General features: G+C 45.1%; 1 protein-coding gene across 1 annotated transcript; it reads left to right on the top strand.

Moving 5' to 3' along the window:
- Positions 1-10716: 10716 nt before the first annotated feature.
- LOC309547914 (uncharacterized protein) lies at positions 10717-110245 on the top strand (the record flags this gene model as incomplete). The annotated part of the gene is made up of 7 exons (XM_082247914.1): positions 10717-10828; positions 39829-40161; positions 58043-58336; positions 62645-62878; positions 82625-82789; positions 92649-92841; positions 110227-110245. Exons 1-7 carry the CDS (start codon positions 10750-10752, stop codon positions 110243-110245), a joined length of 1317 nt encoding a protein of 438 aa, XP_082104040.1. The 5' UTR covers positions 10717-10749.
- Positions 110246-144179: the final 33934 nt, after the last annotated feature.

Genomic DNA, 144179 nt, shown 5'->3' on the forward strand with positions numbered 1-144179 from the left:
TCGGTTCTCCAGAGACCTACCTTTAAGAATATTTGGGAGGTCCCCCTGCTTACCTTGTCTCAGAAGGTGGCCTTCTTGGTGGCTATCACTTCTGCGCACAGGGTGTCGGAACTGGCGGCGCTGTCCTGTCGTTCTCCCTATCTGGTGGTTCACAAGGACAAGATGGTACTTCGGCCGGATCCATCTTTCCTGCCGAAGATGGTTTCCAGTTTTCACCTGAATGAGGACATCGTGTTACCTTCCTTGTGCTCTAAGCCTAAACATCCTAAGCAATTTGCTCTGCATACCCTGGATGTTGTTCGGGCGATCAGGGTGTATTTGGCGTCTACCGAGTCTTTTCGCAAGTCTGACTCACTCTTCATGCTCACGGATGGCGCAAAGAAGAGGCTACCTGCATCTGCTGCGACTATTTCCAGATGGATCAGACAGACAGTGGTGTAGGCTTATTCCATTAAGGGTCAGGTTCCACCTTTCCCTGTCAAGGCGCACTCTACTGGGGCGCTTAGTGCTTCCTGGGCCTTTCACCGTCAGGCGTCTGTGCTTCAGGTGTGCAAGGCGGCGACTTGGTCATCTGTTCACACCTTTACCAAATTTTATAAGGTGGATGTGATGGCATCTGCGAATGCCTCCCTTGGCCGCAAGGGGGATTTCCTTGCCTCTATCAACATCAAGGATGCCTACCTTCACAATCCAATATGTGCCAGTCACCAGCGCTTTCTCCGCTTTGCCATGGGCGAGGAGCATTATCAGTTTGTGGCGTTACCCTTTGGTCTCGCCTCCTCTCTCCGGGTCTTCACAAAACTGTCAGCCCCGGTGCTAGTTTTGTTACATCAACGGGGGATCGTGGTGCTGGGCTATTTGGACGATCTCCTTCTGCAAGCGGAGTATCCTACTGCTCTGGTGGAAAACCTGGAGATTACAATATGAACTCTGCGGGAGTTCGGCTGGATTCTGAATTTTCAGAAGTCTGCTCCGGTTCTGTCCACAAAGCTGGACTATCTGGGCCTAACTCTGGATTCGGTCTTAGCACGAGTGCTCCTTCCTTTGGACAAACTCCAGAAATTGCAGGCTGCAATTCGTTTCCTGCTGTCCAGTAGATGGTCATCCCTCTGGACTTGCATGCGGGTGCTGGGCTTGATGGTGTCTACCTTCGAGGCGGTTCCGTTTGCTCAGTTCCATACGAGGTCCTTGCAAAGAAAGATTCTGGCCAATTGGGACAAGATTCCACAGTCTCTGGAAAATCAGATCCAGCTGAGTCGGTAAACGAAGGAGTCCCTGATAATGGTGGCTTTGTTCTCCGGCACTTCGGCTGGGCAAATGCTTCCTCCCCTTGTATTGGACAGTGGTCACCACGGATGCCAGCCTGTCTAGCTGAGGAGGCGTCCTCGAAAAGCATTCTGCTCATGGGATCTGGACACTGGAAGAGTCCAGACTACCGATCAATGTCTTGGAACTCTGAGCGATCAGACTGTGTCTGGACCATTGGACAGATCGTCTTCAGGATTGTCCAGTCGCATTCAATCGGACAATGCCACGGCCTGGCTTATGTCAATCACCAATGGGGCACAAGAAGTGTCCTGGCGGCTCTGGAGGTAGCGGCATTCTAAGGTGGGCAGAACGGTTCGTTCCACCCCTCTCCGCCGTACACATTGGAAAACTGGCAGGCAGATTATCTCAGTTAGCAGGCGTTAGACCAAGGGGATTGGTTCCTCCATCCGGAGGTGTTTCATCAGTTGTGTTTCTGATTAGGCATCCCTTAGGTGGATCTGTTGGCATCCCGGGTCAACAGAAAGGTGCAGAGGTTTGTGGCTCGGTCAAAGGTGTCGGCTTTATTGGTCTTCTTCCAATGACTTTTGGCCACACACCTCCTAGTGCGTATCTTTCTTAAGGGTGTCCGTCATTTGGTTCCTTCAGTGCAGACTCCGTTGCTGCCTTGGGACTTCAATTTGCTGCTTTCAGCCCTCCAGAAGCCTCCCTTTGAGAATCTTTGGGAGATTCCCCTGCTTACGCTGTCCCAGAAGGTGGCCTTTTTGGTGGCTATCACCTCTATGTACAGGGTGTTAGAACTGGCAGCGTTATCCTGTCGTTCACTTTACTTGGTGATTTACAGAGATAAGGTGGTTCTTTGCCCCTGTCCGTCGTTCCTTCCAAAGGTTGTCTCTGATTTTATCTTGAATGAAGACATTGTGTTGCCTTCCCTGTGTCCCAGGCCTAAACAGACAAAGGAAATTGCCTCGCATGCCTTGGATGTTGGCCGGGCAATTAGGGTGTACCTGGCAGCTAAGGAGTCTTTCAGAAAGTCAGACTCCCTATTTGTGCTCAAGGATGGGTCTCGGAAAGGGTCCATTTCCAGATGGATCAGACAGACAGGGATTCAGGCCTATTCCATCAGGGGTCAGGTTCCTCCTTTCCCGGTCAAGGCCCACTCTACTAGGGCACTTAGTGCCTCCTGGACCTTCCATCAGCAGGCCACGCAGGTTTGCAAGGCGGCCAGCTTTCACAAAATTTTATAAAGTGGATGTGTTGGCATCTGCAGATGCTTCCTTTGGCGATTCGCAGGAACCTGCCAACCCACCGCCGAATAATTGCAGTGGCTGGTCGGCAAGTGTTTAAAGGAGTTGTAAAGTAAGAAGGTTTTTTTTTTTTTTTATCTTAATGCATGCTATGTCTGTGTGTAGCAGCCCCCCCAGCATCCCCTAATACTTATCTAAGCCTCATCTCTATCCAGCGATGTCCATGATTTCCTTGGCCTTCCGGGACTCTCTCTACTGATTGGCTGAGACAAAGTCGCTGCGCCATTGGCTCCTGCAGCTGTCAATCAAATAGAGCTTTCTTTTGGTGGTATTTAACCACATCCTGCCCGCCCTATAGCAGATTGACGGCGGGAATGTGGTTGTATTAACCTGACCGGACGTCATATGACGGCGGCAGGATAATACGCTCTGCGCGCCCCACGCCTCTCCGATCTCGGTAAAGAGCCTACTGACGTAGGCTCTTTACCATGTGACCAGCCGTGTCCAATCACGGCTGGTCACATAGTAAACAGGAAGAGCCGTTGATCGACTTTCCTCAGTACGTGCCTGACAGGCACGAGTAAAGGAGCGCCGATCGGCGGCTCCCCTGACAGGGGGGGGGGTCGGCACTGGTAATCAGATCATTGATTACCAGTGCAGACCCTCGGGGGGGGGGGGGTGCCACTAGAACCACCAGGGATGCCCACCCATGACCCCAGGGATGCCCACTATGGCCACCAGGGATGGCAATCAAGGCTTAGGGAGCGCCCCATTGCCCTCCCCATCAGTGCTGCCCACCAGTGCCCTCCCTATCAGTGCTGCCCACCAGTGCCCATCATTGCCATCTATTAGTGTCTCCCACCAGTGCCCATTATTGCCCACCAGTGCCGCCCATCAGTGCCCTTTAGTGCCCATCAGTGCCGCCTATCAGTGCCCACCAGTGCCACCTATCAGTGCCCATTAGTGCCACCTATCAGTGCCCATCAATGCCGCCTATCAGTGCCCAGCAGTGCCGCCTATCAGTGCCCACCAATGCTGCGTATCTGTGCTACCTATCAGTGCCACCCCATCAGTGCCTCCTCATCAGTGCCTCTCAGTGCAGTCTCATCAGTGCTCATCAGTGCAGGAAAAAACGTATTTATTTACAAAATTGTATAACATAAACAAAAAAACGTTTTTTTTTTTCAAACTTTTCGGTCTTTTTTTATTTGTTTAGCAAAAAGTAAAAAACCCAGAGGTGATCAAATACCACCAAAAGAAAGCTCTGTTTGTGGGGGGAAAAGGACATAAATTTGGTTTAGGGTACAGTGTTGCATGACCGCGCAATTGTCATTCAAAATGCAACAGCACTAAAAGGGGAAAATTGGCCTGGGCAGGAAGGGGGTGAAAGTGCCCGGTATTGAAGTGGTTAATCACTACTGGGGTTTTTATTTTTTGCTGAACAAACAGAAAAAGACAGAAAATTAAAAAAAAAAAATGTTTTTATAGTTTGTTTTTAAAATTTTGAAAACAGGTAATTTTTCTCCTTCATTGATGTACGTTGATGAGGCGGCACTTATGGGCCCTGACAGGCACTGGCCCTGGTAGGCTGCACTGATGGGCACTGATAGGTTGCACTGTTGGGCATGATAGGCTGCACTGTTGGGCACTGATAAGGCAGCACTGATGGGTGGCACAGATGGGCGGCACTGAAGGGCAGTGGTAGGTGGCGCTGAAGGGCACTAATAGGCGGCACTCATGGGCACTAATAGGTGGCACTGATGGGCAATGATAGGCACTTATAGGTGACACTTATGACGGGGCACTGATAGGTGGCACTTATGACGGGGCACTGATAGGTGGCACTGGTGAGCACTGATAGGTGGCACTGGTAGGTGGCACTAGTGGGCACTGGCAGATGGCACTGGTGGGCACTAATAGGTGGCGCTGGTGGGCACTGGTAGGTGGCACTTGTGAGCACTGGTAGGTGGCGCTGGGGGAACAAATAATCTGTCTCCTCTTCGGGACCGATGTCCCTCTGACAGCAGCCGGCGATCGTTTTTTTTTTTTTTCCCCCTCACACTGACAGTGTGAGAAAAAAAACAGCTGATCGCCGGCTGCGGTTTACTTTACATGATCAGCTGTCATTGGCTGACAGGTGATCACGTGGTAAGGGGCAGGATCGCCCCCTTACTCTGATCTGTTATCAGGTGAGTCTCATGGACTCGCCGATCACAGAACGACCCAGCAATTTAGGTCCGGGCTGTAGCCGTCATTCGGCTATAGCGCGGGGGTCAACTAGTTAAATTAAACAGTAAAGAAACCCTCATGGGACACTTTGTAATAGTTATAACACAGAACCCCATCAGCTGATTGATTACAACTCTAATCATACTGATCAAAAAAGGAAAGAGTTAAATACTCCATAAGCAGAGTTGTATAAAGTACTAAAAACCCATACTTGAGTAAAAGTACAAGTGCTCGATCAAAAAGTGACTTGAGTAGAAGTGGAAATGCTCAATCAAAAAGTGACTTGAGTAGAAGTACTAAAGTATTCAACATTTTTTGTACTTAAGTATTGCAAGTAGTTTTTTTAAAAATGTTGCTACTCAAGTACTGAAAGTAAAAGTACAAGTACTGTGTTATGTAGTTATTAAAGAAAGAAGTCAAAAGTTTGAACATCATATTGTTTTTTATTATTTCAAATGCAGCTTTTATTTATACATACAGTAGCTTTTATTTTCGTATGCGCTGATAATACACATGTTTTGAGCTTCATGAAACTTCCATCTACTGTTCTGGCAGTGGTCATTTTTATAATTGTAACGAGTAACTATGCAGCACAAAAAAAAAAATATCGGAGTAGAAGTATTGAAATCATTGAAAAAATGTAGTGAAGTAAAAGTGGAAGTAGGAGAAAAAAAGTCTACTCTAGGAAAGTACAGATACCGCCTTTCCGTACTAAGTACAGTAGTGAAGTAGTTCTACTTAGTTACTATACATCTCCGTCCATAAGTGACAATATAAAATCCTGTACAGGACATTTAGAATAAACCATAAATTATATTTCTAGAATTGTCGCTCTCACTCTGAAGTTCGTGGAGACACCTAACGTGTGAAGCAATCATCGTTTATATACACGTGCACGCCCTACGCACGTTTATTCACATGCAGATATCGGGGTCCATGAGGATGGTTTTAGTTTTTATTTTATAGTTTTTTTTTTTTTTTTATCCCTTTTTTATTTAATTTTTTTTACTAAACAAGGATCTGCCAACCTTCTATGAATCACAGTCTTCTGATTCACATCATATAACAAGGTGGTGTCAGATGACTCAGGAAGTGAACCCGAAGAATCGATTTATGAATCGGCTCATTTCAGTGAGTAGTTCCAAATGAACCGATTCACATAAAAGTTCCGAATTTCCCATCACTACGCCGCAGCGCCGGGGTACCACGCAGGTTAATAGGAGAGCTCTCCCAGATCCTCCCCTTGCCTCCTCCTCTCCAATGAATTTAGTATGTGAGGCGGTCAGGAGGTGTTTGCCTCTCTCTGATTGAGCGGGTGTCGGAGAGGGGGGCGTGGGCAGCATCGTAGAGGGGAAGATGAGTATGGAAGGCCGTGTTGAACTGAACTGCGCAGCTCACGGCTGTAGTGCATGGAAGCAGAGGTACAATTCTACTCTGCAATGTGGGCTCTCTGCAGCTCCATCTCTGGGGAAATGATAGCTGGGCTCTGTTGTTGGGAGGGAGGGGGCGAGCGGCAGCCATTCTCAGGGACACATACACCCCCCTCATCTCTGTGCGTGTACACTGACAAATCACACATACCTCCCTCCCCTCCCCCATACATAGAACATTGTACACATTCATTGCTATGTGAGAAGCCTCTGCTGTCAGCTGTGTCCTTAGCCTTTGACCATCTCTGAACCCATCTCTTGTATCATGTCCTCAGTCTCTGATCATCTCCTGTATCGTGTCCTCCGTCTCTGACCATCTCCTGTATCATGCCCTCAGTCTCTGACCATCTCCTGTATCGTGTTCTCAGTCTCTGACCATCTCCTGTATCATGTCCTCAGTCTCTGATCATCTCCCGTATCGTGTCCTCAGTCTCTGACCATCTCCCGTATCATGTCCTCAGTCTCTGACCATCTCCTGTATCATGTCCTCAATCTGTGTCCTTCTCCTTATCATGTCCTCAGTCTCTGATCATCTCCCGTATCATGTCCTCAGTCTCTGACCATCTCCTGTATCATGTCCTCAGTCTCTGACCATCTCCTGTATCATGTCCTCAATCTGTGTCCTTCTCCTTATCATGTCCTCAGTCTCTGACCATCTCCTGTATCATGTCCTCAATCTCTGACAGTCTCCTGTATCGTGTCCTCAGTCTCTGACCTTCTCCTGTATCGTGTCCTCAGTCTCTGACCATCTCCTGTATCGTGTCCTCAATCTCTGACCGTCTCCTGTATCGTGTCCTCAGTCTCTGACTATCTCCTGTATCTTGTCCTCAGTCTCTGACCATCTCCTGTATCTTGTCCTCAGTCTCTGACCATCTCCTGTATCTTGTCCTCTGTCTCTGACCATCTCCTGTATCATGTCCTCAATCTCTGACAGTCTCCTGTATCGTGTCCTCAGTCTCTGACTGTATCGTGTCCTCAGTCTCTGACCTTCTCCTGTATCGTGTCTCCAGTCTCTGACCATCTCCTGTATTGTGTTCTCAGTCTCTGACCATCTCCTGTATTGTGTTCTCAGTCTCTGACCATCTCCTCTATCGTGTCCTCAATCTCTGACCATCTCCTCTATCGTGTCCTCAATCTCTGACCGTCTCCTGTACCGTGTCCTCAGTCTCTGACCTTCTCCTGTATCGTGTCCTCAGTCTCTGACTGTCTCCTGTCCTCAGTCTCTGACTGTCTCCTGTACCATGTCCTCAGTCTCTGACCTTCTCCTGTATCGTGTCCTCAGTCTCTGACCATCTCCTGTATCGTGTCCTCAGTCTCTGACCGTCTCCTGTATCGTGTTCTCAGTCTCTGACCATCTCCTGTATCGAGTCCTCAGTCTCTGACCATCTCCTGTATCGAGTCCTCAGTCTCTGACTATCTCCTGTATCTTGTCCTCGGTCTCTGACCATCTCCTGTATCGTGTCCTCAGTCTCTGACCATCTCCTGTATCTTGTCCTCAGTCTCTGACCATCTCCTGTATCTTGTCCTCTGTCTCTGACCATCTCCTGTATCATGTCCTCAATCTGTGTCCTTCTCCTTATCATGTCCTCAGTCTCTGACCATCTCCTGTATCATGTCCTCAATCTCTGACAGTCTCCTGCATCGTGTCCTCAGTCTCTGACCTTCTCCTGTATCGTGTTCTCAGTCTCTGACCATCTCCTTTATCGTGTCCTCAATCTCTGACCGTCTCCTGTATCGTGTTCTCAGTCTCTGACCATCTCCTGTATCGTGTCCTCAATCTCTGACCGTCTCCTGTATCGTGTCCTCAGTCTCTGACCATCTCCTGTATCTTGTCCTCAGTCTCTGACCATCTCCTGTATCGTGTCCTCAATCTCTGACCGTCTCCTGTATCGTGTCCTCAGTCTCTGACCGTCTCCTGTACCGTGTCCTCAGTCTCTGACCATCTCCTGTATTGTGTCCTCAGTCTCTGACCATCTCCTGTATCATGTCATCAGTCTCTGACCATCCCCTTCATCAAGTCCTTATGGCCCAAACACATGATCCGAAAAATACCGCTTTCGAAACAATCGTACGATAATCGGATCATTAGTACAGAGCTTTCGAGAACCGATCAAGACAGTTCATCCGATATTATCCGATCGGACAAGTACAAAAATGTTTCTCGTACAAATACAATACAAATACACTACAATACATGACATCACTTCCAAATTTTTATCCTGGCGTACGAGAATTTTCGTAACTTTAATAACTTTTCCATTGTCGATATACGACTAGCATGCAAAAAAAAAAAAAAAGCATACAATCTGTCATCTGATTTTTGGATCCTGTGTACGGGCCATTACACTCTCTGACCATCTCCTATAATATCTGTTAGATGGGATCTGTCTGGGGGGGTGGTGTTTGGAGTATCCTTAGCTGCTGAGTGTTAAACTTTCTGGCACACACATATTGCTATTGTGGTGTAGGATCTGGGCCTCCTGTCCCTCCATCGCTTTTTCTCCCTTCTTCCCCTCCCCCCTCTCTCTCTCTTCTCCCTTCTCTCCTCATCCCCCTCTCCTTGGCACTGATGGGCAATGATAGGTGGCACTTATGGGTGGCACTGATGGGCACTAATTGGCAGCACTGATGGACACTGATAGGTGGCATTAACAGGCACTTATAGGCAGCACTGATGGGCGGCACTTATTGGGTAGCACGGATGGGCACTAATAGGCAGCATTGATGGGCACTAATAGGCAGCATTGATGGGCACTAATAGGTGGCACTAATGGGCACTTATATGTGGCACTGATAGGTGGCACTAATTGGGCAGCATGGATGGGCACTGATAGGTGGCACTAATGGGCACTTATAGGTGGCACTGATGGGCAATAATGGGCGGCACTGATAGGTGCCACTAATAGGGCAGCACAGATGGGCGGCACTGATAGACACTAATAGGCAATGATGGGCAGCACTGATGGGCACTAATTGGCAGCACTGATGGATACTGATAGGTGGCATTAATAGGCACTTATAGGCAGCACTGGTGGGCGGCGCTGATAGGTGGCACTAATTGGGCAGCATGGATGGGCACTAATAGGCAGCATTGATGGGCACTGATAGGTGGCACTAATGGGCACTTATAGGTGGTACTGATGGGCGGCACTGATATGTGCCACTAATAGGGCAGCACAGATGGGCGGCACTGATAGGCACTAATAGGCAATGATGAGCACTAATTGGCAGCACTGATGGACACTGATAGGTGGCATTAGTAGGCACTTATAGGCAGCACTGGTGGGCGGCACTGATAGGTGGCACTAATTGGGCAGCACGGATGGGCACTAATAGGCAGAATTGTTGGGCACTGATAGGTGGCACTAATGGGCACTTATAGGTGACACTGATGGGCAATGATCGGCGGCACTGATAGGTGGCACTAATAGGCAGCATTGATGGGCACTGATAGGTGTCACTAATGGGCACTTATAGGTGACACTGATGGGCAATGATCGGCGGCACTGATAGGTGGCACTAATAGGCAGCATTGATGGGCACTGATAGGTGGCACTAATGGGCACTTATAGGCGGCACTAATAGGGCAGCACAGATGGGCACTAATAGACAACATTGATGGGCAATGATAGGCGGCACTGAAAGATGGCACTGATGGGCACTAATTGGCGACACTGATGGGCAATGATAGGGAGGCACTGACAGGCATTCCTAATGGGCACTGATTGGCATCCTTGATGGGTATGAACTGATAATCAATGCGCTGATTAATCAGCACAGACCCCCCCACCCCACACACACACCCCCCCGTCAGGAGAGCCGCAGATCGTCTCTCTTCTACTCACGCCTATAGTTCTACTTCAATGCTGATAGGACTTCTGTGAGTAAAGTCACAATGAAGTCGCATCAAAGTCGCAACTAAATAGTTGCTCTAGAAATTGCATAAAAAAAAAAAAAAAAAAAAAATCGCATTCCCATGAGTGATATGGGGAAAACGCAACGCTAAGGTGGCCAAAAAAATAAATAAATAAAAAGCTTAAAAAAAAAATGCATCTGCGTTAAATTTAACGCACTGCAGCAAAAACGTGTGTCTGTTTTTGATGTTTTTCCAGGGAAAGTGAAAGACAATCACAAATATTGGGTTGTAACCACACCCCCTACTACTACACGCCCATCACTGAGTATAATCCAATCACTGTAACGTACACGCCCTTGTAACTGGGTAAAATCCAATACTAACTCGCCTCCCATAACATTATACACGCCCTTCACTGAGTAATGGCAACGCCCCCATCACTGGATATGTCCAATCACTGAGTGATGGAACCGCCCCCATCCCTGGTATGTCCAATCACTGAGTGATGGAACCGCCCCCTTCACTGGGTTATCTAACCACTGAGTAATGTACACGCCCTCATCTTTGTATGTAAACAAGAATAGGCCGTTTTGATTGGCTGTGATGGGTAGAGGATGTGAACTCTGTGTCGAGATCGGCCAGCTGTCACCCCCGGAACCAATCAGAGCAGAAAGTTGTTTACGGAATGTTCCGTACGGGGCTGCGCTGGTACCGATCTTCGATGTTTTGGTGGAAAAAGATCCCGATGTATCCGGCCGGAGCGCTCCTCACCCCTCTCCTGCTGGGCTCCGTGTGCTGGGGTGAGTGGAGAGCCCGCCCCCTACACTGCATAGAATAATATACGTAAGCTGTGACCCCGCCTCCGTATACGGCGCTCCGCCCTCTATTATCCTCCCTGCCCCGATCTCTGGGGGGGAACAGCGCCTGAATCCTATCGAATAAAACTCTTCGGACAATCGAACCGCGCATGCGCACTGTAAGGTCATACCAGCTGGTTGAGAGTGACGTCACGTACTGCGCGTACGCAGCTCGTCGGATGCATTGTTCAATAGAACACCGAGCTGCGGGAGAGGAGAGCCTGAACTATTTATAATAATAGACCCCCATCCGCCTTTTATAATACTATGAATGGGCGGAGCCGGACAGGAGGCTGATGTATGATTGGCGTAACCATAGGTAGGGGCTGGAGAGGAGGTGGATGTGTGATTGGCAGAACCGTAGACGGGAGGGCGGGGCAGCAGAGGAGGCGGATGTTTAACCACTTATGGACCGGAAAGGATTTTCCCCCTTTATTTTTTTTTTTCGATTCGGCACTGCGTTACTTTAACGGACAATTGCGCGGTTGTGTGACGCTGTACCCAAATAAAATTGATGTCCTTTTTTTTCCCACAAATAGAGATTTCTTTTGATGGTATTTGATCACCTGTGCGATTTTTATTTTACAAACAAAAAAAGAGCGACAATTCTAAAAAAAAAAAAAAGCGATATTTTTCACATTCTGCTATATAACATTTCCCCCCCCCCCCCCCCCAAAAAAAAAAAAGTAAAAATCTAAATTTTTTAACATTTTCGGCCAATTTGTTTTCTGCTATATATTTTTGGGATAAAAAAAAAAATCGCATAAGCGTATTTTATTGGTTTGCACAAAAGTTATCGCGTCTAGATAGATTTATGTCATTTTTATTTTTATTTTATTTTATTTTTTTACTAGTAATGGCGGTGATCTGCTATTTTTAGCAGGTACTGCGACATTGCGGCGGACAGATCGGACCCCTAACTGACATTTTTGACACTTTCGGGGTTACCAGTGACATTACTGCAGTAATCAGTGCTATACATATGCACTGTCACTGTACTAATGACACTGGCAGGGAGGGGGTTAACCTAGGGGTGATGAAGGGGTTAAATGTGAGCCTAGGGGAGTGATTCTAACTGTATGGGGGCGTGGCTTGTGAAATGACCATAGAGACCTGTGATCCCATATAGAAGGATCACAGGCGCTCTGTGATTATTGCAGGCAGAAGAACGATCGGCTGTGTTTACAACATCCGACCGTCCTTCTCTCTCAGCGGGGAACGATCGCGGGTGTCAGGCAGCAATCGGAGCCCCCTGATACACGCGCTAGCTGCCCCGCTGACGAGCGGGGGCGGGAGCGCGCCGACGGCGGCGCGCGCTCGCCCCCTTCACTCTCCAGAGCGAGCGCCATACATGTACGGGGTTCCGCCCAGGAGCAGCTGCCTGCCGCAGTACAGCTGTTGTCTAGTGGTTAAACAATAGAGCGGAGGGCGGGGCTGCAATAGGAGATAGATGTGTGATTGGTAAAACGAGAGAGGAGGGCGGGGCTGGGGAGGAGACGGGGTACAACCTTAGATGGGAGGGGAGGAGACTGGTATGTGATGGGCAGAGCATATAACGCTGGCTCAGTGTACGGGAGGTTCGAATCCCGACTTCACCTACACTGGTCACATGTTATTTTTATCCTGATCTATTTTTATCCTGATCTATTTTTATCCTGATGATTATCCTGATGTAATAAAACCTATTTATATGAGAACTGACCGGAAATCCGTTATCAGATTATTCTATGGATTGCATCCTCTCTGATGCTGACTGCACTACCTACTCCTCCATCTGAACTGCAGACCTCCACCAAAGGGGAACTGCAGACCTCCACCAAAGGGGGTACTTTTTGTTTACAAGTTTAAATCCGTATTTTTTATTTATTTTATTCATATAAATTATTTATAACCCCCCCCAAAATAAATAAATAATTTTAATAATTAATATATATATATATATATATATATATATATATATATATATATATATATATATATATATATATATATATATTATAAATAAAAAATACGGATTTAAACTTGTAAACAAAAAGTGCCCCCTTTGGTGGAGGTCTGCAGTTCAGATATATATATATATATATACATTTTGATTTTTTGCAGAGACTCTAGAAAAATAAAATGGCGATCATTGCAATATTTTTTTGTCACACGGTATTTGCGCAGCAGTTTTTTCAAACAATTTGGGAAAAAATATTTAAAAAAAGTTTTTTTTTTTTTGCTTAAAAAAAAAAAAAATAATAATAATAATGTACTTCCAGCCAGGACTGGAAGCAATGTCATGACATTTTTTTTTTCTAGCAGAGAGCCTAGAGAATAAAATGGCAATCAATGCAATATTTTATATCACGCAGCGGTTTTTCAAACACAATTTGTTTGGGAAAAAATAGATTTCTCTATCGCCCATTGACAGACGCAGCTCTTATGCTTCTTATACCATTGGGTTATGCTGCCCCCTGCAGGAGTAGTACTAGGCAGGAAAAAAATTCACTGACACGCCTACAGGGGCTGTCCTTCATGGCATAACCCAACCCACACTCTGCCACAAGCCAGTTTCTTAAAGCGGAGTTACACCCAAAAGTGGAACTTCCGCTCAGTTGTTTCCACCCCCTCCAGTGCCACATTTGGCACCTTTCAGCGGGGAGGGGGGAACGGGTACCTGTTTTGTGACAGGTACCTTTCCCCACTTCCAGGATACGGCGAAGCGGCGCCGTCCCTCGCACGTTTCGTCCCCTCCTCCATCCCCCGCCGCTGAGCCAATAAAAATGCGCAGCGCGCTTCGCGCATGCGCAGTAGGCACCCAACTGTGACGCCGCAAGGTTTTACTGCCGGGTTCCCTTATCAACAATGGCGGCGGCAGCACCCAACAGACGATGGAAACATTGGCTGCGGTGCCGACATCGCTGGACTCCAGGGCAGGTAAGGGTCCTGATATTAAAACTTTAATTTTGACTTTGACTTTTAACTTTTAATTTTTGGAGGGTGGGGGGTGGAACTCCGCTTTAAGGATATTTCTCTTTATTTCTCTTTACTCACTAATGCTAGCTAGGGTTCAGGGGGATCCTCCTGGTGAACTACAAGCGACAGACGGCTGAGGTTTCGCACTGGATAATTAAGATCCTTATGGTCTCCCAGCCTGACCAATGAGCGTGAGCAGGTTATAGTCCCGCACTAGGCCTCGCCACAACAGAGCCCCTGTGGACGGGGACGAGCCTACGAGTGGACGTCTCGCCGGGACGCATTGACCTGGAAGGCCCTGAATCGCAGCGTACCCCTCGGCTGGCAGCACCCCCATTCCGGGTGGGAGGTGGTCTGTCCGGAGCGAAGCCCATCCGGTCTATGGTATAGTGAGTAAACTGAGCCCCCCCATGTCCCTAGTGGCCTCTGGGGGGGATGTGGGCCCACTCCTGGGGATAATAGGACCCCATTTTCCTAAAAGATCCCCCTGGCCTATCAGGATCCCGGCCCTGCCCTCCCTGCTCCCGCATGGGGGTGCTATTTTCAACGTCTGGCGCCAGAGGGGGGTATACAGCAGTACCTTATCCTGTGGGGTCTTTTTAGGTAGATCCCTTGTATCTGGGTCCTGACCGCATGGCAGAGTTGGGCCGCCATCTTAGGTGTGGGCATCGGCTCCCTGTGTGTGAGGTGATGTTGCCATTTTCCCTGGGCTTCCTATGCAGTTGTATTGGCGCCATTTTGTTGTAGCCTGGAGCTACACAGGCAGTTCAGCCTCTTGTGGTTTGATGTCACTTCCTGTGACATCGCTGCCTGTGCTCAGTTCTCCATGCTGCAGACCTTGCTGGTCCCTCTGTGAGGTGATACAGTATGGGGGGTCGTTTTCTGGGCATTCCCTGCACACTCTGCTACCTGCCGCTGTTTAAAGGGTAACTCAGAGTACAGCGCGATTGGGCGGTGTGAGCCGCGATCGTGAATTTAAAGGGGCAGTGCACGTTTTTTTGTCATTGCAAAATGGAGTCCCAGGAGGTAAATTCTCCATCAGACCCCCTCAGTGCGACTGCCGGTACGTCCGGCTCGCAGTCCATAGTGTTTTTTTCTGCAGCATTGGAAAGTCTGGCATTAAAGGTTGGTCTTGTCATGAAACATGTTGCTAACCAAAAACGGCCACTGCCTTCTCTGTCTTCTGACTCAGAGACTGATATGGTCGCCATGGACAACCCCCTCCCTGAGGGATCCCTGTCCTTGCATTCGGATGGTGAAGAGGACCTTTCCTCAGCCGCAGTCAGGAACGCGGGTAGTTTTGGCTCCCGCATAGCCCACAAATCGGGTCAGGTGTTTCCTTGTCCCGAGGAATTTCACGATATTGTGAATGGACAGTGGCAGGGTGCCTCAGCGCTTTAAACGCGGTTATCCCTTTGCTGACTCGGCCTCGAACCTCTGGACGGTGCCACCTAGGGTGGACCACCCTGTTTCCAGGTTTAATAAATCTACTGTGGTACCCATGGAAGATTACCCGGCCTTCAAGGACCCGGTGGACAGAGGGGTGGAATCCCTTTCCAGCCACCTCCATGTTTTGGCGGGTTTGGTACAAAAAACGATCTTGGTGTCCGTTCTGGTTTCACAGACAGTAACAGTATGTGTTAAAGTGCTTAGGGGTAACTTGAACGCTGAGATAGTTCCCCCGATTGGACTCACGGACCAGATGCCCTAGCCCTGGTATTTCTGTGTGATGCATCTTTGGACGTGGCCCTCTGGTTGCCAGAGGATCAGCGGTAGGGATTGCCATACGCCACATGGTGGGATTTAAGAGCTAGTCGGCTGACCAGGCTTCCAGAAGGCCTTAAAGCGGAGTTCCGGGCACAAAATCGACCTAATCGATTTTGTGCCCATCCGCTGGATCTTCTTCACCTAAAAAGGAATTGGATAGTTAGGTATATTTTTTTTTTTTACTCACCTTGTAATTGTAGATAGAAAATACTCACCTATTCTCCACTTCCTCCCTCTGTGCCGCGGCTCCGCCGTCAGTTCCTGTCTTGCGATGATTCCTGGGAGCTGAACGTCATCGGTCCCAGGAATCAATGCGACGGCACCGGCCCCGCTCGTCACTTCCGGGGCGACGCCGCATTCCCTGCTAAACAGCTTCTGGGCATGACCAGAAGCTGTGGAGGAATGCGGCGCCGCACCGGAAGTGACGAGAGGGGCCGGTGCAGGCGCATTCTGGGAGAAGAAGACACGGAAGAGGATGCAGAAGAGGATCGCGCCGGCTTCAGCTGCCCACAACAGAGATGGCAACGCTGGAGAAGAAATTTTATAAGTGAGTATTTCTTCTTGCAGGTAAGTGCGAACCGGGACAGATCAGAGGCTAGCCATTGTGGAATGTGCTAGCCCTGACTGTCCCGGGGGTATGTTTATTGAAAAAACGTTTTTGTGCCCGGAACTCCGCTTTAATAGATCTTCCCTTTCTGGGTAAGCAATTGTTTGGAGACTCCTTGGATGAGTTAATAAAAGGCTTCACGGGGGGGGGGGGGGTGGGGGTAAGAGTACTCTTTTTCCCCAATCCTCCAAAGCCTTTTTTTTTCCTGTCTCAGAGACACAAGAGGAAGCTAAACCGTTCAGGGCCTCTGGAGGGAGCAAAAAGGCTTGGTCGGGTAATCCCAAGACCAGTCAGTCCGGTTTGGCTGACAAAATCCTCTTCTGCATGAAGGGGCACCCTCACCCGTTTTCTGGGGTGGGGGGACGTCTGCGTTTCAAGAACCCTGGATGTCCTTGATCCGGGACAAATGGGTTCACAAACCGATTCGTTCCGGGTACAAGTTCGAATTTCGGTCTCAGCTGGCAGACGCTTGAAGGATCTCAGGGAGGCAGTGCAGGACCTCATGGCACAAGAGTGATTGTGTTGGGTCCCTCGCAGGACCAATTTCGAGGTTTTTATTCAAACCTGTTCTTGGTGCCCAGGAAAGAGGGCAAGGTGCATCCTAATTTGGACCTCAAGTCTCTGAATCGCTTTGTGCGGGTTCAGTAGTTTCCAATGGAATCCATTCGTCGGTATTAGCCTCTTTAGATCAGGGGGATTTTTTAGCCTCCATTGACATCAAAGATGCGTATCTGCACATCCCTATCTACGAGGGACACCAGAGGTATCTCCGTTTTGCGGTGGCGGAGGAGCACTTTCAGTTTGCGGCATTACCCTTTTGGTCTCGCCTCCACTCCCAGAGTCTTCATCAAGGTTTTGGCCCCTGCATTGGCGTTGCTGCGCAAAAGAGGGATTGCGATCCTAGGATATCTGGACGATCTCCTGTTGGGAGCAAACTCTCACCCAGCCTTGTTGTGCGATCTGTCAGTCACGGTTAAGACCCTTCAAGAGTTCGGGTGGATCATCAACTTCAAATAATCTGCACTAATCCCGTCGGTGCGACTGGATTACCTGGGACTAACTTTGGACTCCTCCGTGGTGAGGGTCTTTCTTCCCAGTGACAAAGTTCAGAAGTTGCAGGGAGAGATCCGATTGCTGCTGGAAAGCGATCTCTCTTCTCTACGGACATGCATGAGAGCCCTGTGTCTGATGGTGTTGACCTTCGAGGCGGTCTCATTCGCTCCGTTTCATTCCAGGCCTCTGCAAAAGGAAATCATTGTCAAGTGGAACAAGGATCTACAGTCCATAGACAGATTGATAAGTTTGAGCCGCCTCATGAGGTCAACGCTTTGTTGGTGGCTTCAGTCACCTGCCCTGAGTCAGGGCAAGTCCTTTCTACCGCTGCTGTGGACGGTGGTCACTACAGATGCCAGCCTGTCGGGCTGGGGCAGGGTGCTGGACGACCCCTGTGCCCAGGGAGTCTGGTCGACAGAAGAGTCTTCTTTAACGATCGATGTTCTGGTACTCAGAGTAATCAAGATTTGTCTGATCTATGGACAAATCGACTGCTCGGTCTCCCGGGTTCGGATCCAATCAGACATTGCCAAGGCTGTGGCCTACATCGATCATCAAAGGGACACAAAGAGTTCCCGGGCAGCCCAGGAGGTGGCCGAGACTCTGATGTGGGCGGAAGAATAGGTTTCGGCTCTCTCTGCAGTTAACATTCCGGGAGTGGAGAATTGGCAAGCGGATTACCTGACTCGTCAGGTTCTGGATCACGGTGCATGGTCCCTTCATTCAGAGGTATTTAGTCTCCTGTGTGTCTGTTGGGGGACTCCTGAGGTCGACCTGTTTGCGTCTTGGCTAAACAAAGAGGTGTAAAGGTTCGTGGCCAGAGCTCGAGATCCTCTGGTCGATGCCACAGGCGCATTGGTAGCTCCTTGGAGCCAGTATCGGCTGATTTATGCCTTTCCTCTGATACAGCTGTTGTCGAGGTTTCTCCGTAGGATGGCGGTGGAGAATGTTCCAGTGATTCTGGTGGCTCCAGACTGGCCTCGTTGGGCTTGGTACGCAGACCTGGTAAAGATGGTCATTGTGCCTCCCTGGCAGTTGCCTTTGAGGGAGGACCTGCTGTCTCAGGTGCCGATCCTCCATCCTGCTTTACGGTCGCAGGTTTAACGGCACGGCTGTTGAAGGCCAGGTGCTGGGAGATAGCAGTCTTTCTGAGTCTGTGCTTCCTACCCACCTGAGGACTAGAACAGCGACTTCCAGAAAGCTTTATCATCGAATGTGGAAAATGTATATTTCATGGTGGGAATCGCAAAATTGCACCCTTGCCTTTTTTTCAGTGGCTAGGGTCTTGGCTTTCTTGCAGAAAGGAGTTGAGCAATGGTTGGCCTTGGGCATAATCAAGGGCCAAGTGTCAGCTTTGGCGATGTACTTCCAATGCCCGTTGGCTGCTAATATCTTGATTCGCACTTTTCTTCAAGGGGTGTGTCATATGGCTCCTCCGGGACGATCCCCCTTGCTTCCGTTGGATTTGACTTTGGTTTTGTCTATTCCTCAAAATACTTTTTTTTTGTGAATATAGGGACATATCTCTGCCTTTGTTATATCAGAAGGTTGCCTTTTGGTGGCTATTACTTCTGCTCGCAGAGAATCTGAGTTAGCGGCGCTTTCCTGTCTTTTGCCTTGTTTGGTCGTTCACAGAGATAAAGTGGTTCTCCGACCTAATCGTTTTTTTCTTCCTGTGGTGGTGTCTGATTTAAATTTCAATGCAGACATTGTTTTGCCTTCACTCTGTCCTAAGCCTAAGCATCCCAAGGAAATTGCCTTGCACTCTCTGGATGTGGTTTGGGCGAACAGGGTTTACCAGTTGGCCACGGAGTCCTTTAGGAAATCAGACTCTTTTTTTTTTTTGTCCTTACTGAGGGATCTCGTAAGGGTTTGGCTGCGTCTGCTGCGACTATATCCAGATGGATTAGGCAGACGGTTGTACAGGCTTATTCACTGAAGGGTCAGGTTCCTCCTTTCCCTGTGACAGCGCATCCTACCAGAGCGCTGAGTGCCTTTTGGGCATTCCTATTCCTAAACTTGAGCAACTTGTCTCCTCAGTCCCCAGAGGTTTGCAGTTATAAAAAGAAGAGGGGAGGCCACACAGTGGTAAACATGGCCTTGTCCCAACTTTTTGGAGATGTGTTGATGCCATGAAATTTAAAATCAACAAATTTTTCCCTTAAAATGATACATTTTGTCAGTTTAAACATTTGATATGTCATCTATGTTGTATCTATGTAATAAAATATTGAAATGTGAAACTTCCACATCATTGCATTCTGTTTTTATTCACAATTTGTACAGTGTCCCAACTTTTTTGGAATCGGGTTTGTAGACCAAAGAGCTGTCCAAGGATGTCAGGGACAAGATTGTAGACCTACACAAGGCTGGAATGGGCTACAAGACCATCGCCAATCAGCTTGGCGAGAGGTTGACAACAGTTGGTGCGATTATTCGCAAATGGAAGAAACACAAAATAACTGTCAGTCTCCCTCGGTCTGGGGCTCCATGCAAGATCTCACCTCATGGAGTTTCAATGATGATAACGGTGAGGAATCAGCCCAGAACTACACGGGAGAATCTTGTCAATGATCTCAAGGCAGCCATAGTCACCAAGAAAACAATTGGTAACACTCTACGCTGTGAAGGACTGAAATCCTGCAGAGCCTGCAAGGTTCCCGTGCTCAAGAAAGCACATGTACAGCCCGTCTGAAGTTTGCTAATGAACATCTGAATGATTCAGAGGAGAACTGGGTGAAAGTGTTGTGGTCAGATGAGACCAAAATCAAGCTCTTTGACATCAACTCAACTCTTGTTTGGAGGAGGAGGAATGCTGCCTATGACTCCAAGATCACCATCCCCACCGTCAAACATGGAGGTGGAAACATTATGCTTTGGGGTTTTTCTCTGCTAAGGGGACTGGAGAACTTCACTGCATCAAAGGGAGGATGGACGGGGCCATGTACTGTCAAATATTGGGTGAGAACCTCCTTCCCTCAGCCAGAACACTGAAAATGGGTAATGGATGGGTATTCCAGCATGACAATGACCCAAAACACACGGCCAAGGCAACAAAGGAGTGGCTCAAGAAGAAGCACATTAAGGTCCTGAAGTGGCCTACCCAGTCTCCAGACCTTAATCCCATAGAAAATATGTGGAGGGAGCTGAAGTTTCGAGTTACCAAACGTCAGCCTCAAAACCTTAATGACTTGGAGAGGATCTGCAAAGAGGAGTGGGACAAAATCCCTCCTGAGATGTGTGCAAACCTGGTGGCCAACTACAAGAAACATCTGACCTCTGTGATTGCCAACAAGGGTTTCTCCACCAACTACTAAGTCATGTTTTGGGAAGGGGTCAAATACTTATTTCACTCATTAAAATGCAAATCAATTTATAACTTTTTTGAAATGCGTTTTTCTGGATATTTTTGTTGTTATTCTGTCTCTCCCCGTTAAAATAAACCGACCAATAAAATTATAGACTGATCATTTCTTTGTCAGTTGGCAAACGTACAAAATCAGCAGGGGGGTCAAATACTTTTTCCGATCACTGTGTGGGTTTTCTGCAGCACCGTTATAAATAGCGTCCACCTCTCCGCCATTTTTCTTTTCTGTATTGAGGTGGTCCACTGGGGAGCACTGATGGATTTCTCAAAGCAACATCAGGGAAAAACCACGGTACATTTTATTAGTTATTTGTACAATGATAGCAATATAAAGAGAGAACTTCCCCATAATAAAAAAATACACGGCTTGCAGCTGCGGGGGTAGTGACCCAAATCTACCCAAAATGTGCTCACTTGGCAACTCTTCCATTCATAAAAAGCCTTGTATTTTCTTCAGTGAATGCAACACCCTCTGTGATTGGTGGAGGTGGGGATGAACATCATAATCCCCCTCTAATCACAGAGTTCCTTGCATTCATTGAAGAGACTGTACAGATATTTTAATGAATGGAAGAGGTACCAAGCAAGCACCATGCAGTGATCAGTGTACTGTATCAGGAACTACAAGTCTCAGCGCTGCAGCAGCCAGAGTCGCGGGAACACTTCATTAGCGCTAATTTATTTTTACAGTGCAATCGGCCAGATATCATGTTTGGCCATACGTCAAGTTTAAATAACCTTTCTGTTTTTGTTTTGATGCGTGGTCACGTGAGCGCTAATTTTTGGTTCTTTTCCTCGGTCAGGGATGGGCTGCGCTTTCATCATAGCTGGACATCGGTGAAGGAAGTGACATCATCGGACTGAGTGTTGTCAGAGCTCAATAGAAAAAGAGCTCCAACCTGGAGATACTAAGAATTCGACGGCGCAACTTTTGGGTACCGACAACGTAAGGGGGATCAGCCAATCCCCGTTGTTGGCCCGAGACAGTAAGTGAAAGTTACTATAAAGCAAATGGCAGGTCAGTCAACAATAAAGTACACTGAGGTGAGCTGTAGCCTATGAAGCATTTTTGCTTGGAAAGACACTTTAATGTTTTTATCCACTGAATTCATGGGGTGTATTTATAAAAAATTTTATTTTATATTTATATTGTTTTATTATTTTTGTATGTATATTATTATTTTTTGCATTTACTTTGTATATTATTATTATTTGTATGTATATTATTTTTGTGTTTTATATTATATTTGTTCTCTTATATTTTATATATATATATATATATATATATATATATATATATATATATAAAAAATAAATATATATATGTATGTATGTATATATGTATGTATATATATATATATATATATATATGTGTGTATGCATGTGTGTATATATATATATGTCCTATCACTGACTGTGGAAACTTCACACTGAACCTCATGCAACTTGGATTCTGTGCCTCTCCACTCCTCCTCCAGACTTTGGGACCTTCATTTCTAAATGAAATGCAAAATTTTCTACAGTCAGTGATGATTTGGGGAGCCATGGCATCTGCTGGTGTTGGTCCATCAAGTCCAAAGTCAGTGCAGCCCTCTAGCAGGAAATTCTAGAGCACTTCATGCTTCCCTCTGCTGACCAGCTTTATGGAGATGATGATTTCATTTTCCAGCAGAACTTGGCACCGCCCACACTACCAACACTACCAATACCTGGTCACATGATCATGGTATCACTGTGCTTGATTAGCCAGTAAACTCGCCTGACCTAAACCCCATAGAGAATCTGTGGGGTGATGTCAAGAGGAAGATGAGAGACACCAGACCCAACAATGCAGACGATCTGAAAGCCGCTATCAAAGCAACCTGGGCTTCCATAACACCTCAGCAGTGCCACAGGCTGATCGCCTCCATGCCACGCCGCATTGATGCAGTATTTTATGCAAAAGGAGCCCCGACCAAGTATTGAGTGCATCCTATACTGTACATGGACAGACTTTTCACTAATACAACATTTCTGTAGTTAAAATCCTTTTTTTTATTGGTCGTAAGCCATAATCATCAAAATTAAAAGAAAGAAATGCTGGAAATATATCACTCTGTGTGTAACATCTATATATAATATAGGAGTTTCACTTTTTGAATTTAATTAATGAAATCAATTAACTTTTTGATGATATTCTAATTTTATGAGATGCACCTGTACAGTTGCCTGAGAACATTCAACGTTGCCCCATTTGTACAAAATGCACCTACATGCAGTCCTGATGGACAGACAGCTATGGGTTTTTGTTTTATTAATACAGCATTATATGTTTACCAGAAACTTGTATTTCAGATGTTTTTCTCTTGACTCGGGTATCATCCACATGCCTGAACCAGTGGCTTGGTGGTGTTCTCCTGAATCATCACATGGGCATTTTCTGGTGATTTTAAGCTCTGGCATTTTTTTTTTTTTAGGCGAATAAAAAGCAGCGTAATTGTGACATCATAAAGAATAAATACATACATCATGCTGGGTCATTACACTAGGTAAGACATAAAGAGGCTTGCCGTGACTGTCTATCTGTGTGGCAGTACACCTGCTTTCCAATGTGTTTCCAGGACCTCTGCCTGGGAGTCCTGGGTGGGAAGAGAGGAGAAGGAGAGCAGGTGCATGTACATATTATCTACAATGGTAGACAATGGTGATCCCATAGTGGAGCCATGTTTCGGTCTATAGAAGTTATCCTTGTCCATGAGGTAGGTGGTGTTGAGGAAAAGGTCCAACAATGAACATGGCTCATCTTGAGCTCTGTCTGGCTATCAAAGGGTCGTATCTAGTTTCAGGTATTTCCTTACATCTGAATAGCCTGTGCAGTATGTATACTGGTGAAAAGAGCTGTGACATCATAGGACATCATTGTCTCTTCTGCCAGTAAGGCCTTCCTCTCCACTCCCTCCATGTACAGGCTAGCTACGGTGTAACATAATGGTGATCCCTCAGAACTGCCATGTACCTGTTTGTAGACCTTATCTTTGTAGATAAAATACTGTATTTTCTGGCGTATAAGACTACTTTTGAACCTCAAAAAAATCTCCCAAAAATGAGGGGTCATCTTATACGCCGAGTATAATATCTCCAAGGTAACCTAAGTATAAGTATTACCGGTAGATGTAATCTCTCAAGACGCTGGCTGTGTGGGAATCCTGTACCGGTTTATCGTATGTACCGTAGCTTCGGCTACATACAGTGTACCACGCTGAGCCAATCAGGGAGAGCGATGTATTCTATTATTGAATGCAAAGTCTGCTCGGATTGGCGGAGTAACATCAGCATTCAATAATAGAATACATTGCTCACTGTGATTGGCTCAGCGTGGTATACTGTATGTAGCCGAAGCTATGGTACATACGGTATACCGGTACAGGATTCCCGCACAGCCAGAGTCTTGAGAGATTACATCTACTGGTAATACTTATACTTAGGGTACCTTGGAGATATTGTGAGAGATTACATGTATTACAGTACTTGGGGTACCTTAGAGATCTATGAGAAATCTGATGTTTTTCAATGGTGTTGCCTTGCTTTGGAAGGGGGGTAGTCTTATACGGCAAGTGTAGCCCAAAACCTATATTTTAACTTGAAAATTAGGGGGGTCGTCTTATACGCCCAGTCGTCTTATACCCTGGAAAATACAGTAGGTGGTTTCAAGGCAAAGGTCCAACAAGGAACATACTTGGTCTGGCTTGAGTTCAATTCCGCTGTCAAGGGTCATATCTAGTTAAGACATTTTCTTCCACCCTCAATAGTGATGAAGTCATAGGACACTATTGTCTCTTCTGCCTGTAAGGCTTTCCTCTCCACTTCCTCATTGAACAGGTTACCTACAGTGGGAGACAATGGTGATCCCTTAACCCAGCCATGTTCCTCTCTGTAGAAGTTATCCTTGTACATGAAGTAGGTGGTGTTGAGGAAAAGGTCCAACAAGGAACATACTTGCTTTAATTTTGTCCAGCTGTCATGGGTCTTCTCTGGTTTTGGATGTTTCCTTAAATCCTTTATAGCCCCTGCAGTTGGTATACCGGTGGGAAGTGATGTGACATCCTAGGACACCATTGTCTCTTCTTGCTGTAAGGTTTTCCCCCACTTCCCCCATGTACATTTTAGCTGCAGTAGGAGACAATGATGATTCCATAGTGCAGCCATTTTCCTGGTGTGTGTCTGTAGAAGTTATCCTTGTACATGAAGTAGCTGTTGTTGAGGTATAGGTCCAACAGGGAACATACTTGGCCTGTCTTGAGCTCTGTTCAGCTATCTAGGGTCATATCTAGTTTCAGATATTTCCTTACATCTGAATAACCTCGGCAGTATGTACAATATACTGGTGAAGAGAGCTGTGATATCATAGAACACCATTGCCTGTAAGGTCTTCCTTTCCACTTTCCCCATGTACAAGCTAGCTACAGTGAGAGACGATGACGATCCCATAGCACAGCCATGTACCTGTTTTGTAGACCTTATCTTTGTACATAAAATAGGTGGTTTCAAGTTAGAAGTCCAACAAGGAACATACTTGGTCTGGCTTGAGTTCTATTAGCTGTCAGGGGTCATATCTAGTTAAGATATTTCCTTACATGCTCAGTAGCCTCCACAGTTGGTATGCAGGTGTAATGTGACATCTTAGGACCCCATTGTCTCTTCTGCCTGTAAGGCTTCCAAGGGTCTTACCTAGGTTCAGATGTTTCTTTACACCATCAATAGCCTCTCCAGTTGGTGTACAAGTGTACATTAATTTGGCATCATAGGACACCATTGGATCTTCTGGCTGTTGGCCTTCTTCTTCACTTCCTCCATGTACAGGTTAGCTACAGGGGGTGGCAATGAGTGATCCATTAACACAGCCATGTTCCTGTCTGTAGAAGATATCCTTGCACATGAAGTAGGTGGTGTTGAGGCAAAGGTCCAACAAAGAACCTTCTTGGCCTGGGTTGAATTATGTTTATCTGTCATAGGTCTTCTCAGTTTTCTTACATTCTCAATAGCCTGTGCAGTTGGTATACAGGTGAAAAGTGATGTGACATCAAAGGACACCATTGTGTCTGCTGTGTAGGCTGCCTTCTTCACTTCTTCTATGTACTGGTTAGCTACGGGTAGGTAGGTCAATGGCTGATCCCTTATCACAGCCATGTTCCTGTCTGTAGATATTATCCTTATTAGGTTAGCTACAGTAGTAGACAATGGTGATCCCATAGCTCCCACATTTCTCTTTGTATCTAAGTTATCCATGTACATGTCCAGGGAGGAACATACTAGGTCTGGCTTGAGTTCTATTCATCTGTCATGAGTCTCCTCTGGTTTCAGATGGTTTACGTCCTCAATAGCCTCTGCAGTCCATATACAGGTGAAAAGTGACGTGATATCATAAAACACCATGGTCTCTTCTGCCTGTAAGGCTTTCCTCTCCATTTTCTCCTTGTACAGATTAGCTACAGTGGGAGACAATGATGATCCCATAGCATAGCCATGTACTTGTTTGTAGATGTAATTTTTATGCATGAAGTAGGTGGTTTCAAGGCAGATGTCCAACAAGGATCATACCTGGTCTGGCTTGAGTTTTGTTCATCTGTCAGAGGGTCATCTCTGGTTTCAGATGTTTTCTTACATCCTAAATAACCTCCACAGTGCTATACAGGTGAAAAGTAATGATATCATAGAACACCATTTTCTTTTCTGCCTGTAAGGCTTTTAATGGTCTACTCTATTTTGAGATGCTTTCTTGCATCCCTAATAGCCTCTGAACTTGATATACAAGTGTAAATTGATTTGACATCATAGAACGCCATTGTCTCTTCTGGCTGTAGACCTTCTTCGCCACTTCCTCCATGTACAGGTTAGCTATGGGGGGTGGCAATTGGTGATCCCTTAACACAGCCATGTTCCCCTTTATAGAAGATATCCTTATACATGAAATAGTTGGTGTTGAGTGAAAGGTCCAACAAGGAACATACTAGGTCTGGCTTGAGTTCTGTTCATCTGTCAGAGGGTCGTCTCTCGTTTCAGATGTTTTCTTACATCCTAAATATCCTCTGCAGTTGGTATGCAGATGAAAAGTGATGTGACATAATAGAGCACCATTGTCTTTTCTGGCTGCAAGGCTTTTATAGTCTTCTTTAGTTTCAAATGCTTTCTTGCACCTTTATTAGCCTTGGCAATTGGCATACAAGTGTAAAATGATGTGGCATCATAGGACAGCATTGTTTCTTCTGCCTGCAAGGCTTTCCTTCATTTTCCTCCATGAACAGCTTGGCTACAGCACGAGACAATGGTCATCCCATAGCACAGCTATGTTGTTGTCCGTGGAAGATATCCTTGTACACAAAGTAGGTGGTGTTAAAGCAAAGGTCCAACAAAGAATATACTTGGTCTGGCTTGAGTTCTGCTCATCTGTCAATCTGGTTGAAGATGTTTCCTTAAATCCTTAATTGCCTCTGTGGTTGGAATACAGATGAGCCTATAAGGGTTTCCTCTCATTTTCCTCCATGTACAGGTTAGCTACTGTGGAAGACAATGGTAATCTGTTTGTAGACGTTCTCCTTGTACATAAAGTAGATGGCCTCGAAGTAGAGGTCTAACAAGGAACATACTTGGTCTGGCTTAAGTTCTGTTCAGCTGTCAAGGCTGTCAATCTGATTTCATATATTTCCTTAAGTTCTCAATAGCTGGAGCGAGTGCGGACCTGTGGCACTGGAGCTCTGATCCTGACATACCTCGGGACCCTACAGCTCTCTCCAGGTCCGGGTGCACCGCTGGCATTTTCCTGCATACCTTGGCATGGCTTTGATGGCCCAGAATAAGCTGCGCAACACCGGTCTAAACCGAGTACTCCCCGCCCTTCCTCTACAGGCGCCATCTTGCCCACGAGGTCTCCACACTTCATGTTGGTCGGCACACAGACCTCCTCAGGAGCCAAGGCGGCGTAGATGATTTCACTCCTTTCGGGACCAGCTCTGGCTTGGGCCTCTCCACTGTGGGAGTGTCAAGATCCTACTGTTTTCAGTATCCCTGCCTTCCTACAAGCTCTCCGCAACACTTTGATGTGCCTGGCAGGGCCTCATCTGCTTCTGGAGGTCTTCTTCGACTTTGTCAAGGAAACATGACTATATTATAAAAGTGGTTGCCAATTGGTAAACAAGCAAACACTTGCCCAGCGCTCAATTAAATTTCAAATACAACAATAAGCGCCGGTTCACACTACCGCGACGCTACTTCCCGGGGCGACCTCCAAGATCGCGGTGCGAGCAGCGTGCCGCGACCTCGGAGCGGCCGCCACGGACTTCATAACATTGAAGTCTATGGCGGTCGCCTCCTGGTCGCCCCAAAGAAGCTCCGGACCCTTTTTCTAGGTCGGAGCGACTTGTGTCGCTCCTATTAGAACGGGTCCGCAGCTTCCCTATGACCAGGTCACCTCACAGGTCGCCCTAGTGTGAACCGAGGCTTAAAGATTTTAAAATGATACCAAAACAGCTCCTGTAACCACACAGAAATATTCACAAAGTGTAATTAGCCTCCAGTGGCCAAAGGGCAAACAGGTCAATCACACTCAGCCGCGTTATCGCGTTTCTAGATGCATATAAATAACCTCCCTGGTGGGGTCTGTGAAAAAAAGCGGGGTGCAAAATATGTACAAAATAGCATACAAAAATTATGTTATTACCATAACTTATTGCACAATAAATATAGTCTCTCAATTTATCTTATTGGTATAAGTGTCCTCATTGAAGGCGGTTTTTAAAAGTTCATAATTTCCCAGTGCTTGAAATGATGTTCAATAAATCAAAACTTCCACCACCACACCGCTTGTGCACCCCCCACAGGTAGTGGGCACTTACCAGATATTAATGGGAAACAGCACCTTATATGTACATCAAAACTTCTCTCCTCTCCACTGCCACTTCTTTACACCAATCGACGTCTGCATCTTAAGAGCCAAATAGCTTTCACATGGGCTTGTCAATAACCTCCTTACTCTCTCAAGGATTTCCAATGGGTGTATGCAGAGCATCAGTAGGGAGAAAGAAAAAACGGGGGGGGGCCAATAGCGTGATATTGTTTTGACACTTTTATTTAAAACACTCCACACAAATGTCCCGCACCCCCTTCAATAAGCTACTTACATTCCAAATAAAAATAGCAGGCACTACTGTAAAGCAATAGGTACAGATCACTGAAGCCACTCTCACCGTGTCCGCTCCGCTCCACGCGGCTGCTAGCGGTGAGTTCCGGAAGTTGCAGCTAAGCGTCCAGGTAACCCAGGAGACCACATGCTCACGCCATGACGCATTTCGTCACCACGACTTCCCTGATGTGAGCATGCGGTCTTCTTGGTTACCTGGACGCTTAGCCGCAAAAAGGGTATGCTTCCAAGGGTATGCTCCCCCAAAAAAAAAAGAATTTTTGGATTGTTTATTATGTATTCGGTCTGACCAGACTATCGAGGTTGAGCAACCCTCCCCACCCCCCACACACACCTGTACTCTATCAGTGTCCACTGTCAAGTGGATATAGGAGGAGTCCCCTGTAGTGCATTTGCACATCTTTCCCAGCAAGGAGTATTATCTCCAAGGGTTAGAAAGGCTGGATTCATCTCTTTTTCATGGATAGTGTAGGACCCACTGATAATGGGGTACTTTGACGCAGTGGTGGGCTTGAGCACGATATGGCCATATGGTGGGACCAAATCCCCATTTTTATTTATGGACTGTCTTCAGATTTGGTAGTAATTTCTTTTGCATGTGCGCGCTATTCTTTTTTAATATACCTGTTGTCGGTTTGCTTGCAATCCATTCATTAGAGCATGTACGGGCGAATCGAAATCGAGGAAAGACTACTGGCAGTGTAGGCTCCACCTAGACATCTCCGCCAGCGAACACTCCATTCGCTATGCGCGGGTCTGTAGCCGGTAGAGATCTATATGTATTGCGGTGCGGAGTTCAAGGATCAAGCAGCAAGGATTTAACCGCCAGCGGGGGCCCCTGTATAATGTGCAGATTTGTTCACTCTGTGAGGATATGTTTGCTCTGTGAACTCAATATCGTTTTGATATCTATCTGCCTTTATAAAGGGATACACACTCATGTCTTTCTACTTTGCCTGATCACCATAGTGGAAACAGCATGGCCCTTTCCCTGCAGATAGCCTTACGTCTATTGGAACAGTAGTATAATCCTTTTAGGCAATGTTCTCTGAGCCTTGCTGAGTAAGATTTACACCAGTAGTTGTGGTGGGAAATCAATGCACAAGTTTGATCAGAGCAGCGTTCATGGTTCTACTCTCTGGTTTCATTGTGTAGTGTTAGGTGCGAATTCCACTACACGTGAGTTTCATTGTTAACTACGGTGTGGGGATTTTCACACACCAACAGCGGGAAGCCACGCAAGCTGTTCTGCTCGTTCACGATCGTGTACTCCCTCTTTCTATTGTATATTTGAATGTATACAGGTGTGTCATTGGCTGATTCTATGTGAGTAACTTATGTCATGTGACTGTACATTTGGAACTGATTGGCTGATGTTGTATAGCCATCACTTCCTGCTGTAATCACTGTGTTGTCTCATAAATAAATGGAGGTAAATGCTTTTTGGCAGCACAATCTATCGAGCATCCAATGTGATAACAGCCTGTGTATCTGTATTACTGGGTACTGCTGAGTGCGCTCAATTACCTTATACACAGAGCTGAGAACTGTGCTTTTTAGCACAACAGGATTAATTGCGCTTGGCGTATATTAATATCCAAAAGTGCACTTATTAGCACAACGGAGTTACTTGCGCATCAAGCGTACATTAAGATCCAAGACAGTTGGCAAGCCAGGTAATTTACGGAGCCAACTGAGTTTCCTTTACAGCTGACCGAGAGGGGGAAGATGAATTTGGGTCCAATACAACAAAAAAGCCGGCCGTTTGGTAAGAAAAGCTTTATTTCAGCTTTTGCAATTTTTTGTTGCCGTGAGACCAGGATTTGTTTTCTCTGTTTGCTGTGTAAGGTGAACTCTGCTCAGCAAAAGAACATTCTTTTGCTTCTCTTTTTGTAGAACTACGGGTTTATTTTGCGTTTTTAATATTTGTAATTTGGGGTGTGTGTATTGATTGGGGGAGAAACCTATACTGCTGTCCTCTGTAGATTCCAAGTCAATAAAGCCTAAAGGGTTTTTTTGGGGGTTTTTTTGTACGGGGTTGCAGTATATGTTAAACATTTTTGTCAGTGTTTTACTGTAAAGTGGGTTTTGTATGGAGCAATGGTAGTTTCCTAATAATAGAATATCGGTCTGTGTAGATTTTGGTGGTATAGTAGTATACCGGGGCGGAACTATTCTATTGTTAGACCGAGATTCATCCTTGAGTGGAAATTGTTTTGTTTCTGGGTTGAAAATAATATTGGTTTGCGGCAGTTTTTTGGCAGGAAATCCAGTTTTCGGTAGAACTGATTCATCTTTAATAAAATTTCAGTGTTTAGTGAAATCTATCTGTTTTTGTGTTTAATGTTTGTTTGTCGGGTGTAGTTATTTTTCTTTTTGTATAGCGTTTTATGTTTTTTTTATTTTTTTATGTAATTCATTTGTTTTTGGCAGTGGAATTCAGTGTTGAGTGTAACTAATCTGTTTTTGCACTGGATTCAGTTTTCAGGTAGAATCATTTTAGTTTTGTGCTGATTTGCGGTTATTTTGTGGAGATAGTACTTTCTGTGCTGGAATTTGGGTTTTGGGTAGAGACATTGTACATTCTGTGAGTGGACGGTAACCGAGATCCCAATAGTTGTTACATCTAGGAATAGATAGAAGTCACAAAGGTTTGTATAGGGGAGGATTTCATGGTACTCTTGGGGTTGTTTGGCAACACGGAGTAGGTTAAAACGAACGTGTGTACTTTAGGCCGGACTGAGTGAAACTGGGAAATTGCGACACGTCTGTTTTAACATACAACGTGAAGGAGTAGATTCTAAACCCACCCACATGTGGCCATGTAAAATAATCATAGTTGGGGTGTGTGGTCACTAACGTGCTGTGTAGCAGTAAACATAGCACCGGGCTGTAGTTTCTAGCTGACCGGCGTGTGGCCGTGTAAAATAATCAGAGTCCGGAAGCAAGTCAGTACCGTGAGAATAGTCATCGGGCGATACTGCTGCTAAAAGGTTAGTGCAAGGGTGCCCCTGGACGCAGGGCCCCTGTATTAAAAGCCGATTCGAGTCGTCATGGGCAATGGGCCATCCATGTTAGGGAGGGAAAAAGAGCCCCCCCCCCCTTGCCAAACAGCTTTGCAGTACATGAGGTCTGATTTTGGGGCTCAAGCCAAGAGACCACTTAGAGTGGCACAAATGGTCCAAAGGAAGAGCTTGGTGCATTCCCTTGGAAGGTACCTTTGATACCTGGAGATGGGAGAAACTTCTCACCGAGTCTAGAACCAGGCTCCAGGCAACAAAAACGTTGGATATTGCGCAATTGTGGCTTCAAAGATCTATAATGGTAAATCGGTAGGGTGTACAGAAGGCGGTTTCAATCAGGAAGTACCGCATTATGTATACTTGGCCCAAGGGGATAGCTGAGTCTGGTGATCCGGTAAGGGAAGCGGAGGACGCTCTCTTGGGCTAACTCTGCTGAGACAAGCCGGATCAGCTAATACTGTAACTACCACTGTCTCTACTGAATCTCCTATTATCGATGATTCCACTATTGCTACTCCTCTTTCTCCAGCTTCTTCATCTAACAGCACAAACATTGATCCTACTAATAGATCATCTCCTCACACCAGGGGCGTAACTACAGGGGTTGCAGGGGTTGCAATTGCAACCGGGCCCCATGATCCAGGGGGCCTGTGCGACTCCCCTGTACACCTGGATAGGAGGGGTGGCGGGGGCAGCATGTAGAGAAATCTCTGTCCTCCTTTTTCCTCCTGTAGCTGCAGGAGAAAAATGGAGGAGATTGGTTCCTCTGTATGCTGCCCCCGCCACTCCTCCTATCCAGTTCACTTGTGTTCTGCTGTCTCTGGGCCCCTGTGTGCTCCCCTGGACACCCCCCTCCCCCCTACTGTGCTCCCTTCCCTCTCCTTCCGGCTGCTGCAGGGGATGTGTCACAATAGAGAACCAGGAAGGGGTCGGTAAATAGGTAACTTACCAGCTCCTTCCATTTCTGAATGGACAGAGTCATAGTCAGTGACATTGTAAAAAAAATTAAATAAAAATGATAAAAAATAATACAATTAAAATAAAACTACTGACAGCAGTGGGTGAACTTCCAGGATCGCAAAGGTCACACTTGCAACCGGGCCCTGGCATTCCACCACCATGGGGAGGCCCCAAGATGGCAGGAAGTGTGCCCACTGCAGAACTTGTGAAAGGGACCAGCAACGAGAGTAAAGGGCCGCAGGATCAGTGGGAAGAGCCCCAAGCTTGAAGGGAAGGGCCCCTGCCAGGGCGTCCTGGGGGGCTCTTCATGGTTTCTTGCACCAGGGCCCTGAAGGTTCTAGTTACGCCTCTGCCTCACATTGTCTCTCTCTCTCCCTCAATGGAGTCAGCTAAAGCAAGAAAGGTGAGAAAGGTATAACAGTCAATTTTACCAATGAAATCCCTGGTCTCTTTAATGACACCAATAGACCAGATTATATCTGCTGAAAGAGCTAAAAAAGGAGGTGGCTTCATTTACGCAAAGATACCACACGGGGGTTCACCACTCTTTTGCTAATAATCCTTAGAGGGTTGAATGTGTGGTACGTGTTTTTCTGGTTCATGTTTTTTGGCATGAATTAAGATTTAACCACTGCTCTCAGAGATTTGGCCTTAGTATATGGGACATTATGGAGGACCTTGATGTATTTTTCTGTTTTCAAGGATAAGCCTTCATGATTTGGTAAATTTTAAGTCAGGTGGAAAATAAATTCTGATTTCTTTTTGTAGTGTGTATAGTTTTAGCCCACCTGAAAGAGCGTTGCTGGGTAAAGCTTAAGCTAGCAACTGAAACAATTTTTGTTTCTACTTAGAGTTGCCTTTGACATGATGATGTCAAGGGAGGGGGAATGCTAGTGGTCCCACCCATAGGTATAAAAAAAAAAAAAAGAAAAGAAACCTGTTTGTCAACATTATGAGTGTGGTTCAGGTAATGTTTCTCTTATGGTTTTTCTTTTTGTATTTTTATTATTAGATCAAATTGGCAATATATTTCATTGATTAAACAGACTGCATGCTCTTTTCTTTTCCTGATTAAAGTAGAAGAAAGAAGTAGAAGAGTGAAAGCAGCATTCAGTCTTGTTTTTTAGTAAGTAATATAACATTTTAGAAGGATCTTTGCTTAAATAAATAAGTGTTTTTGAAATATGTTGCCAGTGGCTACAAAGACAGCTAAAGGCCAGGAAAGAACATACAGATTGGTACATGATTTAGGGGCTCTGAACAAGATCATTACAGTTCTGCAAGGAGAAGGTTACATTGCATATCTCAGAGTACCCAATATCTAACCACCCAGAGAGTAGAGACCTTGAAAGACATCCAATTGAGAGCCATTCTCAGACTTGTCAATTACTGCAGAGACTGGGTCCCTAATATATCATCCAAACTGGGACCATTTTACGAATAAACATCAGAAACGCCTTTTCAATTGTCTGATGACAACTGGTCAATCCTACAGGATTTGACCCAGGAACTCTCCAAAGTACCTGCTTTAGGTTTTCCCAACTATGACCTCCCCTTTTATCTTTTTTGCCATGAAAGCAAGGGCAATGCAACCAAAGTATTGACCCAACTACACAGGTCCAAGTACCGACCCATCATGTACCTGTCAACTACCCTAGATCCAATCATTCGAGGCTCACCGGGATGTGTACGAGCTGTGGCCGCCTGCAATGTATTGTTACAGAAACCAGGTGACATAGTTTTGGACTCCCCATTGACACTCTATACTCCCTATTCAGTGCAGGATATCCTAAATCAAGCCCAGACAAAACACCTTTCTGCTGCCAAATTGACTAAATATGAAGTGGCTCTCCTAACACCTACTAGCCTGACTCTAAGACGATGCACCATTTTAATTCCAACATATCTTCTTGATGTTACTGAGGAGGAAGTGAGAGGGGGAGATAATGGTGCGAAAAAAGAAATTGTCAAAACTTTCAAACTAACAATACTAATCTCTTGAGCTCTAACCAATTTTACAACCTAGTACGACAACACGTTAAGGAGCAACATGACTGCCTTTCTTTGACAGAATGGGAATCAGCGGCTGTCAGTCCGGTGAAGGAGACTCCCATCCCAGATGCTTAGAACCTTTTTGTTGAGGGTTCCAGGTATTTCACCCTGGATGGTAAGTCGCTGGGGTCTACTTGAAACGATCGAGTCGGATTGCGGCTCCCACTTCACCGGTCAGATCTTTGCAGAGATATGTAAGGACTTCACATCAACCAGGGAATACATACCCCTTATCATCCCAAAAGTAGCAGTAAGGTTGAATGGCTAAATGGGATCATTAAGAACAGAATCTCAAAAATGATGGCTGATACTGGAAAACCATGGCCTGAATGTCTCCCCATAGCTCTCTACTCCAACAGGAATGCCCCTAGACAGCCCCATGCGTAATCACCGCACAAGGTTGTTTGGGAGTCAACCAAAGACTGGAATGTACTTTCTGCAGATGCTGTCATCTTTGCATTCTCAGCTGACTAGGCACGTACAGTCCCTGCAAAGGGAGCTCCAAATGGTCTATTATAGGGTTCAGAAATCTCTCCCAGACCCTGACACGATAACCGGTGTACATTCTATCAACAAGGTGACTGGGTCGTTGTGAGGAAACCTCAACCTTAGTTTTGGCAAAGAGAATAGATTTGTAGTATCTACCGCTTGTGAGAAAGGTATAACAGTCAATCTTACCAATGAAATCCCTGGTCTCTTTAATAACACCAATAGACCAGATTATATCTGCTGGAAGGAAGCGTGTGATGTTCAGACTGAGGGAACACTCCCCCAGTCTATTATGTTACTACGACTTAGTGCCCGTGACCATCAGAGAAATTCCTCCTGTACAGTTCTGACAGGTCCTTATTATTTCTTATGTGGTTCTGTCACTTATAAGGTAATTCCCCCTAATGCGAGAGGTTCATGTGCTTTAGTGAAGCTTGTACCGGCATCCTACATTGCAGCCGATCGTGAGGATCTGCTGGTGTTAAGGAAGGCAAGGAAGTCAGGGAGAGCTAGCAGGGAACTGTTCTCCAACCACGACCAGGCCTGGGCATGGTTCCCAGCTTGGACCGGGTGGGGGATTGAGCTTATGAATCGATTGAACAATTTCTCATCCATTGTGGATGAGATGTTCAATGATATCGTTGAAGCAGTAAGAGGGAAATTACTCATGAACAACCACAATTAAGACTCTTGTACTGCAGGAAAAGATGGCACTTGATTATCTGTTAGCTTCCAAGGGGGTTTCTGTGAATTCATAGGAGAAGACTGTTGTTCCTGGATAGCAGATACCAGTGACAAAGTTCGGGCCCATATGGATAAGGTTACTTCCCTGCAAGGCAGAGCTATAGCTATAGCTAGTGATGGTTGGAGTCCTTTTAAGGCTTTGGAAAGTTTTGGGGATTTATTATTCTCTATTGGATCTTGGTTGAAGGAAATAGGAGTATATATACTTATGCTTTTTTGTTTCTATTCCTCCTGTATGCCGTGGGGAGATTTTCTGTTGTCTGATAGATCGAGTCTCTAAAGCCCAAGCAGACGACCACATCCTTATTGCTGAGACGAGACTCCCTGAAATCCAACCTGTGACGGGAGTCACTTTGGGCGGGGGGGCTTGTGGAACCCAGACTACCTTAGAGAGGTCGGGAAACTCCTTGTCCAGCTTTCTTGGACCTTCCTATGTGTAAGTTACCCTATGTCTATTAAGGGCACAGGGTAACCGAGAACCCCAGTCGGGTCTGCACTAACCAGACTTACTGTACAACCACACCAGACTCAGCATTTTGTGTTAATGTGTTACCCGGTTATCCTGGGTTCTATATGTGTGGTTTGTGTTGAAAGAATGAAGGGCCTCTTTCACTTAGGACAGTATTATTTACGAATAATATCCCTCAAGAAATATATGAAGATAAATTGGTTTGACCTTTTCAGGCTCCTTGTAGAAGTTTATCTCATAGACCATTGCTAGATAGTTTGAGGTGGGGTGGGGTTTGTTGTTTAGTGCCTGTATCCCATTGTTCTGATGTTTCTGTCTGTCTTGGGATCAACCTATTATGGGATGTATATGTGTATGTGGATTATCTGCTAGAGGGGAGGGGGGATTGTCCCCTGAGTGTATATCTCTTTGTGCCTGTGTCTGAATAAACAGTCTAATGCTTCTTACCACCCTACCCTAATGTCTTGACAAGTGACTGGGTGGGCTAAGGGATCTTGGATCATGCAGGTACCAGGCAAGGGAAGCTTATACGGTGGACATACTCTTCCTGAGTAACGGGGTCTATCACACAACCCATGAACCAGATGCTAAGTATTCCAAACCGACCGATGATCAATACGATCTACCCCCTCATGTGCTCCCTCTGAGTCACCTCCCAAGAACGGAACCCACGTGTCAACGTTCATTTTCTTTTGAGTCTACGTGCCAACACTGATTCCATTATCTTTCTTTTTAACTTTTTGTTCTGTTTATTTGTAAGAATATCAAGATTCATCGAGGGACACATGGGAGCATATGACAAAGAGGATGGACTGTTGTGGAAATTTTATTAGGATTAGTGTGGACATTTTTCAGGATGTGTTTTATTTAGTTGGTCATTATGTCATTGCAATATGCTCATTAGAGCGTGTACAGGCGAACCAGCATTGAGGAAAGACTACTGGCAGTGAAAACCTTCCTTTAGATGTGTAGATGCGTTCGCTCTACATAGACATCTCCGCCGGCGAACACTCCATGCGCTATGCGCGGGTCTGTTTGCTGGTAGAGAGCTATGTGTATTACGTTGTAGAGTTCAAGAATCAAGCAGCAAGGATATGACCGCCAGTGGGGGCCCCTGTATAATGTGCAGATTTGTTTGCTCGGCAGGGATATGTTTGCTCTGTGAAGTCAATATAATTTTGCTATCTATCTGCCTTTATGAAGGGATACACGCTCATGTCTTTCTACTGTGCCTGATCACCATAGTGGAAACAGCATGGCCCTTTCCCTGCAGATAGCCTCACGTCTATGGGAACAGTAGTATAATCCTATCAGGCATTGTTCTCTGAGCCTTGCTGAGTGGGATTCACGCTAGTAGTAGTGGCGGGAATACATGTACGAGTTTGATCAGAGCAGCATTCATGATTCTGCACGCTGGTTTCATTGTGTAGTGTTAGGTGCGAATCCTGCTACACGTGGGTTTCATTGTTAATTACGGTGTGCAGATTTCCACGCACCAATGACGGGAAGCCGTGCATGCTGTTCTGCTCATTCACAATTGTGTACTCCCCCTTTCTTTTGTATATTTGAATGTATACAGGTGTATCATTGACTGATTCTATGTGTTATGTCATGTGACTGTACATTTGGAACTGATTGGCTGATGTTGTATAGCCATCACTTCCTACTGTTGTCCCTTTTGTTGTCCCATAAAAAAACGGAGCTCAATGATTTAGGCAGGACATTCTATTGAGCATCCAATGTGATAACAGCCTGTGTGTCTGTATTACTGGGTACTGCTGAGCACGCTCCATTCCCTTATACAAAAGAGCTGAGAACTGTGCTTTTTAGCACAACGGGATTAATTGCGCTTGGCGTATATTAATATCCAAAAGTGCACTTATAAGCGCAACAGAGTTATTTGCACATCAAGCGTACATTAAGATCCAAGACAGGTCACCCCCTCTGGTCCATTACACTTCCATACCACGGTCTGGCCGATGAACACGCCACAAGAGCTCCAGCTGCTTTTCCACGAAAATACCCCTTTTTATTTTTCCTCTCTTTTTTCCTTCTTGACTTTACAGTTATTGGTGCCTGATCACTTGTGGCTCCCTGTTTATACCCTGGAAACCTTTGACTGGAGTCCAATTGCCAGCTAACATTACAGGCCCCCCACCCCCATGCTATACAGGCCTTGGCCTTGAAGTCTCTTATGTCATGCTAGAGATCTCTCTAGTACCTACCTGGACATAGTTTACTTGCTATTACCAGTTGTGTTAATTGTTATGTGTATTAGGCCCCTAACTGCGCCCTTCCTTGTTTTTGGGATGGTGTCAGTTATGGGCAGGGTATGCACCTCGGTGCTAATTGGGTTTTTGTTCTTTGTTAAGGTGTATGCTTTTGCTTTTTGGTGCTGCCTTGTACAGATTTTGCTGCTCAAGAGATATCTTTCCAAGTTTCACACAATCCTGCTTATTTTCCTTTTACTGAATCCTCATTATGGCCACCCATGACCGTCAATCCGTCATTTTGGGGGGCCACTGGTCTATCACACCAGTGATAAAGAAAATCGGCCAGTAACGTTTGTCACTGTGTGTAGCAGAGGGAACGCAGCAAAACAGAAAAAAAAAATTCTGCAATACCCAAATCCACTATTATGAAAGTATATATATAACACCCCACTTCAATCTGTCGTTTAGGGGGCCACTGGTCTATCACACCAGTTATAATACTTTTTAAAAAAAAAAGAGTTTGTCACTCTTTGTAGTTGTAGTATCGCTGTAGAACCGCTCACCACACCAGTCACAATGCTGCACAATACAAATCCACTATAATATGCTTTCTATATTATAAAGTATATTATAGGTGTATTACACCCCTATATACTGCACACCAAACAATAGTACACCAATACCAGTCTTTAAAAGGACTTTTGTGGACCTATTACCTAGCGATTTGTGTCACGAAAAGTCTGTCCCTGCTCCTCACAGCAACCTCTCCCTACACTGACAAAATACAGAATGTAAAATGGCAGCCAGCTCAGGTCTATTTGTAAGGTAGGGGGTATGTCCATGTGCTGAAATGTCTCAATTGGCTGTCCTGTACCACCTGATGGATGTGTCATGGGTCAAAGTTCTTCACAATGTAAACTAATATGGCGGCCGCGAACATTGGCATATGTTCTCATGTTCAGCGAATCGCGAACGAGCAAAGTTCGCCGCGAACCAACCACCGGGCGAACCGCAAGGCCATTTCTACCCAGGAACCCTATTGAGATTTTCTTCTTTATCCCCACACAGGTGAGATCCGAGTGACCTCTATTACCTATGACACTGCACACCTTCCATGTTCGTTTACTTTTATACAAGGAGTGGAAAACCTGATCGTCGTGTGGGAGAAGACAGGAAAAGATGGAAAAAACGTTCAGGTCTACAAGTCTGTGAATGGCCAGAGTGACCTCTCCAATCAGGATTCTCAATTCAAAGGACGTACAGTTTTTTCAGATCACATCTCACAGGGGAAGCTTGACCTGGCCCTGGTGGGTGTCACCTTGAACGATGACGGGCTTTATTTCTGCCGAGCCGCTAATAATATAAATCATGGAGACAATGTGGTGGCATTATCCGTCAGTGGTAAGTTCTTTCTCTGTAAGTTTTGTGATATCAGATTTGCCCAATAATATTGAGATTTCGAAGCATGGTCAGTTTGGGCATGACACTGGACTTTTCTGGTTTCCCTCTTCACTAATTCTCTCCTCTTCCTCTTACTTTTCTCTCTCACTTTTCTCCTTCTTCCTCTTTCTCTTTTCTCTTCTTCCTCTCTTCTCTATCGTTCATCGTCAGACGCAGCTCCATCTTCTTTAGACAATTGGGTTATGCTCCTCTGATCAGGAATAGGCACTAGGCAGCAAAATATCTTTACCACGCCTATGGGGGCTGTCCCTACAGGCATACAGTAACCCCACACACTCTGCTAGAGCAGCCAGTTTGTTTCTGCCTAGTTTCAGGAATAGGACCTAGCTCCCTGCTGGGACTTCGGTCTTAGCTGTTACACGGAATTTTTGTTATTTTATGATTTTTTATTTTCATTAGTTATTTCCTGGAGAACTTCAAGCAACAGCTGGCTGTGGTTTCGGACTGGATAATCTAGATCTTTATGGTCTCCCAGCCTGGCCAGCGAGCGTGAGCAGGTTATAGTCTAGAACTAGGCCTCTCCACGACAGTGCCCCGACAGTTGGGGACGAGCCTGCGAGTGGACCGTCTCGCTGTGACGCGATCAACCAGGTACGCCCCCAGGCGTTCTCCCTGGCTGACAGCACCCCCATCCCGGGTGGGAGGTGATCTGTTTGGAGTGGCACCCACCTGGTACCGTGGTATGGTGAGTAGTATGGTCCCCCCAAAACCTCTGACAGTCTCAGGGAGGACGTGGGCCCCCTCCCTGGAATGGTCGGACTCTCGGGGCTCCCTCAGTTCTCTTGGCCTCTCAGGCAGACTGGGCCCAAACCCCTCAGCCTTTTTATCCCTACCCTTAAATATTGCGGCCACTGCGGCGCCTTTCGGTGGGGGTGGCTTGTCCTGGTGGGACCCCTTCCTAGGGACCTTCCGATGCCTACTGTTCGGGGGCCCCTTTGGGGCTCCTGGAGACCACATGGCGCGCCGTGGGGGGCTGCCATTTTGCTGTAGATCCATGGTTTCTATATTCCCATTGTAATACATGGTCAGCCATTTTTTGTTAGTTCCCCATAGGAATGCATGGGGCAGCCATTTTCTTGTGGTCCATATCGCTGAACAGGCATGTGGCAAGGCATTTTAATTCTAGCAAAGACCCAGGCTGTTTTCTTTTTCCTGTGAGATTGTTTTTACTTTCATTTTCACAGAGCATACTGGCAGCCTCCTGAGGAGGGCAAGAAGCAGTTTGGTAATGTCTTCTGCGGTCTCCTGTGGGTTTCCCTCATACACTCTGCTATTAGATTGTACTATTGGGGTTTTGCAGACCGCTGAGATAGCGATGGGATTGGTGACTTTTGAAGAGACAGTGCATTATTTTCTGATCAGTGAAAAACTTGGAGTCCCAGGATATAATTTCACCTACAGACCCCTTAGGTGCGGCTTCGGACCCTTCTGGGTCGCAGTCCCGGCCTGATCTCACTACAGTTTACAATGCTTGGTGTCAAAGGTAGATTTTGTAATTACATGTGTTGCCAGCCGCAAACGCCCTCTGCTTTCACCTCCATCGGCAGTGACAATGAGGTAGATATGGCCACTGCAGACATATCCCACCCTGACGGGTTGGTGTCTTCGCATTTAGACGGTGAAGAGGACCTGTTCTCGTCAGCCACTGCACAGGAACGCGCCTTGGTGGAGGACTATAGTTTCTGTGCGGAAAACTTTAAAATTGGCTGATGAATCTATAGCGTCAGGTACGCAGGTGTCTTTTGGCTCCCGAAAATCCCAAAAACCAGGTAAGGTGTTTCCTTGTCCTGAACCTTTTTTTACAATATTGTTGACGAACAATGGCGGTGCCTAAGCGCTTTAAACCCTGTTATCCTTTTGCGGACGCAGTTTCCGATAGGTAGGCCGTGCCACCGAAGGGGGATCACCCGGTTTCCAGGCTCAATAAGTTTACTGTGGTTCCAGTGGAAGAACCACCAACTTTTGCGGACCCCGTGGATAGACAGGTGGAGGTGGGGGTTCCATATGAAACCTATTTTTGTGAACATTCTGGTGTCACAGACAGTTACTGAATAGGTGAAGTTACTTAAAAGTAACTTGGAAGCTGAACGGCTCCCCCCTGCGGTGCTTGAATTACTGGACCAGCAGGCTCAAGCCCTGGTGTTCATGTGTGATACGTCCCTGGACACGGCTCCGCTAGTAGCCAGGGTGTCTGCAGGGGGGATTGCTATTAGATGCATGGTGTGGCTAAAAAGCTGGTCTGCTGACCAGGCTTCCAAAAAGGCCTTAACTGATCTTCCCTTTACAGGGGAGAGGTTGTTTGGATCCTCTCTGGATGACTTGATCAAAGGTCTTACCGAACGAAAGAGTATTCTTCTTCCTCAATCCTCTAAGAGCAAGGCACCACATTCTCGACGGGGGCCTTACTTTTTTTGCTCATAAGTGACTTTTTCGTACCTCCGGGTTGCATGAAAAAGGAAAAACGTTCAGATCTTCTGAGGGTTCCAGGAAGCCATGGTTGGGTAAATCAAAGACCGGCCAATCTGGACCTGCTGACAAATCTTCATCTGCATGAAAGGGCACCCTCACATGCTTCTGGGGTGGGGGGGATATCTTTGCTTCTTTCCAGATTAATGGACCTCCTTGATTCAGGACAAATAGGTTCACGAACTGATGCGATAGGGGTACATGAATTTGTCGGTTCCCTTTCAGGAACGCTTTCAACGATTTTATTCCAACCTACCATGCCCAAGAAGGAGGGCAAGGTGTGTCCTATCCTGAATCTCAAGGCCCTGAACCGCTTTGGGCGGGTACAGAAGTTTTAGATGTAATCCATCTGCACGGTAGTGGTGTCACTGTATCAGGGGGACTTTTTGGCCTCCATAGATATCTAGGACACATATACCCACATCTCCACATCCCCATCTACGCTGGGCACCAGCGGTTTCTTCGCTTTGCAGTAGCAGAAGAGCATTATCTATTTGTGGCGTTACCCTTTGGTCTCGCCTCCGCCCCGAGGGTGTTTACCATGGTGCTAACCCCGGTGTTGGCATTGCTGTGCCAATGGGGGATTGCTCTCATTCAGCCCTGATGGGCGACCTGAAGATCACGGTGACTACCCTGCAAGAGTTCGGGTGGCACATCAATTTAAAAAAATCTGTTCTAATACCCCCCTTGTAAATTAATTATCTGGGCCTAACTCTGGATTCAGCTTTGGCAAAAGTCTTTCTCCCCCCGGACAAGCTGCAGAAATTGCAGGGGGGCTATTCCGTCGCTGTTGGCAACCAATCTGTCCTCTCTGAGAACTTGCATGCGGGCCTTGGGTCTGTTGGTATTAACCTTCAAGGTGGATCTGTTTGCTCAGTTCCATACAAGACCTTTGCAAAAAGAGATTCTGGTCAAAGAGAACAAGGATCCAAAGTCCTTGGACATTTTGATTCGGTTGAGCCACAACACACAGTCTGCTCTGTTGTGGTGGATTCAGTCTCCAGCACTATGCCAAGGCAAGTCCTTCCTCCTGTTGTTTTGGAGGGCGGTGGCCACGGACGCCAGCCAGTCAGGCTGGGGCGGGGTGCTGGGGAAGCTCCGTGCCCAGGGATTCTGGACAGTAGAGGAGTCCAAACTGCCGATAAATGTTTTGGAGCTCAGAGCGATAACGATTTGTCTGAGTCACTGGACGACTCTTCTGCAGAATTGTCCGGTTCAGATTCAATCAGACAACACCACGGCTGTGGCTTACATCAATTACCCAGGGGGACACAAAGAGTGTTCTGGCGGCCAAGGAGGTGGCCAAGATTCTGGCCTTGGAGGAAGAGTTTGTTCCAGCTATTTCTGCTGTGCACATCCCAGGTGTGGGAAATTGGCAAGCGGATTACCTGAGTCGTCAGGTGTTGGACCAAGGGGAGTGGTCCCTACACCCGGAGGTGTTCCCCCTACTGTGTGTTCGGTGGAGGACGCCCAAGGTCGATTTGTTTGCTTCTCGTCTCAACAAGAAGTTGCAGAGGTTCCTGGCCAGGTCTCGAGACCCTCTGGCCGACGCCAGAGACACACTGGTGGCTCCTTGTCAGCTGATTTATGCCTTCCCCCCTTTAAAACTTCTGCCACGGCTTCTACGCAGGGTAGAGGTGGAAGCAATTCTGGTCATTCTGGTGTTCCCAGACTGGCCTCACCGGTCTTGGTACGCAGACCTAGTAAGGTTGGTCGCAGATACTCCTCGGAGATTTCCTCTCAGGGAAGATCTGCTGTCTCAAGGGCCGATTTTCCATCCTTCTTTACAGTCGCTGGCTTTAACGGCATGGCTGTTGAAAGCCAGGTGTTGAGAGATAGAGGTCTTTCCGACTCTGTGATTCCTACGCTATTGAAGGCTAGGAAGTCATCTTCCAGGAAGATATATCATCGTAGGTGGAAATCGTACATTTCATGGTGTGAATCACTGAAGGTGCACCCTTGCTTGTTTTCAGCTGCTAAGGTTTTGGCCTTTCAACAGAAAGGGGTTGAACAGCTGTTGGCTTTGGGCACTATCAAAGACCAAGTGCCGGTTTGGTTATATATTTCCAACGCCTGTTAGCTACGCATGCCTTGATTCGTACCTTCATTCAGGGAGTGCGCCATAGGGCTCCCCTGAGACGGTCCCTGCTACCTCTGTGGGATCTGAATCTGGTATTATATGCTCTTCAAAAGCCTCCTTTTGAGGACATTAGGGAGATTCCTCTGCTTTCATTGTCTCAGAAGGTTGCCTTTTTGGTGGCTATCACCTCTGCCTGCAGAGTGTCTGAATTGGTGCTGTTGTCTTGCTGTTAACCTTATCTGGTGATCCACAGAGATAAAGTGGTACTCCTCCCAAATCAATTTTTTCTCCCTCAGGTGGATTCTGATTTTTATTTAAATGAAGACATTGTGCTGCCTTCACTCTGTCCCAAAACCTAGCATCCTAAGGAAATTGCCTTGCATTCTTTGGATGTGGTTTGGGCGATCAGGATTTACTTGGCGGCTATTGAGTCTTTCAGAAAATCTGATGCTCTTTTTGTCCTTACTGAGGGACCTCGTAAGGGATTGGCTGCATCTGCTGTGACCAGGTGGATCAAGCCAACGGTTGTTCAGGCTTATTCGCTAAAGGGTCAGGTTCCTCCTTTTCCATTGAAGGCGCATTCTACTAGAGCGCTGGGTGCCTCTTGGGCTTTTCGGCATCAGGCGTCTGTGATGCAAGTTTGCAAGACGGCAACTTGGCCGTCAGTGCCTACATTCACAAAATTCTACAAAGTAGATGTGTTGGCATCTTTGGATGCCCTCTTTGGCCGCAAATTTTTGTAGGCTGCTGTTTAAAGAGAATCTTTTTTGTTTCTCTTTGAGGGTGTATGTTTTTTCAAGGTGAGCTCCAGTTGTTCCTGGTTGAGCTCCATCTTACCTGGTTGGCTAGGTTTAGCCTTTGGGGAATTACATATTATTTGCGTTGTCTTCCCACCCCTCTTGATTATACAGCTTTGGGACATCCCAAAAAATGGAGCTGCATCTGTCGATGAACTTCAGAGAAAAGGATTTTTACGGTAAGTTCTTACAAAAATCTAATTTTCTCTTCTTCCTCCTCCTCTTTTCTCTTTTTTCTCTTTTCTCTTTTGCTTTCTCTTTTCTCTTTTTCTTCTTCTCCTTCTCCTGTCTTCCTCTTCTCTTGTCTTCCTCTTCTCTTGTCTTCCTCTTCTATTCTCTTTCCTCTTCTCTTCTCTTTCCTCTTTTCTTCTCCTTCCTCTTTTCTTCTTTCTCTTTCTCCTTCTTTTTCTCTACTCTTCCTCTTCCCTTCACCTTCTTCCTTCTCCTTCTCTTCCTGTTCCTCTTCTCTTGTCTTCCTCTTCTATTCTCCTTCCTCTTCTCTTCTCTTTCCCTTTTTCTTCTTCCTCTTTCTCCTTCTTTTTCTCTACTCTTCCACTTCTTTTCTCTTCTCCTTCCTCTTCTTCTTCTTTTTCCTTCTCTTTCTCCTGTGACTCTTTTCTTCTCCTTCCTCTTCTCTTCCACTTCTTTTCTCTTCTCCTTCCTCTTCTCTTCCTCTTCTTCTCTTTCTCCTGTGCCTCTTCCTCTTCTTTTCATCTTCCTCTTCTCTTCGTCTTTCTCTTTCTTTCTTTTTCTCTTTCTCTTCTTCTCCTTCTCTTCCTCATTTATTCTTCTTCCTCTTCTCTTCTCTTCTCTTCTCTTCTCTTCTCTTCTCTCTTCTCTTCTCTTCTCTTCTCTTCTCTTCTCTTCTCTTCTTCTTCATCTTCTTCTTCTTCTCATCTCTTGTCTCCCTCTTCTATTCTCCTTCCTCTTTTATTCTTCTCTTCTTCATCTTTTTCTTCTTCTCTTTTCTCTTTCTTCTCCTTTCTCTTTTCTTATTTTTCTTTTTCTCTACTCTTCCTCTTCTCTTCCACTTATTTTCTCTTCTCCTTCCTCTTCTCTTCCTCTTCTTCTCTTTCTCCTGTGCCTCTTCCTCTTATTTTCATCTTCCTCTTCTCTTCGTCGTTCTCTTTCTCCTTCTCCTTCTCCTTCTATTCTCCTTCCTCTTCTATTCTCCTTCCTCTTCTCTTCTCCTTCTTCTTTTCTTCTTTCTCTTTCTCCTTTTTTTTCTCCACTCTTCCTCTTCTCTTCCACTTCTTTTGTCTTCTCATTCCTTTTCCTCTTCTCTTTTCTTTTTCCTTCTCTTTCTCCTGTGCCTCTTTTCTTTGTCTTCCTCTTCTCTTCCATTTTCCTATTCCGTCTTCCTCTTCCGTCTTTCTCTTCTTTTTCTCCTTCACCTTCTCTTCGTCTGTCTCCTTCGCCTTCTCTTCCTCTTCTCTTGTCTTCCTTTTTTGTTTTCCTTCCTCTTCTATTCTTCCTGTCAGAATTAATTAATAATAAATTAATAATATCTCGCTGTGCCTCCATTATGTCAGAATGTTTATACTGCTCTGAATATAACAGTATCTATTTATGGTTAATAATAAGCAAAGATCTGTGCGAAAGGAGAATCTTAACTTATTCCATAAATCAATATGTAGCGAATTCTTTTTATTGATTAATTTCTTTTTAAAAGCATATATCAATCTTAGTGAAAACAGTCTACAGTATGGAATATATAAAAGTTTTATTCTTGAGACATGTAATCACGATAAATGATTAAACTTAAGATGACACAAAACGATATAACTTCACAAAAATGCAAACTTCAAACAATGAATGCAATGTGATGTGTAGCTTAATAATGAAAGTGAAACTGAAACAAAGTTAAAGTGAAACGAAAGCAAGATTACCATTTCCCCAAATGTAGTAGAAACCATATTTAAGTATACTATACAATCAGACCACAATTGTCTGCGCAATCACACGGCCGAAAGTCATTCCACTGCAGATGGAGTGAGAATAAGCCATGCAAAACGGAAGACTAAATTTGCAATAATGCGCTAAATCTGATATTAATAAAAATGTATAAAAAGCAAAAATCATCTCTTTAGAGAAAAATCTACATATGGTTTATACGGCTGGGATTGTACTTTCGTTACCCTTTAAATATGTAATGTAAAACATTTAAGGAAGTACATAAACAATATTGAATAATAATCAAATAAACAGCAAGGCATATTTACCATATTTAAAATGGCGGCTAGCTTTGAATGGTTGTTACCAGGTTCCTTAAGATGGCTGCATTTCCAAGATGGTGGCCAATTAGGGAGGAGTTTCGCTTGGCGTCCCTCAAAGGTTCAGATATATGGTGGATTGAAATAGAGTCTGTGTAGATGAGTCTGTGCATAGCTGTAGTAGTGTGTATGTTGTATGTGTGATGTATATTGGGCAAAATGTCATGTCATGTGTCTCTCTCATCTGGGCTTTTTGTATGGTATAGAACAAAGGACTATTAAAATTACCATAAGTTAAACCCAGAGGGAGTAACATGATCATCATTGGTTGGAACATCTTATTCATTAACTGGTGATGTCATAGGGTGACACCTCTTGGTCAACCAGTATATTAAAATTAAATAAAGATTTCTCCATTTAAGACTATTATAAAACAACATAAAATGTAACCATGCTCTCATCTATGACATGTCCATTTCATATCCATCAGGTATCTGAATAAAGATTAATCTTGATAACACCATTCTAATATTTAATATATCTTAATAAAAATATATTGGATTTTACTTTTTAACCCAAGACTTCAACTACCGTAGTAGCATTCAGTCACCAGAGATGGCACTCTTGCATTGCTCTTAGCTTCGGCATATAGCAATATTTATCTTCAAATAAACTTCAAACTTTATATTGACCAATAGCTTACAATCCAGACCTTCTGGAGTCTAGCAAGGTCAAACAAAATTTTATGATGCTTTCTACATCTTACAATTTACAAATGTTTACTGAAGCTTGTCCTGACATACAGAGATGAGTCATCAAAATCAGTAAAGTTAGAAGTTAGCAAAATATGAAACAATTATAATATATATAAATTTTCTACATATCTATGTATGCTAGTTATATATATATTTCAGTGTTAATATCCCTTTACATATAAGATTATAATATATATCTTTAAATCTTATTTTAAAATGGATCTAAACACAGAAAAATACTGACTTGTTTTATGATCCCACACAAACAAGATTACCTTGGAATAGTGTCTTAGACCTTATCTTAAAGAAAGTCAACAGACTATTTATTTATTACCTTAGGTCAACACAGCATGTCTGGGGTAAACCTGTTTAAGAATTTCCTGAACAGGCACTTTTAAAGGAAATTTAACCTTTCAGTAACCTAACAAAAATAGACGCCATTACTTCAACATTTCTATGCAGAACAAAATATGACATTTCATTTCTAGAGATGTATAGAACTGTTCGCCGGCGAACAGTTCCCGGCGAACTTAGCATGTTCGCGTTCGCCGCTGCCGGCGAACATATGCGATGTTCGGTCCGCCCCCCATAAGACATCATTGAGGCAAACTTTGACCCTGAACTTTACAGTCAGCAGACACATTTCCAGCCAATCAGCGTACCTCCCTCCCACACCCTCCCACCTCCTATAAATAAGCAAGGGCAGCATCCATCTTAGATCATTCTGAAGCAGTGTGTGTAGTGAGAGTAGGGAGAGCTGCTGCTGCTGCTGCTGCTGTTAAGCTAGGGACAGTTAGTCAGTGTTCCTGGTCTTGCAGTGTTCTTGGTCCACTACTGCTGTAATATCAGCACCCCAAAAAGCCCTTCTAAGGGCTGGTATTTGTGTTTTTTTTTTTTTATATATATATATATATATATATATATATATATACCTAGCGTCCCCAAAAGCCCTTTTAAGGGCTGGTAATTGAGTTGTTTCTTCATATATATATATATCTATATCTATCTAGTGTCCCCAAAAGCCCTTTTAAGGGCTGGTAATTGAGGATTTTTTTATTTATATATATACATATATATATATATATAGTGTCCCCAAAAGCCCTTTTAAGGGCTGGTAAGGTAATAGATTTTTTTCTTTATATATATATATATATATATATATATCTATTGTACACTGCAGTTGCCTGCCCGCTGTGTGTGAGAGGCCACAGACCTACCACAGACTGTACTGTGTGCACACCACACTCATTTCGGGTGGCACAGGCACAGTACCTGGCATTTTAAAAAATATTTTTTTTTCCTCTGTCATAATTGCAGTGAGTGCTGTGTCAGGTCCACAGAGTGCACTGTACCCACTGCAATGCACTGCCCACCACTGATATATATACGTTGGCACAGCATCTTGTTGCAATAAATTGAAAAAAAAAATATTTTTTATTATTGCAGTTGCCTGGGCTGCCAGTGACTGTCAGGTCCACAGAGTGTACTGTGCCCACTGCAGTGCCACTGTGTGCCCACCCACCACTGATATATAAGGTGGCACAGCAGCTTGCAAAGTAAAAAAAATATATATATTTTTTTAAATTGCAGTTGCCTGGGTGCCAGTGACTGCTGTCAGGTCCACAGAGAGTGTACTGTGCCACTGCCCACCCACCACTGATATATATGCCTGCAAGAGAAAAAGCCAGCCGCAGAGAAGCCGTATTCCTGAAAATATAAGAAAAATGCTTTTTTTTAGGGGTTCTGGACATGCTACAGAGCTGAAACTTGACAGGTACACTTTTTAGACCCCCCAGACACTAAATACAAAAAATGACATGCCTGCCTAAAAAAATGCCCGATAAATGCCTGCAAGAGGAAAAGACAGCCGCAGAGAAGCCGTATTCCTGAAAATATAAGAAAAATGCTGTTTTTTAGGGGTTCTGGACATGCTACAGAGCTGAAACTTGACAGGTACACTTTTTAGACCCCCCAGACACTAAATACAAAAAATGACATGCCTGCCTAAAAAAATGCCCGATAAATGCCTGCAAGAGAAAAAGACAGCCGCAGAGAAGCCGTATTCCTGAAAATATAAGAAAAATTCTGTTTTTTAGGGGTTCTGGACATGCTACAGAGCTGAAACTTGACAGGTACACTTTTTAGACCCCCCAGACACTAAATACAAAAAATGACATGCCTGCCTAAAAAAATGCCCGATAAATGCCTGCAAGAGAAAAAGACAGCCGCAGAGAAGCCGTATTCCTGAAAATATAAGAAAAATGCTGTTTTTTAGGGGTTCTGGACATGCTACAGAGCTGAAACTTGACAGGTACATTTTTTAGACCCCCCAGACACTAAATACAAAAAATGACATGCCTGCCTAAAAAAATGCCCGATAAATGCCTGCAAGAGAAAAAGACAGCCGCAGAGAAGCCGTATTCCTGAAAATATAAGAAAAATGCTGTTTTTTAGGGGTTCTGGACATGCTACAGAGCTGAAACTTGACAGGTACACTTTTTAGACCCCCCAGACACTAAATACAAAAAATGACATGCCTGCCTAAAAAAATGCCCGATAAATGCCTGCAAGAGAAAAAGACAGCCGCAGAGAAGCCGTATTCCTGAAAATATAAGAAAAATGCTGTTTTTTAGGGGTTCTGGACATGCTACAGAGCTGAAACTTGACAGGTACACTTTTTAGACCCCCCAGACACTAAATACAAAAAATGACATGCCTGCCTAAAAAAATGCCCGATAAATGCCTGCAAGAGAAAAAGACAGCCGCAGAGAAGCCGTATTCCTGAAAATATAAGAAAAATGCTGTTTTTTAGGGGTTCTGGACATGCTACAGAGCTGAAACTTGACAGGTACACTTTTTAGACCCCCCAGACACTAAATACAAAAAATGACATGCCTGCCTAAAAAAATGCCCGATAAATGCCTGCAAGAGAAAAAGACAGCCGCAGAGAAGCCGTATTCCTGAAAATATAAGAAAAATGCTGTTTTTTAGGGGTTCTGGACATGCTACAGAGCTGAAACTTGACAGGTACACTTTTTAGACCCCCCAGACACTAAATACAAAAAATGACATGCCTGCCTAAAAAAAATGCCCGATAAATGCCTGCAAGAGAAAAAGACAGCCGCAGAGAAGCCGTATTCCTGAAAATATAAGAAAAATGCTGTTTTTTAGGGGTTCTGGACATGCTACAGAGCTGAAACTTGACAGGTACACTTTTTAGACCCCCCAGACACTAAATACAAAAAATGACATGCCTGCCTAAAAAAATGCCCGATAAATGCCTGCAAGAGAAAAAGACAGCCGCAGAGAAGCCGTATTCCTGAAAATATAAGAAAAATGCTGTTTTTTAGGGGTTCTGGACATGCTACAGAGCTGAAACTTGACAGGTACACTTTTTAGACCCCCCAGACACTAAATACAAAAAATGACATGCCTGCCTAAAAAAATGCCCGATAAATGCCTGCAAGAGAAAAAGACAGCCGCAGAGAAGCCGTATTCCTGAAAATATAAGAAAAATGCTGTTTTTTAGGGGTTCTGGACATGCTACAGAGCTGAAACTTGACAGGTACACTTTTTAGACCCCCCAGACACTAAATACAAAAAATGACATGCCTGCCTAAAAAAATGCCCGATAAATGCCTGCAAGAGAAAAAGACAGCCGCAGAGAAGCCGTATTCCTGAAAATATAAGAAAAATGCTGTTTTTTAGGGGTTCTGGACATGCTACAGAGCTGAAACTTGACAGGTACACTTTTTAGACCCCCCAGACACTAAATACAAAAAATGACATGCCTGCCTAAAAAAATGCCCGATAAATGCCTGCAAGAGAAAAAGACAGCCGCAGAGAAGCCGTATTACTGAAAATATAAGAAAAATGCTGTTTTTTAGGGGTTCTGGACATGCTACAGAGCTGAAACTTGACAGGTACACTTTTTAGACCCCCAGACACTAAATACAAAAAATGACATGCCTGCCTAAAAAAATGCCCGCTAAATGCCTGCAAGAGAAAAAGCCAGCCGCAGAGAAGCCATATTCCTGAAAATATAAGAAAAATGCTGTTTTTTAGGGGTTCTGGACATGCTACAGAGCTGAAAATTGACAGGTACACTTTTTAGACCCCCCAGACACTAAATACAAAAAATGACATGCCTGCCTAAAAAAATGCCCGATAAATGCCTGCAAGAGAAAAAGCCAGCCGCAGAGAAGCCATATTCCTGAAAATATAAGAAAAATGCTGTTTTTTAGGGGTTCTGGACATGCTACAGAGCTGAAACTTCACAGGTACACTTTTTAGACCCCCCAGACACTAAATACAAAAAATGACATGCCTGCCTAAAAAAATGCCCGATAAATGCCTGCAAGAGAAAAAGACAGCCGCAGAGAAGCCGTATTCCTGAAAATATAAGAAAAATGCTGTTTTTTAGGGGTTCTGGACATGCTACAGAGCTGAAACTTGACAGGTACACTTTTTAGACCCCCCAGACACTAAATACAAAAAATGACATGCCTGCCTAAAAAAAATGCCCGATAAATGCCTGCAAGAGAAAAAGACAGCCGCAGAGAAGCCGTATTCCTGAAAATATAAGAAAAATGCTGTTTTTTAGGGGTTCTGGACATGCTACAGAGCTGAAACTTGACAGGTACACTTTTTAGACCCCCCAGACACTAAATACAAAAAATGACATGCCTGCCTAAAAAAATGCCCGATAAATGCCTGCAAGAGAAAAAGACAGCCGCAGAGAAGCCGTATTCCTGAAAATATAAGAAAAATGCTGTTTTTTAGGGGTTCTGGACATGCTACAGAGCTGAAACTTGACAGGTACACTTTTTAGACCCCCCAGACACTAAATACAAAAAATGACATGCCTGCCTAAAAAAATGCCCGATAAATGCCTGCAAGAGAAAAAGACAGCCGCAGAGAAGCCGTATTCCTGAAAATATAAGAAAAATGCTGTTTTTTAGGGGTTCTGGACATGCTACAGAGCTGAAACTTGACAGGTACACTTTTTAGACCCCCCAGACACTAAATACAAAAAATGACATGCCTGCCTAAAAAAATGCCCGATAAATGCCTGCAAGAGAAAAAGACAGCCGCAGAGAAGCCGTATTCCTGAAAATATAAGAAAAATGCTGTTTTTTAGGGGTTCTGGACATGCTACAGAGCTGAAACTTGACAGGTACACTTTTTAGACCCCCCAGACACTAAATACAAAAAATGACATGCCTGCCTAAAAAAATGCCCGATAAATGCCTGCAAGAGAAAAAGACAGCCGCAGAGAAGCCGTATTACTGAAAATATAAGAAAAATGCTGTTTTTTAGGGGTTCTGGACATGCTACAGAGCTGAAACTTGACAGGTACACTTTTTAGACCCCCAGACACTAAATACAAAAAATGACATGCCTGCCTAAAAAAATGCCCGCTAAATGCCTGCAAGAGAAAAAGCCAGCCGCAGAGAAGCCATATTCCTGAAAATATAAGAAAAATGCTGTTTTTTAGGGGTTCTGGACATGCTACAGAGCTGAAAATTGACAGGTACACTTTTTAGACCCCCCAGACACTAAATACAAAAAATGACATGCCTGCCTAAAAAAATGCCCGATAAATGCCTGCAAGAGAAAAAGCCAGCCGCAGAGAAGCCATATTCCTGAAAATATAAGAAAAATGCTGTTTTTTAGGGGTTCTGGACATGCTACAGAGCTGAAACTTCACAGGTACACTTTTTAGACCCCCCAGATGCTTATTTTTTTTTAATTTTTCCAATAATTGGCTCTCTATCAAAAAATTATAATTTTTAAGAACTTTTTTTTGCGTGATCCCTCTCCGGCATGCCACAGTCCAGGTGTTTGTCCCCTTGAAACAACTTTTCCATCACTATTGTGGCCAGAAAGAGTCCCTGTGTGTTTTAAAATTCGCCTGCCTATTGAAGTCTATGGCGGTTCGCCCGGTTCGCCGGTTCGCGAACATTTGCCGATGTTCGCGTTCGCCGTTCGCGAACGGTGAATTTTAGGTTCGCGACATCACTATTCATTTCTATTTGTGAAATTAACCTCCCCAAATAACCCTGACATTCCTCTTTTCTTCTTCTTCCTTTTTTCTTCTTCTTTCTCCTTCTCCTCTTGTCTTCCTCCTCTATTCTCCTTCCGCTTCTATTCTCCTTCCTCTTTTCTTTTCCTTTCTCTTTTCTTCTTCTTTCTCTTTCTCTTTCTCCTTCTCTTCCTCTTCCCTTTTTCTTCTCTTTCTTATTCTTGGCCTCTTCTCTTCGTCTTCCTCCTTCTCCTTCTCTTCCTCTTCCTCTTTTCTTGTCTTCCTCTTCTCTTGTCTTCCTCTTCTCTTGTCTTCCTCTTCTATTCTCCTTTGTTTTCTCTTCTCCTTCCTCTTTCTCCTTCTCTTTCTCTACTCTTCCTCTTCTTGTCCACTTCTCCTTCCTCTTCCCTTTCTCTTCTCTTTCTACTTCTCTTTATCCTTCGCTGCCTCTTCTCTTCTCACACACTATTATTTTATTTTTTTTCAAAAAAGATTTTTATTGAAAGATGTATGAAAGGTTACAATAAAGTCATATAAGGATACACATAAAAATACAGCACATTGTCATATACAAAGACATTCAAAACCATGCATATTGAGAAGGGCGAGAATTCAAGTGGCGTCTATCGTTCAATTAGGTTAAGATACATAAACATAACTAAATGAGGTGGTAACAACAAACCCTCTGTCTGATACTGGAATGTGTCACATAGGAATCGTTATAGCTGTTTGGATGTATAGGAAGTTGTATCGTAAGTGTTAATAAATGGAAGATGCTGATAATTTTACAAGCGGCCCCAAGAGGCCTGTATACATCAAAAAATAGTATTGATACTGGTAGCTGTTTAAGAGGACAAAGGTTTTTAATAATATTTACCATATGAGAGGGAGGGGACAGAAAATAAAGGGGGGAATAAGAAAGGAAAAGTGATTAGCAGGTGCTATTTAGAGTAAAACAAGGAGTGGGTTTTCTTTCTGTCTCCACCCCCATTCAAACAGCATCAACAATAAAATGTAAAAAGGTGTGAGGTAGTCAAGAGTCACCCCTTAGTTTGTACTACTTTCCTAGTCACACATAGCAGCCCGTCAAGGGTCCTCTCACATTCATCCCTTGTTTAGGGGTGAGAGGCTCCCTGTCACCCTTTAAAACAAAGTTATAGTGAAGGATGTGTATACAGAGTTAAAAGGGTCGAGAGAAAGTTAGGAAAGGTGATCTGATTGATCTTGTCTTATTGATTTGTATCTATCCCTGTTACGAAAGTGATTCCAGCAGGTCCATGTATTGGAAAACTTGGCCGGGAGATCTCAGGCTATAGAAATTAGGTCCTCCATCTCTGCAATTCTATCCACTCGTTTGAGCCATTCAGGGATGGTGGAGATTTGAGTCGATCTCCAGTGGAGGGGAAAACACATCTTGGCCGCGTTGAGTAGGGAGAGAACTAAGGTTTTCCTGTAGCGAAGTGTTGGCGTATCAGAGTGGTGGAGAAGGAGCTACCAATTCATGTATCTGTGTCCAGATACATCTAGTGGTGCACCGAAATTTCGGCAACCAAAATTTCCGAAAAAAAATGGGCCTATCCCATTTCGGCCGAAAACGGGTCATATATGCTGAAAATTAATGGCAGCCGCAGCAGCAGTTTTCACTTTAACTTACATGGTCTGTGGCCGGCCGCGGCCGGCTCCCGAGACCCGCCGTCTGTACCTCCTCGCCCGCCCTGTGCTAGACTGTTTGCTAGAATCGCCAGCCGTCTGGCTTCTAGCAGCCAGTGACGTCACGGTCCTGAGAGGAAAGTGAGGCTGAGAAGAGGACCCAGCATGCAGAGCAGAGGAGGATCTTCTTCGTCCTCCTCCGCACCTATTACTGACTCTCTGGCTCCACCCACCTCCCCCCTCCATCTTCTACTGTATGGCCGCTGTGGATAGGAAGGACAGGAGCAGAACCAGAGTCAACCTGCTATGTGTGGGGAGCAGTGAGTGACAACATATTACGTGTTATGATGTACATCATTGTTTCCCTATACTTAGCTACCCCCTGGCACTATACCTGTGTAATACAGCTATGGGGCAGGTATATAGTGCCAGGAGCATCTATATACAGGCTGTAACTATTTTAAAACCATTTGGGGGAAAAAGTCATTTTCGTTTTTCGGGCCAAGGGCATCCTGAATTTTCGGTTTCTGTTTCGGCCCAGAATTTTCATTTTGGTGCATCCCTAGTAGCATCGTGCCTGGTTCTTTGCTGCATCTCCAACATAAATTGGAGATTTTGAGGTTATATTTGTTTAGAACCCCTGGTGTGCGGTACCATCGGCTTAGAACCTTGTAGTTGTTTTCCTGTATCGATACATTAAGAGACCCTTTGTGTGCAATCGCAAATATGCATTCCCATTGTTCTTAAGACATTTCTATGTGTAATTCTTTTTCCCATGTTGTGCAAGCTCTATTAAACTTGATGGGGGTGTTGCAGAAAAACATGCTGTATATATTGGAAATCACATGTTGCTGGGGGTTGAATTGGGTACATAGATGTTCGAAGGGCGTGAGTTGGTGAGAAAAGGATGAGTTACGGTCTGCATCTCTGAGAAAATGTCTGATGTGGAGGTATTTCCAGAAAGGAAGAGCAGTGTCAATTGAATTTAGTGCTAGGGAAGTTTGTTCTAAAAATACGCCATCTCGGAAGAACTGAAGGCGCCAAGATTTCTGGGTATTGCCAAGCGTCCTTTAGGAATTGCGCCGACATACCAGGGGGGAAGGCCGGGTTTAATCTGACTGGTGTAGAAGGACCGGGCATGTAGATTTGAAGCAGTGAAGCGTCGCGTTAATTAGGGGGTGCTCTTTTAGACTTGGGGGGATATGTTGAATTTAGAGCCATGGCGTCGTTCATACAGGCATGGGGGCAAATTAGTTTTTGAGTTGGACCCAGTCCTTTTGGTGACCATGTAATGACCAGTCTATGATTCTGGAGAGGTGACAGGCCCACTATTATTTCTTAAGGTCTGGAAGACCAATGCCTCCTTTTTGTTTTGGGTTTTGTCAGTTGGTCAAATGATATTCTAGGTCGCTTCTGAGCCCAGAGAAATGTAATACATAATCTTCTGTAGGTTTGGAAAAAGGTCAGTGGAAGTCTAATGGGGACAGTTTGGAGTATATATAAAATGTGTGGGAGGACGTTCATTTTCAAAATCGCTGCCTTACCAAACCAAGAAAATTGGGGTTTGTTCCACTTGTTTAGGTCTTCTGAAATAGTTTTAAGGAAGGGCTCGTAGTTTTTGGAGTATGTGTCAGAAAGCTTTGATGTTATAAAAATTCCAAGGTATTGGATCCCATCGCGTTCCCATTTGAAAGTAACGTTTTGTTGCACACTATTATTATTATTATACATTTATATAGTTCTTACATATACTGCAGCGCTGAACAGAGAACACTGAACCAGTCACATCACTTATTGTTTCCATTATAAGGTTTCTCCCTCTGCTCTCTATACAGCTCTGCCACCACAGATGATCCAGAGAGCGGTTGCAGATAATGTCATTCTGGTGCCTAAGTTTTCTGGGGTCCCAACAGAAATAAACTGGAAGCTAAACTATGACAAACTGGTGGATATGGAGTTGGAGGAGCCACCAAAACAACATTTTTATCGCCTGACAGACAGAGCTGACTTACAACGTAACGGATCTCTGACCATAAGAAATCTGAATAAGGAGGACTCGGGGACCTACAAGTCGGAGGCCATAGTGAATAATTTTATTCAGGAAACTGAAATACGACTCGCTGTACTCGGTAAGTCTGTGTGAAGACAAAATAGCATGATGTAAAAATGTAAAAAAAGTTGTTGGAAGCCCTAGGGGTGTTTTTTTTAAAAAAATGCCTACAATTGCAAAACATTTGCTCTGTGCAAATGGGGAAAGAAAAAACAAATGTTATTAGGTAATTTTATCACCAGGGTGAATGTTATTCCTTTATACAGAATGGTGGTTTGGGAGAATACCAAAATATGGCCACTAGATGGAGCTGACGGTCGTGGTAATATATATATATATATATATATATATATATATATATATATATATATATATACAGGATCTCACAAAAGTGAGTACTGTACACCCCTGACATTTTTGTAAATATTTTATTCTATCTTTTCATGTGACAACACTGAAGAAATGACACTTTGCTACAATGTAAAGTAGTGAGTGTACAGCTTGTATAACAGTGTAAATTTGCTGTCCCCTCAAAATAACTCAACACACAGCCATTAATGTCTAAACTGCTGGCAACAAAAGTGAGTACACCCCTAAGTGACAATGTCCAAATTGGGCCCAAAGTGTCAATATTTTGTGTGGGCACCATTATTTTCCAGCACTGCCTTAACCCTCTTGGACATGGAGTTCACCAGAGCTTCACAGGTTGCCACTGGAGTCCTCTTCCCCTCCTCCATGATGACATCACAGAGCTTCTGCTGTAGTTTCATTTAACCACTTTACCACCGGAGGATTTTGCTGTCTTACGTCTGGGCCACTTTTTGCTATTCGGCGCTGTGCGACTTTAACTGACAATTGCGCGGTCATGCGACGCCGTACCCAAACAAAATTTACGTCCTTTTTTTCCCCATAAACAGAGCTTTCTTTTGGTGGTATTTGATCACCTGTGCGATTTTTACTTTTTGTGCTATAAGTCCCTTTCCCCTCCCGCTGCCTTCCACCTCTTGCTTGGACTCTCCTGTCCCACCGGGAGACCGGAGCTACCAGCCGAAACATCCTCCGGCTAGTCGGAGGCCCATACAAAGCCGGGATCAGCTTCGGTAACCCGCAAGTGAAGACACGACATCACCTCCGGTTTACCCGGATGTCAACGGCGCCATTTTTTTAACCACTTCAATACAGGACACCTTTACTCCTTTCCTGCCCAGGGCAATTTTCAGCTTTCAGTGCTGTCATACTTTGAATGAAAATTGCGCCGTCATTCAACACTGTACCGAAACTACATTTTTATCATTTTGTTCTCACAAATAGAGCTTTCTTTTGGTGGTATTTTAATCACCTCTGGGTTTTTTTATTTTTTGCTAAATAAACGAAGAAAAGAATGAAAATTTTGCAAAAAAAAAAAAGATTTGTTTTCGTGTCTGTTATAAAATTTTGAAAATAATTGTTCTTCATAAATTTATTATTAAAAATATTAAAATATTATTGTGCTACATTTCTTTGGTGAAGATAACCCCAATCAGTGTTTATTATTTAGTCTGTAGGAAAGTTGTAGAGTCCACAAACGGGCACTTTCACCTGCCCAGGCCAATTTTCAGCTTTTAGCGCTGTTGCATTTTGAATGACAATTGCGCGGTCATGCAACACTGTACCTACACCAAATTTGTCTTTTTTTCCCCCCCACAAATAGAGCTTTCTTTTGGTGGTATTTGATCACCGCAAGGTTTTTTCTTTTTTCTTTTTTGCTAAACAAATAAAAAAAAGACTGAAAAGTTTGAAAAAAAAAGTTTTTTGTTTATGTTATAAAATTGTGTAAATAGATATGTTTTTTCCTGCACTGATGAGCACTGTAGAGGCCGCACTGACGGGCACTGGTGGGGTGGCACTGATAGGGTGGCACTGATGATGAGGCACTAATATGCAGCACTGATGGGCACTGATATGTGGCACTGATAGGTAGCATTGATATGCAGCATTGGTGGGCACTGATAAGTGGCACTGATGGGCACTAATAGGTTGCACTGATGGGCACTGATATATGGCACTGATGGGCACTGATAGGGGCACTGATGGGCAATAATGGGCACTGGTGAGCGGCACTGATAGATGGCAATGATGGGCACTGGTGGGCAGCACTGATAGATGGCAATGATGGGCAGCACTGATGGGGAGGGCACTGAAAGGGTCCCTGAGCCCTGATTGCCATCCCTGGTGGCCATGGGTAGGCATCCCTGGTGGCCATGGGTAGGCATCCCTGGTGGCTCTAGTGGCATCCCCCAAGGATCTGCACTGGTAATCAGTCCTCTGATTACCAGCACAGACCCCCCATGTCAGGAGAGCCGCCGATCGGCTCTCCTCTACTCGTGCCTGTCAGGCATGAACTGAGGAAAGCCGATCAACAGCACTTCCTATTTACTATGTGACCAGCTGTGATTGGACACAGCTTGGTCACATGGTAAAGAGCCTACATCATTAGGCTCTTTACCGGGATCAGATATGCGGTGAGTCAGAGTGACACGCCGCACCACCGATCGTCACTCTGCTGGACCTCATATGACGGCCAGTCAGGATAGAGCAACCACTTTCCGGCCATCATTTTGCTATGACGGGCGGGAAGTGGATAAACATATATAAAATTAGCTGCTAGTGTGCGTTTCCTTAAAAAACACCAAAATACATAGCACACATTGAAAAACAAATGATTGTAGCGACATAACGAGTACTAAAGAGATGAGTCCTCCCATTCAAACGCGTTTCGCCTTGCTTCATCAGGGCTTGAGGAGCCAAATAGTACTCATCTCAATACTACAACCACACATGTATATAGTCTCTGAAGTTGAAGTATAGAACAGGAGGTTGACCGGAGAGATCTTCAGTTCAAGGATATGAAGGGGATGTACAAACAAATCAGCAGAGCTTGGATATGAGATAGAGAGATATTAGAGGCATCCACAGGATCCGGTCTGTTAGGAATTGTGTGGTAATAACATATATAGCCCTATTCTATTTCAATTTGTTTGTATTTACTTAGGCAAAACAATCCAAGCCGCTGTTGGGTGAAATCCCAAGTACACTTAGGTCCCCTCTAGTGAAGATGATAGCAGATTACCAAAGCGACTGGTTTTCCATATGCACACACCTCACTCAAAGTCCATAACGTTCCTTTTGCCTTTTACATAATGGGAAGCACATCCCACTGGCTCCTGATCAGAAGCCCTACATGATCGGCAAGAGGGTGATTTTCTCTTTATTAACCCTTTGCTGCCAACCCTTTAAGGGCTTGTGAACTCTAAGAGCCAGAAGCAGGTTTCCCGATCATGCAACCACTGGTTGGCCCAGCGATCACATGACCAGGAACCCACCTCTGGCTCCTATCAGTACCACATTCTGCATACAGTATATGGAAGAAAGCTGACTTCTGTGGTGCCGCATATTAGGGATAGACAGATATGTTTTTTTCAGAGCCGATACCGATATTTTGGTCACAACGTACGTATTGGTATCAGCCGATATGGGCCTATATTTTGTACATTTAAAGTTTTGAAAAATAAAGACAATTTTTGACTAAAATCGGGTACTGAACATGTTAAATTTTGTTTAATGCTTAATGGCTTGCTTGCTGCCACCCTGTGGTGAGTGGGTGGCTGGCACCCTGTGGTGTGTGGGTGGCTGGCACAGGGGCTGTTGGTGGCTGGCTGGAACAGTGCCTGTGGCTGGCTGGTACAGGGCCTGTGGGCGGCTGGCTGGTACAGTGCCTGTGGCTGGCTGGTACAGGGCCTGTGGGCGGCTGGCTTGTACAGTGCCTGTGGCTGGCTGGTACAGGGCCTGTGGGTGGCTGGCTTTCTGGCACCCTGTCTGTGGGTGGCTGGCTGCCTTGCACCCTGTGGTGCGGGGCTGGCTGGCACCCTGTGGTGGGTGGTTGGCTGGCACAGGGGCTGTGGGTGGCTGGCTGGTACAGGGCCTGTGGGTGGCTGGCTGGCTGGTACAGTGCCTGTGGCTGGCAAGTACAGGGCCTGCGGGTGACTGGCTGGCTCACTGGTACAGTGCCTGTGGCTGGCTGGTACAGGGCCTGTGGATGTGGTTGGCTGGCTGGCACCGTGCTGCTGTGGGTGGGTGTATGGCTGTGATACACTCCCCGAGACTAGTCCCGACTCCAGACGAGGCTGTCCAAGGCGAGGGAGGCGGCCTAAGAAGGCAGAATGACGTCACAAAAAAATCGGCAATATCGGCCAGTTCCGGGGCCAATACCGATATATCGGGTAAAGTGCATATCGGCCTTGCTGATAATCGGTCTATCCCTACCGCATATATATGATGGTGGTGTGAAGGTGGTAAAATGGATCCTTATTTTTATATTACTATTTGACTTGATGTTCTTTTTTTACAGATCGGGTTTCCAAACCCAACATCTTTGACAACAGCACCGATCAGCAGATTATCCTGCATTGTGAGTCCTCCACAATCGATGTGTCCTACAAATGGCTGGTCAATGGGAGAGAAACTAAGACTACTGAACAGAAATATACTGCACCCCGACCAAAAGAGAATGTGGTAGTGAACTGCACTGTAAACAACACGGTGTCTGAGGATAGCCAATCTATAACAATCTTTTATAAGTCAGGTGAGACACAGAGACAAAAAAAAATGCACGTCTATTCATCCATCAGAACTGCATGTACTGTACATTCATTCTGTGCGAACTAACCAGCTATAGCGGAAAAATTAAATGTTCTCTGGCTATTTTGACTTTTGGTCGATTGTTCTTTAAATATATTGGGCAGTACATAGTTACATAGTTACATAGTTAGTGAGGTTGAAAAAAGACATCCGTCCATCCAGTTCAACCTATGATGTGTGTGTGTGTTTGCTGTTAACCGTACATTGTATACCCCTGTACGTTGTGGTCTTTAAGGTGCCCATCTAATAGTTTCTTGAAACTATCGATGCTCCCTGCTGATACGTGGATGCTCCCTGCTTGTGGAAGAGAATTCCACATCCTTACTGCTCTTACAGTGAAGAACTCCCTACGTATTTTAAGGTTAAACCGCCTTGCCTCTAGTTTTAGTGAGTGGCCACGTGTCTTATTGTATTCCCTTTCTCTGAATAGTTTGTTCCTTATGCTAGGGTTTCCAGTACAGTATTTGTACATTGATATCATACCCACCTCAATCGTCTCTTCTCCAGAGAGAATACGTTCAGTGCTTGTAGTCTTTCCTCATAGCTGATGTCCTCCATTCCCCTAATTATTTTTGTTGCCCTTCTCTGGACTCTCTCCAGTTCCAGCACATCCTTCCTGAGGACCGGCGCCCAGAACTGGACGGCATACTCCAGATGTGGCCGGACCAGAGTCTTGTAGAGTGGGAGAATAATCTCTTTATTTCTGGAGTGAATCCCCTTTTATATGCATCCCAGTATTCTGTTGGCTTTGCTTGCAGCGGCTTGGCATTGCATGCCACTGCCAAGTCTGTTGTCTACCAGTACCCCCAGGTCCTTTTCCATCCTAGACTCACCCAGAGGTTCCCCCCCTAGTGAGTAGCTTGCTTTCTGGTTTCTGGCACCCAAGTGCATTAAAAAATACTGTATTATGGCCACTTGATGGAGCTGAGGATCATAGGAAACAATTATTAGTAAGAAGACATACAATGTAACAGTTCCAGAGAACGCCAGAGAGAATTAGCAGATAAATGGGGATTCTCTAGTGACAATGGTTACATTTATTTGCTAATTCCCTCCAGTGTTCTCTAGAATTGTTACATTGTATTTATTCTTACTTATTACACCTTGATCAGGCTTGCGTTTTTCACCGCCAGCAGTACCTCAGCTCAACAGTACCTCAAACAGTGTAGCTCCACCCTTTTGGTACGGTACTAATGTGCTTGGTACCCCAACAAAAGGCTCCCAAAAAAGTGGTACGGTACGGTTCGGAATTAGGGTACCATTCACAACTTTTGACAATGGAAACGGCAAAAATAGCGTACCGTACTGAGCCGAACCGAACCGTACCGCTCATTGGAAACGAGGCATAAGATGTAACATTTCTGGAGAATGTTGGGGAGGAATAAAAAAATATAAACAGGCCCTATACAAGGGTTGAGTGAGGGAGGTCTCTCGACCAGACAGATGGCTGGACAACATTACCTATGCAGAATAGCAGCAGGAATACGATACCCCCTTACCGAACAAGAACTATAATCTTATCCCACATGATGACTGAGGAGGGAACTAGACCCTCCGTAGAAGTCCTTGTGACGAAACGCGTAAGGGCGTGAGCACGCAGTGACCATAGCAACTGAACGTTCCGAGCGCCTGATGTCAGACCGGCATCTGGAAGTCCGGCGGCTGGTTCCGAGCTGCGGACGCGGACAGTGAGTGCAGGACGGTACGACAGCCAGGTAGCCCGGACAGTTATTTGTCTTTGTGGATTTTATTCAACTTTATTCTTGTTAGTGCATATTATTTGGGCTTGTTTTATTAATAAAAACTTGTGTATACGAATTTACACTATGGGTCTTTACTATTCATTTGCATGATATGCGGGGTATATGAGGATTGACCCAGGCACCAGGTATTCGGCGGTCCAGAGGAGTCCTGTGTTCAGATGCTCTTTTTTCCATCTTTTTGGCGCAATATTCCCCACCTGGAGGTACGTGGGCATTTCTAGGGGGGCACGCCGGTGAGGTGGTGGTGCATATTTTCTTATTTCTTCCCGTTCACTAAATGAAGGAGAGACTGGGCATTGTATCTCTCCTCTGAGCTCCCGACCAGTCACCCTGATAATGGTCCTGACTTTCAGGAGATGCAAAGAGCCTGGGAGCCACAGGGGGTCCCCACCACTGCCACATGTAGGGATGATCAGGTCTTAGTGAGGTCTTAATCTGTCTCAACTATTCCTACAGGTTATTTTTTATAGAGCAGGGAGTCTCCAGACTTTCTAAACAAAGGTACAGCAAAAATTGTTATACCTATATGGGGGTTAAGCCACTTAGGTGGCGCTTCCTGTCTTTCTCCTTTAGTATTAGTAAGCACAGGTGCATCTAAAAAAAATAGAATATTATCAAACAGTGAATTATTTCAGTAATTCAATTCAAAAAGTTAAACTTGTATATTTTATAGAATCATTACACACAGAGTGAGAGATTTCCAGCATTTCTTTCTTTTATTTTTGATGATTATGGCTTACAGCTAGTGACACCCCCAAAATTCAGTATCTCAGAAAATTTGAATTTTTGTTAAAAAGTTAAATATTGAAGACTCCTGGCGTCACACTCTAATCAGCTATGTAACTCAAAACACCTGTAAAGGTTTCCTGGGCCTTTAAATCAGGGATCCTCAAACTACGGCCCTCCAGCTGTTGCAGAACTACACATCCAATGAGGCATTGTAAAACTATAACATTCACAGCCATGACTAGGCATGATGGGAATTGTAGTTCCTGAACAACTGGAAGGCCATAGTTTGAAGACCCCTGGTATAACCACTTCAGCCCCAGAAGGTTTTACCCCTTTAATGACCAGGCCATTTTTTTGCGATTCGGCACTGCCTTACTTTAACTAACAATTGCGCGATCGTGCGACGCTGTACCCAAATAAAATTGATGTCTTTTTTTCCCCACAAACAGAGCTTTCTTTTGGTGGTATTTGATCACCTCTGCGATTTTTTTTTTTTTTGCGCTGTAAAAATAGCGGCAATTTTGGAAAAAAAAATGTATTTTTTACTTTCTACTAAAAAAAACATTTCCAATAAAAAATGTAAAAAATAATTTTTTTTATCAGTTTAGGCCAATTTGTTGTCTGCTACATATTTTTGGTAAAAAAAAAAAAAAATCCCAAAAAGCGTATTTGGTTTGCTCAAAAGTTATATTGCTTACAAACTACGGGATAGATTTTTGGACTTCTTATTTATTTATTTATTTATTAGTAATGGTGGTGATCTGCGATTTTTAGCAGGACTGCGACATTGCGGCGGACAGATCAGACCCCTAACTGACATTTTTTACACTTTTTGGGGACCAGTGACATTACTACAGTAACCAGTGCTAAATAATATGCACTGTTACTGTATAAATGATACTGGCAGGGAAGGGGTTAATACTGGGGGTGATCAAAGGGGTTAAATGTATGCCTACTTGGGCTTACTGACTGTGGGGGGGGGGCTCTGTGACAGGCACATAGAGATTGGCGATTCAGCTTAGCTGAGACACATGATCTCACTGTGCCTGTGTGACAGGAGAGCGGCCTGGTTTGTTTACATAGGCATGCGGCTCTTTTGTCGGTGTCTCTGAAGATTGTGCCCGCTCCTCCTGCGGTCTGGCTCCTGTTGTGTCTAATCAGACCGCGTGCACATAATCACATAGATCTACGTGATTATGCGCAGCCAAGCCCCCCTGCTGCAGTAAATCTGTGTGGGGCAGTCGGCAAGTGGTTAAATGGTCTTTCAGTCTGGTTCAGTACGTTACACAATCATGGGGAAGACTGCTGACTTGACAGTTGCCCAGATGACAGTCATTGACACCCTCCACGGGGAGGGTAAGTCACAAAAGATCATTGCTAAAGAAGCTGGCTGCTCACAGAGTGCTGTATCCAAGCATATTAATGGAAAGTTGAATGGAAGGGTAAAAGTGTGGTAGAAAAAGGTGCACAAGCAACAGGGATAACCGCAGCCTTGAGAGGATTGTGAAGCAATGGCCATTCAAGAATTTGGGGGGGGGTCCAAAGTCCTCTTTTTTTGGATGAAAGTAAATTTTGCATTTCATTTGGAAATCAAGGTCCCAGAGTCTGGAGGAGGAGTGGAGAGGCACAGAATCCAACTTGCATGAGGTCCGGTGTGAAGTTTCTACAGTCAGTGATGATTTGGGGAGCCGTGTCATCTGCTGGTGTTGGTCCACTGTGTTTTATCAAGCCCAAAGTCTCTAGCAGGAAATTCTAGAGCACTGCATGCTTCCCTCTGCTGACCAGCCTTATGGAGATGCTGATTTCATTCTCCAGCAGGACTTGGCACCGCCCACACTGCCAAATCTACCAATACCGGTCACATGATCATAGTATCACTGTGCTTGATTGGCCAGCAAACTCGGTTGACCTAAACCCCATAGAGAATCTGTGGAGTATTGTCAGGAGGAAGATGAGAGATACCAGACCCAGCAATGCAGAGGAGCTGAAGGCCGCTATCAAAGCAACCTGGGCTTCCATAACACCTCAGCAGTGCCACAGGCTGATCGCCTCCATGCCACACCGCATTGATGCAGTAATTCATGCAAAAGGAGCCCCGACCAAGTATTGAGTGCATCCTATACTGTACATGGACAGAATTTTCACTAAGACAACATTTCTGTATTACAAATCCTTTTTCTTTATTGGTTTTATATAATATTCTAATTTTCTGGGATACTGAATTTTGGGGTGTCACTAGCTGTAGGCCATCATCATCAAATTTAAAAGAAATAAATATAAATATATAAAATAAATTTATATAGATGTGTAACACATCTATATAAAATATGAGTTTCACTTTTTTAATCCAGTTACTGAAATTAACTTTTTGATGATTAATTTTTTCAGATGCACCTGTAAATAGAAAAAGTATATCATATTCACTTGTTTTAAACTTTTTTTTTTTTCTGCTTCTTTATTTCTTCAGTTACTTCCTGTTTTTTTTTTGCCTAGGAAAATAATATTATACATCCCAGGAGTCTTCAGGAGAAGAGGAGGGGTTTTCTCACCAAAGCACACTCCCCTGCATAAAATAACCACTTCTGGACCGGAAGGATGTACCCCCTTAATGACCAGGCCATATTATGCGATTCGGCACTGCGTTATTTTAGAGCTTTCTTTTGGTGGTATTTGATCACCTTTGCGATTTTTATTTTTTGCGCCATAAACAAAAAAAGAGCGACAATTCTGAAAAAAAAAACAATATTTTTCACATTCTGCTATATAACATTCCTAAATAAAAAAATCAAAATTTTTTTAACATTTTAGTCCAATTTGTATTCTGCTACATATTTTTTGTGAAAAAAATCCTAATAAGCTTATTTTGATTGGTTTGCGCAAAAGTTATCGCGTCTACAAACTACGGGAAAGATTTATGTCATTTTTATTGTTTTTTTTTTTTTTTACTAGTAATGGCGGCGATCTGCGATTTTTTTGCGGGACTGCGACATTGCGGCGGACAGATCGGACCCCTAACTGACATTTTTGATACTTTTGGGGGGACCAGTGACATTACTACAGTAATCAGTGCTAAAAATATGCACTGTCACTGTACTGACACTGGCAGGGAAGGGGTAAACACTGTGGGTGATTAAGGGGTTAAATGTGTACCTAGCGGAGTGATTCTAACTGTATGGGGGTGGGGCATGTGAAATGACCATAGAGACATGTGTTCCTATATAGAAGGATCACATGGGCTCTGTGATCATTCCAGAGAGAAGAATGGTCAGCTGTGTTTACAACAGCCGACCGTCCTCTCTCAGCGGGGAGCGTTCGCAGGTGTCAGGTGGCAATCAGAGCCACCTGCTCCGTGCATCGTAGTCCCTGCTGACGAGTGTGGGGGGCGGGAGCATGCCACCAGCGGTGCGCGCTCGCCCCCTAGCTCCAGGCCGCAACCGAATTATACCTACGTCGGTTCGCGCAGAAGGGCCGCCCTACCGCAGTAGAACTGCAGCGGGCGGGCGCGAAGCCGTTAAACTAAAGGCAGATGGATTGCAGGAAGTAAATGCTACATGACTCGTTTGCCCTTACTCAAGATGGCCACCTCCAGAAATGCTAGGAGGGATGTTTTTTAACCGCTTGCCGACCGCCGCAAGTACATATACTGCGGCGGTCAGCCCCTCACAGGCAGAGTGACGTATCGGTACGTCAATAGCCTGTGAGGCTCTGGGGAGCGAGCGCGCGCCGCCGCGCGGTAACAGACTCTCCCCCGTGTGTGACCGGCGGACCCGATGTCCGCCGGTCACTCAGTGATCGTCGGGGGAGAGGGAGAAAGGCAGGCAGCTAGTGTAAACAAGCTGCCTGTCATTCTCCCCTGTGTAGGAACACTGATCATACGGTTCTACTATGTAGGACCGTTGATCATTGTTCCTACAGCTCAAGCCACAGCCAATCACAGTTAGAATCACGCCCCTAGGGACACACACAGCCCCTCCCTCTCAAATAAAGTTAACTCCTTCCCTGCCAGTGTAATTTTACAGTAACAGTGCATATGTATAGCACTGATTACTGTAGTAATGTCACTGGTAACCCCCAAAAGTGTCAAAAATGTCAGTCAAGGGTCCGATCTGTCTGCCGCAATGTCGCAGTACCGCAAAAAAAAAAAACGCCATTACGCGTTTAAAAAAAAAAACAACAAAAATGACAAAAATCTTTCCCTTAGTTAGTAAACGCAATAATTTTTGCGCAAACCAATCAAAATACGCTTTTTGCGATTTTTTTTTTTTTTAGCAAACATATATAGCATAAAACAAATAGGCCAAAAATGTTAAGAAATTTAGATTTTTACATTTTTTTGGGGGTGGTGGGGGGAATTTCATATAAAAAAATGTGAAAAATATTGTTATTTTTGCAAAATTGTCGCTCTTTTTTTGTTTATAGCGCATGATCAAAAAATCGCACAGGTGATCAAATACCACCAAAAGAAAGCTCTGTTTGTGGGAAAAAAAGGACGTCAAATTCGTTTAGGTACAGCGTCGCACGACCGCGCAATTGTCCGTTAAAGTCACGCAGTGCCGAATTGCAAAATACCCCCTGGTCTTTAAGCAGCCAAATCCTCTGGTGCTTAAGTGGTTAATGTGGAAGTTTAGTTCTTGTTGTGGAAGACTTTTCCTGCACTTCGTCTTCAGTATAGTACAGAGGTTGAATGATTTCCTCCTGTGAGGTTTGTTGCCGCCTTTTATGATTGGCTCCTCACCTCCAGATTTTCTTTCCATCTTGTATTAGTAGTACACAGCAAGTAATCGTTTACTAAATGTGACGTCTAACACCTTTATCCTGTCCTGGTTTGTTTTACAGAGCATGGAGGACCTTATTCTATTTTTATTATTATTGGTATTATTTCTATTTCTGTGGGCATCTTCATCCTAGTGATTTTATATAAATGTAAGTACAGTGAACTTCACTCAGTATAAATAAATAAAAAGTATAATATGTACAATATATATATATATACACACTAAAAATGTATGTGTAATGCAATGAAACATTTATGTCTATCAATCAATTAATAATCTACAAAGTTCATAAACAGATAAAAAAAAAAAAAAAAAAAAATATTGAAAATTTGGTGTATCTTTTGCCTTTAAAACATAATTTAACCACTTGCCGACCGCCCCACCCACATTTGCAGGGCGGCTCGGTTGCGCATAATCATGTAGATCTATGTGATTACGTGCATGCGTTCTCGTGCTCCGCCGTAGCCGTGCTCCCGCTGTGATTAGACACAGCGGGCACGATCACCACCGGCCTCCTGCAATCTTCAGAGACACCGACAGGAGAGTCACCTGGTATGTAAACAAAGCAGGCGGCTCTTCTGTCACACAGTCACAGTGAGATCATGTGTCTCAGCTAAGCTGACCGATCTCTGTGTGCCTGTCACAGAGCCCTCCCCCAACACAGTTAGCAAGCACAAGTAGGCATACATTTAACCCCTTGATCACCCACTGTGTTAACCCCTTCCCTGCCAGTGTCATTTATACAGTAACAGTGCATATTATTTAGCACTGATTACTGTAGTAATGTCACTGGTCCCCAAAAAGTGTAAAAAATGTCAGTTAGGGGTCTGATCTGTCCTCCGCAATGTCGCAGTCCCACTAGAAATCGCAGATCGCTGCCATTACTGATAAAAAAATAAGTTCAAAAATCTGTTAAATCAAATGTATAATAATAGCCCAATCTGTGCGTCTCAGTTCGTTATATCATACATTCAGCGGCGCTTCAGCACACACAATGTATGTGTGCAAGTATATTAGTCAGTTCCTGCAGTGCTTCAGAGCCTGCAATTGCAAACTAGTCCCAACTCCACAGGATGTGCAGTCACAGCCAGCAAAAAGATTTCTCCTCTGATGTTCAGCACCAGTGATTGTACACACAGTATCACTAATCCTTCACCACACCGACTGTGCACCCCTATGAAGTGGCCACTCACCGAATTGCCCTTGAAATATCGCCTTTATGCATAAGCTGCATGAGCCCTTGCTTCTGGTCGGTCTGTCGTCTCTTGAGCACGTCCAGATCCTATCCGTCCACCAGGGGTCACTATCAGGCTGTATATCTCCTCAGTGCAATTTGTAAGCAAACGACATGAAGAAAGAGAGTGGTGTAATAATGTTTCGACTTTATTAATTAAATAAAACTTCCCTCCCCTTCAGCGTATATGCTTACATTTCAATCACCCTTTGCACGCATATCATAGACACAGAGGCTTTGAAAGGTACCGCCGCTCGCCGACCGCGAGCTAGTCCCTGCTTTGGATTACAGCGCTCCTGCGGCTAACAGGCGAGATCCAGAACAACAGCGGTATCCTCCCTTCGTCTCCTCAGCAGCAGCGTACATGCATCCTGACCGGTTTCGTCTGGTAGACTTCAACATATTATACATATACATTTGATTTTGCAAGTTTTACGTTTACAGTGGCAGCTAGTGCATTAAAAGGATGCACAGAGTGACATGTTTTACATGATTTTATCTACATGATTTTATTTACTATTTATTCATGATTTGAGTAGATATATTTATTTCTTTATACCTTACACTGATTTATATATATATTTTAGCGCCGGGCGGGTGGTTGACGTTTTTTAGCATCAGTTACCTTTTACAATCAAAAATCTGTTACCGTAGTTTGGAAAACGCGATAACTTTTGCACAAACCAATTAAGATACACTTTTTTGGGATTTTTTTTTTTTTTACCAAAAAATATATAGCAGAATACAAATTGGCCTAAACTGATAAAAAAAAAAAATTGATATATCGCAGAAAGTAAAAAATATTGTGTTTTTTTTTTTTTCAAAATTGTTATAGCGTTTTACAAACTACGGGATAGATTTTTGGACTTTTTTTGTTTATAGCAAAAAATCGAAAAACAAGAGGTGATCAAATACCACCAAAAGAAAGCTCTGTTTATGGAGAAAAAAAGGACATAAATTGCGCCATCGCTAGTTAAATTAACGCGGTGCTGAATCGCAAAAAATGGCCTGGTCATTAAGGGGGGGTAAAACCTTACGGAGCTGAAGTCGTTAAAGCATCACTTCCCCCAGGTACATTTGTACATGTTTTTTTTCAACCAGTTAAGTACTAGCCTGTATTACCCAGTGTTTAGTGATGTGCTAGTTTGGCTGACAATTACTCATCATGTAACACTGTACCCAAATGAATTTGATATAATTTTTTTGACAGATATTTTATTTTGGTGGTTTTTAAAAGGAAGTATGGCCAAAGCTATACCTCTCTTGTGGGTCACAGCAGTGCACTTACTTTTCCTCTTCTTTGACCCAAAGTCAGCTTATAGTTGGACTGTTGATTGGACAGAGCCACTCCAGGATGTGAAAGGATCGCAATATTGTCAGGATCCAGGCAGAGGCCTGACTGACGGCTGGTTTTGAGTCTCAGCACGGTAATGAGAGCTGAAGCCAGCTGTGCCCACCCCCTCCCCAGCTTGGCTCTCCAGTGGGCACTGGAGAAACAGAAACAGAATGGAGAGCAGTGACTGACAGTCTCCGCTCTCAGCAGACCAAGAACTGAGCTATCAGCGGTCATGTGATCACTGTTAGAGGCGTCAATGCTACAAAAATGCCTGGTTACATAATGCCGGACAACAACACCTTGGCATGCGTCACCGGGCGTTATTGTGACATTGGCGCAGTAAAGGCTTTTTTTCTGGCAACTCGACCAGTATCGTTGTATTGTTCTCCTTAAAAACAACCACACCGTACTTTTGGCAGTTGTGGCTGCAATCTTTCTTTGTCTACCAGATCTTGGTTTGGTATGAAGAGATCCCCATTTTTTCCACTTTTTAATAAGCGATTGAACAGTATTGGCAAATTCATGGCTTTGGATATCTTTTTATATCCTTTTCCATCTTTATAAAGTTCCATTACCTTGTTATGCAGGTCTTTTGACAGTTCTTTTCTGCTCCCCATGGCTCAGTATCTAGCCTGCTCAGTGCATCCACGTGAGAGTTAACAAACTTATTGACTATTTATACACAGATACTTATTGTGGGAAATTAAACTTTAACCACTTAAGGACCAGGCCTATTTCTGACACTTGGTGTTTACAAGCTAAAATCATTTTTTTTGCTAGAAAATTACTTAGAACCCCCAATATATATATATTTTTAGCACCCTAGAGAACCCTAGAGAATAAAATGGAGATCGTTGCAATATTTTTTATCACACGGTATTTGCGCAGTCTTCCAAACGCAGTTTTTTTGGGAAAAGTTCACTTTTTTTAATTAAAAAATAAGAAAACAGTAATGTTAGCTCAATTTTTTTCTATAATGTGTAAGATAATGTTACGCCGAGTAAATAGATACCCAACATGTCATGGTTCAGAATTGCGCACGCTCGTGGAATGGTGACAAACTTTGGTACTTAAAAATCCCCGTAGGTGCCAATTTAAAAATTCCTACACGTTACCAGCTTAGAGTTACAGAGGAGGTCTATGGCTCAAATTATTGCTCTTACTCTAACGATCGTGGCGATACCTCACATGTGTGGTTTGAACACCGTTTACATATGTGGGCGGGACTTGCGTATGCATTCACTTCTGAGCGCGAGCTAACGGGGACATGGTGCTTTATTTTTTTTCCTATTTATTTTATTTATTATTTTTTATTTTTACACAGTTTAAAAAAGAAAATACAATTTTTGATCATTTTTATTCCTATTACAAGGAATGTAAACATCCTGTGTAATAGAAATAAGCAGGACAGGATCTCTTTATTGTGAGATCTGGGGGTCAAAAAACCTCACATCTCACATGTACACTAAAAAAGAAAAAAAATTGTTGAAAAAAAAAATCGGCCCTTTATACCGGTTGCTAGGCAACGACGTTTGATGTTGCTCCGGTCCTCCAAGACCATAGAGTTGTGTGGGGGCCATCTTGCCCTCACTCGACTTCCTGTCTGTAAGGAGCGGCTTCCTGTCTGTATCGGCGAGTCCGGTAAGCGGGGGAAACGGACGGGATGCGACAGGAGGGGGGGCACCTCTTCCGCCCACCATAAGGGTGATCCTGCGGCGAATCCAACGCTGGGACCGTCTGCCGTTTCAAAAAATACCGGAGTTATGTCTGCTATCTGCCGCCATACCCCCGGTATTTAGCGTCAAAGTACCAACGTAAATCGACGGCGGTCGCTAAGTGGTTAATTGCCATTTTAACCCGTGTCTCACCTTGTGTGTCTGTACCAAGACCAAACATTCCAGGGGATGGAAACTTTTCATCAGGGCCATTTGGGTAATTTCTGTGGTTTAGGTACAGTGCCTTGTTAAAGTATTCACATCTCTTGAAATTTTCCACATTTTGTCATGTTACAACCAAAAACGTAAATATATTTTATGTGATAGACCGACACAAAGTGGAACATAATTGAAGTGAAAGGAAAATGATAAATTATACAAATACATCTGTGAAAAGTGTGGCTGCATTTGTATTCACCCCCCAGAGTCAATACTTTGTAGAACCGCCTTTCCCTGCAATTACAGCTGCAAGTCTTTTTGGGGATGTCTCTACCAGCTTTGCACATCTAGAGAGGACATTTCTGCCCATTCTTCTTTGCAGAATATCTCAAGCTCTGTCAGATTGGATGGAGAGCGTCTGTGAACAGCAATTTTCAGGTCCTGCCACAGATTCTCAATGTGATTTAGGTCTGGACTGTGACTGGGCCATTCTAACACATGAATATGCTTTGATGTAAACCATTCCATTGTAGCTCTGGCTGTATGTTTCGGGTCGTTGTCCTGCTGTAAGGTGAACCTCCGCCCCAGTCTCAAGTCTTTTGCAGACAGATTTTCTTTTAAGATTGCCCTGTATTTGGCTCCATCCATCTTCCCATCAACTATGACCAGCTTCCCTGTCTCTGCTGAAGAAAAGCATCCCCACAACATGATGCTGCCACCACCATGGTGGGGATGGTGTGTTCAGGGTGATGTGCAGTGTTAGTTTTCTATCACACATAGTGTTTTCCTTTAAGGCCAAAAAAGTCCAGTTTTGGTCTCATCTGACCAGAGCGCCTTCTTCCACATGTTTGCTGTGTCCCCCACATGGCTTCTCACAAACTGCAAACAGGACTTCTTATGGCTTTCTTCCACCAATGGCTTTCTTCTTCTTACTCTTCCATAAAGGACAGATTTGTGGAGCGCACGACTAATAGTTGTCCTGTGGACAGATTCTCCCACCTGAGCTGTGGATCTCTGCAGCTCCTCCAGAGTTCCCATGGGCCTCTTGGCTGCTTCACTGATGAATGCTCTCCTTGCCCGGCCGGTCAGTTTAGGTGGACGGCCATGTCTTGGTAGGGTTGCAGTTGTGCCATACTCTTTCCATTTTCCCATGATGGATTGAACAGCGCTCTGTGAGAAGGTCAAAGCTTGGCTACTGAAGCTACTTCTCCACAACTTTATCCCTGACCTGTCTGGTGTGTTCCTTGGCCTTCATATTGCTGTTGGTTCACAGGGGGGCTTCACAGAACAGCTGTATTTATACTGAGATTAAATTACACACAGGTGGATTCTATTTCTAATTAGGTGAATTCTGAAGGCAATTGGTTGCACTAGATTTTAGTTATGGGGTATCAGAGTAAAGGGGGGTGAATACAAATGCAGCTATACTTTTGGCAGATTTATTTGATAAAAATGTTGAAAACCATTTATCATTTTCCTTCAACTTCACAATTATGTGCCACTTTGTGTTGGTCTATCACATAAAACCTCAATAAAATAAGTTTACGTTTTTGGTTGTAACATGACAAAATGTGGGAAATTTCAAGGAGTATTAATAATTTTCCAAGGCGCTGTTTATTAATGAATTTTATTGAAATTGAAATCAAAGTATTTTAGTAACAAATTCACTTATTAGGTTTAATGCACTGTTTACACTTTGTGATTTATCATGAATCGGTTTTGTTTTCATATACATTTATTTATTAGTGAGCGCCGCACTAATTTTCAGGTAATTTTTATTAAAGAATTTTCATTTGAAAATACGTTACAAACTTTTGCAACAGATGAAAAGCAAAGTATCAATGCAGCCTTATCAAGAGCACCACACTAATTTAAACTTACAATAGTAATCGTATGTTGATCCAGGGAATATCTGATTGTCTTAAGGAATCAGGAAGGAATCTTTTACTTATTGGAGCATATTGTACCATGCTTTATAAGGGTTTATTTACCTTAATATACACTATATTGCCAAAAGTATTGGGACACCTGCCTTTACACATACATGAACTTTAATGGCATCCCAGTCTGGGATGAGTTTGGGGTGGAGGAACTTAACTGGCCTGCATAGAGTCCTGACCTCAACCCGATAGAACACTTTTGGGATGAATTAGAGCGGAGACTGCGAGCTCATCCAACATCAGTTCCTGACCTCACAAATGCACTTCTGAAAGAATGGTCAAACATTCCCATAGGCACACTCCTAAACCTTGTGGACAGCCTTCCCAGAAGAGTTTAAGCTGTTATAGCTGCAAAGGGTGGGCCAACTCAATATTGAACCCTATGGACTAAGACTGGGATTAAAGTTAATGTACGTGTAAAGGCAGGCGTCCCAATACTTTTCAATACTTTTGGCAATATAGTGTAGATTAACCTTCTTTTTTTTTTTTGTTAACCGTAGAGGAATTCCTGAAATAATTTTTGTGTGTCGAAGAACCTCTACTAAAGCCAATTCATTGGGGGGTCAGTCAGAAAAATGTCTTTTACTTTGATGGCTAGTGGAAAGAATGCCCCTTACAGACTGCTAAGAAGATCATTGGTGTCTTGCAAGCTGGCTCTGCCAAATGAGATTGACCCTAGAACTAGGTCAGTTAACCACCACTGAAGGAAACCCCCAACCTCTGGAGGACTCCTAGGGTTCCTGGCTGTTCTAGATCTACTTTACCTTCTCTCTGTCAGAGTCAGTGAAACTTTTTTGGCTGACTTAGCTTCTCATAGGGGTGTTTTGAAACATGTATCTATTTTTGGAATTTTCTTCTAAACGCCAATGCCTCCTACTTGTATTGAAGGCCATATGCAGCATGTGCAGTGTGCCAGGGATTTTACACTACAACTGCATCCTACCTACTGATTGTTATACCTCGTTTCCACTAAGTGGATCGGTTTGGGTCGGTTCGGTACGCTATTTTGAGTGTTTCCATTTGAGAAAGTGTCCCATACAACCGAACCAAACCGCACCATTCCTGGTCCTCCTTCAGATGTAGGGCCATAGGAAATAGTATGGTACGGTTAGGGCGGAGCTACTGTCGTCACACGATACATTCCACTGATTGGCGCACAGGAAAATGTCAGTGCTCACGTCAAACGAAAGCACAAAACAAACACCACATTTGTTGGAAACCCCGCATGACCCCTGATGGTCCGACTTGCAATAGAAACGCTCACCTGAATAGGCCGGACCATTCTAACCCTTCCAAACTGTACCGACCCGAACCGTTCCGCTCAATGGAAACGAGGCATTAGTTACAGCATGTAAGACAAATTTGATGTTCTTCATTGAGAAACCTCATACCACTAACAAACTCCGACATCTTAAACATCTTCCCTCTGCAGGGTCCTGGAAGTTTAAAAATTGCAAGAGAGATGTAAACTTGCCTGACATTTTAGAAAGTGGCTACAGGTGTGATGCAAATAGGGATAAAAAACCTATAGAAGGTGAGTTTACCTGAATGACAATGCACTATATAGACTTTGCCATCACCCTACAGATATTGTTTTTTTTTTTTTTTTTTACAAAATGTAGTTTTGGTGGAACTGTTAACATTGCTAGTGACTGGCGTGGATTTATCTTCCCTTATCATTCCTCCTCTTGAGCATCATTCACTTCTGATAAATGCTCTGCTGTTCTCTATGGAAAGCAGAGATCGGCTCCTGACAACCTCATATCACCAAAGCACTGAAACTAACATTTAATTCAGTGTTCTACATCATTGCATTTCTCTTCATTCATTGAAAGGCATGGCTTTCTCTGTTCCTCACGGTTGGGTTATGTTGCCTCCTGCAAGAGTAGAACACAAACAAAAACTCTGCTGTTGGTAGCCAATCTCCATCAATTCCCACACAGCTCAGTATTTTTGGTGTGAAGGATTTCTTCCTAGTCTGTATGTGGTGTATGGTGCTTCTTTCCTGTTAGATGGAGCACTGGGTGGGGGTCCACTTTGGCTGTGTGGGGACTATGTTTACTGTCCTCCTGGGACTGCTGCTATAGTTTTGAAAGACTGGGGAGTTCCTAGCCATGGTAGCCACATGGAAATACCATGGAAGGAAAGGCATGGAGACCGCGGAGCTAATGGCCGCTTGATTCGGGAGCTCCTGAATCAATGGGCATCCAGCATATCTACGGCGCGATACGAGCCTTCCATAGCCGCTACCTACACCCACTGCTTCAGCAGAACCCCGGGCGACACTGCGGGATGATGAGTAGGAGGAGAGCCGAAACAATGCCGCTCAAGAAGCTCTCGGAGTTTTTCCCCGCTGCTGGAGCAGGGCTACAGCAAGATGGCGGCAGAGACAAGATCCGTGATCCCGCCCCCATGCCTCTAGTGAGTGACTCATACGCTGACGCTGCACAGAGACTCACAGAGCATACAGCTGCAACAGAGGACACTCTCACCTCACACTCAGGCCACTCCACCCTATCCACTTAAATCCTAGCTAAGTCACGGCCCAGAAATACCATGGAAGCAGGAAGAGCTGATTTTCCTTGTTATGCTACACTGGGTCTTTCTGGGGCCCTTTGTGGAGCCCCTTTGTCCCTTGGGCAGCCTTTGGAGATGCTCTGGACTGCAGCATGGGTGGTGGCTCCAGCCTCAGCACCACTCTATAGGTGTGTTAGGCATTATGCCTTTCCTTTATCCAGATCTCCAGAAGTGCCCTCCTGCCTAGTTTCTGCAAAGAGCTCTCCTCTGCCAGTGCCTATTTGTAAAAAAAAAAAACAAAATCAGTTTTTATGTTTGTTTGCACTGTTGTAAGCAATATGTCTGATGGCATCAGGGGAAAATTGTTCCTCTACTTTGGAGCTTCTAGGACAGGCTTCTGCCTCCTACCTTTTGCAGACTGTGGTGCTTTTTAAAGGGGCCACTGGGAGCTTAGCCTGCAAAGTGTTAAATTTCCTCCTCTTGCATATAGGTTTCATTTGTATCACTGGAATCCTTTGCTGCTAACTCATTTTAGGCCCCTACAAAGCTCCCCAATTCTCCTCTCTCTGCTGCCTCCAATGATGAGGATCCTTGGGCTGCCATGATGTCCAGGAACGCAAAGGCTACCTACTCTGATATTGACAATTAACCTTCATTCTCTAATCTCCTTCAGGAAAATGAGTTTGTATTGGCTTGGATTAAATCAGTATGGGAGACCAGGAGACCCTAAAATGTGAAGAAGCTTCCCGAGCACCAGCGTATGGAGCGGTTCCTTATTACAGGCTCCCCAAATCATCACTGACTGTGGAAAGTTCACATTGGACCTCATGCAACTTGGATTCTGTGCCTCTCCACTCCTCCTCCAGACTCCTTGATTTCCAAATTAAATGCAAAATATTGCACAGAAAATGATGATTTGTGGAGCCATGTCATCTGCTGGTGTTGGTCCACTGTGTTTTATCAAGTTCAAAATAAAAAGAAAAGATTGAAACTCGCCAGTCCCGTGAGCACCTGAGCAAGTGTATACAGCCCCCTGTGTACAGCTGTCAGGAATCTGCAGCAGAGATGGCCAGATCTGCATGGCTACACTTTAGAAACTGAGAAAAGACTATATATAGTGAACTAAATTAACAATAAAACAAAAGACATCCACAGACCAAACAGGAAAAAAAAGCAAACGTGAAGATACAATTGAACTAGAGCTATATAACCTACATGTAACTGTGTAACACTGTAACTGGAAGCCTAACAAACTAACTATATACAATATGTACAATATATATATATATATATATATATATATATATATATATATATATATATACAAGATAACCAGGAATAACAGAAATGCAAGTAAGGGGGGGAAACAAGATTGAGATCAGGAACAGGGGGAGCAGATGTAAGGCAGCAAGGTGCAGGATGCAGGGCTAGAGCAAGATCAGGAGCAGGATATATATCAACAGCATCAGACATAGCACAGCAAGCAAGCAAATCACTGAAGCACGATGTATCAGCAAAAGAGGGACTTAAGTACCCTCCCAGCAGCCAGCAATAGGAGGAGACTGATTATCAAAAACTGCTGGCTGCTTGGAGACACCCACTGGTGGATGCTGGATCTACAACTTTCCACCCAGGAAACCAAAGTGCTGCCAGCAGATAATTCAGGTCATTAACCACAGCATTGGTGGGTTTGGCAGTGTCCAATGGTTTTCTCCAAATCTTTGCGCTGTTTTAGCCCATGAGGTCACACTGGGGAACAGGAAACGAAAAACCTTGAATTTTTTAAATGTAATTGAGTGTTCTGTGTTCAAGCAACACTATCACAACTCCCTTGGTGAGATACACTCACATTGCCAGCCAAGGCCACTGATCAGGCAGTGCAGCCAGCCCTCCTGTACTGGGCCTGGGCCCCATGAGTTCAAAAGAGGGCCTGGGCACCTGCCGAGCAGGAGGGCTGGCTTTTACTGTCTTATTGCAGACACCAATCCTCCTTTGCCTCCCCCTGCAGCATGGCCAGCTTCTCCTTTTCTTTTTCCCTCCGGCTGCATTGCAGGGGGCTTGGTTCTAGCACATGCGTCTCTTCCATCTGCTGTCGGGGCCCCCCCTGTGTGCCCCTTTCCCCCCACAGTGCTGTCGGCTTCCCTTCTCTCCTCTCCCGCTGACAGCTGCGGCAGGCACACTGAGGGATGTTTCAGGATGGAGAGCGGGGGAACGGATGGTAAATATGTAATTTTATGGCCCCTTCCTTTCCTGAATGAACACAGTGAGCGATCAGTACCAATCACTCCATTCATCACTGAAGCATAGTAAGCTGTATCTACTATGCTTCAGTTTGTCTATGAGCAGAAAGCCTCAGTGTGCTTCCTATTCATTCATCTGTGCAGCTAAGGTTGCAGAGAAAGGGAGTGATAAATCTTTGTCCTTAGTCACTTTCGGCCCGGGGGGCTGTATTGGGACCTGTGATTTCTAACAGCAGATCTGTTGCCAGTTGCACATGTATCCCTGAAAAAGTGGACTTTGTTCCAAGAAACATGTTGGATAATCAGTTACAAGTGCTAAATCTATGTGTAGCATAACAGAATACAGAGGCGTAACTAGAACCTTCAGGGCCCCGATGCAAGAAACCATGAAGGGCCCCCCAGACCCCTGGCCGGGGCCCTTCCCTTCAAGCCCGGGGCTCTTCCCACTAATCCTGGGGCTCTTTAATCTCATTGCATGGCCTTTTATTATGGTCCCGCATCAGGATCCTTTCACAAGTTCTGCAGTGGGCCCCCTTCCTGCAATCTTGGGGCCTCCCCACAGTGGTGAAATGCCAGGGCCCGGTCGCAAGTGTGACCTTTGAGATCCTAGAAGTTCACCCACTGGTTTGCTACCGGGCCCCCTGGAGCATGGGGCCCGGTAGCGATTGCAACCCCTGCAACCCCTGTAGTTACGCCCCTGACAGAATACCTAGAGACACCTATTGGTCATATTAGTGTATTAATTACCTTTTTAATCTCATCAGTATATTTTTTATATTTAATTATGTGTATGTCTCACTTTATTTTTTATCTTTTTATTCAATATTCAAGAGGGTTTTTTTTTTTAAATAACTTATTAGTGTAATAAAGTTGTAATAAATTTTTAACTAAAATTTTTTGGTGTTCATTTTAGTTTTTTCACACCTACATATCCCCTTTTGATTCTTTTTTTTTTTTTTTTTGTTAATATCACATGGGATATGTCATATGAGATAATAAAGTATTTCCTCTGACTATTTCTAATTTTCATGGAATATTTTTTACATGAATTAGAGCTGAGGAATATACTTGCATGAACAGAGAAACATCTTTAACCTTATAGGACATTTCTAGTGAAAAATGACTAAGTGCTACCAGCTGCGCCATGACCTGGAACCTTCGACATACAGCCATCCTGTCATCCTAGATGTACAAATAGATTTGAAGTGCTTTGTTTGAATAAACTTTTTTTCAAAATAAATCTCTAGAACACCCTCACACCTTCCATTTCTTCCCTCTGCAGGATTCCAGAAGACTGAGGAACACGAGCGAGATACTGCTCAACTAAAATCTACTGACCATCTTCTACTTAAACAAAATTTAGAGCCTAATAAATTGTCCTCAGATAGTGACTATTTCTCCGATCAAAGTAAAGAAGAAGCACTGGAATCTGATTGTGTTTTCGAAGGTGGGTCTAGCAGAGATTCAGCCCTTAAATTGATTGTAAAGGCTTCCAAGCCAAAGCTTCTAAGTCCACCGCTTCCTCAGATACCATATGTCCTTAGCAGTCTAAGCCTGCCAAGCCTACAGATAAGTCCTTTTCCACATGAAGGTTTGCCCACATTTGTGCTTCTCCAGGGGGTTAGATGTCTTCCAAGCTTCAGGGACTTCTGGTTGACCCAGAAGTCCCTTGCAGATTTGCATTGTTGGTGCAGGGCCTTTTGATGCAGAAAACTCACCGGCCTCTGAACACCTGAGGAGGGAAATTGTGTACAGCTCCCTGTGTACAGTGTAGGTGAGGCTGGTATTTTCTTTGACTCCGGGGGACATCACCCAGTGGATTTCTCCAAATTCCTGCACTCTGGTCTCTGCCTATGAGGTTATACTCTGAAACAGGGGACCAAAACTTTGAAAATTTTAATGTGAGGGGTATGTAGTGGGGGCAGTGAGCGGTATGTAGTGTATTTAGTGAACCATATGTAGTGAAGATAGTGAACGGTATGTAGTGGAGATAGTGAGCGGTACGTAGTGGAGGCAGTTAGCTGTATGTAATGGGGGCAGTGAGCGGTATGTAGTGGGGGCAGCAAATGGTATGTAATGGGGGCAGTGAGCGGTATGTAGTGACGGCAGTGAGCGGTATGAAATGGAAGCAGTGAGGGGTATGTAATGACGGTTGTGAGCGGTATGCAGTGGGGGAAGTGAGTGGTATGTAATGGTGGCAGTGAGCAGTATGAAATGGGGGCAGTTAGCAGTATGTAGAGGGCAGTGAGCGGTATATAATGGGGCAGTGAGCAGTATGTAGTGGGGGCAGTGAGCAGTTTGTAGTGGGGGCTGTGAGCAGTATATAATGGGGACAGTGTGCAGTATGTAGTGGGGGCAGTGAGCAGTATGTAGTGGGGGCAGTGAGCGGTATGTAGTGAGGGCAGTGAGCAGTTCGTAATGGGGTCAGTGAGCAGTATGTAGTGGGGCAGTGAGCAGTATGTAGTGGGGGCAGTGAGCAATATGTAGTGGGAACAGTGAGCAGTCTGTAGTGGGGGCATTGAGCGATATACTGTATAGTGGGGCAATGAGCAGTATGTAGTGGGGGCAGTGAGCTGTATTTAGTGGGGGCAGTGAGAGATATACTGTATAGCGGGGGCAGTGAGCTGTATGTAGTGGGGGCAGTGAGCAGTATGTAGTGGGGGCAGTGAGTGATATACTGTATAGGGGGAGCAGTGATCAGTATGTAGTGGGGGCAGTGAGCAGTATGTAGTGGGAACAGTGAGCAGTATGTAGTGGCATTGAGCAATATACTGTATAGTGGGGGCAGTGAGCTGTATGTAGTGGGGGCAGTGAGCGATATACTGTATAGCGGGGGCAGTGAGCTGTATGTAGTGGGGGCAGTGAGCAGTATGTAGTGGGGGCAGTGAGCAGTATGTAGTGGGGCAGTGAGCGATATGCAGTATGTAGTGGGGGCAGTGAGCAGTATGTAGTGGGGGCAGTGAGCAGTATGTAATGGGGGCAATGAGCAGTATGTAGTGGGGGCAGTGAGTAGTATATAGTGGGGGCAGTGAGCAGTATGTAGTGGGGCACAGTGAGCAGTATGTAGTGGCGGCAGTGAGCAGTATGTAGTGGCGGCAGTGAGCAGTATGTAATGGGGACAGTGAGCAGTATGTAGTGGGGGCAGTGAGCAGTATGTAGTGGGGGCAGTGAGCAGTATGTAATGGGGGCAGTGAGCAGTATGTAGTGGGGGCAGTGAGCAGTATGTAGTGGGGGCAGTGAGCAGTATGTAATGGGAGCAGTGAGCAGTATGTAATGGGGGCAGTGAGCAGAATGTAGTGGGAGCAGTGAGCTGTATGTAGTGGGAGAAATGAGCTATGTAGTGGGCAGTGAGCGATATACTGTATAGTGGAGGCAGTGAGTGATATACTGTATAGTGGGGGCAGTGAGCAGTATGTAGTGGGGGCAGTGAGCAGTATGTAGTGGGGGCAGTGAGCTGTATGTAGTGGGGGCAGTGAGTGATATACTGTATAGTGGGGGCAGTGAGTGATATTCTCTATAGTGGGGGCAGTGAGCAGCATGTAGTGGGGGCAGTGAGGAGTATGTAATGGGGCAGTGAGCAGTATGTAGTGGGGGCAGTGAGCAGTATGTAATGGGGACAGTGAGCAGTATGTAGTGGGGGCAGTGAGCTGTATGTAGTGGGGGTAGTGAGCAGTATGTAGTGGGGGCAGTGAGCGAAATACTGTATAGTGGGGGCAGTGAGCTGTATGTAATGGGGGCAGTGAGCTGTATGTAGTGAGGGCAGGGAGCTGTATGTAGTGAGTGCAGTGAGCTGTATGTAGTGGGGGCAGTGGGCAGTATGTAGTGGGGCAGTGGGCAGTATGTAGTGGGGGCAGTGAGCAGTATGCAGTGGGGGCAGTGAGCGATGTACTGTATAGTGGTGGCAGTGAGCTTTATGTAATGGGGGCAGTGAGCAGTATGTAGTGGGGGCAGTGGGCGATATACTATATAGTGGGCCCAGTGAGGGGTATGTAGTGGGGGCAGTGAGCAGTATGTAGTGGGGGCTGTGAGCTGTATGTAGTGGGGGCTAGTGAGCAGTATGTAATGGTGGGCAGTAAGCAGTATGTTGTGGGGGCAGTGAGCGATATACTGTATAGCGGGGCCAGTGAGCTGTATGTAGTGGGGGCAGTGAGCAGTATTTAGTGGGGGCAGTGAGCAGTATGTAATGGGGGCTAGTGAGCAGTATGTAATGGGGGGCAGTGAGCAGTATGTTGTGGGGGCAGTGAGCGATATACTGTATAGCGGGGGCAGTGAGCTGTATGTAGTGGGGGCAGTGAGCAGTATGTAGTGGGGGCAGTGAGTGATATACTGTATAGGGGGAGTAGTGAGCAGCATGTAGTGGGGGCAGTGAGGAGTATGTAATGGGGCAGTGAGCAGTACAGTATGTAGTGGGTGCAGTGAGCAGTATGTTGTGGGAACAGTGAGCAGTATGTAGTGGCATTGAACGATATACTGTATAGTGGGGGCAGTGAGCAGTATGTAGTGGGGGCAGTGAGCTGTATGTAGTGGGGGCAGTGAGCGATATACTGTATAGCGGGGGCAGTGAGCTGTATGTAGTGGGGGCAGTGAGCAGTATGTAGTGGGGGCAGTAAGCAGTATGTAGTGGGGCAGTGAGCGATATGTAGTATGTAGTGGGGGCAGTGAGCAGTATGTAGTGGGGGCAGTGAGCAGTATGTAATGGGGGCAATGAGCAGTATGTAGTGGGGCAGTGAGCAGTATGTCATGGGGGAAGTCAGCAGTATATAGTGGGGGCAGTGAGCAGTATTTAGTGGGGCACAGTGAGCAGTATGTAATAGGGGCAGTGAGCAGTATGTAGTTGCGGCAGTGAGCAGTATGTAATGGGGACAGTGAGCAGTATGTAGTGGGGGCAGTGAGCAGTATGTAATTGGGGCAGTGAGCAGTATGTAGTCGGGGCAGTGAGCAGTATGTAGTGGGGGCAGTGAGCAGTATGTAATGGGAGCAGTGAGCAGTATGTAATGGGGGCAGTGAGCAGAATGTAGTGGGAGCAGTGAGCTGTATGTAGTGGGAGAAATGAGCTATGTAGTGGGCAGTGAGCGATATACTGTATAATGAAGGCAGTGAGTGATATAATGTATAGTGGGGGCAGTGAGCAGTATGTAGTGGGGGCAGTGAGCAGTATGTAGTGGGGGCAGTGAGCGATATACTGTATAGTGGGGGCAGTGAGTGATATTCTCTATAGTGGGGGCAGTGAGCAGCATGTAGTGGGGGCAGTGAGGAGTATGTAATGGGGCAGTGAGCAGTATGTAGTGGGGGCAGTGAGCAGTATGTAATGGGGACAGTGAGCAGTATGTAGTGGGGGCAGTGAGCTGTATGTAGTGGGGGTAGTGAGCAGTATGTAGTGGGGCAGTGAGCGATATACTGTATAGTGGGGGCAGTGAGCTGTATGTAATGGGGCAGTGAGCTGTATGTAGTGAGGACAGTGAGCTGTATGTAGTGAGTGCAGTGAGCTGTATGTAGTGGGGGCAGTGAGCAGTATGTAGTGGGGGAAGTGAGCAGTATGTAGTGGGGGCAGTGAGCGATGTACTGTATAGTGGTGGCAGTGAGCTGTATGTAATGGGGGCAGTGAGCAGTATGTAGTGGGGGCAGTGGGCGATATACTATATAGTGGGCGCAGTGAGGGGTATGTAGTGGGGCAGTGAGCAGTATGTAGTGGGGGCAGTGAGCAGTATGTAATGGGGGCTAGTGAGCAGTATGTAATGGGGAGGCAGTGAGCAGTATGTTGTGGGGGCAGTGAGCGATATACTGTATAGTGGGGGCAGTGAGTTGTATGTAAATGGGGGAAGTGAGCAGTATGTAGTGGGGGCAATGAGCGATATACTGCATAGTTGGGGCAGTGAGCTGTATGCAATGGGGGCAGTGAGCAGTATGTAGTGGGGGGCAGTGAGCGATACACTGTATAGTGGAGGCAGTGAGCTGTATATAATGGGGGCAGTGAGCAGTATGTAGTGGGGGCAGTGAGCGATAAACTGTATAGTGGAGGCAGTGAGCAGTATGTAGTTGGGGCAGTGAGCAGTATGTAATGGGGGCAGTGAGCAGTATGTAATGGGGGCAGTGAGCAGTATGTAGTGGGGGCAGTGAGCAGTATGTAATGGGGCAGTGAGCAGTATGTAGTGGGGGCAGTGAGCAGTATGTAGTGGGGGCAGTAAGCAGTATGTAGTGGGGCAGTGAGCGATATGTAGTATGTAGTGGGGGCAGTGAGCAGTATGTAGTGGGGGCAGTGAGCAGTATGTAATGGGGGCAATGAGCAGTATGTAGTGGGGCAGTGAGCAGTATGTCATGGGGGCAGTCAGCAGTATATAGTGGGGGCAGTGAGCAGTATTTAGTGGGGCACAGTGAGCAGTATGTAATAGGGGCAGTGAGCAGTATGTAGTTGTGGCAGTGAGCAGTATGTAATGGGGACAGTGAGCAGTATGTAGTGGGGGCAGTGAGCAGTATGTAGTGGGGGCAGTGAGCAGTATGTAATTGGGGCAGTGAGCAGTATGTAGTGGGGGCAGTGAGCAGTATGTAGTGGGGGCAGTGAGCAGTATGTAATGGGAGCAGTGAGCAGTATGTATTGGGGGCAGTGAGCAGAATGTAGTGGGAGCAGTGAGCTGTATGTAGTGGGAGAAATGAGCTATGTAGTGGGCAGTGAGCGATATACTGTATAATGGAGGCAGTGAGTGATATAATGTATAGTGGGGGCAGTGAGCAGTATGTAGTGGGGCAGTGAGCAGTATGTAGTGGGGGCAGTGAGCGATATACTGTATAGTGGGGGCAGTGAGTGATATTCTCTATAGTGGGGGCAGTGAGCAGCATGTAGTGGGGGCAGTGAGGAGTATGTAATGGGGCAGTGAGCAGTATGTAGTGGGGGCAGTGAGCAGTATGTAATGGGGACAGTGAGCAGTATGTAGTGGGGGCAGTGAGCTGTATGTAGTGGGGGTAGTGAGCAGTATGTAGTGGGGGCAGTGAGCGATATACTGTATAGTGGGGGCAGTGAGCTGTATGTAGTGAGGACAGTGAGCTGTATGTAGTGAGTGCAGTGAGCTGTATCTAGTGGGGGCAGTGAGCAGTATGTAGTGGGGGCAGTGAGCAGTATGTAGTGGGGGCAGTGAGCGATTTACTGTATAGTGGTGGCAGTGAGCTGTATGTAATGGGGGCAGTGAGCAGTATGTAGTGGGGGCAGTGGGCGATATACTATATAGTGGGCGCAGTGAGGGGTATGTAGTGGGGCAGTGAGCAGTATGTAGTGGGGGCAGTGAGCAGTATGTAATGGGGGCTAGTGAGCAGTATGTAATGGGGAGGCAGTGAGCAGTATGTTGTGGGGGCAGTGAGCGATATACTGTATAGTGGGGGCAGTGAGCTGTATGTAAATGGGGGAAGTGAGCAGTATGTAGTGGGGGCAATGAGCGATATACTGCATAGTTGGGGCAGTGAGCTGTATGCAATGGGGGCAGTGAGCAGTATGTAGTGGGGGGCAGTGAGCGATACACTGTATAGTGGAGGCAGTGAGCTGTATGTAATGGGGGCAGTGAGCAGTATGTAGTGGGGGCAGTGAGCGATAAACTGTATAGTGGAGGCAGTGAGCAGTATGTAGTTGGGGCAGTGAGCAGTATGTAATGGGGGCAGTGAGCAGTATGTAGTGGGGGCAGTGAGCGATATACTGTATTGTGGGGGCAGTGAGTTGTATGTAATGGGGCAGTGAGCAGTATGTAGTGGGGGCAGTGGCAATATACTGTACAAAATACCATCCTATCTTCCTCTTTTTTTACATTTTTGTTGCATCCCATGCTGCTGATCTCATGCACCTTCTCAGTAGCCACTGCCTGTCTCCATGCACTCCAGCGATGATGGCTGCATGGCGTTTCTCAGGGCAGGTTTCCTGATGGTGACAACATTTTAGGTTCCGTTTATAAACAATTTTTGAATATCTATTCGTCCAGTGACTCTGCATATACATTTGTTCTGTGAGAAGTGGACAAAAACAAATCTTAGGCTATTTTCTCCTATGGATGAACATTCTTTTATTATGGGCAGTAGTAAAATACAGCATTATGGCCACTGGATAGAGTTCAGGAGCAAAGGAAAGGAACGGACATAGGTGTTCTTTTATGAACGGGTGAATTTTTTTCTCCATTGGCTTCTCTGCAGTTCTCCGGGGAAAATGATCACCTGTGGCACCCATTTTATGAAGGGGAGAACTTCAGTTCTCCCAGGGTGATCAGAGGAGAACGGTTTTCTCGCAGATCTGTGTAGAAGTCAATGGAGCGCCTGTAATCTCGTGAGACAAAGTGAGATTACAGTAGTATGAAAATCCCTGGCGCGCTTTAACAAGCAGTGATAAATTATCACTGCTGAGTACACGATCCCCAATAAGGTTAATAAATAATTGTCCCCTTACATAAATATATATATATATATATATATATATATATACACTGAATACACACATACATACAATATATATATATATATACACATTAAATATATATCTACATGTATGTGTGTATATATATACATGTATATATATACATAAATATGGCAGGGGGACATGATTACTATGTTGGGGGGTCTGAACGAGAAAGAAGGAAGTCCATAATCTTCCTTTTTCCCCCTCAGTTCTCCCCCGATTCTGTCTTCACTCCCCGCTTCACAAGCTCCAGGCTGGTGAACCCGGGAGTGTGAATTCTGGCACAGATCGCCAGTGAAGTGCAGGGATCGCAGCTTCATGACCTGGCTGTTTCTGTGTCAGTCAATGACAGATTCCCCTGTGAAGAGATGATCAGCGGAGAACATGTTCTCCCCCGATCATTTCTGTTTCATAAACTGAGAATGATCGGAAATGAGCTGTGATCAGCAGGATCACTGCTCATCTCCGTTTCATAAAAGGACACCATACAGTGTAACAGTTCCAGAGAACTCTAGAGGGAATTTGCAACTATATGTAAACATTGGTAACCATTGGTAACATTTAACATTATCTTCTAACTAAGATATAAATTATGTCCTATGATCCACAGCTCCATCTAGTGGTCATTATTTGGTATTTTTACTACTGCCCATAATAAAAGAACATTCATTCAGAAGAGAAAATAGCCTTGACAACATTCATTGTGGGACTATATTCCTCTATACTCTATATAGAGGAATCAGGACCTTCTTACTCCTACTGGTGATATATCTAGTGAAATAGAAATAAAAGCTATGAGGAACCTTGGTGTGTGTTAAAGAAAAAGGTCTATAATGTCCATAATATTAACAAAGACAACAATTGGTGAGCAAAAAAAGCATCAACACCCCTCATGGACTTGAGAGACAGACCCATATAGTCAAAAATATATATCTTTATTTGTATTTCGGACATCACTAGAGGGGTCACCAGCAGGAGGAGAGAGGTCCTGAGTACTCTCTATAGATCTTTACATCACTAGAGGGGTCACCAGCAAGAGGAAAGAGATCCTGATTCCCCTATATAGATCTTTATATCACTAGTGGAATCACCAGCAGTAATAAGGAGGTCCGGATTCCTCTACATAGTCCTTTATATCACTAGAGGGGTCACCAGCAGGAGGAATGAGGCCCCGGTTCCTTTGTATGAACCTTTATATTAAAGGGGTCGTGTTGCTCGGAGGTACCCCTTTGAGGATTCCCTTATTAAGAAACGCACGGTTCCTCTGGTAGTAGATTCGCAAGTTTCCAGGCCACCTTGCTACCAGTAGAGGACGCTCCGTTCTTTAAAGATCCTGCGGACAGGAAGGCTGAGGCTCTGGTCTGCCATCTTTTCACTGTGACAGGTTACATTTTGAGGCCCTTGTTCGCCATTACCTTGGTCTCTCAGACCTTAACGGAATGGGCTAGAATCCTACGCCAGGATTTGGAAGGGAGTCAACATCCTCCTGAGCTGGTGGAATTGAGGGATCAGTTCATACAGGGGTTGCAGTATATCTGTGATGCCTCCCTGGATGCGGCCCCGTTGGCCTGCAGGGTGTCTGTGACTGCGGTGACCCTCCGTCGTTTGCTTTGGCTAAAATGTTGGTCTGCGGAACAAGCTTCCAAGAAGGTGCTGACTGATCTCCTGTTTGTGGGGGATCATCTATTTGGAGCTTCAATGGAAGAGATCATTAAAGGTCTCACTGGTGGTAAGAGCACACTGCTTCTGCAGTGCACAAAGGACATAGAGCCTTGCTGCAAACGTAGTCCGGTATTCTCAGCCCAAAAGTGGCCCTTTTGTCCCACCCAGGACAAGGGTTAAAAACCCTCCCGAGCATTCTCGGGGGGTTCCAAGAGACCCTGGGTTGGTAGGTCAAAAGCGAGCCCCTCTGGCTCCGCACACAAGTCCTCTTCGGCCTGAAGGGATACCCTCACCTATTCAAAGGGTGGGGGGACGTCTTTGCTTCTTTCCAGATCCTTGGACCTCCCTCCTTCAAGACAAATGGGTTCACAAATTTATCTGATCCGGTTACAAGATCGAGTTTTGGTCCTTGCCTCTAGCAAGGTTCTTCCCTTCCAACTTACACCTATCCCCGGGTCAGTTGCAGGGCCTCATGGGAGCGGTGCAAGATTTGCTCTTGTAGGGGGTCATTATGCCAGTTCCAGAAATGGAACGTTTTCAGTGGTTTTATTCAAACCTCTTCACTGTTCCCAGAAAAAGAGGGCAGGGTTCATCCAATTTTGGACCTCAAGGCCTTGAACTGCTTTGTGAAGGTTTAAAAATTCAAGATTGAGTCCATTCGCACAGTAGTTGCTTCCCTTCAGCAGGGGGTTTTTTATTGGCCTCCATCGACATCAAGGACGTCTATCTCCATATTCCAATATATGGTGGACATCAATGCTTCCTTCTCTTTGCGGTGGGAGAAGGGCATTACCAATTCCTGGCGTTACCGTTTGGTCTCACATCAGCTCCTTGGGTATTCACAAAAGTGTTGGCCCCGGTACTCGCCTTACTCAGACAGAGAGGAATTGCGCTACTGGGGTACCTGAACGACCTTCTTCTGCGAGAAGGATTGCGTTCCGTCTTACAGAACGATCTGTAAATCACTGTGCGAACTTTACAAGAGTTCGGGTGGACGCTGAATTTTTAGAAATCAGCTCTAGCTCCGCCCAACAGGTTGGATTATCTGGGATTGACTCTGGATTTGGTCTCTGTTCAAGTGTTTCTCCGGGAGGAGAAACTGCAAAAGCTGCAGCGTGCGATTCAGCCGCTGTTGTCCAACTGCTGGTCATCTCTCAGGACTTGCATGCAAGTGCTGGGATTGATGGTTTCCACTTTCATGGCGGTTGCGTTTGTTCAGTTTCACACAAGACCTCTGCAGATGAAGATCCTGGCAAAATGGGACAGGAATCCTGGATCCCTGGACAATCTGATCAGGTTGACCCAGGATACAAGGAGCGCCTTGCTTTGGTGGCTCCACTCTCCGGTGCTTCCTCAGGGAAAATCTTTCCCTTATACTGGACGGTGATCTCCATGGACGCCAGTTTGTCCAGGTGGGAAGGTACCCTGGGCAGACATTCGGCCCAGGGGGTTTGGACTTGCGAGGAGTCCACTCTGCCGATCAACATCCTGGAAATACGGGTGATCAGACTTTGTCTGTCCCAGTTGACAGATCGTCTACAAGGGTGTCCGGTAAGGATTCAATCGGACAACGCCACTCACTGGGGGATCCTCTGTGGATGCGTTCTCGTTGCCGGGACAACGAGGGCATCCCCTGCAAAACAGCCAGCTGATTCACATCTTCAATTAATTGAGGCAATATTTACCACCCTCAGGTAAAGTACTTAAACACCCACTCCCTAAGGTCAGTTGTGACTGCAGATAGCTGGAGGAGGCTGTGTTGATCTAACACGCATTGATGCCAAACCACAGACAGGTATGACTTGAATATATGAATATGTATTATTTCTTTCCCCTCCTTTTTTTGAGCTTATAACAAAGTGATGTTAAATTCCAAAGGGGCAGCCTATTTTCTGGCCACAAACTTGCCCCAGTTATATTTATATCTAATTAGGGCAATGTGACGGTACTAGCCGTCACTATGGGTGACGGATCACCCTGTCCCTGGATTGTAAACCCCTTTGTGTCATTTTCTTATGAGTTTGGGACATTGCATTTTATTTTCCCTTTATTCATCCTCTGAACAACTGACTCATGGCATTGAGTTAATGTAATGTAATGTTACAACCCATCCCCCCCCCCCTCCTGTTTCTGTGTCTAAGTGTGTGGATTCATGGCAGACAATGGTCTGAGTTGGAGACATCTCTCCGCAGGGGGTGTGTATTAAGACTGCTTGTTTCAAATGTACAAATGTTCAGTTCTCATTGGTTGGTTCCCTTCCCCCCCTTCTGTGGAAAGGCTAAGGGGAGTTTCCCTAACTGTATGTAAAACTGTTGTCTTGGAAGGTAATAAACAGTTTAAGCTCTGGATGGTTAACCCTCAACACCTGTGTGGATTGTCTCGTGATTGAGGGGTTAAGGGCTGGATATGACTTCTCTGCAGGCTGTGGGTGCGTTTGGAGGACAGGAGACACAGATTCGGCGGATGTGCCCAGCTGGGGTATAAAGATCCGTTACATTGGTTGGCAGCGGTGGGATGTCTCCTGCAGTCCAGGACATCCAAACCACCACCAGGATTCAAGATCTGGGCAGCTGCCGAGGAGTGATACGGGGACCAGCCAGCATGAGAGCGGAGTTCGGGAGGAGGCTGCAAGGCATGCGGAAGCACCATCGGGGACCAGCGACAGAGCACACCAGGCTCGGCTGGGAGGATGTGATCCGCCGGCAACTCTGGCATGAGGCGCTAAGCCACGAGCGGCACCATCAGGGGAAGATCCTTCCCTCCTCCACAGAGATGTACCGGAAGCAGTACCATGCGCGAGAGGTGTTCCTGAGGGAACGACCGCGAGATGAAGGAAAGAGTTGGATCCGGAGAGTCTGAGAGAGGATCTGCGTGAGCTGTTTTCCCAACAGCAGATACCCCCACCGGGAGTAGAGGAAGCAATTCTCCCTCCCCAACAATTGGACACTACCCCAGTGTTTATCCCCCCAGCAGAAGCGCTGGCTACGGGGCAGAGTGCCGCTGGCCTCTGCCCACCCTCAGAGGTAGATCCAGGGAGTCCGAGGGGTGACCTCAGTGAGCCGTTTCCCCAGCACTTGGACACTACCCCAGTGGTTATCCCCCCAGCAGAAGCGCTGGCTACGGGGCAGAGTGCCGCTGGCCTCTGCCCACCCTCAGAGGTAGATCCAGGGAGTCCGAGGGGTGACCTCAGTGAGCCATTTCCCCAGCACTTGGACACTACCCCAGTGTTTATCACCCCAGCAGAAGTGCTGGCTACAGGGCAGAGTGCCCCTGGCATCTGCCCAGCATCAGAAAAAGAGTTGGATCCGGAGAGTTTGAGAGAGGATCTGCGTGAGTTGTTTTCCCAACAGCAGATACCCCCACCGGGAGTAGAGGAAGCAATTCTCCCTCCCCAACAATTGGACACTACCCCAGTGTTTATCCCCCCAGCAGAAGCGCTGGCTACGGGGCAGAGTGCCGCTGGCCTCTGCCCACCCTCAGAGGTAGATCCAGGGAGTCCGAGGGGTGACCTCAGTGAGCCGTTTCCCCAGCACTTGGACACTACCCCAGTGTTTATCGCCCCAGCAGAAGTGCTGGCTACAGGGCAGAGTGCCCCTGGCATCTGCCCAGCATCAGAAAAAGAGTTGGATCCGGAGAGTCTGAGAGAGGATCTGCGTGAGCTGTTTTCCCAACAGCAGATATCCCCACCGGGAGTAGAGGAAGCAATTCTCCCTCCCCAACAATTGGACACTACCCCAATGTTCATCCCCCCAGCAGAAGCGCTGGCTACGGGGCAGAGTGCCGCTGGCCTCTGCCCACCCTCAGAGGTAGATCCAGGGAGTCCGAGGGGTGACCTCAGTGAGCCGTTTCCCCAGCACTTGGACACTACCCCAGTGGTTATCCCCCCAGCAGAAGCGCTGGCTACGGGGCAGAGTGCCGCTGGCCTCTGCCCACCCTCAGAGGTAGATCCAGGGAGTCCGAGGGGTGACCTCAGTGAGCCGTTTCCCCAGCACTTGGACACTACCCCAGTGTTTATCGCCCCAGCAGAAGTGCTGGCTACAGGGCAGAGTGCCCCTGGCATCTGCCCAGCATCAGAAAAAGAGTTGGATCCGGAGAGTCTGAGAGAGGATCTGCGTGAGCTGTTTTCCCAACAGCAGATATCCCCACCGGGAGTAGAGGAAGCAATTCTCCCTCCCCAGCAATTGGACACTACCCCAATGTTCATCCCCCCAGCAGAAGCGCTGGCTACAGGACAGAGTGCTGATGGTCTCTGCCCAGCATCAGAACCAGAGATGAAGAATCCGGGAGACAGTCCCTGCAAGATACCTTCTCAGTGGCTCGTAACTACACCAGGAGAAAAGCAAGTACCTTTTTCTCCCCAAATGCATAGCCCTACCAGCCTACATTCCCTACCAGCGGAAGCGCTGGCATCAGGGCAGAGAATTATTCAGCTCCCCCCAATATCTGCAACCCTGCCCTGGATCAGAGGAGTGCAGACAGCTGTTCCCACTCTGCAGCAGCTGTTTTTATTCATGGGAGACCCTATGTGCGGTGTTGCTCCCCAGCGCCAGAGTCGTTCTTTTACTTTTCCTGGTTGCCTGGGGTGGAAGTTTGTGACTAACGCAGGTCCAGACCATTTGAGGGTCAGGAACCTTGTTAGTCTGTTTTTAAAAGGGGAGAAATGTGACAGAACCCACTGTCACTGTGTGTTTTGGAGGGGACTGTGCGCAAGCCTCCTACCGACAGACTATGGGCCAGAAGCTACTGGAGTTTGGCGCTGCAGCCTTTTGACTTTACCATCCACTACTGGCCTGGGAAGCAACGCCGACGAATTATCCAGGCAAACAGACATTGACTCTTTTTGGGATTTGTTACCCGACTAATTCAGGCACAGACCAGTTGGAGGTCTAGTACCTGGATTAGTCTACCTTTGGGGGGGAAGAGATGTGACGGTACTAGCCGTCACTATGGGTGACGGATCACCCTGTCCCTGGATTGTAAACCCCTTTGTGTCATTTTCTTATGAGTTTGGGACATTGCATTTTATTTTCCCTTTATTCATCCTCTGAACAACTGACTCATGGCATTGAGTTAATGTAATGTAATGTTACAACCCATCCCCCCCCCCCCCTCCTGTTTCTGTGTCTAAGTGTGTGGATTCATGGCAGACAATGGTCTGAGTTGGAGACATCTCTCCGCAGGGGGTGTGTATTAAGACTGCTTGTTTCAAATGTACAAATGTTCAGTTCTCATTGGTTGGTTCCCTTCCCCCCCTTCTGTGGAAAGGCTAAGGGGAGTTTCCCTAACTGTATGTAAAACTGTTGTCTTGGAAGGTAATAAACAGTTTAAGCTCTGGATGGTTAACCCTCAACACCTGTGTGGATTGTCTCGTGATTGAGGGATTAAGGGCTGGATATGACTTCTCTGCAGGCTGTGGGTGCGTTTGGAGGACAGGAGACACAGATTCGGCGGATGTGCCCAGCTGGGGTACAAAGATCCGTTACAGGCAAAAAAGGTACAAAACTCATAACCGCTCCTATGTCATGTAAGAGAAAGGGTTGAGTAGGAAAAGAGGGTACAGAAGGGGGGGAAAGGGGGGTGAGGGAGGGGAGGGGGATTAGGACTGAATACCCGCCTCAAAGACACATGTGGTATAGTAGTAGTGATGCCTATACCTATGTTACAGACAATCACTCAGAGGAAAACGTGAAGACGAACCAGCTCTTAGCTCTGAGCTCGTACGTAAGGTCTTTCATGTGATACATGTGGTCAAATGTCTGCAACTATAATTTTAATGTAGGTATAGTGGATTGTTTCCAATATCTAGGTATGAGAGATTTTGCAGCATTTAGAAGATGTGGAGTAATGGATTTTTTATATCTGCCTACTGATATGCCCATACAGTGAAATAACACAGCCCATGGATCATGTGGGACAGACGTTCTCTGTATTATTTGAATCCAATGTAAGACAGATGACCAGAATGGTCGAATTAGCGGACATTGCCACCAGATGTGAGCATGCAAAGCTATTTCTCCGCAACTTCTCCAACATAAGTCGGAAGAGTCTGCAAAGACTTTGTTAAGAAACTTAGGTGTGTAATGCCATCTGGTCAACAGTTTATAGTTAGCCTTACCAATTTTTGATGAGATGGATGAAGTATGGGCTAATTGGAGAACAATTGAGCGTTGGTGATCATGAATTTAATGTAATGTATTTATACGGTACATTCACTATATAACAGAAATTTATTTTTTCACTAATGGTATATATTTATATTTTTTTAAGATACCGTTACCCATTGTGTCACCTCTGAAGAAGGACAGTATCAGTCCGAAACATGTTAGGTGTCAACACATGTATGGTTGACTGGCTAGTATGTCCCAGTCGGCTGCATGTGTGCCATACGTCCATTTGATGTAATGGGTATCTGCTTTCTTTTGTATTTTTGATGTACATGGATTTAATATTCATATATTTTTATACAATACTTTTTTTTATAACTTTACAAATAAAGATATATATTTTTGACTATATGGTCTGTCTCTCAAGTCAAGGGGTGTTGATGCATTTTTTGCTCACCAGTTGTTGCCTCTAGTGATATAAAGATCAAAAGAGGAATCAGTACCTCCTTCCTCCTGCTCGTGATCCTTCTAGTGATATAAAGATCTATATAGAGGAATCAGGACCTCCTTCGTCCTGTTGATGACTCCTCTAGTGATATAAATCTATATATTGGAATCAGGATCTCCTTCCTCCTGCTGGTGACCCCTCTAGTGATGTAAAGATCTATAGAGAGGAATCAGGACCTCCTGGTGATCCCTCTAGTGATATAAAGATCTATATAGAGGAATTGGGACCTCCTTTCTCCTGCTGGTGACCCCTCTAGTGATGTAAAGATCTGTTGAGAGGAATCAGGGCATCCTTCCTGCTGGTGACCCTTCCAGTGATATAAGGATCAATATAGGGCTATCCTCCTGCTGGTGATGCCTCTAGTGATATAAAGATCTATATATAATAATCAGGAGCTCCTTCCTCCTGCTGGTGACCCCTCTAGTAATATAAGGATCTATATAGAGAAATTAGGACCTCCTTCCTCTTGCTTGTGATCCCTCAAGTAATCTGTTAATTTTCCCACTCTGAGGCCATACAGTTTGCTCATCAGAAATGCACTCCCAGATCTTTTCGAAGGAACCAAACATAACTAAAATTGAAAGATTGTATGAAAGAATGAGAGAACACTAATCTCTATCATTATCTATTATCTATTGGGAAGTCATAATTCCCCCTTTTTCAGGGTGTATATTCCGGTAGTGGTAGATATTTGGAGACAATACTGGACAGGGTAGTTGCAAGACACAAAGGTTACAATAAAAGCTGTGCCTGTGTCGTGGAAATTAATAGGGCTTGGAACATAGAAACCCGCTCAGTGCGCTCAAGATTAATACGCACCAAACACTATTAATAGCTTGTACTGAAAAGTACAATGTACCGCTCTTTTCTATAAGGTTTCCAAGCGCTCGGCAGCAAAGGAAATGAACAGACACGTTTGCTGTAGTCAATTCAATGCTATCTGGAGGTTTTCCTCTGAGTAACCAACTCCTCCAAGACACAGCAGGTTTATTTAACAAAAGGGGGTTACAGGGAGTGGCTTCAAGACCACCAATCACAGAACATGTATACATTCAAAGTACAATAGAAACTGTAGAGTGGATGCCCATGAATGGACAAAAGGGAATTCCAACTGTAGCACATGGTTTCCCATTGTTCATCCATGTCAATCCATAAACATGTACTCATACTTGTTAGTGGGTCCAATCAAACATGATTCATATATATATATATATATATATATATATATATATATAAACCAAATGTGACAGTGACCATTCTATTTGTTCCAGTTGATGAGGCTTTATCTGCCTAAGATAATATAGCAGCAGTGTTTCAGTCACACGGATCCGAATATGACTAAAAGATGCCATCTATTAATCATAGTAAAATGATAAGAATTTCCATATCCCAAACATAACTCAGCAGTACGGGGCCCCGAATTGCTGATATAGATCTGTGCGATGGACTCTCTTTGCTACTAGTATTTTGCCATCTCATCAAATGGAAGGTGTTCACTAACAAGTCTTTCCTGCAATGACAGTTAAAGCGATAATCACCGTGAATAACGATTATCGTTAAAACCGACACTGGGAGACATTATGACTATTTAACTAAAGAAAATGTCCACAATTAAATTTCCACAACAGCCTGTAAGATAGTCTTTTTTTTTTTTTTTGGTGTTTGGTGCACCGGAGAAAGTTTTAGTTGGAGTTGTAACAACAAAAGCAATACATTTTTACATAAATATATATAATATAAATATAATAAACAGATGTTCTGTATAAAAGTAATAAATTGAGGAAATACGGTTCCTTGAGGTTGACTAATCAGAGATTTAGTTATTGTGGAGTGTTCTAGTCATGGGAATTTTGCTTTCTAATGCGGGTTGAAAGCTGAGCTGCAAGTCGTAGATTCCTCCTGATCTTGGTGTGGACGGTTCTCCAGGCACACCCAGTATCTCCCTGCTCCTCTAGGATATTCTGCAGGGTGTTGAATCTCTGGCTGATTCCCTGTATGAAGGGAGACAGACAGCTGTTGGTCCTGGTAGTGGACGAGTTCCTGAAGCCTGAAGTTTCTGAAGCCCCTCCCAGGAAGGCTGGTGGTAGTCCAGTCTGTCCTGGTTTGTTCTGTAGAACCTAATGGTTTGGTCGGCCACTTCACACACAGCAATGGCGACCGACTCAACCTGAATAATATTGTAAAGCGAGTCAATGACAGGAAGGTGAGATTGGTTCTCTTGGCTGAGTTGTCCTGTTTTCTCTGCAGGAACCATCTGGTTGAAGCTGTGCAGAATCTGCTCCATTCTTCTTGGTTTCGGTGGAGCCATTTGCAGGTTTGGGCATGTAAGGTTCTGGCACTCTCAGTGCCTCCTATCACATTTATTCCGGGTGATTTCCATCTACCTAGACAGAAGAAACACATATAGGTGTGTTTCCCTTTAAGGCTGAAGCTGTCATCACCCAGCGCCGGACTAGATGGCTATTTAGGGCGTCGGTTCTCACTCACATGTGTTCGTTCAAACACCAGTACCTGGATACTAATCTTGCTTGAAGCTTCCATGCTTGCAAGCTCTCCTCGCTGACGAACCTCGCTGCGCTGATCCCTGCATCCTGCTACTGGATCATCCGCATCTCCTGAGCGATCCTTCGGCTATCGCTATTAGTGCTAAGTACCCCACAGGGGAAATCTCTATAGACTTGTACTAGGCTTACACTATTTAGCTCTGCATAGCAAGGACTGTCTTTTACATCTGCATAACTAGATTGCTAGCTCTTGAGGCTACTGCTACTATTTCCTGCACTGGGTTGATCTCTCCTGTATGCACCTGCTACTCTGTCATCTGTTATCATACATGATCGCTAACCCTTCCTGCATCCATCTGCACTGTCTCACCTCAAGTGTCTGTCACCTACCACTTCCACTCAAACCTATCCCTAAGACCTTTATCATTGTCTCACCACATGTACATAAAGTCACACTAGGAACCAGCTTAATTACTGTGTGTATTTACTGGCTGAAATAAGACCTTCCATACATGATGAGTCATTGAGGTTGGGATTGGTATCTCAGCATATCTCCTACATGACTACTGACGTGGAACTACTTCTGCAGCTGAAAATCCACACCTTATAAGAAACGCAGAAGCGTTACAGATTGAACGAACCCAAAAAATGGATTCAGCAGAAGTAGCCACTCAGGTGACACAATTAAAACAGCAGGTATCTGCGTTAATACACGCACTTGCTGAATTGAAAAACGACTATCAGGCTCTGTCGCAGCAGGTAATTAGACTGACACAACTTACCTCTGCACAGTCTCCTGAACCCAAGATAAATCCCCCTTTGGTATTTACAGGCGATCGCAAAAAATTTCGCGAATTTAAAAACGCATGTGAGTTACTTTTTTTGCTAAAACCTCGTACCTACCTTACTGATCACATTAAGGTTTGTACTATTATTTCTTACCTATCAGGCGATCCTCGAGCCTGGGCAGATTCTCTTTTTGAAAAAAACGACCAGCTTCTCAACTCCTATGCCTTGTTCCTGGCAGAGCTCACTAGCCTATATGATGACCCCAATAGGCAGAGTACTGCTGATCTTCAGTTAAGATTCTTGAAACAAGGAAAAAGGCCTGTAGAAGACTTCGTCGCAGAATTCAAGAGATGGACCCTTGATTCAGGATGGAATGATGCATCTCTGAAAACCCAATTTAGGCTTGGCCTATCAGAAGCCGTCAAGGACGAGCTCGCCCGAGCTGAGATGCCAAAAACCCTGGATACATTGATACAACTCAGTATCACCATAGATAGAAGACTACGAGAAAGGAAGTCTGAAAAAATGGAAATGCCATTATCCAGTTCTTCTCAGAATTCAGCTATTGACCCCACTCCTAAACCCGCTCCAGGTAACCACAGACCCCGGCTACCTAAGGAAAAAAGGAGACCTAGTAGATATGGTGATCCTGCCTGGTCATGGTCCGAGCCTGCCTCAAACAGTCGACCTTGTCACTCTGACACATCCCATTTGGACCCTGATCCTACAGAGATGGATGAGGAGCCTATGGAGATTGGTGCCATACATGCTAGGTTGTCCTCACAAGAAAAAAGAGATCACAGGAGAATCTGTGGCCTTTGTTTTTATTGTGGTGAAGGGGGACATTTCATTACATTCTGCCCAACCAGACCCCATAGGCCTAAGGCTCTCCCAATGGAGGCCAGGCGAATCCGAAGGGTCTTCCCTGAAAAACAGCCTGGAAATTATCAAGGCTGTTGCCAGCCCTGTCCCCGTTCTATATCAGTGAAGGACACCCAGAAATTAACAAATATTGGAATAGATATTCCTTCAACTCCAGTGAACTTTATACCACGTTCAAAAATCCCTCCTGTACCACCTCCTGAGGATACTCCTATTTTTGCAAGCACATTTCTGGCTTCCGATGAAAATACAGAGATTCTTGCACCTGACTGCGTACGTGCTTCTAATGGCACGGTGGTATGTAGGAAGGATCTGAGGATGTTTGAAGAAGCATTGGTTGCTAGGTCTACTAGGATTACTTCGGATGGTTATGCGTCCGATTCTAGTGAGGGGTCCATGTAGCAGACACCCTAACAACAAGTGATCCGATTCTCATCGGTTACCAACCTGATCTGATTTTTATATCGGCAACAAGGGATCCGATTCTCATCGGCTACCAACCTGATCCGATTTTCATATCGGCAACAAGGGATCCGATTCTCAGATCGGTTACCAACCTGATCCGATTCTCATATCGGCAACCATTATTTATTTTTTTTTTCCGATTTTCATATCGGAGACCAGTCTCATTCCGATTCTCATATCGGCGACAAAAAAAAAAGAAAAAAGAGAAATTTTTTTTTTTCCTTCCGATTTTCGCATCGGCAACCAGTCTCATGTGATTCTTATATCAACAACCAGCCTTAGAGGCCTTCCGGAGCCGGCCTTACGGGGGGGGGGGGGTAATGTAAGGTTCTGGCACTCTCAGTGCCTCCTATCACATTTATTCCGGGTGATTTCCATCTACCTAGACAGAAGAAACACATATAGGTGTGTTTCCCTTTAAGGCTGAAGCTGTCATCACCCAGCGCCGGACTAGATGGCTATTTAGGGCGTCGGTTCTCACTCACATGTGTTCGTTCAAACACCAGTACCTGGATACTAATCTTGCTTGAAGCTTCCATGCTTGCAAGCTCTCCTCTCTGACGAACCTCGCTGCGCTGATCCCTGCATCCTGCTACTGGATCATCCGCATCTCCTGAGCGATCCTTCGGCTATCGCTATTAGTGCTAAGTACCCCACAGGGGAAATCTCTATAGACTTGTACTAGGCTTACACTATTTAGCTCTGCATAGCAAGGACTGTCTTTTACATCTGCATAACTAGATTGCTAGCTCTTGAGGCTACTGCTACTATTTCCTGCACTGGGTTGATCTCTCCTGTATGCACCTGCTACTCTGTCATCTGTTATCATACATGATCGCTAACCCTTCCTGCATCCATCTGCACTGTCTCACCTCAAGTGTCTGTCACCTACCACTTCCACTCAAACCTATCCCTAAGACCTTTATCATTGTCTCACCACATGTACATAAAGTCACACTAGGAACCAGCTTAATTACTGTGTGTATTTACTGGCTGAAATAAGACCTTCCATACATGATGAGTCATTGAGGTTGGGATTGGTATCTCAGCATATCTCCTACATGACTACTGACGTGGAACTACTTCTGCAGCTGAAAATCCACACCTTATAAGAAACGCAGAAGCGTTACAGGGCAGAGATAATGGAGCTGAGGCTCAGTAGGACTGCCCAGGAATAAATGCTGATCATTGTGGCTGGGGTACAAGAGATCGTTTGTTCTGTGGACTTCTTGGTCTCCAGAAGAGGTCCTGGTTCTGCTGGATTGCTGCCAAACCGGTATCTTGGCCTAGGCCAACAAGGCCCAGACCTAGGGCTGCACTTTGCAGGGGGGGCGACAAAAAAGCCTCCCCTGCATGAAAGCCTCCTCCCGGCTCCTGCACGAAAAAAGACCCCACCGCTTGCGCTATACTTTTAGTATATGTGAAACGATAAGAGCACTATAGGTCTAGATCTGTGGTCTTCAAACTGTGGCCTGTGGGCTTAATGTGACTCTTTTGCTTGCTCTTATTTGGCCCTTGGAGCACCATTTCCCCCACTTATACAAGGCACTATTCCTCTCACTGACACCAATGATGGGGCACTATTCCTCTCACTGACACCAATGATGGGGCACTATTCCTCTCATTGACACCAATGATGGGGCACTATTCTTCCCACTGACACCAACGATGGAGCACTATTCTTCCCACTGACACCAACGATGGAGCACTATTCCTCCCACTGATACTAATGATGGGGCACTATTCCTCCCACTGACACCAACTATGGGGTACTATTCCTCTCACTGATACCAATGATGGGGCTCTATTCCTCCCACTGACACCAACAATGGAGCACTATTCCTCTCACTGACACCAATGACGGGGCACTATTCCTCCCACTGACACCAATGATGGGGCACTATTCCTCCCTTTGACACCAATGATGGGGCACTATTCCTCCCACTTACACTAATGATGGAGAACTATTCTTCCCACTGATACCAATGATGGGACACTATTTCTCTCACTGACACCAATGATGGGGCACTATTCCTTCCACTGATACCAGCGATGGGGCACTATTCCTCTCACTGATACCAATGATGGAGCACTATTCCTCCCTTTGACACCAATGATGGGGCACTATTCTTCCCACTGACACCAATGATGGGGCACTATTCCTCCCTTTGACACCAATGATGGGGCACTATTCTTCCCACTTACACTAATGATGGAGCACTATTCTTCCCAATGATGGGACACTATTCCTCCCACTGACACCAATGATGGGGCACTATTCCTCCCACTGACACCAATGATGGGGCACTATTCCTCTCACTGATACCAATGATGGAGCACTATTCCTCTCACTGATACCAATGATGGGGCACTATTCTTCCCACTTACACTAACGATGGAGCACTGCTTCTTTCACCAGGCCTTTATTTTAGCAGGAACGCGGTGGTATGCAATCCGGCAACTCCAGAACTAATGTACTGGCATGGGGTGCTAGGTTATGCTGGAGGGTCTATTGATCCTGACTGCTGAAAGGTATAGTGTAAGAAGATACAAGGGGGCACCGCCTTTTATTACCTTTTCAGAGATCCATTCCTGTCTCTTGTGGAGCTGCCTTCTTTGAGCTAGAAGTTTTATTATCGACTTTTTTTATTACTATGGACAATTATGAATTTATATATCCCCTTTCATGATATAAGGACTTATTAGGGAGATATTTGTATATCTAGGACTGCGCCATATAGTTTGCGGTTTTATTTGGGAGGTATAGTGTAGCTGGGAAGGGGGGGTCTGTTGCTGAAGGGGTCTGTTGTTACTGAGGTAATCTACTGTTGCGAGGGGGGTCTGTTGTTGCTGGCTGCTGGTGGGATCGATTGTTGCTGAGGGCCTATTGTTGCTGAGAGGTATATGGTTGTATTTTTACTGGGGAGTATTTTTACTGGGGGATCTACTGTTGCAGGAAAGGTCTATTGTTGCTTGAGGGTCTGTTGTTGCTGGAGAGGTCTATTGTTGCCAGGGGGTCTATTGTTGCTACCTGTAGAGGATCTGTTTTTTTTTCCATTACTGGTGTCAGTGGGAGAATTGGTTCCCCATCTCTGGTATCACTGGGAAGCATTGTGGCATAGTGCCCTGTCTTTGGTGTCCATGGAAGGAACAGTGACTCGTATCAGTGGAAGGAATAGTGACTCGCATCAGTGGAAGGAATAGTGACTCGTATCAGTGGAAGAAATAGTGACTCGTATCAGTGGAAGGAATAGTGACTCGTATCAGCGGAAGGAATAGTGACTCGTATCAGTGGAAGAAATAGTGACTCGTATCAGTGGAAGGAATAGTGACTCGTATCAGTGGAAGGAATAGTGACTCGTATCAGTGGAAGGAATAGTGACTCGTATCAGTGGAAGGAATAGTGACTCGTATCAGTGGAAGGAATAGTGACTCGTATCAGTGGAAAGAATAGTGACTCATATCAGTGGAAGGAATAGTGACTTGTATAAGATGAAGGAACAGTGACTCATATCAGTGGAAGGAATGGTGACTCGTATCAGTGGAAGGAATAGTGACTCGTATCAGTGGAAGGAATAGTGACTCGTATCAGTGGAAGGAATAGTGACTCGTAACAGTGGAAGGAATAGTGACTTGTAAAAGATGAAGGACTAGTGATTCATATCCGTGGAAGGAATAGTGCACCAAGGGCTGGATGAAGGCAAGCAAAGGCCCACATCCAGCCTGCGTGCTACAGTTTGGAGACCCCAGTCTAGGGGAACCCCTGCCAACCAATTTATTAGGGGTCAAATACACCTTACATAGTTGGCTGGTGGGAAAAATGACCTCCTTACAGGGGTGGACAGAATGCCACCCTTACAGACCGCTAAGAAGATCTTTGGTGTTGAGCTACTGTGGCTACCATGCAGACTTTATCATAGGAGGTCAATCAACCACAACTCAAGGAACCCCTAGCAACCTATGGAGGAAACATAAGGTTCCACTAAACCTTGGTTGAGAAAGGCTGGTTTAGGGTATAGATCTTACGAGGATGTGTTTTCCTCATCGGACATATTCAGAGGCATCAGTACAGCTTTTACTGGTATCTCGTGTCCTGCAAATATCTGTCCAGTCGTATCCAAATATCTATCACTACCAGCATGAGGAACTTCTAATATTTATTTTAGGATTTATCACAAAAGTGAAATCTTTCAGCCTAGACTGGCTGATGGGAGTTTAGTTTCAGTTTCAGTTTCACATCATTTCACCGGAAATCTAATTTCAGCTCTTTTACTTCATCCTTTTCTCAATGCATTTGCTTCCCTTTTATGACCTAGTCTACATAGATTGAACATAGCATCAGGAGTGATTCAGAAACCAGGGAAGCATGTACCTGCAGAATCCAGCCTAAGCTGAAATTTCACTTTCGGGTGGACTGACCATTAAAGGAAATTAAACAGAAATAGATGTGTATGAGTAGTGAAGGGATGATGAGAAGCATTTTGAAAACTTGGTTTTAGTTGAAGAACTCTCCTGCCCATCTTCTGATTGGGAAACATGTTGGTAGAGCACTGGACCCAAACTTATGTATAACTCGGCTACAAATCCAGCTTTTGGCGGTGGTGTTCCTAGGGACCTCGAGAGCAGTCTAAAGAGTATGTGAAATGATGAGAGCACCACAGATCTAGAGTTTGACAAATGTTTATTTTTCGCAAACTAGGGCTTAGAAGATATAGCCAATGTACTGTATTTCGAGGGTTCATAATTTCCCTCCTGGGATTAACAGGGGGGACTGAGGACAATAATGGGGTCACTGAGGACATTAAAGCGGAGTTGCAATCTCCTAGCCAGCATTGCATTAATAGCATTGCAGAGATTGTTGTAATTCCTGATAAGCATAATGGAAAATATTGCCCATGTACACATTGCATCTACTTACAAACTGCCTTTTTTTCTTTTGCCCCCTCGAATCTGGCTGCGGACATGCAGAATTTGGGCAGCTAAAGCTGGCCTGGCTTCATTTCCTGGATTTCATGCAGCTGGCTACCCAGCATGCACCTCCGGATCTTGCGCCTGCGCAGTAACAACACTGCGGCGCGCTTTGTGTAATTGCATTAGATGCCTGAAGACTTCTGGGATTGATGACATAGATATCCCAGGAGTCAATGGGCCTGGTTGATGAAGTAATCGCCTACGCAGCTGCGACCGGAAGTTGCGGGGTACACTACTAAAAAAAAGGTACTTTCTGCAGAAATTTCAACACATCAATATCGAAACCTTAATCCACTAGCGATCTACATTACAATGTGGGTAATTCCTAAAAATGACTGGAACTCCACTTTAATGGAGTCGCTGAGGACATTAATGGGGTCACTGAGGACATATATGGGGTTGCTGAGGACATTAATAGGGTTGCTGAGGACAACAATGATGAGGGGAGAACCTCGCCAATGCGTTAGCCTGCTCAGTGCCTTACTGGGGGGGGGGGGTGTGACACCATGTTTTACCACACCGGGTAATACCAACCTTAATGACACCACTACACCTTTCCTTTATACTGTGTAAATTTGTCTCCTGCAAATTGTGTTAGCTGCCGTTCATTTTTACATTGTGTCCCAGCGCAGTTATTCTTACTTCTTTTTGTATATATTTCTGACCACTTCAGCTCCGGGAGGTTTTAACCCCCCCCCCCCCTTCATGACCAGGCCATTTTTTGCGATGCAGCACTGACAATTTCGCAGTCGTGCGACGTACCTTTCTTGTGGTGGTATTTCATCACCTCTGCAATTTTTAGTTTTTGCGTTTATAAACAAAAAATTTTTTTTTTTACTTTTGCTATAAAACACATCCAAAAGAAAAAAAAAATTGAATTTCTTTATCGGTGCCCGATCCATCCGCCGCAGTGTTGCAGCCCCGGTAAAAATCGCAGATCACCGCCATTACTGGTAAAAAAATAAATAAATATTAGTTTGTAGACGCGATAACTTTTGCACAAATCAATCAATATACTCCTATTGGGATTTATTTTGACAAAAATATATAACAGAATACAATTTGGCCTAAAATTATAAAAAATTAGATTTTTAATTTTTTCTTTTTCACAAATGTTTAATTAGTGTTTTATGTAAAGATACATGAACCTGAAAAAAAAAGAATGTTACATACAGTATAGTAGTACATATTGGTTATACATAGTAGAAGATGTAAATGTGTAGTATAGCAGAACATTTGAAAGGGGAAAAGAGAAACAAAATAAGAGTAAAGCCCCGTACACACGTAGTGATTGTCGGCCGAACGATCGGCCGTCTTTTGTCCGGTGCTGTCCTGTCGGCTGAAAACTGCAAAAGACTGCACACGAATTTTGTCGGCCAACAACAGCCGACTGCAGAAGTGATGTCATGTGATGGTTAACTTTCCGTGTGTTTTTTCTTTTCTGAGCATGCCCAGTCTTGCTAATCAGCTGTTTGTCGGCCGAATTCTGTACTGACTGGCGAACAATCGGCCGTTCTGGTGTTGGCCAACAAAAATTTTAATGCCTGCACAACAGATTCTGTTCGGCCGAAAATGCGCTGTCGGCTGTCGGAAGCATCATACTAACAAGCCTACAATCGGCCGATCGGTCGGCGGCCGAATATTTACGGCCGACATTCGGTACGTGTGTACGGGGCTTAAGGGAACGCAGTATTCATAGTGGTGTCCTTCAAGAAGTATATTCATAGTTAATGGAAATTACGTCTTAACCCAAGGTAGCCATGGTTTCCATGCTTTTTGAATTTTGTTTAGACTGTCCGAACGTATGGCTACTAGTTTTTCATATTGATTTTTATTTTTTATTTTTTTTATTGGGGAATGTTATATAGCAGAAAGTAAAAAAAAAATTATATTTTTTTCAGAGTTGTTGGTGTTTTTTTGTTTATATTGCAAAAAGTAAAATCGCCCCTGATGTTAACCCCTTCCCTGCCGGTATCATTTATACAGTGACAGTGAATATTTTTAGCACTGATAACTGTATTGGTGTCACTGGTCCCCAAAAAAGTGTCACTTAGTGTCAGATTAGTCCGCCGCAATGTCGCAGTCCCGCTAAAATTTGCTGTATAAATGACACTGGCAGGGAACGGGTTAACATCAGGGGCGATCAAGGGGTTAAATGTGCTCCTAGGGAGTGCTTTCTATCTGTGGGGGGAATGGACTGACTGCAGGAAGAGAGAGATCTGTGTTCCTGATTAGTAGGAACACAAGATCTCTCTCTTCTCTTCTGACAGAATGGGCGCCTGCCTTTTTTACCTAGGCAGACCGCCATTCTGTCATTCTCCTGAACGATCGCAGGTGGTCGGCGGCCGCCGAACCCGCTGATTGGCTCCTGCTGTGTCCAGTCCCTTCTAGAGTCCTTCAACAAAATCATGTACAGGTACGTGATTTTGCCCTGTCGCAGTAAATGTACGTGGGGCGCTCCTTAAGTGGGTAATTTTGTTTCATTGTGTCAGATTCTGATATATAATTGTTTTGTAATTAAAGTTTTGTATAAATTAGAATGTAATTTTTCTCTTTTGTCTTTTTGTGTCTTAGAAGGTTGATTTCCAACTGAATTAAAGGACTTTTCCTAGGGGGGCGTGGCTTGGCGCATGGAGCTGTAGGGCACACTTCACCTCGGCTCCTGGATCTCGCGGCTCCCGGACACCCCTCACTGCCTGAAACCTCTCCATTTCAGCCCCTATGGGGAAAAGCCAAGCAGGGGACAAGAAGCGGTCAGTCGGCGGCCATCCCGGAGGCGATTTAGGGCACTTTTTTACCCGTGGCCCAGCGCCGGCAAGACCCCAAGATGGCGCCGGTGCCTCCTTCTCCAGCCCGCTCTGAGTCAGCCAGGGACACTCGGGTAAGCCATTGGGCACGCCGCACTTCCCCTGGAGACACTTGATCAAACCCCCAGATGCTCCAGAAGCCTTTACCAAGCATCCATGACATCGGGAGAGGGAAGGACTCTCCCAAAGATCCCAAAGACCTGCCCATGGCAGTGACCGCAATATTCAATCAACTCCTGCAAAAAGCTAAAAATGACCACATTGAGCTGGACCGTGTCCATGGAACGGCTGGGCCACGCAACCCTGACCCTTCCTTTGTATGGGACACCCTATGCAGGGTACACCTTTATAAAGTTAACCACTTGCCGACTGCTCACGTTGCTGCTACTGCAGCATAGCGGCTCAGTTGGGTCTGGCGACATAGACCTACGTCGCGCACATTCACGGCTCCCAGGGCGCTCGAGCCAATCCTGGTGTGATTGGGCTCAGAACCAATCAGTCACCAGATGCAGACAAATTATTTTTGGTTTGGATCTGGTAATCGGTTCTGGCCAATGGCATCATGTCCCCTGCCTGTGTAATGTAAAAACAGGCAGGGGAAGTGATGTAATTTTCCCCGCCTGGAGCCCTTTCAGTTCCAGGAGAAGAAGCAGAAGCATCAAAAACGTGAGTTCCACCAACAGCACACTAACACCACCTCACATAGGCACACTTTGACCCCTTGATCACCCCTGATCATCCCCCTAACCCCTCACAGTGTACACTATATACAGTGGCATACAGATCTTTTACTGATCACTGTATTTAGTGTCACTTGTGACCCTAAATCGCGCTTGCGCTAGGCCCAAATAGTTTTAGTGCATCCACCATCTATCCCCTAATAAAGTTTTAACCCCTTGATCACCCCCAGTTAACCCCTTCACTCCCTATCACACTGTGCATTAAATACAGTATATAGGTAACTAATGATCACTGTATTTAGTGTCACTTGTGACCCTAAATCGCGCTTGCGCTAGGCCCAAATAGTTTTAGTGCATCCACCATCTACCCCCTAATAAACTTTTTTTTTTTTTTTTTTTTTTTTTAAATATCTTTTTATTAGGTTTTTGCAGAAATAAAAATGAGTTACAAACAATGTATTGCAATCATCAATGGTAAACAGCGTTGGAACAACAAAGTAGAAAAACAAGTAAACAGCTGAAACTCACATTTGAAGGGGAAAGATTGAGGGATTAAAGGACCGACCCACATCAGCCAGGAGCTATGGAAATGCTATAATCTATGCAGTGCAGACCATCACAATGTATCCAAACCAGTGCTGAGACCCTAGGAGGGTGGGGGGGGGTGCAGGGCAGTGCAGCCCAAGGCCACCGGCGGCATCTACTACACTTAAGCCACCCCAAGGGGGACGCCCCGAAAGGGATCTGCTGCGACCCCCCGCTTGGCCCCGCCCCCACCCCACCCGCCCACGGCCCCAGTAGAATCTCCTTAGGATCAATCAGATAACAACATAGAGGGTGTTTATTTATTGGGGACCACTTTTTTCAACATAATCATTCCAGGCGGACCATCTGGCCCTAAATTGTTGCATTTTAAAAGCATTAACCGCTAGAGTTTTCTCGTGTGCACACGATTCACCAACTATTTGAATCACTTCTCTCCTGGTCGGGGTGTCCTCACATTTCCATTTACGGGCTATGGACAGCCGTGCAGCAAAAAGAATATTCTGGACCACCGTCCTTAGTTGGAAGGGATATTTGTCAATATTTATGCCTAGTAAGGCCTGTTCTACTTCCACCTTATTGAGTATCCCTGTCACTTCTGCAATTAGTTTAGCGACAGAAGCCCAGAAACCCCGTAATGAGATACAGGTCCACAGGACATGGAGTAAGGTTCCGACTTGTCCGCACTGCCTCCAACATAAGTTGGAAACGCCCGGGTAGTACTTAGCTATGGAGTACGGTGTCTTGTACCACCTCATGTGTATTTTTAAGAAACCTTCCCTAAAGTTGGAGCATCTGGTGTGAACTGACGTATATGCATAGGAGTGTGACCACTGATCTACTGTAAATTCCTGACCTAAGTCGCCCTCCCACTTCAAGTGGTATGTGCTTTTCGTGAATGTCTTCTTACCCTGCAGGGAGGTGTAAAATTTGCCTATACCTTTTGTTTGTTGATTGCTTCCGAAGCATAGCGTGTAAATTGGTTCTGGGATAGGTATATCAACTGATGCTATGGAGGATAACAAGTTAGTTACTCTGTGGAACGCGAGGTATTCCTTGGCAAAAGGCGGGAAGCGGGCACACCATCCAGCGAAGGAAAAACCTCCCGGATGGTGCGTGATGTCTCTGACTGTGTGGAGATCATATGCGGACCAGTGCGCTAAGTGAAGATTCGGAGATAAGAATGATAGAGCTGTCAGGGGGATAGGGATATCCACATTTTTGGTACTTTTGGCTCCATGAGCATAGAAATACTTCCATGCACAAACAGTGGACGAGATAGTGGGATGCTCCCTAGGATAGTTGCTGTTGGAAAATGGGGTACTGAGTATTAGGTCGGCTAGGGTGCCCTGAGTCACCACCGCCTGTTCAAGCCTTTTCCAACTAGGTGGTTGTGTGTTCTTCAACCAATGTATAGATTGGGTAAGTACAGCAGCCATGTGATAGTCCCGTATGTCTGGAACACCCATGCCCCCTATGAGGGGATGTTTGATTAAGTGCATGTGGGAGCAGCGGGGTCTCTTACCACCCCATAGAAATTTCGATATCAAAGATTGCACTGAGCTGTAGAATGTTACGGGAATCCTGATGGGGATGGCCCTAAATAAGTACAGGAGCTTAGGGAATGTCAGCATTTTAAACGCTGCATTCCTGCCCGACCAGGAAAGGTAGAATTTGCTGAGTCTAGCTAGTTCGTGCGTAAGGATGTCTAAAAAAGGCGTGAAGTTGGTTTTAAACAGATCCCCAATCTTACTAGTGAGTTTTATACCTAAGTAGTCAATATGTCCATCACCCCACTGAAATGGAACACTGTCCTGAATCTCTCGTGCAATGTGTGTGGGAATAGCAACACCTAGCATGTTCGATTTAGTCTCATTAACCTTGTAGTAAGACACCGAACTAAACTCCTTAAGCACCTCCTGAACCGCTGGTAGTGAGGACTGGGGAGAAGTTATGGACATGATGACATCATCCGCGAACAGCGAAATCTTGTTATTGAGACCTTTAACGTCTAATCCCCTAATCTCCGGATGGCTTCTAATCCTTTCTGCAAAGGGCTCCATCAACAAAGCAAACACCAGTGGGGACAGTGGGCACCCCTGGCGAGTGCCATTGGTTATGTTAAATTTAGTGGAGAACAGACCTTCCGTGTAAACATATGCCGAGGGCGCAGTGTAAAGAGCTAACACCGCGTCCAAAATCTCACCCCCCATGCCGAACCGTTGCAGGACTTTACGCAAATATCCCCAGTGTATCCTGTCAAAGGCCTTTTCGGCGTCAAGGGACAGGAACACTGTAGGCGTCTTAGTGGATTCGGCATGGTGGATGAGATTCAGCATTCTTCTGGTAGCATCGGTGGCCTGTCGGCCCATGACAAACCCCACCTGGTCCTGGTTTATAAGACCAGGTAGGAATTTCGAGATTCTATTGGCCAGTATTTTCGCGTAGACCTTCAGATCCACGTTTAATAGGGAAATGGGTCTGAAGTTCTTCGCACAATCCGGGGGTTTCCCCGGCTTGGGGAGCGTTATCACCGTAGCTTCTAGCATTTCAGGGGGGAAGGAGGCAGAAGAGGCAGCCCTCCGGAACACCTCCCGGAGTCTTGGAGTCAAGATGTGCACATATTGCTTATAGTACTCCTATGAAAACCCATCAGGGCCAGGAGCCTTATTGAGGGGTAAAGATTGGATAACTTTACTAATTTCAGTGTCTGTGATAGGGAGGTTCAGTTCCGCTAAATCTGTGGAGCTCAATTTGGGTAAAGAAATTGATGCTAAAAATCTATCAATGTCCTCCGGGGACGGTTGGGGGGTGGTTAAATCGTCCCGTAGATTGTATAGCTCACCATAATAATTGCTAAAGGCATCGGCAATTTCCTTGGGGTTAGTCAAGGATTGCTTTGTGGAGTGGTGTGTCAAATTAGATATACGTTGCCGGGCCTGTGTGTCCTTCAGTTGGGTAGCTAAAAGCTTGCCTGCCTTGTTGCCGTGTGCGTAGGAGTTGGACTTAAGTTTACGGACACGGGCCTGATGCTGACCGATTAAAAGCGTACGGAGTTCATGTTGCGCATTGGAAAGTTGGTCACTCACGTCTGGGAGCGGGGTACGCTTGTTAGTTATTTCTAAATTTTGGATCTTACTAAGAAGATCATCCAAACGCTGCCTCCTCCGCCTCCTCAACGCTGCACTTTTAGATATAAGAAAACCACGCATAAAAGCTTTGTGGGCGTTCCAAACAGTCACCGGACACACCTCCCCACTTTCGTTGAATCGGAAGAATTCCTCCAAGGCCACACGGACCTCGGACGAAGACCCCGAATCGCAAAAAACACCTGTATCATTTTTCCACCTATTAGCCCCCGTAGAAAATATCCTGGGGCCAACAGTAATGGATACCGGGGCGTGGTCCGACCAAGTGATCTGCCCAATGGACGAGTCCACAATTTTTTGTAGCAAGAATTTGTCCGTGAAGAACATATCTATTCTGGAGTAGGAGGCATGAACTTTCGAAAAGAAGGAGTAATCCCGCTCCGTAGAGTGGCGACACCTCCATATGTCCTGTAGGCCTGATGATAACAAAAAGTTAGAAAGGTCCGATCTGCGGGGAGTTGTCCGGGCAGCAGTGGAGATGTCCTGGCGGACATTAGCAACCAAGTTCATGTCTCCCCCCAAAACCACATGTCCTCTAATGCTTGGTTGGAGGCGTTTCCATAATTTGGTGAGATAGGACAACTGTCTTACATTTGGAGCATATATGTTGAGTATGGAGTATTCAACGTTATTGATCTCACAGTGTAGTAGTAAATATCTCCCTTCCGGGTCCGAGAAGTGAGAAAGATATTTGTATGGTATAGAATCTTTAACCAATATAGCCACACCCCCTTTCTTTTTGGGGCCATTGGCAAAGTAGATGTGTGGAAATTGCTTATTGGATAGCATGGGGTGTGCTGTGGCACAAAAGTGAGTCTCCTGAATTAGCATAACATCACATTTCTGGGATTTGATTTCTCGCCATAGCATATGTCGTTTAAACGGGCTGTTCAAGCCACGTACATTCAGGGAGGTCAGCTTGAACGCCATGGTGTGATGTGGAAAGTGGGTGTTCGAGCAAACAACCAAAAGGCAACAAAAGTCAATGATTTAGGTATCCTACCCCAATCCGCTGCACCTGGAGTGGCGATGGTATTGATAGTCCAGAAGGGGTCTCGAAGGCGCTGGAGGGTCCTGGCGGCAAAAGTGAGGCACTGTAGATTCAGCTATATGCTGCTGTGGGTCACAAACGGGGTGGGGACAAGGGAAGTGAGAAAAAAGAGAACAAAACAGCAGGGGTCAGGTTTATAATAATTAAGCGTAGATCACTTCAATTGCAAGGCCCTGCTAACAAACCGTAGAGAACTTTGAATGGGCACAGGTCCTTGGCCTGCGCCAAATTGTTAAAAAGTAGACGATATCCAATTGGAAATCTGAGCAGTGTTGATACCGCTAATCCGGGGAACTTGGGATGACACAGAACAAAATAATTATTTGCAGCCGAACAGAACTGTCGGAGCCAGTAGGGTAGAACGTTAGAGCAGATAGAGGGTCAACTCCAAAGGAGCGAAAACGTCCCTGGGAATCATATGGATCCATTTGATGGCGGGGGCTCGGGGCCCCAGGTAGAGGCACGATCCCCCTGAGAATCTGCTGTCTCCAGGATGTCCCATTGTCGTAGGAGTTCAATGCCTCGTTCTAAGGTGGAAATTTTAAATTCCCTATCCCCTTTAGTGATAATAAGGGTAGCAGGATAATTCCAGCGGTACTGAATGTGATGGTTTCTAAGGGGTTTGGTTATGGTCACTAGATTCCTTCTTCGGTTCATAGTGTGTGCTGAAAGATCCGCATAGAAGGACAAGCCCTGCACGCTAGGAGGGAGATCCACAGCCTTCCTCATTTTCGCCATAAGTTTCTCCTTCACGGTATAAAAATGAATTCTGGCTATGGTGTCTCTAGGAAATTTGTCTGGGATGTGTTTGGGTTTCGGAAGCCTGTGAATCCTATCAACCGCCAGATCCCCCATAGCAGTGTCAGGAAGGAGTTCCTGCATAATGGATGTAAGAAAGGCTGCGAGCTCAGGAGGCTTGACTGTCTCAGGTATGCCCCTGATTTTGACATTGTTCCTTCTGGAACGATCTTCAAGGTCAGCGACCTTCGATTTAAGCCAGACCAGGTCATCATCATGTTCATTGTGGGCATCCACCATATTATTGAAAGTGTCCGAGAATTCCCCCATTTTATTTTCAATAGTTGAAACCCTGTCAGCAACTGCCGTGACTGCTGAGTTACATTGTGACACCAATTGCAGCATGTCTGAATGAATAGCTGATCGCAGGGAAAGCATAACTTCTTTAAACATAGATGCCACCACGGGATGATCCCCCGCAGGGATGGTTGCCAGCGTGTAGGGTTGAGCGGACACCTAGATGTCCGTGTTCGACGGGTTCGGCCGAACTTTAAAAAAAAGTCCGGGTCCGTGTCCCGGACTTTTACCGAACTTTTCCCGGACACCGAACCCCATTGAAGTCAATGGGGACCCGAACTTTAAGGCACTAAAATGGCTCTAAAACACCAAAGGAAAGGGCTAGAGTGCTGCAAATGGCAGCAAAACGTAATTAAGAGCATGGCAAGTGCTCTGCAAACAAATGTGGATAGGGAAATAACTTAAAACAACAAAAAAAAACAGAAAAATAAAACAATGTTCTTCTTCATCTCTGAAGGACGAGGCCCATATGGAGTAGGAGGGAGGTTGAGGTGGTGGTGGATGTGGCGGTGACATAGGCGTGCGCACAGGGTGTGCTGGGTGTGCCTGGGCACACCCTAATCACCTAGGGCACATAGCATTGCCAGTGAGGAGATGGGAAAGATCTCCCTGGGACCTGCTCTGCTCTATTTCTCCTTGCCTACAGGTACATGGCCCCGATACATTACTCTCCCTGCTGGCAAACACATGCATGTGTATTTCAACTTTGGGGTGCACACCTTAATGCAATAGGCTGCGCACACCTATGGGCGGTGTAGGTGGAAGCGGCGGTGGAGGAGGACCAGGGCCGGATTAACAGCATCATGGGCTTGGTGCTGAGGATTTTGAAGGGCCTTAAGGGCCGTGCCTTGCCATGCACCCAGAGGAGGAAGGGTGCAGCCATGCATGCCTAATTCAACATGGGATGCTGTCTCTGAAGCCCATAAACACATCCATGCATCGCCAACTGTCCCTCCTTGTCCGGCCTTCACGCTGTGTGGGGAGGTTCTGAGGGTGCTGCCTGGGGAAGCGAGCATAGAAGCCAGACTTCTGTGTTTACAAGTGACAGAAGAGCGGTAACAGTGAATATGGCCAACCCGGGGCCTATATAAAAGGTAGGGGCCTGGAGCGGCAGCTCCAATAGCCCCTACATTAATCTGGCCCTGAGGAGGAGGACGAGGTAGCCAACACTGCTTCTTTTCAAAAATTTTAAATGAGGGTACACCCCAAAAGAGTGAGAAAGAGCAAAAATGGAACAATGGGTGGGTAAGGTCGGTATCCATTGCTATTCTGCATAAGGTACGGAAAAGTCCCGTGGGATCCATGCCTGGTTCATTTTAATGAACGTGAGCTTGTCCACATTGTCTCTGGACAGGCGGCTGCGCTTGTCTGTTATAACGCCCCCAGCCGTGCTAAATACCCGTTCAGATAATACACTGGCTGCAGGGCACGCCAGCACCTCCAAGGCGTAAAGGGCAAGCTCAGGCCATGTGCCCAATTTGGAGACCCAGAAGTTGAAGGGGGCAGACCAGTCATTCACTACATGTAGGCGTGTGCACACATACTGCTCCACCATGTTGGTAAAATGCTGCCTCCTGCTAAGACGTTCCATCTGAGCTGCTGGTGCTGCTGTTTGTTGTGGCGTGCTGACAAAGCTTTTCCACATTTCGGCCATGCTAACCCTGCCTTCTGAGGTGCTGGCGGTGCCCTGGTTGCGTTGGCGACCTCCTCCTCCTCCTCCTCTGCCTTGTGCTTCCACTGTGGCCCCGCTGTCAGATGGGAATGCCAGCAGCATGGCGTCTACCAGCGTGCGCTTGTACTCGCGCATCTTGCGATCGCGCTCCAGTGAGTGAATTAAGGACGGTACGTTGTCCTTGTAACGGGGATCCAGCAGCGTGGCCACCCAGTAATCAGCACAAGTTAGAATGTGGGCAACTCGGCGGTCGTTGTGGAGACACTGCAGCATGTAATCGCTCATGTGTGCCAGGCTGCCCAGAGGCAACGAAAGGCTGTCCTCTGTGGGAGGTGTATCGTCCGTGTCCTCTGTATCCCCCCAGCCACGCACCAGTGATGGCCATGAGCTGGCCTGGGTGCCACCCTGCTGTGAACATGGTTCCATCTCCTCCTCCAGCTCCTCCTCCTCCTCATCCTCCTCATCCTCCAGAACTATGCCCCTGCTGGACAATTGCGTCCCTGGCGTTTGCGTGTGCAGGAACCCACCCTCGGAGCCCCTTGCGAATGACTGCCCTGAAAGCCTTGGAAATGTTACCTCTTCATCCTCCTCCTCCTCCTCATCCTGTGCCACATCCTCTTCCATCATCGCCCGAATTGTTTTTTCAAGGAGGCATAGAAGTGGGATAGTTAAGCTGAGAACGGCGTCATTGCCACTGGCCATGTTGGTGGAGTACTCAAAACAGCGCAACAAGGCACACAGGTCTCGCATGGAGGCCCAGTTAAATTAAATAGCGGAATAGAAAATATGATCCAAAAAAAGTGTATGTATATCACACGTACACAACCACACTGGGCCCCAATTACTATTGTTTGTACCCCTAAAAGGCTAGATGAGGAGTAGGGGGAGTATGGAACAGGCAGCACCCTCAAACCTTCAGAAGTATGAGATGAACCCCAACAACTTGGAAAGGTGGATCTCTCTCACACGTACCAACACAGACTATCCCCCAATTTAACTGATCCCCAAAGGTTTTTGATTAAATAGCGGAATAGAAAATATGATCCAAAAAAAGTGTATGTATATCACACGTACACAACCACACTAGGCCCCAATTACTATTGTTTGTACCCCTAAAAGGCTAGATGAGGAGTAGGGGGGGTATGGAACAGGCAGCACCCTCAAACCTTCAGAAGTATGAGATGAACCCCAACAACTTGGAAAGGTGGATCTCTCTCACACGTACCAACACAGACTATCCCCCAATTTAACTGATCCCCAAAGGTTTTTGATTAAATAGCGGAATAGAAAATATGATCCAAAAAAAGTGTATGTATATCACACGTACACAACCACACTGGGCCCCAATTACTATTGTTTGTACCCCTAAAAGGCTAGATGAGGAGTAGGGGGAGTATGGAACAGGCAGCACCCTCAAACCTTCAGAAGTATGAGATGAACCCCAACAACTTGGAAAGGTGGATCTCTCTCACACGTACCAACACAGACTATCCCCCAATTTAACTGATCCCCAAAGGTTTTTGATTAAATAGCGGAATAGAAAATATGATCCAAAAAAAGTGTATGTATATCACACGTACACAACCACACTAGGCCCCAATTACTATTGTTTGTACCCCTAAAAGGCTAGATGAGGAGTAGGGGGGGTATGGAACAGGCAGCACCCTCAAATCTTCAGAAGTATGAGATGAACCCCAAAAACTTGGAAAGGTGGATCTCTCTCACACGTACCAACACAGACTATCCCCCAATTTAACTGATCCCCAAAGGTTTTTGATTAAATAGCGGAATAGAAAATATGATCCAAAAAAAGTGTATGTATATCACACGTACACAACCACACTAGGCCCCAATTACTATTGTTTGTACCCCTAAAAGGCTAGATGAGGAGTAGGGGGGGTATGGAACAGGCAGCACCCTCAAACCTTCAGAAGTATGAGATGAACCCCAACAACTTGGAAAGGTGGATCTCTCTCACACGTACCAACACAGACTATCCCCCAATTTAACTGATCCCCAAAGGTTTTTGATTAAATAGCGGAATAGAAAATATGATCCAAAAAAAGTGTATGTATATCACACGTACACAACCACACTAGGCCCCAATTACTATTGTTTGTACCCCTAAAAGGCTAGATGAGGAGTAGGGGGGGTATGGAACAGGCAGCACCCTCAAACCTTCAGAAGTATGAGATGAACCCCAACAACTTGGAAAGGTGGATCTCTCTCACACGTACCAACACAGACTATCCCCCAATTTAACTGATCCCCAAAGGTTTTTGATTAAATAGTGGAATAGAAAATATGATCCAAAAAAAGTGTATGTATATCACACGTACACAACCACACTAGGCCCCAATTACTATTGTTTGTACCCCTAAAAGGCTAGATGAGGAGTAGGGGGAGTATGGAACAGGCAGCACCCTCAAACCTTCAGAAGTATGAGATGAACCCCAACAACTTGGAAAGGTGGATCTCTCTCACACGTACCAACACAGACTATCCCCCAATTTAACTGATCCCCAAAGGTTTTTGATTAAATAGCGGAATAGAAAATATGATCCAAAAAAAGTGTATGTATATCACACGTACACAACCACACTAGGCCCCAATTACTATTGTTTGTACCCCTAAAAGGCTAGGAGTAGGGGGAGTATGGAACAGGCAGCACCCTCAAACCTTCAGAAGTATGAGATGAACCCCAACAACTTGGAAAGGTGGATCTCTCTCACACGTACCAACACAGACTATCCCCCAATTTAACTGATCCCCAAAGGTTTTTGATTAAATAGCGGAATAGAAAATATGATCCAAAAAAAGTGTATGTATATCACACGTACACAACCACACTAGGCCCCAATTACTATTGTTTGTACCCCTAAAAGGCTAGGAGTAGGGGGAGTATGGAACAGGCAGCACCCTCAAACCTTCAGAAGTATGAGATGAACCCCAACAACTTGGAAAGGTGGATCTCTCTCACACGTACCAACACAGACTATCCCCCAATTTAACTGATCCCCAAAGGTTTTTGATTAAATAGCGGAATAGAAAATATGATCCCAAAAAAGTGTATGTATATCACACGTACACAACCACACTAGGCCCCAATTACTATTGTTTGTACCCCTAAAAGGCTAGGAGTAGGGGGAGTATGGAACAGGCAGCACCCTCAAACCTTCAGAAGTATGAGATGAACCCCAACAACTTGGAAAGGTGGATCTCTCTCACACGTACCAACACAGACTATCCCCCAATTTAACTGATCCCCAAAGGTTTTTGATTAAATAGCGGAATAGAAAATATGATCCAAAAAAAGTGTATGTATATCACACGTACACAACCACACTAGGCCCCAATTACTATTGTTTGTACCCCTAAAAGGCTAGGAGTAGGGGGAGTATGGAACAGGCAGCACCCTCAAACCTTCAGAAGTATGAGATGAACCCCAACAACTTGGAAAGGTGGATCTCTCTCACACGTACCAACACAGACTATCCCCCAATTTAACTGATCCCCAAAGGTTTTTGATTAAATAGCGGAATAGAAAATATGATCCAAAAAAAGTGTATGTATATCACACGTACACAACCACACTAGGCCCCAATTACTATTGTTTGTACCCCTAAAAGGCTAGGAGTAGGGGGAGTATGGAACAGGCAGCACCCTCAAACCTTCAGAAGTATGAGATGAACCCCAACAACTTGGAAAGGTGGATCTCTCTCACACGTACCAACACAGACTATCCCCCAATTTAACTGATCCCCAAAGGTTTTTGATTAAATAGCGGAATAGAAAATATGATCCAAAAAAAGTGTATGTATATCACACGTACACAACCACACTAGGCCCCAATTACTATTGTTTGTACCCCTAAAAGGCTAGGAGTAGGGGGAGTATGGAACAGGCAGCACCCTCAAACCTTCAGAAGTATGAGATGAACCCCAACAACTTGGAAAGGTGGATCTCTCTCACACGTACCAACACAGACTATCCCCCAATTTAACTGATCCCCAAAGGTTTTTGATTAAATAGCGGAATAGAAAATATGATCCCAAAAAAGTGTATGTATATCACACGTACACAACCACACTAGGCCCCAATTACTATTGTTTGTACCCCTAAAAGGCTAGGAGTAGGGGGAGTATGGAACAGGCAGCACCCTCAAACCTTCAGAAGTATGAGATGAACCCCAACAACTTGGAAAGGTGGATCTCTCTCACACGTACCAACACAGACTATCCCCCAATTTAACTGATCCCCAAAGGTTTTTGATTAAATAGCGGAATAGAAAATATGATCCAAAAAAAGTGTATGTATATCACACGTACACAACCACACTAGGCCCCAATTACTATTGTTTGTACCCCTAAAAGGCTAGGAGTAGGGGGAGTATGGAACAGGCAGCACCCTCAAACCTTCAGAAGTATGAGATGAACCCCAACAACTTGGAAAGGTGGATCTCTCTCACACGTACCAACACAGACTATCCCCCAATTTAACTGATCCCCAAAGGTTTTTGATTAAATAGCGGAATAGAAAATATGATCCCAAAAAAGTGTATGTATATCACACGTACACAACCACACTAGGCCCCAATTACTATTGTTTGTACCCCTAAAAGGCTAGGAGTAGGGGGAGTATGGAACAGGCAGCACCCTCAAACCTTCAGAAGTATGAGATGAACCCCAACAACTTGGAAAGGTGGATCTCTCTCACACGTACCAACACAGACTATCCCCCAATTTAACTGATCCCCAAAGGTTTTTGATTAAATAGCGGAATAGAAAATATGATCCCAAAAAAGTGTATGTATATCACACGTACACAACCACACTAGGCCCCAATTACTATTGTTTGTACCCCTAAAAGGCTAGGAGTAGGGGGAGTATGGAACAGGCAGCACCCTCAAACCTTCAGAAGTATGAGATGAACCCCAACAACTTGGAAAGGTGGATCTCTCTCACACGTACCAACACAGACTATCCCCCAATTTAACTGATCCCCAAAGGTTTTTGATTAAATAGCGGAATAGAAAATATGATCCCAAAAAAGTGTATGTATATCACACGTACACAACCACACTAGGCCCCAATTACTATTGTTTGTACCCCTAAAAGGCTAGGAGTAGGGGGAGTATGGAACAGGCAGCACCCTCAAACCTTCAGAAGTATGAGATGAACCCCAACAACTTGGAAAGGTGGATCTCTCTCACACGTACCAACACAGACTATCCCCCAATTTAACTGATCCCCAAAGGTTTTTGATTAAATAGCGGAATAGAAAATATGATCCCAAAAAAGTGTATGTATATCACACGTACACAACCACACTAGGCCCCAATTACTATTGTTTGTACCCCTAAAAGGCTAGATGAGGAGTAGGGGGGGTATGGAACAGGCAGCACCCTCAAACCTTCAGAAGTATGAGATGAACCCCAACAACTTGGAAAGGTGGATCTCTCTCACACGTACCAACACAGACTATCCCCCAATTTAACTGATCCCCAAAGGTTTTTGATTAAATAGCGGAATAGAAAATATGATCCAAAAAAAGTGTATGTATATCACACGTACACAACCACACTGGGCCCCAATTACTATTGTTTGTACCCCTAAAAGGCTAGATGAGGAGTAGGGGGAGTATGGAACAGGCAGCACCCTCAAACCTTCAGAAGTATGAGATGAACCCCAACAACTTGGAAAGGTGGATCTCTCTCACACGTACCAACACAGACTATCCCCCAATTTAACTGATCCCCAAAGGTTTTTGATTAAATAGCGGAATAGAAAATATGATCCAAAAAAAGTGTATGTATATCACACGTACACAACCACACTAGGCCCCAATTACTATTGTTTGTACCCCTAAAAGGCTAGGAGTAGGGGGAGTATGGAACAGGCAGCACCCTCAAACCTTCAGAAGTATGAGATTGTGTTCACTGTACCCCACAAAGATTGAGTTCACTGCACCCCACAATGATTGTGTTCACTGCACCCCACAAAGATTGTGTTCACTGCACCCCCCAAAGATTGTGTTCACTGCACCCCACAAAGATTCTGTTCACTGTACCCCACAAAGATTGTGTTCACTGCACCCTAAAAGGATGTTGTTCACTGCACCCCACAAAGATTGTGTTCACTGCACCCTAAAAGGATGTTGTTCACTGCACCCCAAAAAGATTGTGTTCACTGTACCCCCCCAAAGATTGTGTTCACTGCACCCCACAAAGATTGTGTTCACTGCACCCCAAAAAGATTGTGTTCACTGTACCCCCCAAAGATTGTGTTCACTGCACCCCAAAAAGATTGTGTTCACTGTACCCCCCAAAGATTGTGTTCACTGCACCCCACAAAGATTCTGTTCACTGTACCCCACAAAGATTGTGTTCACTGCACCCCAAAAAGATTGTGTTCACTGTACCCCCCCAAAGATTGTGTTCACTGCACCCCACAAAGATTCTGTTCACTGCACCCCACAAAGGATTTTGTTCACTGCACCCCAAAAAGATTGTGTTCACTGCACCCCAAAAAGGATTTTGATCACTGCACCCCAAAAAGGATGTTGTTCACTGCACCCCAAAAATGATTTTGTTCACTCCACCCCAAAAAGATTGTGTTCACTGCACCCCACAAAGATTGTGTTCACTGCACCCCAAAAAGATTGTGTTCACTGTACCCCCCAAAGATTGTGTTCACTGCACCCCACAAAGATTCTGTTCACTGTACCCCACAAAGATTGTGTTCACTGCACCCCAAAAAGATTGTGTTCACTGCACCCCAAAAAGGATGTTGTTCACTGCACCCCAAAAAGGATGTTGTTCACTCCACCCCAAAAAGATTGTGTTCACTGCACCCCACAAAGATTGTGTTCACTGCACCCCAAAAAGATTGTGTTCACTGCACCCCAAAAATGATTTTGTTCACTGCACCCCAAAAAGGATTTTGTTCACTGCACCCCAAAAAGGATGTTCACTCCACCCCAAAAAGATTGTGTTCACTGCACCCCAAAAAGATTGTGTTCACTGCACCCCACAAAGGATTTTGTTCACTGCACCCCAAAAAGATTGTGTTCACTGCACCCCAAAAAGGATTTTGTTCACTGCACCCCAAAAAGATTGTGTTCACTGCACCCCAAAAAGATTGTGTTCACTGCACCCCACAAAGATTGTGTTCACTGCACACCAAAAAGGATTGTGTTCACTGCACCCCAAAAAGATTTTGTTCACTGCACCCCAAAAAGATTGTGTTCACTGCAGCCCAAAAAGATTGTGTTCACTGCAGCCCAAAAAGATTGTGTTCACTGCAGCCCAAAAAGATTGTGTTCACTGCAGCTCACACACAGAAAAATGGATGTGGATCACTGACACCTGCCTATCTCCAATCCCACACCACACAGCAATATCGATTGTAGTTTGTAGAACACAGTTTCCCTAAAATTCAGCAGACTCTGTCCCTAACAGGATTGAGAAGAGATCGTAGATCAGGATTGAGTGCAGATTCACCCCACCCCCCACACAGCAATATCGATTGTAGTTTGTAGAAGACACTGACCCTATAATTCAGCAGACTCTATCCCTAAAATGCCTACAACTCGCCCTGCCTAAACACTCCGACCTGTCCCTCAATTCTATCCGGACACAAATGGTTTTTTTCCTGCCTATCTTTCCCTAATCAGCAGCCAGCACGTTGATGTGTGCTCTGTCCCTTAGCTAAGCAGCAGAATGACGCTGCTGCGGCAGCTGCCTCGAACTTATAAAGACTTGGTCACATGCTTCAGACGGCCAATCACAGCTACTAAGACATTTGCAGGCATGGCTGGGATGGCTTAAGGCACACCAGTTAAACGATTGTTGATTGGCTGTTGAAAGCCCGCCATGAAAAGAGCGCCAAAGCATGCAAAACCCGGAAATAAAACGACCGAACACGGATTTTTACCCGAACATACAGTAAAGTGTCCGTGTTCGGGTAAAAAAAATCCAATTATTCGGTACGAACACGAATAATACAGTCCGTGTTCGCTCAACACTACCAGCGTGTCTTGGAACTCCAGGGTGTCATCCACAGTCACACTGTGATGAGGGGGAGTTAGTGCATGAGATGTCTTTTGTTTGTTCTTTACAGGGCTGTTAGACTGAGAGGTTGAAGCCGATGATTGCGGGGCATGTAAGGGATCAGCCCGAGTGCTCGGGGAACGTCCCCTCTGGGCCGAGACAGCAGGCTGCTGTGTTTGAGACTGAATGTGTGACGATCGTGGCGGGCCGGCGCCATCTTGGCTGAGCGGCCTGGTGTGAGGTGAGAAGAAATCGCTCATCTTACCGGGTTTGCTGCGGTCTTTTCTCTTATGGGACATAATCGGATGACGCCAGGAAGTGTCCGATGTAAGGCTGGGTGATCGTGGAGTGACCCTCTCCGTCGTATATGCTCCGATCTGCCTGTTTAGCGAGGAGCTTCCAGCTCACGCTTCCATCTGCCTCGCTAGCCGGCTCCGCCCCCCCCCTAATAAACTTTTAACCCCTTGATCTCCCCCAGTTAACCCCTTCACTCTCTATCACACAGTGCACTAATATATACAGTATATCAGCTAACTACTGATCACTGTATTAGTGTCACTTATGACCCCAGTTTGCGCTTGCGCTAGGCCCAAATAGGTTTAGGCCACCCACCAAACATCCCCTAAAAAGTTTTAACCCATTGATCTCCCCAGTTAACCCCTTCACTGCCCTGTCACAGTGTTCACTATATACAGTGATTACCGATCACTGTATTAGTGTCACGGGTGACGCTAGTTAGGCTAGTTAGCGTCAGGGTCCCACCACACCCCTGTTATTTAGCGTCAGTTAGAGTCAAGTACACTAACACACACACACACACACACACATACATACATACACCTCCATTACTAGTATAGTGTTTGAACAGATCAATATCTGATCTGATCAGAACTATACTAGCGTCCCCATAGTTTCGTGTTCCCAAAACACGGTGTTTGCATGATCAGCACTGATGATTCCTGCCAGCACCTGCATTTAGCCCCTCCGCCCAGCCCACCCCACCCTACCCAGGCAAGTGCAGTAATCAATAGATTACTGTCACTTCCAAAAAAACACAAATCACACAAAACCGCTGAGTTAGCAAAGTCAGGCCTGATCTCTGCTAGCATTAGCAGTTTTTTTTTGTAGCGACCAAATAGTCCTTGACAACCAGGTGCTTTTTTACCTGTGAGTCACACTAGTGTAGCTGTAAATTTAGTGGCTAAAATGTCCAAACGTTTGTACACTAGTGAAGAGGCCTACAGTATACTGACTATGTCAGATGAGAGCGATGGGGAAGCCTCACTGGCAAAATCAGGGTCAGTATATGAACCTGTAGAGAGCAGTGGCTCCCTGACAGATAGCTCAGACGATGGAGGTGTCCCTGTTAAGGTCAGGCATACCTGACCCCGTTCTGGAGTTGCTGAGATGCAAGAACCGGATTTTTCTCGTATGCAGCAGAGTGCCAGTACTAGTGCCGCTCAACATTCTGGTGAACTGGCAAGCACCAGCGGCCTAGTACACCCTGGACCTAGACATACCAGCACTGCAGTATCACTTGGTGACGTGCCGAGTCCCATAAGTGCAGTTGAAGCTGGTGCGGTGGCTAGCACAAGTAGTGTCCCGCAGACACCGAGAATTCAAAGACAGGCCCGTAGAGCCCATACTGTCCTTCCTGATGCGCTTGCAAATCCCAATTGGATGCTCCCAGATTCTGCAGCGCCCATACTTCCCCCATTCACTGCTCAACCCGGAATTCAAGTGGGAACAGCTGATTTTTACTCCCCTTAATTTTTTAGAGCTTTTTTTCACTGAAGATCTTTACAGCTCTATTGTGGATCAAAGTAATTTGTATGCTAACCAGTTTATCACTGCCAATCCAAATTCGTCCCTTGCCAGACCATTCGGCTGGAAACCTATAACGGTTTCCGAATTTAAGACGTTTCTGGCCTATCCTTCAACATGGGCATTACTAAAAGAGTGAGTTGCGGTCATATTGGTCCACTGACCCAATTCACCATATGCCCATGTACTCTGCTGCTATGGCCAGGGCTCAATATGAGCAAATATTTAGGTTTATGCATTTCAATGACAATGAACTCTGTCGTCCTCGGGGAGACCCTGGATATGACCGGCTCCACAAAATCCTCGTAAACCACTTCAATCAGCGGTTTGCAGCCTTGTTTACCCCCGAACAAGATGTCTGCATTGACGAGTCCCTGATTAAGTTTACTGGCCGCCTTGCTATCAAGCAGTATCTCCCCAGCAAACGTGCCAGATACGGGGTCAAGCTGTATAAGCTGCGTGACAGGGCCACAGGCTATACAGTTAATTTCTGTGTTTACGAGGGAAAATATAGCACTGTGGAGCCCCCCAACTGCCCAGACTACATAGGGAGCAGTGGCAAGATAGTTTGGGACTTGGTGTCACCCTTATTCGGACAGGGGTACCACTTGCACGTGGACAATTTTTATTCAAGTGTGCCACTTTTTAGACACCTCTTTCAATTACAAATTGGCGCATGTGGCACCGTGCGATCTAATCACTGGGGCTTCCCCCAACGGCTTGTAAATGCCCCACTTAGTCAGGGGGAGGGAGCCTGCTTGAGGTGCGATTAATTGCTCGCAGTGAAGTGGAGGAACAAACGAAACGTTTTCGTTCTGTCCTCCATTCACCCAGACACGGCAGTCGAAATTATTACAGCCACTGGTGTTGTTGAGAAGCCCCTCTGTGTCCACCACTATAACTGTAAAATGGGAGAGGTGGACTTCAATGACCAGATGATGGAACCGTACTTAATTGCCCGTAATGCCAGACGCTGGTACAAAAAAAGTGTCTGTATACTTATTCCAATTGGCTTTTTACAAAGCTTATGTGTTATACAAAGCGTCTGCAGGAACATTATCCTTCCTAAATTTCCAAGAAGAGATAATCAGAGACCTTCTGTATCCAGGAGGTTCTCTTGCCCAACTTCCCCAACAAGATGCAGTGAGCCGCCTGCATGAGAGGCATTTTCCGGAATTGCTCCCGAGTGTAACGTTCATGCGTTTTTGTTAGTGGATGGATTTACAGCTGCAGAATTATTACACTCAGTAGCCTTGTAGAGATTCTGTTGAACAAACATATCCAACTCTCAGGACTTCATCACAGCCTGTTATATACCATATATATACTTAATTAGATGTTTAATGGAGGGATAGAATATATGAGGATGTATAGATGAGAGACAGGCTATTGTATGGTGAGCACTAGAAATAGTATTAGGATTAAAGCAGATAGGTTCTGATGTCAAGTATAGTGCAGATGGTAAGAGGACACAGATGGAGTATACTTAGACAGAGTAACCTAGTGCAAGGATAGTTGAAGGTAGTCTTGGTAATTGCAGTAGATGACAGTAGGAGATTGGTTAGTAAGAATCCCCTGTGGGGTACTTATCACTTAGATAGGTTAGTAGTAACAGTGTCCATTAGAGAGAGGTGATCCCGTAGCGAGATACGGATCACCAGCGAGGTTCCGGCTTCAGTTCAGCAAGGGAAAATGTCAGCAGCTCCGACTTCACAGGAGTAGGTGCGGTGAACATGTGGTTTGAACGAGCGATGAGTGAGAGCAAGCCGGCGATTGAAATAGCCGCTCATAGCGGCGCTCGGCAATGATGTCATCCGGTCTTAAAGGTATATGCGTCTCTTGTTACACAAGATGGGACGCAGTTAGCAGAGGAGAAATATGGAAACAAGGGTACCAGAGGTACCAGAACATTACAGTACCCCCCCCCCCCTTAAGGCCGGCTCCGGAAGGCCTCTAGAACTGGTTTTCCTGGATATTTGGAGTGGAAATTGCGAATCAGTCTAGGGGCATGTATATCGGAGGTATCCAGCCAGGTGTCATCTTGGGGCCCATAGTTCTTCCATCGTACAAGATACTGGAGCCTTCTTCTATTGAAACAGGAATCCAAAATTTCTTTTATCTCAAATTCTTCTCCACCTTCCACTTGTACAGGAGGTGGAGGTGAGATAGTAGGCCTTATTCCTTGGTTAGGAACATGGGGCTTCAGTAGAGACACATGGAAGACAGGATGTATCTTGAGGTCTGCTGGCAATGTGAGTTGTACTGCAGCTTTTCCAATAAGCTTCTCTATTGGAAAAGGTCCCAGAAATAGAGGTCCAAGTTTTTTACTAGGGATTTTTAGTCTCAGATTTTTTGTAGAAAGCCAAACAAGATCCCCAATGTCATATTGGGGAGAGGGTTTCCTACGGAGGTCGTAGTACTTCTTTTGTTGGCTATGAACATGGGATATGGTATTGTTGAGTAATCCCAGAGAATCCTTTATCTGGGCAAGATAATCAGATGCCACTGGATTACTTGATGGCAAGATACGTGGAGGAAGGAGTGTGGGATGAAACCCATAATTTAGGTAAAACGGACTTTGTTTAGTAGTGCTATGAGTCGCGTTGTTATAGGCGAATTCCGCCAGCGGGAGGAGATCTGCCCAATCGTCCTGTAGATACGAAGTATAGCAACGCAGATACTGTTCAATGCACTGGTTAACTCTCTCTGTCTGTCCGTTGGTCTGAGGGTGGTAGGGAGAAGTAAGGTTACGCTCTATTCGCAGTATCTGACATAGAGCTAGCCAAAACTTTGAGATGAATTGTGAACCACGGTCAGACAGCAGTGTTTTTGGAATACCATGTAACTTAAAGACATGTTTCACAAGTAATTCCGCTGTTTGTTTGGATGAAGGTAGTTTTCGGATAGGAGTGAAATGTGCCATCTTGGTCAGATGGTCCACTGACACCAAGATGGTGTTGAATCCTTTGGAAGGTGGTAGTTCAGCTATGAAGTCTAAGGATACCACTTCCCACGGAACCTGGGGTATCGGTAAACTACAAAGTAACCCCGATGGTTTCGTGTTGTCAATTTTAGACCTTGCACAGATATCACAAGATGAAACGAACTTTTTTACGGTTGTCTTCATGTCTGGCCACCAAAACTGCCTAGTAAGTAGATTGAAAGTTTTAGTCATACCCATATGTCCTGCCATAGGTACATCATGCGACAATTCTAAGATCTTGGTTCGCATAGTAGGGGGTATGTATAATTTATCGTTGTAGTAGAGGAAGCCTTCTGCGTCAGTAGTTAGTTGTGGTGGAGGTGAGTCCAATCCTATGCTGTGCAAAATCATTTCCTTCAGGGAGCGAACGACACCGATAATACGTTCAAGTGGTATTATAGGAACTGAGGTAACCTCAGTACAATCTTTCTCGGCTAGTCGTGAAAGTGCATCCGCTTTTCTATTTTTGTCTGCGGGCGTGTAAGTCACTAAAAAATTAAATCTCAGAAAGAATAACGACCACCGTACCTGCCGGTGGGAAAGAGTTCTATTAGTTTGAAGGTATTGAAGGTTTTTGTTATCAGTATATATCAGAATTGGCAATTGAGTGCCCTCAAGTAGATGTCGCCAATTCTCTAACGCCAGTTTTATGGCTAATAACTCCTTCTCACCTACTGGGTAGTTCACCTCGGGGGCTGCTTAATGACTTTGAGAAGAAAGCAACTGGGTGAAGAGGTGAGGTGTTTGTTGGTCGTTGTGAGAGAACTGCTCCTACTGCCATATTTGACGCATCTACCTCCAAGATGTATTGAAGGGATGGGTCTGGATGGCATAGTATGGGGGCAGTAGTAAAACTTGATTTCAGCAGACAGAATGCTCCATTTGCTTCTTTTGACCAATTAAATGGTTTCTTCGTGCTTGTAAGTTGTGTGAGAGGTTTCACAATCGCAGAGAAGTTCTTAATGAATTTCCTATAGTAGTTAGAGAATCCTAGGAACCTTTGTAATGCTTTGCGAGTGGTTGGCACAGGCCAATCCAGAATGCAGGATATTTTGCTCATGTCCATTTTGATTCCATTTTTAGATATAATATATCCTAGGAATAGTACTTCCTATTTATGAAACAAACATTTCTTTGATTTGACATATAAGTTATGTGCAAGTAGTCTTGACAACACAAGTCTCACATGTTTTATGTGCTCAGGTAAGGAATGAGAATAGATAAGTATATCGTCCAAATATACTACAACACAAACATCAAGCAAGTCTCTGAATATCTCATTTATAAACCGTTGGAAGGCTGCGGGAGCATTACATAGCCCAAATGGCATTACAAGGTACTCAAACAGTCCGTATCTGGTTCTGAATGCCGTCTTCCATTCATCCCCTTTACGGATTCGAATTAAATTGTATGCCCCTTTTAGGTCCAATTTTGAAAAGAAAGAAGCCCCACGCACCTGTTCGATAAGTTTAGGAATAAGAGGTAAAGGATAACGATCCTTTATTGTAATGGCATTTAATTGTCTGAAATCAATGATAGGCCTAAGGCTAGAATCCTTATTGCGGACAAAGAAGAGTCCAGCAGCAGTGGAGGAAGTAGAAGGTCGGATGAATCCTTTTGCCAAGTTCTCATCCAGATACTCCTTAAGATGAGAGAGTTCATCCTGTGAGAGAGGATAAACATGTCCGAAAGGCAACTTGCTATTAGGGAGTAGATCGATACAACAATCATAGTCCCTATGGGGATGTAGCATTTGAGCGTTTTTCACAAGGAAAACCTCCGATAAATCCTGATAACACTTGGGAATAATGTCATCCGGCACTACAGACAGGATCCTATCATGTGTGGGGAGATTACACGTCGTCTCACAATAGTGAGAAGAGAAGGCTAACGTTCTTGTTTTCCAATCGATGATTGGTTGATGTATGTGTAACCAGGGAAGTCCCAAAATGATTGGAAAATGTGGTGAAGTTAATACATCAAAGGTGGTGGTCTCCACATGTGACTCGTCAGCAGTTACAAGGAGTGCCTGAGTCTGACTGGTGATAGGACCAGAGGATAAAGGGGTACCGTTAATAAAACTAACGGAGACAGGTTTGGGTTTTGAAACAATAGGTATTTTATTAAGGGAGACAAAACAAATGTCAATGTAGTTTCCACAAGATCCTGTGTCGATCATAGCCTTGGTGGTGATCCTAGTTTGGTCCCACTGCAATGTTAAATGAACAAAAAGATAAGGATTAGAAAAGGAAGTTGTGAGTCCCCCTAGCAAGACATTTGAACACTCACCCTCTTTTCTGCGGACAAGGGGACAGCCATTTATCAAATGATTCGGGGATGCGCAGTACATGCAAAGATGTTCGGTTTTCCTCCTGGCACGTTCAGAAAGGGTCAGAGGTGGGTGTATCATTCCTACTTCCATAGGAGTAGGGTCAGCAGGCAACATCCGAGAAGGACTGGAAAATGGTGAGCCCATCTTCTCAGCCTTTCTTTCTCGTAGTCGTCTGTAAATATTGATACTGGTCTGTATCAGTCCCTCTAGAGTGCCAGGTAATTCCGCTCGGGCGAGCTCGTCTTTAACGGCCTCAGATAGGCCGAGTCTAAACTGCGTTCGCAAAGATGTGTCGTTCCACCCTGAATCAGGGAACCATCTTTTAAAATTCGCCACGAAATCTTCAACAGGTCTCCTTCCTTGTTTTAAGGCCCGTAATTGGGTATCAGCGGTACTCTGCTTGTTGGGGGCTTCATATAAACTAGCGAGTTGTGCTAGGAATAAGGGATAAGAATTAAGGAGTGGATCATCCTTTTCAAAGAGAGCGTCTGCCCAGGCCCGGGGTTCACCCGTTAAATAGGAGATGACGGTACAAACCTTAATTTGGTCAGTGGTGTAGGTTAGAGGTTTTAACAAAAAAAACAATCGACATGCGTTTTTAAATTCACGAAATTTGCTCCGATCACCAGAAAACACTATAGGAGGGTTTATCTTAGGCTCACGGGGCTGAGCAGCAGGAGGCTGTGTGAGACGGCCAAGCTGCTGTCTCAAGGTCTGATTTTCATTTTGTACCTCTGTAAGCGCAAGGATCAATGCATCTACTTGCTGTTTTAATTGTAGTACATGAGTGGATAATTCTGCTGAATCCATATTTTTTTTAAAGGCTCGTTCAATCTGTAACGTTCATGCGTTTTTGTTAGTGGATGGATTTACACCTGCAGAATTATTACACTCAGTAGCCTTGTAGAGATTCTGTTGAACAAACATATCCAACTCTCAGGACTTCATCACCGTGCACAGCCTGTTATATACCATATATATACTTAATTAGATGTTTAATGGAGGGATAGAATATATGAGGATGTATAGATGAGAGACAGGCTATTGTATGGTGAGCACTAGAAGTAGTATTAGGAGAGTTGCAGTTGATGGTAAAGCAGATAGGTTCTGATGTCAAGTATAGTGCAGATGGTAAGAGGACACAGATGGAGAATACTTAGACAGAGTAACCTAGTGCAAGGATAGTTGAAGGTAGTCTTGGTAATTGCAGTAGATGACAGTAGGAGATTGGTTAGTAAGAATCCCCTGTGGGGTACTTATCACTTAGATAGGTTAGTAGTAACAGTGTCCATTAGAGAGAGGTGATCCCGTAGCGAGATATGGATCACCAGCGAGGTTCCGGCTTCAGTTCAGCAAGGGAAAATGTCAGCAGCTCCGACTTCACAGGAGTAGGTGCGGTGAACATGTGGTTTGAACGAGCGATGAGTGAGAGCAAGCCGGCGATTGAAATAGCCGCTCATAGCGGCGCTCGGCAATGATGTCATCCGGTCTTAAAGGTATATGCGTCTCTTGTTACACAAGATGGGACGCAGTTAGCAGAGGAGAAATATGGAAACAAGGGTACCAGAGGTACCAGAACATTACACCGAGTACCCCTACCCAAAGATACCCCCAAAAAAAGATGCCGTGTCTGCAGCAAGCGTGGATTTAGGCGTGACACCCATAATTATTGTCCTGACCGACCTGGTCTTTGCCACGGTGACTGTTTTCGTCGCTACCACACACTAGTGAATTATTAGTATAGGGTACAGCATGGCACAGTCTAGGGCACACTTACACAGGGTCTCAAAAGATGTTCGAAGGCTATCGTCATTTTGAGAGACCCTTACCTGGAACTTTAACGTTGAAGAAAAAAAAAAGTGTAAAAAAAAAAAAAAAATTTTAACAAAAATGACAAAAAAAATTTACAAAAAAAATTACAAAAAAAAAACATAAAATAGTTGTCGTTTGAGTTACTTTTCTGTTCTTACTCTGCTCTTCTACTTCTACTCTTTCTACTTTTACTGTACTTTGTTACAGTTTTTCATTGGTAACCATTTTTTACTTTTCAGGTATCAATGTAATGTTTTATTTCTATTCTATTGTTAACCAGTTTGCCTTGCAGGTACTCATCAGCTGCCACACTGATTTTATATACTTTGACACAAACAGCGTTTGCGCTCAGCATATATGGAAATCTCTGATGGCAGCATTGTAGGAAGTTATTTCACCACCCCAGTTAAAAAAAACATTAGGTATACATGGCGTTTGTCATGTATACCAATCATTAGAAAGTGAGTTGGATGTTTTGGGCGGCTAATGATGGGTATACTACACATTTCCTGGCGGAGATTTCTTCATCCACATTGATTGATGTCGATGAAGGAATCTGTTAAAAAAAAAAACTACAATATATGCCAAACAAGGACCAGCAATGTACTGGTACATTGCTGGACTTTGAGTGGTTATACCAGGAGGATGTCTGCAGATTTAGGTTGGCTTACATTTAAAAGCGATCCTAGTGGATAATTGGCCGCTAGACTGCTTTTACAAGCAGTGGGAGGGGACCCCCCCCCCCCTCCCACTGCCTTCCGCGTTTTTTCTCGGGCTCTCCTAACCAGAGAGTGCAGCCAGTGATTCAATTATCTAACCATAGAGCTGATTGGAGATGAGAATGGCTCCAATCATCTCTATGGCCTAAGATACCAGAAGCTACGATCATTTCATGACTTCTGTTTCGCCAGAAATAAACAGCGCCATTGGGAAATTGGGAAAGCATCTTATCACACCAATTTTGCCGCCCTGTCCCCCCGTGCTTCCCAAAACTTGTATGGCAAAATATAAAATATTCCATGAACTCACTATGCCTTTCAGCAAATAGCTTGTAGTGTCTACTTTGCAAAATGGGGTCATTTGGGGGGGGGGGGAGTTTGCTATCTTGACATTTCAGGGCCTCTGAAACTGTGACAGGTAGTTAGAAAGTGCAATGAGAAATCTATGCCCTTTGAAATTCTGAAGGTGGTGATTGGTTTTTGGGGTCCCGTACACAGCTAGGCTCTCAAAAAGTCTCACACATGTGGTATCCCACATGTGGTATCCCTTTACTCAGGAGAAGCAGCAGAATGTATTTTGGGGTGTAATTACACAAATACCCATGGCATGCGTGAGCAATATATAATTTTAATGACAACTTTTTGTAAACAAAAAGCTGATAGCCTCCCACGGCTTCCAATACCATCTCTATGCTGACGATACCCAAATCTATTTATCCACCCCTCAGCTCTCTCCCTCAGTCTCCTCACGTATCACTAATTTACTATCAGTTATATCAGTCTGGATGTCACACCACTTCCTCAAACTCAATCTATCCAAAACCAAACTTATAGTTTTTCCTCCACCACGTGCCCCCGTCCCACGATCTCTCTGTCAATATCGATGGCACAACTATCAGCCCTTCCCCACATGCCAAGGTCCTAGGTGTTGTCCTGGACTCTGAACTCTCCTTCAAGCCCCACATCCAATCACTGTCCAAATCTTGCCGCCTCAACCTCCGCAACATCTCCAAAATAAGCACCTTTCTAACCAATGACACAACAAAGCTCCTAGTTCATCTTGCCCCTCCCCACCCCTTGCTATCCCCCCTTCAATCCATCATGAATGCTGCTGCCAGACTCATCCACCTTACCAATCGCTCAGTGTCTGCTACTCCTCTCTTTCAATCCCTCCACTGGCTTCCGCTCACCCAACAAATTAAATTCAAAATACTAACAACATCTTACAAAGCCATCCACAACTTAGCCACCAGCTACAGCACTAGCCTAGTCTTAAAATACCAACCTAATGGCTCTCTTCGTTCCTCCCAGGACCTCCTGCTCTCTAGCTCCCTCGTCCCCTCCTCCCATACTCCCAGGACTTTTCCAGAGCCTCTCCAATCCTATGGAACTCCTTACCCCAATCTGTCCGATTATCTCCTACTCTATTAGCTTTTAGACGATCCCTGAAAACCCTCCTCTTCAGAGAAGCCTATCCTACCCACACCTAACAACTATACTTCCATTTTCTCCATCAGCTCATCCCCCACAGCTATTGCCTTTTGTTTCACTTGACCCTCCCTTCTAGATTGTAAGCTCTAACGAGCAGGGCCCTCTAAATCCTCCTGTATTGAATTGTATTGTAACTGAATTGTCCTCCCTCACATTGTAAAGCGCTGCGCAAACCGCTGGCGCTAATTTTTTACTCTAAAGGATTTTTCCCTGAGTATGACAGCATGAGGAGCGAAGTTCTGTAGGAGGGTAGATTGCAGCATCCATTCATCCCTCATCCAATCACAGAACAATTTGTGCTCTGTGAAAAGAGCCAAAAGTCTGGCGCTTTAGGGCCCTTTCACACCGGACGCAGTTGGATGCATTTTGAACTGCACTCCAACTGCATCCACAGCCCAAATTCAAGGTGCATAGTTCACATAAGTGCAGTGCCGTTCAGCCCAGTTAAGAAAAGGTAGAGCAGGCTGCATTTTTCTGCACCGCAAATGCAGGTAGCACGTTACAAATGCACGTCAAATGCACCAATGTCACCCCTCTATAAACCAAGAAACCCAAGCCCAAAAAGGTATAAAAATTTGCACTGCAAATGCAGCACAAAATGCATACAAAACTCATTCAGGTGCACATCATGCGCGCTTTAAACGTGCTTCAAATGCATTATAAACACGCAGTTATGTGCAGTTTCTGGTGTGACTGGGCCCTTACAGCGGAATGTTAGAGTTTTTACTGAACGCAGCAACATCCACCACCAACGTCACCCATCTTTGAGGGTCATTCATTGTTATAGAGCAACTCGGCAAGTTTTTTTTTTTTTTCTTTCTTGGAGTTTAGCTTTTACCCCTTCATGTAAAACAAATCCTGACGACTCAACAGTTTCCCGATTTTGACATGTGTTAGTAAAACTGTACAAATCATCACAACTACTTTGTATATCCAGGTGGATTGTACAGCGTTTCTTCAGAACAAATTGGGGTTTAAAAAGGTGGTAAATGGTGATGAAATTCTGATTATTTCTTTTTTTTTAAATTAGCTTTTAAAAATAAATACAAATTAAAAAACTATTAGCTAATTATTTTTTTTAATAAAAAGGAAAAATGGCACATAATAGTAAAAAAATATACATTTTAGAAATTTTAGAAATGTAGCAGTATATTTCTTTTCCATTTCCACATCCTACCACTAGGGTGCACTATTATAAGCTTAGAAGGAAGAAATATCTACGCTCAGTAATAATATGCTGTGAGCAATTCAGTCAGGCTACCAGCACCAATGGATATGACTGCAACCCAAAAGGAACAAAATACAAGAAAAGGTGCAGCACCAAAAATTGATAACAATAATTCAATTACACAGTCCTCAGAAGGTGCAGATGGTACATGTGATCCGATTGAGGAGTCCTTTAGACAGATAAGAAGGTTCCCACACCAAACAGTATGATGGATAAGGAAACACACTTCACCACTGTGCTCTAGGCTGCTTACCAGAAACATTTGACCCTCAAATTATAGAGCGGTCAAATGTGCATGTGATATGTAGATCATTCATGAATCAAGACTCCTCTGATCATGTCTTGCTAATGACGAAACAAGCCAGGCGCACGGATACGACGCAAGCACGCACGCCACGCCGTGGCCATCTTGGTACACCCCTGGTTGTATTGATCTGCTTGCATGTGAGTGCTACTGTAACTGAATCACGACCCACACTGTACTTGTGGTCTTACGTCAGTATACGGCTTCCTAGCTGTCATGAACATATATCCCAGATTTTCCCAGTCGCCCTCATACAAAGCTAGCCAACAACTTAGCTCGTACAAGTTTTGGAACCTTCTCCTTTATTGAACAGTTTCACACTCAATTTATACACACATGAGCACATCCCTTTCCTGATCAAATTACTACACACAGGTCAGGGGTTGCCTGATTACATTATCCTATGCAGATGAAATTGTATACAGAAACAGAATTAACTTGAACTAATTATCTGGCCATCTGGAAAGAACAATGTGAGGTCATTAACATTTAACAATGGGACAGGCAGATTTAACACAATCCACACCCCAGATCAATAGATAGACAATAGGCAAGACTGCCAATGACAGTCTGTCTATCTACTACATTGAAACACATGGAATACACATCTAGGTGTAACAGACTGCATCGCAACATTCCACAGGTCTCACAGTGCAAAGTGGGATCAAATCACCACATTTCTTGAGAGCCACCGTTGACAAATATCACTCTCCCATCTGAAGCCATCCAAGCCATTCTCTCAGTGTCCCCCAAGTATCTGCCCCACACTCCCAATGACAGTGAACACCGTCACAGTTACTATGTTTACTCTGCAATAAATGTTTTGAAATATTACACGATCTGAGCCTTTTTATCTTTGGATTGTTTCTGACACTGGGAGAAGAAGGTGACCTGGCCTGACCATTGCACCTGTGGTTGCTGATTCATGAATGATCTACATATCACATGCACATTGGACCGCTCTATAATTTGAGAGTCAAATATTTCTGGTAAGCAGCCCATTTATCCAGAGCACAGTGGTGAAGTGTGTTTCCTTATCCATCATACTATTTGTCTACCTTCTTATCTACCTTCTTATCTACCTTCTTATCTACCTTCTTATCTGTCTAAAGGACTCCTCAATCAGATCACAAGTACCATCTGCACCTTCTGAGGACTATTATAAGTTTACCTGTAGAGACAAGCTGCCAGGTGGTGTTTACTACCGCTTTAAGCTTAGATCCATACTAGGGATCGACTGATTATCGGCAAAGCCGATATATCGAGGGCCGATCTGCACTTACCCCGATATATCGGAATCGGCCCCTGAGGTTACCAATATTGCCGATATTTAGGGAAACTGCTTGTACCGGAGTGATGCCTGCAGCTAGAGGCATCAACCCGGTACCGGCATCCATAGCCGACGGTTGGCTGTCTTGTAATGACAAACGATGTGGCTGAGAAGCGGCTCGGCTGTCATTACAAGAAGCGGGAGGGGACGTTCCCCCCCCCCCCCTCCTGCCGCCTTACGCGGCTCGCCTGGGTCTCCCGTCCCACCGGGAGACCCGGGCAACCAGCCTGCATGGCCGCCGAAGACCTAATTAAAGCCGCATTCGGGTCTGATCGGGTCTCCATGCAAAAACCCGGAAGTGATGTCATGACATCACTTCCGGGTACTCAGTGCCAGATTAAAAAAAATGACAGCATTCAAAACAGCCAAACTTGGCATTTTGAATGCTTTTAAGTGCAGAGGAGGGGGTTGTGGTCTTTTAGACCCCCAGATCCCTCCACAAGAGTACCTGTCAAGAAAAAAAAAAAAAAAAATTAAATGTACAAAAATATCGGCGCATACCGGCCGATACTGATATGCATTGGCCAGAATATCGGTATCGGCAACGAAAAACCGATATTGGTCGATCACTAATCCATACACTGGAAAACTTGTTGCCTCACACAAAGCTTGTGGTTACGATGAGGATACCAAAATTTTAAAAAAGCCTCATATAGCATAATATAATTTATTAATAAAAATAATTAAAATCAAACAACTATACACTCACATTGCACAAGTGCAAACACAGCATTAACTATCCATAGGCATCACAGTAGGGCCCCTACTGTTAGATGGCACCAAGCCCCAGGGGGATCCCTAGATTTTTTACCCTTCCAATGACTTGCCAAGTGCCAAATGCAGCGTGTGTGATGATCCCCCCCCCCCCCCCCCAATACAGTAAAACTGCACATTTTAGAGTGGCCTTTTATTGTGGCCAGCCTAAGGCACACCTGTGCAATAATCACGCTGTCTAATCAGCATCTTGATATACCACACCTGTGAGGTGGATGGATTATCTCGGCAAAGGAGAAGTGATCACTAACACAGATTTGTGAAGGATATTTGAGAGAAATCTGCCTTTTGTGTACATAGAAAAAGTCTTAGATCTTTGAGTTTGGCTCATGAAAAATGGGGGCAAAAACAAGAGTGTTGCGTTTATAATTTTGTTCAGTATATATATATATATATATATATATATATATATATATATATATACATACAGTATATACTCACATTTGTTGCCAGTGGCTTAGACATGAATGGCTGTGTGTTGAGTTATTTTGAGGGGACAGCAAATTTACACTGTTATACAAGCTGTGCACTCACTACTTTACATTGTAAAAATGTGTCATTTCTTCAGTGTTGTCACATGAAAAGATAGAATAAAATATTTACAAAAATGTGAGGGGTGTACTCACTTTTGTGAGATAGTGTACCTGATGAAGGGGTCCTGAATGGGTCCAAAACATTGCACTTATTCCTTTGTGATGTGATCTCTACAATAAAAGGTTTGGACTACAGTTGAAGATCTATGGTGTGCTGGTGAACATGTATATTGATCTGTAACATATCCAGTGTCCACCTGGTTATCGCTACAGCACCCGCTTTAGATGAGCCTGCGATTGAGGAATGTGTGTGATGGGAATATAGACAAGAGCACAGGGGAGAGGAGCTCTGAAAAAGGCACTGAAGAAGTTAGCGCTACTTGCTAATGAAACGCGTCAGTATCACACACGTGACGTCCAATGGGGATTGCTGCTGCGAGCATGCGCCTTTGATGTGGCATTAGTCAGTCACTGGAGTGACGAGTGGGCTGCTGGAATATTGGAGCTAGATGGCAACCACCACAACGCTGACAGGGAGCTCAATTCACATCCATTCATAGGAGGTGGTGAGTCAATCCCCCACCGGTTGTCTCCCATACACTAACTTTGCTGACCAGCATAGCACCACTCCGCTATATTGTGGTTAACATTCTATTACCTGTTAAGGGACATAATATCTCCAGCCTGGTACTATCGGGTGCTACTCACAAGGGTGTCAGATCTATGATCAATTCCTGGAATTGTACCCCTGCACCCCCTATGCTCCTTTTTACGTGCAACCATTTTTTTCTCTCCCACAGACTGACCAATCTTTGCTTGCCAAGCTATTATATTGGTAGATGGAATGTATGACCTCTTAGTCAACTAGCTAATTACTTCTGGTCTCCATGACAGTGTGGATTGAATGGCTGTGTGTATGAGGTAGGTAGTGCATGTGCAGCTGCATTCCCCCCCCCCTTTTTGTTTCTAACTGACAACGTTGTCATCATTTTAATTTAGTTTGGGTGAAGACAATTGCAACTTGTTGCAATCAATTTTACTTGGAAAATTTCAATAAAGCCGCTTTTATTACCATAAGTGTCCTCCTTTGTGACCTACTTAGTGGATTCCTTTCCTTTTTAGTTTCTGCTTGCTAAGGTCACATGGCCTGCACCACCCACGTAGGCTGTGGTGAAAGGTAGATGCAGCTGGAGCAGATTTATCTCATTTTCTCTTTCAAAGTATTTTATTAACCACTTGCCGACCGCCGCCCGACTATATACGGTGGCGGTCAGCCCCTCCCAGGCAAAGTACCGGTACGTCACTAGCCTGGGAGCGAATAGGAGGCGAGCGTGCGCCGCCGGAGGCGCGCTCCCGCCCCCGCTCGTACCCAAAGAAGCCGGCGCGGTCACTCGCGATTGTCGGGTGGAGAGAGAGAAAGGCAGGCGGCTAATGTAAACAAAGCCGCCTGTCATTCTCCCCTGTGTAAAAGCACAGATCACTCGGTCCTGCTATGTAGGACCGTTGATCTGTGCTGTTACACACAAAGCCACATCCAATCACAGTAAGTAACACGCCCCTAGGGACCCACTTAACCCCTCCCTCTCCAATAAAGTTAACCCCTTCCCTCCCAGTGTCATCAAAAAAATGGGGAAAATATTGTTATTTTTGCAAAATTGTCGCTCTTTTTTTGTTTATAACGCATGATCAAAAAATCGCACAGGTGATCAAATACCACCAAAAGAAAGCTATGTTTGTGGGGAACAAAGGACATCAAATTTGTTTGGGTAGAGCGTCGCACGACTGCACAATTGTCCGTTAAAGTCAGGCAGTGCCGAATCACAAAATAGGCCCTGGTCAGGAAGGGGGTAAAATCTTCGGGGCTTAAGTGGTTAATATTATTATTATTATGAACATACAATAGATATAACAGAAGTGCATAAAAGGACACAATAAAATGTAAGAAAGAGTCCAAATACAGAGTGGCTGAGTAGAACCAAGGTTGTAAAGAATCAACAAGCGAGAATGTAAATTTGATAGGTATAATAAATAATGATAAAGTGGAAGTCAAAGAGATTGCAATAGTAGAAACAGCATGCCTGAGTCCACCCTCTAGGTCACCCCTAATGGGTTCAAACTGTGAATTAGAAAGGGAACAGGCAGAAGGAACA

Source organism: Pelophylax lessonae (genome assembly GCF_965119305.1).
Source record: "Pelophylax lessonae genome assembly, chromosome: 2".
Taxonomy (NCBI): domain Eukaryota; kingdom Metazoa; phylum Chordata; class Amphibia; order Anura; family Ranidae; genus Pelophylax; species Pelophylax lessonae.